A 124,920-nucleotide genomic window follows, 5' to 3' on the forward strand; every position below is an offset into this window, starting at 1 on the left:
GAGATATGTGAGGGCAGAGCATTCTACACAGAAGGAAAAGAGGACTCTGCAAGTGCAAAGGCCCTGGGGCAGGAGTGTACTGGACATGTTCAATCAAGAAGTCCTATGTGCCCAGAGCAGTATGAACCAGGGGAGAAAGGGGCAGGGGGCTGGGGGTGGAATGAAGACAGAGAGGTGGGGGAAGGGCAGGCCCACAGCCTGTCCAGTTTGAGTTCCCTATCATGACTCTGTTGGTACAGATATTGATGGACCACTAAGGATACTGATGAGAGGAACACAAGGAGCAATAGAGCGCACAGTGGATGGCAGCACACGGAGCATAAGTATCTCTGGACAGGTAATCAAGACACAGGCAAATGGCTGCTTCTGGGGAGGGCAACTGGACTGGGGATCAAGAGTGGGAAGGAGATATAATTTTAACTCTATCTTCTTTTGTACTGAGCGAACGGCTTCTTAACCAGGCACGTGTATTACCTGTTCAAATTAACTATTCAAAAAACATTAGTACATTTACAATATTAGCTCTTGGCCCTGACCAGGGTCATTAGGGGGGACTGATAGCCTAACTCCTCCATCCCCCTTCCTGGTCACTCTGCTGTGGCCCTCCCCACAATTGGCATTTCCTCCAAGCTCCAATAACCTCCTCTCTTTGCATTCACACCCCGCTGCTCACTTTTGTTCACTGGGGCATTCTTTTTTCGTGGGAAGGGTGGGATGTTATGGAAAGTGTTGGTCCTGCTCTTTGCTGATGACTTTACCTCCAGTTCTGGAAGGTCTTGCCACACCCATGGCGACTGCAGCTCATGCACGACACAACTCTTGTTTGTGTACTGAATAAAGGTCAGGTACAGATTTCTTCTGCATTCCTCACCTTACACGAGGACAAAGTCCTTATCTGACACATCTTGAGATTCCCCGAGCCTAGCAAGCATGGGTTCCAACCTTTGCCCCCTTTTAACTGCAAGACTTTAGACAAGTCACTCTACATCCTGGAATCCATTCCCTCATGTATGAAATGGGGATAGCGACAACAATCTTCTAAAAGTGTTGTGTGAGGACAAATCTGCTTAGAGATGCTGAGATCCCATAGGAAGCAGTTTTTCTAACTGACTTGTTTTGTAGGTGTGTGGGGCAGGTTGAATTGTGCGGTACAATAAGCAGGTTCATGTCATCACGATATAGTCATCATATTAAATAACGATAGGGAGTTTTTTTGTTTCTTTTTAATGGAGAATCACAAAATGAATTCCTGTGTACCTGGTACAATGAAACATCCACCAGATCACATGGGCAAGAATGTTCATAGCAGCTTTATGCATGATAGGCCCAAACTGGAAAGGGCAAATGTCCGGTTACAGGAGAGTGAATACAATAGAATGCTCCTTGACAATAAAAACAAACCAACTACTGACGCATGCAAGAGCATGGATGAATTTCAGAGACATAATGATGAGTAAAAGATGCCAGACAGCAAAGAAAACATACTGTGTGGATGTCATTTATATAGAGTTCAAGAACAGGAAAAATAAGTTTAAGGTAACAGCAGATCAGTGCTTTTGGGCAAGAACTGGGGGAATTGATGGGGACGGAGGGCACGAGGGAGCCTTCTAAGGTGTTAAGAATGACCTATGTCTTGATCTAGGTGGTTACACAGGTGTATAGATTTGTAAAATTTTTCAGACATACACTTTAGATTTTTACACTTAAAAGATTTGTATACTTTACATGTTATACCTCGCATCAGTTTTTTATAGAGAAATGTTTAAAACTATAATGGAAACAGTAAAGTCAATGAGGCCTGCTTAAAAATTAGCACTGCATTTATTTAAAATTATTTATGAAAACATATGCTAGTTTTCAATATTTCAAGAATGCAAAATCCCAAGAATGACTATTTTTTTCATTGTTAAAAATGCACATTATAACTTGCAGTTGCCTTCACATCTCTCTCCAACTCTTTGCCCCCTTTCATGAGTAATAATCACCCCGAATTCAGTGTTATCCAAAACCCAAGCAATTCTGTACACTTTTAGTATATATGTATATATACCTAAATCATACTTATTGTTTTGCATGTTTTTAAAATTGATGGAAATGATAGCATACTGCCACTTGCTTTTTTGCTCAACATCATCTCTGAGATTATCTGTCATTCTCTTGACACCTAGTTTGTTCTTAGATTTTGCCATCACAATACTACTCTGAACGCAGAAGTTTTTTTTTTTTTGTTGTTTTTTTTTTTTGCAAAATTAGCACATATTAAGCCTTTTATATGTGTCAGGCATTGTTTCACCTCTTCATCACAGTGGAGCCTATAGCAGATGTTATCCCCATTTTATGAGTTAGTCTTGACGTCCCTCTCCTTCATCCCAACCAAATCGCACACCAGGCCCTGTTGATTCTGCTTCAGGAATCTGGATCGGCTCTCTCCCTCATGACTACCATCATTACTAGTATTCTCTCAACGTTGGATCATTCTAGGAGCTTCCAACTGGTCTCACTGTTCCCCTCTGGTCTCCCGGAGATCTGTACTCCACAAAGTTTTTATCCTACTCCGACACTACACTGTTTAAACCCCCGAATTCTATTGGCTTCCCACTACTCTTAGAATAAAATCCTCGATCCTCACCGGAGCCTCCTTCGCACTTCTACACGATCCCACCTCTCTGGCCTCCTTGCCCAAACCTCACTCTCCACCCATGGGCCACGCTGGTTTTCCTTTCTATCCCTCAAACGCACCCTGATCTCTCAGGCATCAGGACCTTCACACCTCCGGTACCTTCTGTGTGGAACCCTCTCCCCCAACTCCCCAGGTTAACTCTATGCTGCCTTCACGCCTCCTCTCAACCTCTCAACTGTCACTTCTTCCCTGAAGGAGTGAAGTCCCCTCTTCTATAGCCCTTGGCGGCATCTATCAAAGAGGTGACTAAATTATTTGGGCAGTTATTTTGTCCACTGGATGCCTCTTTCGGTAGAATGCAGTCTCCATGAAAGCAAGCAGCTGCTCATCACTGCAGTGACCCCAGAACCTAGCCCTGCTGGCAGATGGGAGGATTCAATATGCGGCTTTACAAATATATATGTGAATGAGTGGTTTTGAACGAGTTCGTGTGCCCCATTCACAGATGTGGAAACTGAGGCTCAGAGCACGCAAGGGATCATCGCCTCAGAGACAAGGACGCTGCAGTACTGAGACTAACGTCTCTTTCTCCCGGCCCCCTCGCAGAGACACCTCCCACAGACGCCTTCGTGCCAGCGCTACACCGTCCACCGGAAATCCAGGGGATTAGCCACTCCGGCGGGGTGCGGAGGGCTCCGCAAAACGTAGTCCACCCCGCTCCGCGGCCCTGGCGGCGTCCGTTTCCGGAGGGCACGGTCCTCTCGCGAGGCTTTGGAGAAGACGCAAGAGAAAGCTGCGGCCACTGTGGCCCCTGCGGAGGCAGGTGGCGGTAGCTGGTCCCGGCTAGGTCTCTGCTGTCCGGTCTTGGACGCAGACCTTGATTGTGCGCCGCGCCGCGGCTCTCTCCTGGGTGCAGAGGTTGACGCTCCGGAAGGGGAAGCGACTCGTGCACAGCCAGCGGGGCAGGGGCGGGTCGCAAGTCATGATCACCACCCATTCCTGGCCGTTGGCAGCGGGGTCTCGGGCGCGCCCCAGACAGGGAAACTCGGCTGAACGAGTTCGCCAAAGAGGACCACGGGAGAGAATCATGTGTAGCTGACTGAGGCCTTCCGATACCTGGGCTATCATCACGGGCTAAGGTGCATTAACCTGGTACCTAGGAGCTGGGGTTCTGGAATCGAAGATGTGGGTGGGTTCCAATTCCACTTCTGTCACTTCCTAACTGTGACCCTCCATGAGTTCAATACTTAAAACTCCCAGAGCTTCAGGTTCTTCTTTTTTTACCCTGTAGAGATAATCACAGTACTTCTGTTATTACTAAATGAGGAAAAAACGAAGTGCAAATGTTTATTGCCTGGTGCTCAGGAGTCGATGTCTATTATTTAGAAGGAAGTAGGCAGGGACTGTTTGGGTTTGGAAATTGTTGGCTTGGGAAGGGCGGGCTGCACCTTGACCTGAGAGGCTTTATCTTCTAGACAGAGGCTAGGCAAAGACACTTGGCATCTCTTTTGCAGCCTTATCTTGAACAACTTCTGCCTTTAGAAATGAGAACCCCCAAAGGGCACGTCGGGCTTCTCCAGAGCAGTCTTCCTGTGAGGGATAGGGAACCTGTTTACCCTGGAAGTGGTGGCAAAGATTATCTTCTTGACAGACTCTACTCAGGCTCTTCTGAAGTCTATTAGGTCCTGACTTTGGGGATTCCATGTTCATCTCTGGATTGTCCAGTTTTAGCAAGAATCCTGATAAGTCAGTTTAGCCACAACGCCTCACCCTCAATATCTGATTGGGTTCCTCAACCTCCAGCATCCCTCAGGTGATGTCTAATCACCTTGACCTGCCTTCAACAAGAATCCCCCTTTTATCCCTTGTTTCCTCTTATTAATGGTCACTCCCTCCCCTGCTATAAATTTCAGCTCTTTCTTGGATTCGGAGTTGAATGTGATCTCTCCGCTGCAAAATTCCATTGCAGTGGTCCCTACACCTATGTCTGCAGTCTTGAACAATGTCCTTACCATTCCTTAACAAGTGGCATGAATTCTTTTTTTAAGCATTGGTTAAGAAGCCTATTCCTTAACTGTACCTCTCTCTTTCTCCCTGAGTCTATCTCTGTTTCTCTCACCGGCTGGCCATCCTCTGTATGGTTGGCTTCAGACCAAGCAAATTTTTTAGGGGTTAAGCTGGACATTTTACTTCTATTTATCTTTGCTTAGCTCTGGCCTCCTGCCTAAGCAAGCCTTTGAAGAAAGTATTGATGACAAAGATGCTGGCTTCCCTCCTTGAGGTAGAGCTCAGGTGAATGAATGTTCCTTTTGTCTAAATATTCTCTATCTAAAAGAGCAAATGCATGTCTGATCTTTTCTGATCTTGGAAGCTAAACAGGGTGGGGCCTGGTTAGTACTTGGATGGGAGACCACCTAGGAATACCAAGTGCTGTAGAAATTTAAAACAAACAGACAAGCAACCAAACAAACCCATAGACTTAGTGCTTAAAAAACATTAGCTTTTATTAGCTCCTGGACACTTTAGAAAAGTATAATGAAATACCCATTATATATCAGGTTTGGGGCATGGTAGCTCTCTGATGATTCTCCTAGATGACTTAATCAAATTAGCTAAACTATTCGACTCTTAATGATTTGTTCATTTGAATCAGTCATTTGGGAAATTGCAACCAAAGATAATTCAAATTTTTACAGCACTTGAGAACAGACCATTTTTTTCCCAGCCATGATTAAATAAAAGTAAATGTGAGCTGAACTGATGGCCTAGTATGTGTCATGGAACTGCATCACTAGTCTGAAAATCATCCCCGCTGCCTTAAGAGGAAAATATATATGTACTATGCTGCTTAGTTGTTTGCAAACTTCTGTGAGTATGAAGCTGCCCTTTTAATTTGAATTATTTTGTAGACTCCATAAACATGTAAAACAGGCTACATTTATAAGTATAAATAAAAACAGTGATATGCGTGTCTAACTATAAATACTTTATACTATAAACAGTGCTTGGGGCCTTAATGGGTCTGTGGGCCTCTCACAGGAACTCCACAGGCCCAGGTGTCCCAGATCCACAAATTAAGACCCACAGACTTCATCCCAGTGCAGTTACAAATCATGAAGCCAGAGGCAATGTTTATGCAGTGTCTGTTACAGGCTGGAGATTGTCACAGGTGCTTTACAAACATAATCTAATTTAATTCTGTTTGTCAGCTCTGAAATTGGAATTATGACAATCTCCACTTTATAGCTGAGGCAAAGGTAAGGATTACCCAGTTATTCATTGGTGGAGCTCCGATTTAAAATACTGGTTTGGGTGCACATTGATGGAGGTCCAAATTCATTCTGTATTATATTTGTTATGAACAGAATGTTTGTGTGTCCTCTCCCCACACCCCCAATGAATTAAGACAGAGATGCTGGGCAAAGTAGGAATTTAGCTTTTAAATCTCTGATGACTGTAATCACTGAAAACTGTCCAGATAGTTGAGGACCAGGACTAAAGTAACCAAGATGTGGTTACTACATAGACTTGCTAACTTCTGTACATCTGGCTTTGAGGAGAAGATGACAGATGGAAGGCTGAGGCCCCACAGCTAATCAGGAAACAGAAACGGGGAGGTATGGGGCAGCTTTGAAAATGCTGGCATCCCCACACCTGCCTGCCCCTTTAGAGAGAGCCCAGCTTGTCCTGCAACGAGATCGTGGTCATCCAGCCCTATAGAACCTGCTGATCCCTCAAATTCCCCATCATCTTGTTTTCCTCCTTTTCTCACTCCCACTTTTGTCCATGCACTCTTCTTCCTCTTCTGCCACAAACCTGTCTGTGCTCTGTTCAAATGATTCCTTTCTACATTCTTCTGAAGCAGATGGAATGATAGGCCTCTTGTGTTGGACTTCAGCGCCAGTGTTCTGAATAGTTCCACACCTCGGTCCACCCCAGCAGCACTCCTACCACCAGAAGTAGTTCATTCTAAGATCCCAACTTTCCTGACCAGCAGATGGGTGTTTTAAGATTAAATAGGCATATATGGGTCTGCCTTTCTTCAGGTCCCACTACAAGATTGTGAGGGCCTGGGGCAGTCCCAAAATCTGGCATCAGCCCTTAAAGATGCCTCCCTTTCAGGGAGGTGCAGTCTCCAGAAATCAGCCATGAACAACCCAGTGTCTTGTTCTGCTTGATGTCCTCGCAGTAAAAACAATATTAAATGTGGGGTGCGGGGGGGGGGGGCGGGGTGAAACATGAGAGAATGGAGAGTGGGAGTGGAAGAAAACAGCTATTAGGAGGATGGAGTTAGGCACTAGATCTGGGAATGCCAGAGCTGACGAACTCAGAAATCACCTGGTGGTTCTGTCAGCATGATGTTTAAGACACTTATCATGAGCTAGGCACATAACTCTCACCAAGACCCTTTACCTGCTTAACCTCCAAGTGCCCCTAGACCTCTCCCAGGCTCCACTGAGACATTAGGGAATGTCTAGGTTACCCTCTGTTCATGGTGCCTGCCTGGCACAAACTGGAGCCCAATAAACATTTGCTAACAAATGAAAGAAATAAGCAATTGATAACTAAGTTGCCCCCATTAAGTAACTTTCTAGGCCATCACTTCCCGGTCTCTAAAATTAAAGGGGTTGGATGAGAATAGACGCCTGGCTTCCAACCTCACCCAGCTCTGCACTTACTTTGGTGTGTGACCTTGGGCAGGTCATTGAACCTTTCCGTGTCTCGGTTTCGTCATCTGTAAAATAGGAATAACAATATTTCCATAGGGTTTTTTCAAAGATGAACCAGGTTAATAATTGAAAAGCGCTTAGCACAAAGCCTGGCACACAGAAAGTGCTATGTGAGTAAGAAAGTAAACTTCCAAGATCCCCTCCACCGTAGACTTCCTTAAGCCGGGGGAGGGTGGGTATTGAAGAGACGCAGGGAAAACGGCCCAGAAGCTGCGGAGCTGCCTAGCGCTTGCGCATGCTCACTGAAGGTGCCGGGGCCGGGAGAACTACGTTACCCACAATGCTTCCTGCAGACCCGCTTATCTAGACTCATTACCATTCTTGACAGTCGGCTTGGCCAATGGTGCGAGGATTACGTTACACCCCGCCCAATTCTTCCCTGGGCCCGCCCACGCGGCCACGTTCCCAGTCCCGACAACCTGCTCAGCCAATGGCCTGCACGGACCCGGCTCCGGCCAGTGTTCTGCGTTTGAAGCGGGGTCTTCTGTCTCCCTACCCGCGTCCCCGGCCAGCCAGCCCGAGGAGGTCTCCGCTCCCGTGGTCCCGCTCGCGTCCCAGCCTGTCTCTCCCGGTGCGCCTGGAGTATCCCAGGGCCCGCAGCTCTGCGGGTGAGTTCAGGGGCACGAGATCCGGGTGCGAGCTTCCATCCCGCGGCCCGTTTGCAGTGCCCCGGTTTGTGTTCCGGCCTCAGCTCCCGCTCCTTCTTCAAGACCTGAGGGGATGGGATAGAAAAGCAGCCAGCTGGGGAGTCTCAACCCACCTAGGACCCTGTAGCTGGAGGGAGCGCCATGGTTACTGTCCACTCGGAGTACCCGGTGCAGCTCACGAAGGGGCCCGAAATCAGGGGTCAGGTTGAGATAGAATCTAAGCACTGGACGGAGGAGGCTCTGGTTGTCACCATATTTACAAAGGGACCCCATCCAAAAGGGCCAACTGTAATGAAAACCGCGTTTCTCGAGCTCTGACCAGTTCCAGGCACTGCACTAAACATCTCGTTTAGTTCTTTGAGCAACCTGTTTATGGATGATATCATCATCTCTTCTTCTCAAATGGGAGAACTGAGGCCTAGAGCGGTTAAGTAGTTTGCCCGGGAATTAGCAGGGAGTTAGTAGCAGAGACAAATCGATCTACTTTAGCCCATTTTGCAGAAGAAGGTGAGTTGGCCCTGGGGCCAAGGCAGTGGCTTATGGGTGCAGGTGCTTATCCAGCCCCAGCGCTGCACCTCAGATTATGTTATCGTCTGTCCACAGGGCCCTGAAAAACATCTTTCCAGTGTCTGGCCAGGGGTATACGGGAGAGACAGATTTGAGTCCTGAGAAGGACCAAAGCCTATCCAGAACAATGGAGACTGCCCAGGGCCTCCAGCCCCCGTCACCCTTGGAGCAGGAGGGGATCCTGATTGTAAAAGTGGAGGAGGACTTCAACTGGGAAGAGACATCCTCCCTGGAGACAGAAGACCCCAGCCCGGAGACCTTCCGTCAACTCTTCCGGCTTTTCTGCTACCAGGAGGTGGCTGGACCCCGAGAGGCCCTAAGCCGTCTCTGGGAGCTCTGCTGCCACTGGCTGAGGCCTGAACTGCACACCAAGGAGCAGATCCTGGAGCTGCTGGTGCTCGAGCAGTTTCTGACGGTGTTGCCAGGGGAGATCCAGGCCTGGGTGCGGGAGCGGCAGCCAGAGAGTGGTGAGGAGGCCGTGGTCCTTGTCGAAGGGCTGCAGCAGGAGCCCAGGAAACAGAGGGTGAGGTGGGGGGCATTTTGGCCTAAGGTGAGGAACGGGGCCTGTATTCTCAGGGTGCTGCTGCTGAGGTCTGCATTTGGAGATTCCTTCGCCTCTAGAGCGTGGCCAGCCATGGTCATTGAGAAGACTTGCGGCTGCCTAGATGCTGTGCATAGGAGGCAACTGCAAGGTGTTTCTCAGCCTCAGCAAATGGGTGTCCATGTGTTGGTTAACCACATACACCCCACTAGCCCTTTCTATGGTAGTGTTGATTGGTTTATTAACACGCTCCCAGTATAGGCCAGACACAGGTTTTGGTGGGAGGGAGATTGGAGACCTTCCCAGACAGGGTCTTGGGAGTCGAAGGATTCCCAAGCGGGAGAAGAGCACTGGGAAGACCAGGCACTGGTGGGTGCCCTGGTTAGTGCCCACAGATATTTCTCAGTCTCTCTAGATCTATGCCATCCCATATAGTGACTACTGGCCACGTTTGGCTTTTTAAATTAAAATTAAATAAAATTGAAAATGTAGTTCTTAAGTCAAATGTGTTATATTTCCAGAGCTGAGTCATCACGTGTCACTAGTGGCTACTGTGCTGGACAGTGTGGGTACAGGACACTTCCAGCATCGTGGAAAGTTCTATAAACAGTGTCACTCTAGAGCACACTCTAACTTCTGACCAGATTTGGGGAGTGGGAAGTCTATTACAAATTTTTCCTGCATTTAGTTGCAAAACTTTCTAAAATGAAAAAAAGGTCACGTCACCTACTTTTTTAATTCTTTTTTCAGTGTTATGCCCAGATCAGATATTTGGCAAATGCTGACAGGTCATCTTTTTCCCTGTGGCAGTGCCTTGGCCACACATTACTATTCCTTTACATCCAGCAGGACAGACACATCCCCCCAAAACTGAGTTGAGTGCAGTAAGCAAATCCTGCTGCTGTCCTGGTGACTAACAAGAACTCAGGATCCCCTCTTGGCCCCACCAACATCGGTGTTTGGAGTTCCTGGCATGTTTTCCCTCTCTCACTGTGTACTTTGGAACCTCTAGGGACTGTCTCCTGTCAGAGGTGTGGTATGTTGGGCAAGAGGGAGCCTGAGATGGGTTCCCAACGCTGGTTTTCCCAGCTCTGGGAATGTTTCAGAGCTCAGAAACACTGAGACTCAAGTTCATTGAATTTATCTCCTCCGGAATTAGGAATCAGACTATCCCAGAGCACCTGTAGACAATTTTTTAAAAATGTAGCAAATGCAGTAATGCCAACTTCCAAAATGAGGTCGGATTCAGGGCCCTTTTGTCCCAAGGTCTGTCAGGAGCACCAGGAAACGAGGGTAAGAATGTGACAGTGACACCAGTGCAGTATAACGAGGAGAGACTGGAATCTCACTCAGCAGGGGAAGCCTTCCTTTGTCCTGGCTCACGTTCCCTCTCCCTGGGAGTTGGCTGGAGGGAGGGCTGTGTGTAGCATGTAGAGGGTCAAGGGTGCAATTTAGGCACAACGAGTCCTCCCCAGTGGTGAGGATGGTCAGGGGTCCTGGAGACAGGAGGGACTGGGAACCCTGTGGGTCACCCCCTGACCTGGGAGCTGGTGGGCAGCACTCCATTTGTGTGCAGGGCCCAGAGATGCTCTCTGATGACACAGTGCCCCACGGGACAGGGAAACAGTCTTCGAAACACCAGGCAGGGGCCCAGCCAGGAGGGCTGTCCCTAGAGGAAGAGGCTTGGCACTCCAGGAAGCAGCCCCTAGCCCAGCTGAGCCACAGACCGAAGAGAGGCTTCCAGCTCTGGCCAAAGAGGGGTGAGTAGCCTCCCCTTTTGAGGAAAGCAGCCCTGCAGGGGAGGGAGGCGAAGGGAAGAAGTGTTGCAGGTGGTCAAGGCCTGCGTGCATGTGGTGTGGACGGGCTCCCAGCAGGAAGCTGTGCATAGGTGGGGAGCAGCCTCACCAGTCCTGGCCTTTACCGCCATTTCCACAGGTGGACTCTGTGGGCTTCACTGGTGACTCTGCGCTCTTTCCCCAGGTCCAGTGGCCTCCCAGCACCAGGAGACGGCATCAGCAGCCAAGTCATTCCTTTCAGCCTGGTCCCAGGTGAGCTGGCATTTCTGGTCTGCAGCATCCCTATGGGGATACTTGTCTCCCATGGCCGGGCCCTCAGGTTTCAGTGGTGCTCCACCCTGGAGTGACCTTCATCTCCTGAGAAGTCTTGCCCTTTCTCAGATGCCACCTGAATATTAGGCCTGTCCCAAAGGATTCCAGGGTCCAGTGGTGAGCTAGGGCAATCATTCCAACCCAGCTGGGTATTAGAATCTTTTGGGATTCTGGGTAAAAATACAGATTTCTCCCTTAACTCTGGCCTGGAATAGTCTTTTATTTTGCTTGTTTAAATAACAGTTTTATTGAAATGTGATTCATATATACACAATTCACCCATTTAAAGTGTACAGAGTTTACTGTATTTACAGAGTTGGGCAGTCATCACCACAATCAATTTTAGAACATTTTCATCACCTCTCCAAGCTATTCCGCACCCATTAGCAGTCACTTCCTATTTGTCACTCCCCCTAGCACCCAGCAACCACTAATCCTGGATTAGTCCCTGAATTTGTCTCTTCTGAGCATTATTTGCTTGAGTTTATTTTATTTTATTTTATTTTATTTTATTTTATTATTATCTATCTATTTATCTATTCTCTCTCTCTCTCTCTCTCTCTCTCTCTCTCTCTCTCTCTCTCTCTCTCTCTCCTCTCTCTCACACCTGGGTTTTAATCATGCTCCCTAGGTCAGTGTGATGCAAGATATGGGAACCAATGGCCTAGAGCCATTCTGCAGTCCTCAAGTGACCCCATTTGAGTGCCGGGGATGGCTTGAGCTGAGGTAGGGCATGCTGACTCGTGTCTCTGAGGAGCATGGGCCCCAGAGGCTGAGCATACAGTGGATCTGGCTGCTCCACACAGTGAATCTGTCCACACCGTCTCTGGCCCTGCAGCAGGGACAGAGCACAGTGGCAACAGTGTGCTCCCAAAGAGCAAGATTCTGCCATGTCTGTGAGCCAAGCTTGGGAGTAGGAGAGTGAAAGTGTGGGGAGGGAAGGAAGTGGGGGAGGTGAGCAGGACGCACCACTGTGATGTGAGTAGGCTGTGTTCTTGTAGGTGCCAGTGACCTTGGAGGACGTGGCTGCGTACCTGTCTCAGGAGGAGTGGGAGCGCCTGGACCCAGCTCAGCGGGACCACAGCTGGGACATGGTGCCAGAGAGTGAGGGTAATGTGTAGGGAGGCCCTGGCCACTGCCCATCAGAAACCATGATGTCTGGTGTGGGCTGGTCCCAGGGAGGGTGGCTTCTTGCCTACAGTTGGCTGTGGCTGGCCTAGCATCTCCCCAAAGGTGTGTGTTGGCCTCTGGAACTCGACCCAGGCCACTTCCCCACTCAGCACCTTCCCTGCCTCCTCCCTGCCTACAGAAGCCAGTCCAGCAGTTCTCAAACTTTAGTGGCCTGAGGAATCATGGAGAGCATGTTAAAAATAGGAACTCGCCAGTCCCGTGCCCAGAGGTTGGTTCAGTGGGCCAGGGACACTTCGTGGTGAGTCTGCTTGGCAGCCAGCTACATACAGCCTGCGAAGCCAGGGTTGCTGGTGTCCTGTCAGTGGCCCAGCTGCAGTGGGGGCAGCGTGGCTGCTCACCCACATGCCAGGCAGGTGCCCGGAGCTGTCCTGGGTTCCTTCTGCTTTCGCTCTTTCACCCAGATGGTCGGTCTGGTTTCCCTTCACCTGCTGTGCCACCTTCAGCCTTGGCCATCCACGGCCTCTCCTTACCACCACCCCAGCTCCCCACCCAACAGTGTCTCTTCTGCTCTTCCCACTCGGCTCGTCCCGCCACTCCTGTCACCCGCTCACTCCCCAAAACGTTTTCTAAAAGAATCGAGGTATCGCTTTGTATCAGTTGGGGTCCTCTGGAGAAAGAGAACTAACAGGATGTGTGTGTGTGTGTGTGTGTGTGTGTGTGTGTGTGTGTGTGTGTGCGCGCGCGCGCGCGCGCGTGAGTGTGAGTGAATGTATGAAAGAGATTTATTTGAAGGACTTGGCTAACACGATTATGGAGGCTGGCCAGTCCAAAGTCTGTAAGGCAGGCCAGTAGGCTGGAAATTCAGGCAAGAATTCTCTGTTGCAGTCTCAAGGCCAAATTCCTTCTCTGGGAAACCTCAGGTTTTGCTCTCAGGGCCTTCAGCTGATTAGATGAGGCCCACCCCCAGTATGGAGAGTGATCTGCTTAAAGTCAAATGATTGTTGGTGTTACTTGCATCTTCATAATATCTCCACAGCGGCGTCTAGGTTGGTGTTTAACTAAACAATGGTACCAAAGCCTGGCCAAGCTGGCACAGAAAATTAATTCTCACATACTTTCCTTTTCATCCTCATTTTTTTTAAACTAAGTATTTGTGGAGTGAATGAAATGAAGGTTTTCTACTGCCACGTATGAGGAGAGCACGAATTTGGTGTGCACGCTGTTGCCTGCCCATCGCTCAGGGTTTTCTGTTTTGCGTCTCTTTCCCACTATAGTTGTAACTCATGGCCACTAAGTCTCTGTTACCATGAAACTCTGGCCTCCTCCAAGGCATCAGGGTTTCCCTCCAAGAGCTACTGAAAGCCTTGGGCGTTGTTCCTCACTTCCTCTCCCTTGTAGGAAACAGACTGTACAGAAGCAAAATACCTCCCACCTCTGTCTTGCAGAGTGTTGCACTTTTCTATAGATTTTTCTGACGCCCCTTTTCCATCACAAGGAAAAGGATGTTGCCGTCCTGCAGTTCAACTCAGCCCACACTCAACGTCCTCTCTTCTCTTTCCCCATAAGCAGGACACCCCACACCTAGGCCCCATCTGATTACCCACCGAGGGTGAGAGGAAGGCCTTCGGGACCCAGCTCATGCTGCCTTGGGGCCTAGGGATGTGTCTGGTGGTGCTGGCTCAGGTGAAGGTGTCAGAAGGAAGGAAATGGAAGTCCCAGATCAGTCTCTCCTTTCCTTGGTGATTGTGTTTGTGAAGTTCAAGCTCGAGAGCTTAGAGCAGGAGTCGGCAGACTTTTTCTATATAAGGCAGGATAGTAAGCAGTTTAGGTTTGTGGGCCATACAGTCTGTTGTGACTACTCAGTCCTGCCATCGTGGTGCAAAAGCAGCCTCTGACAGTAGAAAGTACCAAAGTACCTGGGTGCAAAGAGAGGCACTGGCCCTTGGGCTCAAGTGTACCGACCCTGCCTCCAGGAAAGGCAAGGGGAGGTAGGTGACCTTAAGAAAGGGTTGGGCCTCAAAAAGAAACCTCTCAGTGGAGAAGGAGAGAGTCATACCAGATCAGGCTGGGACCATGTACTGCCCACAGGAGGGAGGAGCCTAGGCCAAGCGCGGGGTGGATCAGAGAGCCCCCAAGTGTCACCCCGTCAGCAGCCCTCACTCTCTTAGGCCTACACCTGGGGGTGCACTTGCTGGGTCATATGGTGACGATGTATAACCTTTTGAGGAACTGCCACACTCAGTTCCTTGTTAAAAATTCTCACAATAGGCCAGCGAGGCGGTTTCATTGTCATCTCTATTGCACACTTGTGGGAACTGAGGCTCAGTAAACACGAGCCAAGCCCGCGTTGGGCTTTCTGGATATGTGAGTGTGGCGACAGGAGGGGAGGGCAAGAGGGGCCTGCCTAGGGAGCCTAGGGGTAGACAGGGCCTTAGTTCACACATGTCCCAGGGTGACGGGAGGATCTGTCCCTCCTTAGTGGGTCATTGTGTGCCTGCTGTAAGCTTTTCAGGCACCAGCCCCCTTGTGCCCCAGCATGTCTCATGCCCCAAGGTCTCCAGGTAGGTTTTATCTCATGCCACAGACGAAGAAGTAAAGTAGCGCATTTGTCCAAAGTCACACAGCCTGGAGGGACAGAGCCAGAGTCCAGTCCAGGGTCCTTTCTCTCTGTGCTCATGTGTCCACAATGGTAGCTCTTGAACTTGGATCTGCACAGGGTCCTCAAGGGCTGCCCCAAAGTATATGGGTGGGAGGCCAAGGAGCTGGGACCTCAGGCCTTCTGGTCCTGCTCCAAGCAGAACAGCCTAGAGCAGGGTCTCTCTCCCTGGGCACCATTGACATCAGGGCCAGATCATCCTCTGTAGTGGGGCCATCTGTGCATCAGAGGGTGTTCACCAGCATCCCTGGCCTCCACCCACTAGATGCCAGTTGGACCACTTCCTCCAGGTGTGACAACCAAAAATGTCTCTAGACATTGCCAAGTGTTGCCTGAGGTACACCACTGCCCCCAGCGAGAATCCCTGGCCTAGAGATTACGAACTCAGACTCCACAGCCGGACTACTGGGGTTCTTAACTTACCAGCTGAGGGACTCTGAGTAAATTCCCTAACTTCCCTGTATCTCAGTTTCCTTGCCTGTAAAATGGGATGGTGACAGCACCCACCTCATGGGCATTACATGAGTTAAACAAGTTGCACTGGGTTTACGAAAGCCTCTGGCCATGGTGTTAGCACCTCACATCAGGGTCTGGCTCACAGTCCCTGCTCTCTGTTTTGAGGGAGAATTTGAAGAGCGTTGCTCCATTGATTTCTTGATACGGGACCCCCCGCCCAGCCTTTCCCTTCTTATCAGAAGCTCCCCTTTCCTGTCCCCTCTCCCTGTGAAGCCCTCAGGGACTCTGTTTTCTCTTTCTCAGGACTTGGGATGCAATTTGAGGTTGGAGAGGACACTCGAGAGGACATGCCAATAAGAACGGAGTGGGACCAAGTGCTGTCAGCGCGGTGCAGGGGTCCCAGCCCCCCACTGCTAGGTCAGGAGCCAGCCCCAGTCAGGGGCCTGAGCAGGCCTCAGTGGTCTCTGGAAAGAGGAGGTCCCCAAAGGGTGGCAAAGTCATACATGTGCCCCGAATGTGGCAAAGGCTTTAACAAAACATCCCACTTGACCAAGCACCAGCGCACACACACTGGGGAGCGGCCGTACCAGTGCCCCGTGTGCGGGAAGGGCTTCAGCGACCGCTCCAACTTCAGCACCCACCAGCGGGTCCACACAGGCGAAAAGCCCTACCGGTGCCCTGAGTGCGGGAAATGCTTCAGTCAGAGCTCCAGCCTGGTCATCCATCGCCGGACGCACACCGGGGAGCGGCCCTACGTGTGTGCCGAGTGTGGGAAGCGCTTCAGCAACAGCTCACACTTCAGTGCCCACCGCAGGACACACACGGGCGAGAGGCCCTACACATGCCCGGCCTGCGGCCGGGGCTTCCGCCGGAGCACCGACCTCCACAAACACCAGCGGACCCACAGCAGAGAGAAGAGCCCACAGCCATGCCTCAGGGGTGCAGCTGCCCCCCAGACCCTATTGGCTTCAGGAGGCCCCCGGGGTCAAAGCCTGACCACCACTCTCGGAAGTCAGTGACAGTTTGTGACGCTGCCAGAGCTGTTTCTGTCCCGGAACCAGAAACCCCGATTTTAAGGCATCTTCAGACCAACTCCCCTTGTTCCCCTGGGCTTGGTGTGAGACCGTGGCAGTAGGACATTTAGGGTGGAGTCATGGGTGCAAAGCAAATATATTTGGGTCTTGGGGTTCCCATATCCATGACTGCAAACTGGGTGGCTTACAACAGATTTTCTGTCTTAGTTCAGGAGGCCGTAAGTCCAAAATCAAGGTGTCTGCAGCACTGATTCCTCCTGGAGGCTCTGACAGAGAAACTACTCTGTGCCTCTTCCAGCTTCTGGTGTTGCTGACGGTCCTTGGCATCCCTGGGCTTGTGGCGGTATCACTCCTGGCCCTGCCTCTGTCCTCACACAGCCTTCTCCCTGTGTGTCTCTGTGTCTTCTCGTAAGGACAGAATTATTCAATTTAAGCTCCCCCACCCCCACTCCAGAATGACCTAATTACTAAATATGTCTAATTATCCTATTTCCAGATAAAATAAGGTCACATTCTGGGGTTCTAGTTGGATGAGAATTTGAGGGACACTCTTCAACCGCTGTGGGGGAAGCCTCAGTGGTCGCAGTTGCTTGAGGCACTATGTACCCTACCCTTCCCCTTCCATCTTGACACACTTTCAAAATGTAGCCTTTGGGAGCTTTTCCTATATTCCACTGGCATCGACAAAGAAATGGAGTGAGATGAGGGTTGCCCTCGAAGGTCCACAGCTGTTCTGGAGGATGGGTGCCTACCGTGGGAATGCTTCCCCATCTGACTGGCCTTGCCATCCTCCCAGGGTAGTGGTCCAGGGCTGCCTCTGCTCTGGCCCCTAGTGGCCATGCTCGAGAACACAGGCCAGCCTTAGTTACCCCACTTTGTCTTTCTGACATGGATGTGCGTGCCTCTGATTTGTCCACAACCACAGCCTTCCAAAGTGGATGGGGAGAGGGGTGTAGAGTCCTTGTTCAGCTTAGTCATCACCGAAGTCATAAGACAGCTGCTGAAACCACTGGGTTCCAGAAAATTCCATCTAGAAGTACGGCCATTCTTCATGTCTGGGTAGCTTTGGCCCTCGTGCCATCTCGTGATGCTCGAATTCCGTTTTGTCACTCAGTTGCTGTGTATATTTTCACCTTTCCACACAATCTAGGTTCCAAGGCATGAGACCTGCTCTTCTCCCTCAATAAATGATGTCAGTCCTCATGGCCCTGTGTGCTCTGTCCTGCATGTTCTCTGGAGAATGGGGCCACCTGGTTTAAGGATGGTTTTTTACCTTCTCGGCCAGCTTCTGGAGCTTTTCTGGGGCATGTACCCAGCCAGATCCAGTTGGGCCAGCATTGCCAACCACCTGCCTCCCCCATGCAGCTGTGAGGCCTCGGGCTCACTTCTCAGATCCAGGCTGGTCTGGAGGTGGCTGCCCTCTTCCTGGCCCAGCATCTGGGCCCAACAAGTGCCTGTTTCATGTTCTCTCATGCAGTCCTATGATGTAGGACTTTTGTGATTGTTTTTATAGATGGGGAAACTGAGACCCTGACAGTCTTAAGCACCTTGTCCAGGTGATAGACTTTCTCAACCCAGATCAGAACTCTCACTGCCTCAACCTTGTGGCTTGCTTTGATAGACAGTAATTCACAGCCTTGAACTTGAAACAAAGTTTATTTTCTATCACTGAATCTCCTAAATGAATTTACTAGCATTAGGAGGGGTAGAGATGGGGGAAATGGGATTAAAGGGGAAAAAAAACAAGGTCTTTGCTATGATAGCTAGTCTGGCAGCATGGGTAGAGGTGTGCCACATTTGGGCTGCCCTGGCCAGCGCCTGAGCCCTGACCATGCTGCACGTGCCCCAGAACTGAGGGTGAGGGGCCTCTGCAGGTGCGATGGCCTGGGGACCCCAAGCAATAGCAGCCTGACTGTATTCCCTGCAGAAAGGCCACCCTTGGGCCTCCTGTGGCCTTGGTGGAAGCCCCTCTCGCGTCTGGCTTCTAATGAAAACACCCTTCATTGTTGGAAGTGGGGGCTGGTGGTGGGGCCCCTGTGATCAGGGCAAGTGGAACTCGTGGCCTGGGTCTTCGTTGTCTGTGGCTGGCTGAGGCCAGGTAGGGCCTGTCTTGCCTGGTGCAAGTCTGGATAGGAAGAGACCCTTACCCATCTTCTTTGCATGGCAGCCAGCGGTGACCCCACCTGAGCACTGGAACACACACATAAATGCCAAAGACCCTGCTGGGGTGCCTGAGCCCACAGCATGGGAGGACCCCAGGTGATTTTTCTGTTCTTTCCATGAGGCAGGAAGGAAGGAGGGGCCTGAGACTGAGAAGCAGAATGTTGGAAACAAGTTGGGGAGAGGACAGAGGTGCCACAGATAAGGGCTTCAACCTGTTGAGAGCAGCAGGGCTGAGAACAACAGTTATGAAAGCACCCTGTGAAAATGGGGGTGGGGGTGTGGGATAATGTTTGTGAAGTAACAGGGTGAGAGAGACAGGAGCATCTCCTCTGGGCCCCCAGCTCTTGCTGGTTATCCAAAAGGATAACTTTGTGAAATGGGGACAGTTTCAGGTATGAGAACATTCAGTATTCTCTATATTTAGAGGTCACCTCCACCCTTAGTTTGGAAGGAACTTAGAACATATGTATGTATTTGTGTCTTGGTTACAGAAAAAAATCAAATTTCGATCAAGAGTTGTATGTGAGCAGGTGTGTGTGTGCTGTGTTAATTTAAGTACACAAGATAGCAAGCGTCCAGGGACCCAGGAAATCAGGCCAAAGTCTTTTTTAAAACATTTCTCTAAATGTTTTACTTAAATTTTATAGTTTTAAAAAAGATCTTGTATGATGGAAATAACAGATGCACATTAAAGGAAAAAAACACTGAAATGGACAAAAATGAAAAGCCTCTGTCTTCACAGGCTTTTCTTTCCAGGCCTATTCAGAGTATTGGGCCCACTAGAGTTGTATTGCTGTAGGTACAAGTTTGTGCTGGCATCTTTGTGCTCTAAGTGCGTGTAAATGATGTAAATGTTTGAATTCTAACAGAGGGCTAGGTGATGGATCCATGGCTGAGGGTCCTTGGCTGCTGCTAATGGCCTGGGTGTGTCATTGGAGAGTCACACCATCTTGCTAACCTTCTCTTATCTCATCCCAGAGGCATCTACAGTTGACCCAGAAGAGGCACCAGGACCTCGTTGGCTGTCCCTGATACAAAAGGGTCCCCCAGAGCCCTGAGACTTCTTCCTGAGGGTCTGGCCTGAGCGTTCTGCTTTAGTCCAAAGAGTTAGGTTTTGCTTCCTCCCAGTCCTGGATCCAGCTGTATCTTCAGGGGCCTGAGCCTTCTGGCTATTGGGACACTCGTTGGCAGGCAGCTGGGGCTGAGCTAACCCATTCCGAAATGCCCTGAGCTGCTGGAGAAGCCGACTTTTCCCAGTACAGTCCCTGTGACACGAGAGAAGCAACGCCAATCAATGCCAAGTGGAGGCCAAACCTCCCAATGCTCTCCCACTGCAACAGGACACAAACGCGCAAAAGCCAGAGTGCTTTCAGAAGCGTGTTCCCTGGTTCTTGAGATGCTAAATCAATAACGATTGTAGCCTTCGCTCTTGCTGAGTCACAATGTATGTCAGCATGTTAAAGGCTTTTGGGATGAAACCTGTATGACCCTTCTTAACCCACATTTTTCTTCCCCCTTTTTTTTTTTTCCTATAATACCTAATCACAGACTCCATTAGGGGAAAAATTACATTAGACTCTGACATTCCCTAAGGGTAGAATCTGCAAGCTTTGCATTTCCGAAAATGATGGACACTGCCACAGCATATGATTCTAACTCACCCCGTGACCACAGCATGGCCTCCCCACGTCAGAGACCTGAGCCTTCTCTGCGTTTGACATTTAATGTCTTAATTCACCCAAGTCTTTCATTTCTGGCTAATAGCCATCACTTTACTCCATCCCTACAGTTCCTCTTCACTTCCAGTACCATCACTAATCGGAAGCAGAATTAATTTGGGAAGCTATTTTACAGAAAGAAATGTACTAATTTTTTCTGAAGAGCAGGATAAAGTGTCCTTGATAATATCTAGGGACAGCAGTCCAGGCTGAGACAATGCTGGGCCCCCTGTACCCTCCCTATCTCCCAGACCTCCCCCCACCCTGTCCCCTGCTCCCAACTCTCATGTGCTAGCCCTTTGGATGCAAGGCAAAGAACTAAAAGCATAAATGTTAAATGGGCCAGGCCAAGGCTTATGCAGAAAGCAGACGGGAGCAACCCCAGGCAGAACCCCGAGTGGTTACCGTACCCGCCTGGGCCTTGCTGGTTTCTCAGAGCTACTGTTTCCTCTTCCTCTGCCTCCTCGCTGTCAGAGGAGCTGGAGCTGGAGCTGGAGCTAGAGCTAGAGGAGACGAAATCATGGTTCGCTGGACGTGACCCAGTCCACCGCAGCCAAGCCAGCCTACCACCAGGGACTTGGAGTGCCCAGGCCTCCCTGGTGACCCAAGGCAGGAGGATGCGTAGGCCAGCCAAAGCCCAGTGGTGGAGAGTCGCACCCCAGGGCAATGTACCCCACCTAGACTGTTTACTTAGATCTCTTCAGGAGAAAGATTACTGTCTGCTCCTGACTTCTCCCTCCCTACCCAGAGAGCCTGCTGACCAAGTGGGACTATTGGCCAGGCTCAGCTCCCAGCTAAGAACACTTCTCAACTGAGCAATGTTCTCAGGATTTGCCCACACCTGAGTCCTCCTGTCTGTCAAAGTTCCTGTTCCTCTCTAGGCCTATGTGGCATCTGCAAAGCAGTAGGTTTGCTTCAGGGCTGTCACCACTCCCTATACCTTTCCAATGACTCCTGGTCTGATGGCTCCGTGGGCCTCAGGTCAATGAAGGTGGTAGGAGGCTTCACTGGGTTCCTTAGCCAGCACTGGCCCAGCTCAGCCTGGAAGCCCAGCTCTGTCAAAGCACGTCTGAGATGAGAAGAGCAGAGGTGCTGAGTCACTTCTCAGTGGTTATGTGTGACCTGCACTGGGCTCATGGCTGCCACTGACTGAGTAGTACCCACTGTGTGTCGGGCACAGAGGTAGGCCCCATCAATACATTCGCTCTTTCACTCTTCGGAACAACCCTCAAGATTTAGCCCAGCACCATCTAATTGGACTTTCTGTGACGATTAAAATATTCTATGTCTGTACTTTTCATCATGGTAGCCACTTGCTACAAGTAGCTATTGAAATTTACATTTAAGCTAGTTATAATTAAATTAATGCAATAAAATTAAAAATTCAGTTCCTCAGTTGCACTATCCACATTTCAAGGGTTCAGTAGCCATATGTAGCCAGTGTTAGTCTAGACATTTCTGTTGGACACTTTGGGCTGCCAGGATTAGAACCCACCACAACTAGCTCAAGCAAGAAGGAAATTCATTGGCTCTCAGATTCCTAAAAAGAGTAGAACCACCAAAGTGTGGGAAGGGCAGGGGTACAGCTGGGCCTTAAGGGACCCCAAGGCTCTGTCCCTACCTCTGCCCCTACAGCTTCACTCTTTCTCATCACAGCTGGCCTTTCTCCACCCTCCCACCCCTACCCAGAGATATGGGAGAATAGAAATTCCCAGGGAAAAGCTCTGATTGGCCTGGCTGGGATCAGATGCCCAGGTCTGGCCCAATCAAAGGTGATCAGAGGGCCAGGGCCCTACTCTTGGGGAGGCCATGTGGATAGTGAAGGGAGGGAGAAAGAGCAGGTGTTTTGGGGTGGGAGAAAGAGCAGGTGTTTTGGGGTGGGAGAAAGAGCAGGTGTTTTGGGGCTTGAGTCCCAGCTCTGCTTCATATGGCCTGGGCAAATCCACCTCTCTGAGCTTCAGTTTCTCCATCTATAAAATGGAGATAATTGTAGCACCTATCTGATCAGATTCTTGAGATGAGAAAAACACAGAGTGCCCCACCCATAGTAGGACTAATAAATACTGCAAGGCTATGGGCCTGTGCTAGAGAGCACAGGGCCATGGCTGGCAAGAAGTCCCACCTGTTTCCAGCCTCTCGCTGCTTGGTGTCCTGGGATGTGTCAGCAGGCATTTTCCAGGCAGAAGAAGAGGTTCTAGACTGTGTGGCACACAAGAGGGTGAGTTGTTCCATAAGCCTGTCCTGGGCACTCTGCTTGCTGTGATCTGACAAGAGAGCAGGAGAGGCTGCTTAGTGAGGATGCAGTCTCTGCTTAACTTAGAGTAGTCTGATCCCCCCCCCCCCCCGTGGATGACCCTGGGTGGGTGGGTGGGTTCATACATGAAGAAATGAGAAGTCCATGGAGGCCCCTGCCTCACCCCTTCAATACCCCACCTCTACTCAGCATATCTTTATGAGTAGGAGTTGTATTAGAGCCCCGTGAAGTAGAGGTGACTTCTTAATGAGAGTTCATCCCACTTTCTCATTCCTGAGTCCCACTTGTCAGAGGGAACCATAATTAAGAGTTCTGTGTTCACTTTAAAAAAAAAAAAAAGATCAATGGGATCCTCCTCATTGGTTTTTTTCCACTGAATATGTCTTTCTGTGTTAGTATACATATAGATTCCTCCATAGAGCACAGTGTGTTCTGTGGTGTAACTGATTTAGCTACACTCTTACTGAATACTGAATGTGGGTTTACAGTTTTTCACAATTGTAAATAATGTTGTAACAGATAGGAACATTCTTGGATACATATTTTTATCCACCTGGGTATGTATGTGTTAGGGTAGATTTTAGAAGTGGAATAGCTTAATCAAAGGCTTATATCTCTTTAAAATAGAAAACAGATCCTGCCACATTGCCCTTCAAAAAGGGGGTATGAATTACAGCAATTACAGCCCTCCACCCCTGCCCAGCCTTACAGGAGGGTAGGAGGGGTTTCTCCACATCCTGTTGTCAGGGGTTAAATTACAAACAAACAAATCCCTGTTAAGAACGGCATGGGGCCATCAGTTAAATTACAAACAAACAAATCCCTGTTAAGAACGGCATGGGGCCATCAGTCCGGAGGAGCCTTCAGCTCTGAAACTGAGGCCAGAATGCAAGTTCTGGCTCTTTTGCTTCAGATTTGCCCCCGCGCACCTTTTTGGGCCAGGATAGGAGGGGATTTACATTTACAAAATTGTCTAGAGCAAGGCCACAAGTGCAGTAACAGTAATCACATCACTGGCTTTAAACTGGAGGCAGGGGAAGCAGGATTGTGGTTAGGAGCTATAAAAGGCAGGATACTTTGTTCTCATAAAGAAAAGAGAGAGAGGCCTGAGGAGGTGGGGAGAAGGAAAAAGTGAGGGTTGAGGGCAGAGGGCCCTCCCCAGGGCCTGGTGCATGCCTGGCAGATAGCAGGCAGTCACAAATACAATGAATAAATGAGTGAATGGAGTGATTGAATGAATGAAGTCTTTCAAGGACTGGCATGTAAATGTTCAGGACAGTTAGGGCTGAGCATCAGAGAGGGCATGGTGGGCTGCAAGGCTGATGGTCCTCAGCATATGGTCCTATTTTATTGAGAGGCCCTTGAAGGAGCTACTTGTGGGGATGCACTTGGGCCCTGGCATTCAAGGTCAGACCTTGGCCTTGGAGGCGGTCAGCTGTCCACCACACCGTTCCAGTTGCTCTGTCTCCCCTGTCATCTTCATCTTCTTGTCCTGCCAGACTCTCAAGGATGTGATCCAAATCCCACTCTTCGAGTTGCTGAAATGATTAAAGTGGTGATTGTGAGGCTGTCGCGGGGTCCCAGAAGCACAGTTGCTCTGACCAAAGGAGGCTGTCAGGGGATGTTGTGGGGTAAGAATCAGGGTTTGGGGCCATGCCCACGTTTGCTGACGGGCTCACTCGCTCGCTCACGCTTTGAGGGCTGCAGAATGAACTACTTGGGGTCTGCACTTCCTTCCTATACCTTTTTTGGGCAGTACTTCTGCTTCTGGCCAAAGGCATTGTTTGACCTGGGGGAAAGCCAGTGTAACTGAAAAACCATTCAGGTTCTTACTCTCTTAAGAAATAGATTGTTCCAGGCAGGTGCTGAAAACTGGGGGACTTGGAAGAAAGTGTTGTGGGGGCAGTGTGTGTGTGACTGGAGAAGGGAAGTTAACCAGGAATTAATGTTTCTTATCTATGACCTTGCAGCTCCTTGCAGCCCTGTAGGCGAGTGAAAATAAAAGCGTTTAGGGACAAACAGAAAAGAAAGAACAGAATTGATAAGAATGGATGGAATCAGTGAAAATGATCTCTTGTCACCTTGATGCCAGTTTTCTCTAAATTGTTAAGAAAATTACCCAAAATTTATTTAAAGGCCAAAATGAGAATTGTATGACCTTTCAATGTCACGCTGGAGCCTTTTTAACAAGCCTACCTTTCTGGGGGGGTGTGGGGGAGTTGGTTTGCACGACTGACCAGGGTCCACCTGTTTTGGAACTTGGTAAACCTGAGAAGATGTAATGGTTTTCTTTTTTGTCCAGTAGAAAAGACACCCCCATAGGTAACAATTCTGTGGCTCTGAAGGACGTTGACAGGTTTTGCACTGAATATAGTAATTTTATCTTGATGTTCATGTATTTTCCCCAGTGTCTTACAAATTCTAGTTTCTTGTAATCTCTTTAACTGGTTTTGTCTTCGTGCTGGTTTCCTCATTCATGAGCTAAATGCAACAGTAACAGGAGCTCACTGTTTGAGAATGAGTGCTTTAACATTTGAGAGTTATGCTTTGAGAGTCTGTTCTCTATCTTATATGCAGTTGTGTGTCTTTAAAAACATGCTTGGGATTAGCATTCTTTTATTTTTTTTTTTAAAGAAGGCTGGAGTCTCCTCGCTCTTACTTGTTCTCATTAACTCTACCTGAGGGATAGTCTGCCTGCCAGGCCTATACAGCCTCTGATCTGGTACGGTGGCCTGCCTTCTAGTGGACTGGGGACCATGGGCATAAGGTCGCTGCTGGAGATTGATTGTCTGTGCCCCTTCCAAAGTCACATGTTGGAATCCTGACCCCTAATGTGATGGGGTTTGGAGGTGGTGATTTTGGGAGGTGATTAGCTCATGAGGGGAGAGCCTCGCGAATGGAACTAGCACCCTTATAAAACAGGCCCTACAGGGTCCCCAACCTCTTCCACTGAGTGAGGACACAGGATGGCGGGCCCTCACCAGACACTGAATGTACCAGCATCTTGATCTTGAACTTTCAGTCTCCAGAACAGTGAGAAATGAATTTCTGTTATTTAAGCCACTTGGTCTATGGGATTTTGTTATTGCAGTGACCACAGACTATAAGACAGGTATACTGGCCAGCCCTCAAGTTTGCCTGTAGAGGACCAGCTAGGGACCATGTGCAGGGCACACCCCAAGGACTCAAAGGGCAGGGGAGCTGCCTACCTGGAGGGAGAGCACCGGCAAGCCTTCCTGGGCCCCCTGTGGTGGCGTTCCTGGTCTTGGACTTGCCACTGCAGCTTCACAGGACATCTTCTTCCCTTGACTTTGGTCACTGCAGTTGGGGTTCCGGGGACCCCAGGTGACTTTATGGAGTAGGTCTTTCTCAATCATCTTCCTTCTCTCCCTTCGGAGAGCTCTCTGGTTGGCAGAGTTTGAGCCCTCCTGAGACTGAGAGGCAGCACTTGGGGGCTCTGTCCTCCGGTCTCCTTCCTGGGGACAGAGGGTGGCTTCTCCCTGTGGCTCCCAGGGATTTGAGGATCCTTTGGTATTGATGGACATGCCCCCATGGCCACCTTCCTGCCACGTAGGAATCTCCTCAGGTTTCCTAAAAAGAGAGCTGCTCTCACCATGGCTCTCCAAGGACTGGCCAGGGTTCCTTCCTTCCTTCATCATTGCATTCCATTCACCCCAGGCTTCTGCTGCAAACTCCATGGACACTGCAAGTGGCTACATGGGAAAAGAGGTGTCCTCGGTTAGCAGCCTCAAAACCGTACTTCAGGGAAGGTTTTTTTAATTGTGGTAAAATGTGTGTATAACATAAACTTTGTGATGTTAACCATTTCTAAATGTACACTCATAATACTGTGCATCCATCACCACTGTCCATTTCCAAAGCTCTTTAGTCCCCCAAATAGAAACTCCGTACCTCCCCCTGGCACCCAACCCCTGGTAAACTCTAATCTATTTTCCATCTCTATGAACTTGCCTTTTCTAGATATTTTGTAGAAGTGGAACCATACACTATCTCTCCTTTTGTGCCCCTTCACTTAGCTCAGTGTTTCCGAGATGTTTCATCACATTGTAGCATTCCTTTTTGAGGACTGAATAATATTCCACTGTATGGCTAGACCACATTTTGTTGACTCATTTTGTTTGCTGGTGGACACTCGGGTTGCTTCCACCTTTTGGCCACAGTGAATAGGCTATATAGCTATTAAGGGGTGGACATGATGAATCCCAGGCCCTTTGACTTCAGAGCAAGCCCACGGCTCTGTCCTCAAGGGTTGGTACAGACTTTCCCATCTCTGATTGAAAAATAAGTCATCCAGAAGAATTGTAGAAATGAAAAAAACAAAATAAAATCACATGGACATCATTCTACCTGAACTAACCAGAGGGCTTGGCAGCCCTGGGAATTTCTCCTGTTCGGGGTTCTTTCAGACATACTTCTAGGCATGACCGAGTGAGTGGGTAACTTCTGTCATGGTGATAGGGAGAGAACATGCCCTGGCTCTATAAGATGACCCTGCATTAGTTCTTTCACTGAGAATTGAGTGTGGCTGGGGGTCAAGAGGAATAGCAGGGGCCAAATCAGACAGAAAGTAAGCCCCTGCTGGGGTCCTAAGTGTGCTGGGCTCCTGGGAGAGTGCTGTGCACAAGACGGGTAGATGTTTGACGTCTGAACTCCTTGGTCTGTACCTGGAGAGATGGCTGGGTGTGCAGAGATGCTGCACCAGGGATTTTAACCTCTTTGATCCATAATGCTGTTAAGGGTCCAGTGAGAGCCATGGATACCCACTCACTTCCACACCCTATTCTGCCCACAGGGTCCCAGCATCACAGGTCCCCAGAACTTGCCATCCACAGACCTTAGGAGACAAATTGGCTGTAGGAACCCAGGCTCCGTCAGAGTCTTCAGCCAGCTCCTCTGACAAATCTGGAATCAGGGAGGTTTGATTTCGTTGGAAGATGAACAGCTCCTCTTCCCCGCAGTCCGACTGTGGACGGACAAGAGATCATCAGGATTACATGGCAATGGCCAGAGCCAGGAGGGCCTCGGGCCCCACCTCCCCTGCCCTGCCTCACCCCACCCAGCTTCTGGGGAGCAGTGGGGGTAGATTAGCTCTGAAAGGGGCTTGCCCTGCACTGGTTTCTGCCACTGATTTAGGACTTGGCTTGCCAACACCACCTTGTGGAGGTGAGATCCAGGGCTCCTGGTTCTGTGTGTACCTAATACCCTTAAGATGGCTCCAACCTGTGTGTTTGGCACCCACTGATGAGGAGTTCCTGCCTAGTGCATCACCTACCTTGTTCTGTCCATAGGGTCACTGTCGCATCTTACGTGTGTGTACATACCTAATTTACACTACGTGGAGAAGGTGGTTGAGTTCATTTAAACCAGAATTCAGAGTCACTTTTGTCACCCAATATTCTCTTAGTTGGTAGAAACTAGAAACATAATTACTATCATGGTAAGTCAGGGCACACCAGAGTATATAATGTTACAAAGGAGTCCTGGTCTTTGAAGAGGCTGAGTAGGATCCTTAAATGTTTGTTGAATGAACGCACGTGATCAATAACAAAATTACTATGTACTATACATTTACCATGTGCCAAGCACTGTGCTCTAATGTAGATCATTTAGTTCTTACAACAATTTACATCAGAGCTGAGGATTTGAATCCTGGGCAATGTGGAATCTTAATTCTTATATGATGCACCTCTCTGTTTGTTATAGTCCTCCATAAAGCATCCTTGGGATGTTTGCCAGAACATAAAAATGCCAGGATATGGAGGATTTTGTTAACTCTATTAATTGAGCACCCGCTCTGGGTCACGCTCTTTACATACAGAATAACAAATTTGTGCCAGTAATAACTATCTATATTCTGCAGCAAAGACACTGAGGCTGACCCAGGTATGGCAACTGCCCACAGGTTACATGGGAGGTTAACAACTTAGTGGGGATGGGGACCCAAGTCTGCTTGATGCTGAAGCCCTGCTTTTCCTGCTCTTCTGTGGTGCTGTTCTGGACTCTCTGTTGGGCCAGGATGCGGCCAGGACCTCCTCTAAGAATGGCTTCCATTTCAATGCATTGAGATAAGCCCTTGGAGGAATTCTCTAGTTATATTTTGGGGTCACTGGTATGGCTCAGGAGGATGCTGAGCACCAATAAATGTATTCAGAGAATAAAAACAGAGATCATGATGAACACAGAGCTGATAAGCTCCAAAGCTGCCCGTGAGTCAGCATCATGTTTGTCATGGGAAGGAAGGGCAGTCAGGGCCTAGGACAACATGGGAAGAAGGTGCTTGCTTACCGAGGAAGAATCTGAGTCCAGAGATGGGAGCTGCTCCCTGACGGTCTGGAGGATGGTGTTCCAGGACCCCATCTGGGAGGCCCAGGGGGAGGGCAATGAGGGCCCCACAGCTTTGTCTTGGGATCCCATGAGTGCTCAGACTCAGAGGAAGTTTCTCAGTATGCCATCATCCAAGGATTTCTGTGGAGGATGCAGGGTGAGGTGCCGGGGCCAGAGGCCAAGGGCCAAGAGCTGGGGGGCTGCCTTTTTAAAGCACCTACCATCCCATGGAGGGTGAAAATCAACTCAGACCCATCCCATTTCCCTTTGGTGCTGAAGGTTCCTGTTACTGAGTGCTAGGCACTGTGCCCTGCACTCTGTGTGTGCACACGTGCATGCATGCACGTGTGTGTGTGTAATGAAGTATGGAGCCTGCAGATACATATACTATGTATATGATGATATTATATAGGTATGTGTATTGATATATAATATGTCCATAGGCATATGATATATAGAATAATACATGTATATGATATAGATACATATAAACTACATATGTATATGTACTATATAACATATATTGCTATCTACATTTTATGGGCTCAGAGAAGTTATTAGTAAATTGCAAAGATAGAATTTGTATTAAAGTTAGAGGGTATTTCAAGCTCCACTATCCTTAACTGCTCCCTTACAAAGGAATAGACTAAACATTTTGCAGTCCCAGATCTTTTTTTGGAGTTGCCACTCAAATTAACCTCTTATATCCAGGCTTTGCACCCCGCCCCCCGGCTTTTGTATCCCAGAATCTAAAAAGAAAAGGCTGGGGCACCTCAAGGATCAAGGGGGCTTTAGGAATGTGGGATGACTGTACTTCAGAGCAGTGCTTGAAGAATCTTTGCAGCCTGAGAGGCAGCTGTGCGTATAAAATGGAAAGAGAACACTCCTGCTTCAGCCCGGGATGGCTATCACTCTGCTTCAGGGTCCCCATCAAGGTAGTAGCAGGAGACGGAAGTGTGTGTGGCGGGGCGGGAGGGGGGAATGGGGGAGGGGTGCTGCCGTTGTGCTTAAGGGAGCAGGGACAGGAGCTTGGTGCACCCTGACCTGAGAACAACAGAGTGGGGATGTATCTGGTACATACGCGTTCTCTGGCTGCAGGGCAGATCAGAGGACAACAGAATCAGGTAGGTGAAGTGGGCTACCAGAGATCCTGAGTTCTTCAGGCAGACAAGGTAATAAGGGAGGGAAAGGCATTACAGGCTGCGGGAAGAACATGCACAGTGGCTCAGAGTGAAAACTGCCTAACTGTTTGAAGTGGGCGTGGGGGAGCAGCGGAGAAAAAGTGTCAGTTGTCGGACTATGCAGTGAAAACGAACCATATCACGAGGAGTCCTGAACATCAAGATAAGAAGCTCGGCTCATCCAGCAGACGCGGGTTAAACCAAATGTTACAAGAACCTGCAGCTCTAATCTCCTCCGAATCCTGACTCTGCCTCCAAGACCGTTTCTTCGCGGTAGCCCGTTAGCCCCACCCAAAGCCCCGCCCCCTGCCCCGCGTGTGACGGTTGTTATGACAACTAGACGCCAACGGCCTCCCGTGTCAGGTTTTCAAATTCTAAAGTTCAGAAACAGAAAAACCCATCGCTCGTCCTCCCACGGCCCCTGGCCCCTGTTCTTGTCTTGTCCAACTCCTGACATTTATCTCCGCAGCTATGACAGGCTCGAGGCCCCTCACCTCAGGCTTCTGCCTCCTCCTCCCCTCCCTGCACGGTCCCGACAGGGCTATAAACAGTCTCCAGCGCGTCCCTCGGTTCGCGTTTGCCCCCTTGGGCCGCGGCGCAACTACTGAGGCTATCACTACCTTCGGAATCCCTCCTCAGCAGAGTCTTACTTTACTGGGCTGCCAACCGCTTTCGATCTCCGTCCTCCGCTCCTCTTTCGGGACTTGGCGCGTCCCGCCTCTCTTGCAACAGGATTGGTTCTCCTGGTCAGTAGAGGGGCGGGGCAGGCGAACTCTTCCTGCTCATTGGGTACTGCGGACGTCACACAGAGAGCCGGGTGAGGTGACCGGAAGGTCCGGGTGCGGGACGGGTGAGTTTACACAGTGCCGGGAGCTGCCCCGCGGGCCTGTGAGCGTCCCGGCGTGCTCTGCGCCTCCCGCAACCACTTCCGGGGCGGGAGCCGGGCCGTGGGGTCTGATCGCTGAGTGGGCCGGGTTGAGTGTGGCAGAAAGCGGGCCGGGCCGAGGCGGCGAGCGAGCGGGGGTTGGCGGCGGCGGCGGCGGCGGCGGCGGCGGCGGCGGCGGCGGCGGCGGCGGCGGCGGCGGCGGCGGCGGCGGCGGCGGCGGCGGCGGCGGCGGCGGCGGCGGCCTGAGAACTGACCAGCACTCAAAACAGCGCAGGTATGCTCGCAGCGGCCCTGCCTGGTGCCGGCACCTGCTGTCCACCTGTGCGGCCTGGAGCGGAGCGTCCCCGCTCTGCCTCTGCTTGGTGTGTGAGTTTATGACTCTGAGCTTACGCTCTGCACCTGTGGAGCTGGGACGATAAAGCCACGTGCCATGTAGAGTTACTGGGAGGAGGCTTGAAGGGACGTCAGTGCTGTAGGTTGCTCGGTTTCCCCCCTGGGACTCTCCCCAGGGCCTGAGAACGAGGTTGAGATACCCCGGCCCCGTGAAAGGCCCTCGCGCCGGAGGTCGGGGAAGAACGAGTGCGCTGGGCCTTTTACAGAGCTCTTCCCTGTGGGCGTGGCGGTCTGTCACCGACGTCATATTTTTTAAGTTAATTTTTTTGTTTAGCTTTAAAATAACGGATACTTAGTATTTTACAGAAAGGACTGAACTAAAAGGTAGAGTAAAAATTAAAGGGTCTTATTTCCTAGTGCTACTTCCTGGAGATAAATTACTGGAAGCGGTATACAAAAGACATTTTATACAAACATACAATCATATTATGCGCAACGAATACCCCGTCATTGTAGACTGTCTGGTGTGGCAGGGTGAAATGGAATTAATAGTAGCTTTATGGTCCTGTGGCATCCGAGTTCTCTCTCCTTAAACTCCTTAAGCTGGGATCTGATTCTGATTGTCCCCCATCAGTCTGCAGAATGTCAGACTTGTGAGCATCCAATGAAAGGAGATATAACATAGGCCCCACCCCAGGAGGAATAAGCCCAAGAGACACACCCACAGAAGGCTTGAGGAGTGTATTGAAAGGGGGCTCTGAACTGACACCGAGCTTATCTGGCTTCTTATCCAGGCTCTGTGGGCCTGAACTGTGCAGGTAAGGGTTCTCACCTGTGAGGTGAGCGCTGCTTGATTTCAAGCCCTGCCAGTGTGAAAGGCAGTAATTCCAGGAAGTAGGGCTTTGTTCTAAACTTTGTTGACTGCAGACCCCATCACATGTGTAAATACTCTTGCAAAGAGCCTACAATTTTTTTTGCCCCGCAAAAAAAATTGTTGTTTAGCCATCTTGGCTGTCACCTGGGCAGCATTCTTTAGTAGAGACTGAGGTCAAGTGGCATCTGTGAACCACTGTGGTTCCTTTAAGCCATCTAAACAGGATGTGAACCTTCTTTGCTTTCTTTCTCTCCCTTTTCTACACTTGCTTCCTTGTTCTTTCCCACCCAGAGTAGAATAGGAGACAAATGTCACTCCTGGACCTAAAAGTTCTGCTAGGAAGCTATGACTTTGCCTTGATTTGGTAGCATTCCCAGAATAATGGACTCTCATAATCATAGACTTGTCATCCCGGTGTTGTCCTATCTAAGGGAAAGTGTCACCCCACAAATTTATTATATTCCCCTCTCATCTCTCTTACTTTCAAGGAATGCATAGGTAGATTCCTAGTCAGTTAACATTCGCTGAACACCAGTCACATTCTAGATTCTGTGCTAGGGGCTCTCAATTTTTTCAAAATTTATTTGCTTAAAAAACTTAGAGTAAAATTCATTCATTTCGTGTTCAGATCTGTGAATTTTGATAAATACAGAGTCATATATCTACCAGTAAAGATGCAGAACAGATCCATCATTCCCCAATTCCCTCTTTCTGTCCCTTTGTGGTCCCTCTACCCCTAACTCCTGGTAGCGCTGATCTGTCCTCCAACTCTTTATTTTTTCTAGAAAGTCATAAAAATGGAATCATACAGTAGCTAGTCTTTCGAGTCTGGCTGTTAGCGCAGTGTATTTGAGATTGGTTCATGTGTTATGTGTATGGACTGTTCAGTATGCTACTTTGTTTATTCATTCTTCTATGTGTCTTTATTAACAGCCCTTTGAGATATGTTCCCATTAGACAGTGAGGAGCTAGGGATCAGAGATGCAAGACTAGAGCCAATTTTTAATCTAACTGTAAATCCTGAGTTCTTTCCCGCCATATCCAAGAGCTGATTTGGTCCACTGACGCAATTGGCGTTTCTTTACTGCCCATCCAGGAGGTTGTCAGGCTTCCTGAGTTTCTGGAGAATTCTCTTTCTAGAATGTGAGGCGTGAAGATTGGCGAAGGAAAATATATACCATATAGGCTCTTTTTTTTCTGTCTGGTGACAAGCTCACAAAACCACATAATACTTAATATTTAAACCACACAAAAAGTGTTCTAAGTCAGCCCCAGGAACTGACTGCATTGGGTAGCAGTCTGCTAGGATAGTGACATAGCTGCCTACTGCAGGTCGAAGTGTGACCTTTCTATTTCATTCCTTGGAACCACCAGGAAGGAAAGACCTATCCCCAGGCCTCCCTCCACAGTGATGTCGGAACTCAGTGACGAAGCCAGTGAACCAGAACTCCTGACCCGCAGCTTGTCTATGTGGCATGGGCTGGGTGCACAGGTCAGCTGGGAGGAGCTGGCTGTCCCCTTGGATCTCCACACAGCTGCTTCCATCGGCCAGTATGAAGTGGTGAAGGAATGTGTGCAGCGGTAAGAGATCTGGGAAATTGTTCCTCCTCCTTAGTTTTGAGAAACTGTCTCAATGGCACCAGCTCCCATATAGAGATATCAGTAAGCTAACGGGGACTCGCATGCAGTTGTAGATGTTTAATACATATGTCCTAGATTAACCCTGCTAATCTCGGGCAGTTGTCAATAATGATTTATGCTGGACTCTGCTGAGGGAGACAGTTTTTATTCCTAAGAAGAAAAATTGGTTTAAATTATTTTCATAGGCTTCAAAAAATTTCTGCCTTACTTTGACCAGAGTAATTTTATGGATTTTACTGAATGCAGAAATGCTCAACAAAAATAAATATAGAAGGCAATTCCCCATGACCTTCTTTTCTCAAGGGGTTTATTTTAATCCCTCATGCCTTCCTCTCTCTTCCAGCTTCTGCCATAGAAGAGAGGGAGGCAACAGGGTCCCTCTGCCCCTCTGGAGGATTGCCACCTGAACTAAGTGCACACATACTGTTTTTATTAATCTTATACATATTTTAAGTCCTGATACAACAGCAGTGGCCCTTGGCTATGTCTTGTTCATAGTACAAAATGATACCAACTGTAATTTTTGGAAAAGAATTCATCTCCTTGCTTCCACCCCCTTATGTGTGTCACACATTTTACTCGCATTTCCATTTCTCATTGATAACCTAGAGAAACAATCTATATCCTTACCTACATGTGTCTTCCAGTTCCTGGGGTGCCAAAGCCAAGCCTCGTTGAAGCATTAGGTTTCTGGTTCCCAAGTCATAGCCATCACTTATAAATACCTGGCCAGTCAAGTGTAAGTGTACTGTGGTGAGGGATAATCCATCATAATCCTATACCAGGTGGCCTTGAGAATGTGTAGCCGGGTACGCAGACAGCACATCTCCCTCACGGGGTCCCCAAGACGCCGGATATAACTCTGCTTCTTTGGCATTCTTGGGCTTTTAAGCCTTTGGGTGTGCTGTTAAAATGCATAGTCCAGAACAGCTCCACGGAGAAGAAGAGGGAATTGTTTGTGTTCTAGATGGGATTGTGACACTAGCAGAGCCTTGCTCACAGTAAGACAGACTGGAGACCCAAGGAGTGGGAGAAGGGAAAATTGGCCTGAGGGGAGGTGGGAGAGCCTCAGGGATGCTCTGCTCAGGGTATGGCTCCCCACTCTCCGTTTGAATTGAGCATTCCATCCATGAGTAGTGATTTGGGTGGTGAGGATGAAGTGGTCTCCGTGCAGCTTTCCCAGCCAGTGGCTGCTACTGCATTTTTAGAATCAGGACCTTCTGGAATGGCTATGTGGGCATCCCAGAGTCAAAAGATGCTAGTGAATGATAGATAAGTGTTTGGTATGCCTTAATGTGTGTAACCCTATGAGAGGCACAAATTGTATGGATTGATTGGCAGTTGTTAGCTCCACTGGAGGCGGGACCGTGGAAGAGAAAAGACTGGGAGGCATGAATTATGCAGTATGCTTCTGGAAGTGGGTGTTATTTCCATTCCCCAACCCCAAATCCAGGGTTGGGAAGCCCTCGTTTTTTTTATCCTGTGAGAAACACTTTTCTAGAATTTTAATGGAAATCAGTGAGAAAGATAGGATTATTTAGTCACAGATTTTCCAAGAATGTTTCTGTAGGGATAGGTGACAAAGAAATCAGTTGTGGGACTCCATCGTCTGAGTCAACTTCTTCTTTTCTCTCCCCCAACACTGGACAAGAAGACTGCGGTCTGTTGGTGAAAGGTAGTCAAGGCTCCAGGTCAGGGTCTTTCGACCTTGGCACTAATGAAAATCAGATCACTCTGTGGTGGGGGTCATCCTGTGCACTGTCGGATGTTAAACAGCATCCCTGGCCTTGTCGCCGGCTTTCGCAAACCCTACAGGTGAGACGGCTGGGCGTAACTAGCATATCTTGCGTTTGTTTAGGAGAGAGTTAGATTTGAATAAGAAGAATGGTGGTGGCTGGACCCCGCTGATGTATGCCTCCTACATTGGACACGATACCATTGTGCACCTGCTACTCGAGGCGGGGGTGAGTGTGAATGTGCCGACCCCAGAAGGGCAGACTCCATTGATGCTGGCTTCCAGCTGTGGCAACGAGAGCATCGCCTACTTTCTCCTCCAGGTGAGCTACGAGGGGACACAGGCCCAGAATCCTGAGAGGCTTCTGCTACTCTGCCACTCTGGCAGAGACATGAACCACTGTAGTCCATGGCGTGCGTGCGTGTGTAATCACTTTGATTCTTTCAGCATGATGGCCTGGAGGGCGCCCACCCCACGCACAGGAGATGAGGCTGTAACAAGCATTCTGTATTCTCTTGAAGCAAGGTGCTGAGCTAGAAATGAAGGACATTCAAGGCTGGACGGCCCTCTTCCACTGCACCAGTGCTGGGCATCAGCAGATGGTTAAGTTCCTTTTGGACAGTGGAGCGAATGCCAACGTGAGGTGATTACAGGTCTTAAGTGGCCATAGGAGTGGGTGTGTCCTATCTCTCACTCTGAGGAGGGCAGCTGTAGAGGCAGCTACAGGCCAGAGTCAGGGAATCTCCTGCCTTAGTAGGAGAGGTTCAGACAAAGGGGCAGAAGAGGCAGTCCTGCCCAGGTGCAGTAGGCCTAGGGTTAACCCTGGCCTTTTCACCCATCTGTCAGGTGACATTGGGTACAGCACTTTAAACTCTCTCAGCCTCATTTTCTTCCTGAAAACTGGGGATAGCAATACTTATGTCATAGAGTTATTAGAAGAATCACATGTTCTGTCATATCTAACCTAGTGAATGGCACTTAATAGACATGCATTAAATGCTAATTCCTCTTTCCTCACCTTTTGTTTACATCAGGAGTTTTATAAGCTGGAAGGGGTATTGTCTAAAGCATGTCATGATGATGATGCCTTTTCAACACAGCATCCAACTGGCACTGCACACTCTCTGGCTGATGTCATCCATTGTGAGGCACACCAAGTTTTATGTGTCGCTAAGAAAGAAAAAAATGCTACTAATTAAAGTGCAGTTGCTCGTGGATTTTAAGACACATTCTGACTTCAGAGATGTTAAAATGTGAAAATGGTGTGTCTTGGAATGGGTGAATTCCAGTATTCAATTTGTTTCCTGTGTTCTAGACCAGCATGAAAGAAATGATGGGTAGGGGGTACCCTGAAGACAGTGCAGAGTTAACCCTAACAAAGCACCAAAAATAAGCATCAGGTACCAGATGTAGTAAGGAGAGGGTAGATTGTTAGTCCTGGGGGCGTTCCTGGGGTGTGTGGAGAGGTGGATGGAATACATTAGCTTTCTGTGAACAGTGAAAAGCAACAGCCTTTTGCTGTTGATTCATATGGAGATTTAAGAGACAGTGGGTGCAAACAGATTAGAAGGAGGGATGATAGGGAGACAGATGTCTTTAGGACAAAAACGAGAGCAGAAGTAGAAACCAGAAAAGTTTATGAGGCTAATGTGTCGACAGAACTTTTCTCATCTCCCCGTTAATTCTCGCAAGAGGGAGACCTCTACACTTCAGGATGGGTGACTTTGTGTCAGCTTGGTTTTGTTTATAGCAGGAAAGTGTCTCCCTGGCAGAACTTCTTTCTGTTAATCATTGCATTGTGGCCTCTGTCTTGCAGGGAGCCGACATACGGATTCACTCCTTTGATGGAAGCAGCTGCTGCTGGCCATGAAATAATTGTGCAGTATTTTCTGAATTATGTAAGTGACCCTGTTTATTAGCTTATAATTTAAGTCGTAGCAAGTGAGGAATTATATCACTGAAGTATAAACTATAACAGAATTCTCTGCTACACAGAAATAACTGCTCTTCATATATTCAATACATTTTCATTTTATATCTGTTAATACCAAGTGTTGAGTGGCACGTAGGCATTTAGGGGTACAGTGGTGAGTAAAAATAGAAACCTATTTTTGTAGGAATTTTGAAAATACTATTATTTGAAAATTATTTTAAAATGTAAATAGCACTCGTTATTCCATTACTTAAAAAAAATTATATAGAGTAAGAAGGCAAAGATCTTCCTCCCTTTTTAACCTCTCCCTACTCCTCTCCAAGATCCCCATTGGGTTTGATAAAGAGACACCCTAGGACTTTTCCTCTGCTTAGAAGGTATGTCAATAGAAACCTGCAAAATGGGATTCTACTAAATATTTGCTCTGCAGCTTTTAAAAAATTACTAAATGTGCTAAAGATATCTGATCTTTATACAGTATTCCACGTATAAAGCGGTCTCCATGCAGCTCTCCCAGCCAGTGGCTGCTGCTGCATCTCTGGGATCAGGACCTTCTGGTATAGCTGTGTGGGCCATAGTGAATTCACTGATTATGAATTCAGTCAGTTCTTTATTAGTAGAAATTTAAGGTTTCCAATGTTTTGCAGATATAACCAGTGCATCAGGGAATATCTTTGTACATACAGCTTTAGCATGCATGCAGTTATTTCTGTATACTCTATTTCTATTGGTGCTGCTCACAATTTAATAAGTCCTAATAAAAACACAATTAAAAGATGGGCAAAGGATTCGAATAGACTTTTCTCCAAAGAAACTATACAGATGGCCAATAAGCATGTGAAAAAATGCTAGACATCATTAGTCATCAGGGAAATGAAAACCAAAACCAGAAAGTCTGTAATGAAAAAAACAATGGACAAAAACAAGAGTTGGTGAGGATGTGTAGAAATTGAAACGCATATACACTGTTGATGTAAATGTAAATGATGCAGCCTCTTTGGGAAACAGTCTGTTAGTTCAAACAGTTAAATATAGTTACCAGGTGACCCTGCAATTCCACTCCTAGGTATGTACCCAAGAGAATTGAAAACAGGTCTATGCAAAAACTTAAAGACAAATATCCCTGGGAGTGTAATTCATAATAACCAAAGGCTGGAAACAACCCAAACGTCCATCAACCGATAAGTGGATAAAGAAAGTATATAATATCCATACAATGGAATATTATTTGGGCATAAAAAGAAATGAAGAACTGGTGCTGCAAAGATGAACCTTGACAATGTTATGCTAAGTGAAAGAAGCCAGATGCAAACGACCACATGTTGTATGATTTCCTTTTTTATGAAATGTCCAGAATAAGCACATCTATAGAGACAGAAGTAGATTAGTGGTTGCCTAGGGCTGGGGGAAGGGGATGGGAAGATTGGGGAGAGGATGATGGTTAAGGGGTACAGGATTACAGGATTTCTATTTAGAGTGATGAACATTTTCTGAAATTGATTGTGATGATAGTTATACATCATTGAATTGTACACTAAGTGGGCGAATTGCATGTATGTGAATTATATTTTAATAAAGTTGTTCAAAAGATCCAGTGGGGGAAATATTTAATTTCTATGTAAAGTCCTAAGAAACTCCCACTGAAAAGGTGTGTCTGTTGTCCTTCCCACCAGTCGTATATGAAGGTGCTCATTTTCTCATGTCCTCACTAACCCTTGAGGTTACCCATCTTAAGTTTTCCCCAATCTGGTGGGAAAAAGGTGGCATCTAACTTTGGTTTGTTCTTACTAGTGAGGCTGAACATTTAAAAATATATTTATTGGCCATTTGTATTTCTTTCATGAATTGTCCCTTTATGTTTTGGGCCCAATTTTCTATTGATAGTTACATTTTTTCTTATTGGTGGGAACTTTAGAATAATAAAATATCATCATCCTATCTCTTTTAAAAAAATAACTTGGGGACAGTGCATGGTAAAAATGGGGATAAGACAAGGTATACAGTGAGCCTGCCTTTGGCCTTTGCCTCAGTCTCTTGGTTGCTCTTCCCAGACTGTTCCCCATCTTGTTTTAAACAAACAAACAAACAAACTTAACTGTGTATTCCAGAGTTTGTTCTGTATCAGTGTACTTTGTAAAGCTCTCTCCTCCTCTCCCTCCCCTGCTACATTCTTGCTCCCTCCCCCCCATACCCTCTCTGTGGTGACACAGTGCTTCCTTGTAGGGTTCAATCAGAGTTTCTTAAGTCTGTAGATAGACTTGAATCATTGTCAGCCATTCGCTGTTGCACACAGTACTGTGGAGAATATCTGTGCACATGTATTTCTGCACTCGTACCAGACTCACTCCACACATTTCAGTACTAAAAAATGTAGAAGGGTGATGTGTAAGTACAGTCTTAAGATGAATGTTGCCAAGTTGCCATCCGAAGAGCATGTTGTGCCAACTGACACTCTTTTTTTCACGGAGCAAGAATTATAAATCTTAAATTATGAAGTACTTTAAACATACCAAAGAGTACAAAAGATAATACAGCTAACCCATATGGTCCAGAGATTGCCACTATCCAGATCCTGATCTGTACCTTTCCTGTCCCTGATTTCAATGCTTTCATCACATGTTGTGTGTCCTTAAGCAATGCATAGACTTGTTTTATGTATTTTAAAAATTCATATAAATTATATACCAGACTGTATGTGTCATTCAACAGTGTTGGTACATATAGATGTCATTTACTCACTTTAACAGCTCTGTTTGTCGAAGGTATGAGTATGTTGCATTTATCTAATCCTTTTTTAGCGGCCATTTAAGTTATGTCCCCTTTGCTATTCCTAACAGTACGGGAGTTCTCAGTTTTTACCTGTCTTCTCAAGTACATGGGAAGGGATTTCTCTAGGAGATCAGCCTGTATTCTTCAAAGTAGAACTGGTGTGTAGGGTGGGTTCAGCTACACTAGAGTGTGCTAACTTGCTTTCCTCCATAGTTGTCCCAGTTTACACACTTCCAATAGTGTTTTATAGCCCCTGTCTCCCACACCCACAATAACACTTGCTAAATGGTATCAGATGAGCTGTCTCCTATTAATTTTTACTCTTCCAGATTTCTGATGAGGCAGAGCACCTTTTCATATATAATCAGCCATTTGGGTTCCCTTTTCTGCAAATAATTATTCTTTGAAGGTAAGTTCACTGACACCAACTAGGATCCTTAAGATATAACCCAGGGACAAGAATAGATGCGTAGATACCCAGAAAAGGGCTTGTTGGGTCTTGTATGGTAGCTCTAAATTTTTTTGAGAAACCTCCATACTATTTTCATGGTGGTCATACCAATTTGCATACTCACCAGCAGTGTGTGAGGGGGTCCTTTTACTCTACATCCTTCCCAACACTTTTTATTTCTTGTTGATTATAGCTGTTCTAACAGGTGTATCTCGTGGTTTCGATTTGCATTTCCCTTAAAGCTAGTGAAGTTGAGCATCTTTTCATATCTGTCGGCCATTTGTATGTCTTCTTGGGAAAAGTGTCTGTTCAGGTCCTTTGCCCACTTTTTACTTGGATTGTTTTGTTGTTTATATGGGATATAAAACAGAAAGCAACAAACAAAACTAAAAAACTTCATAGATGCAGACAATGGTATGGTGGTTATCAGAGGGAAATGGGGGTGGTGGGAAATTGAAGATGGTAAAGGGGGTCAAATATGGGGTATTGGAAGGAGACTAGACTTCGGGTGGTGAGCACACAAACGATGTATTATAGAATTATATACTTGACACTTATATAATCTTATTAACCAATGTCACCCCAATAACTTTAATTTAAAAAAAAAAAAATGAAAGAGCTGAGTAAAAGCCCAGAACTGTAAAAAGCATAACATCTTCTTCTGAGTTTAGAGTCTGACTTTAAATATGATAGAATAAGAACTCATAAGAGACAGTCACTTATGTAATTTTTTAAAACAGAAAACGTATTGGAAAGTCAGAGACTTTACTATTGTGTGTACTTTACGCCCTCATTACCCTTGGTTCCTGTATTCCCCTGCTGAGTCTGAGATTGTGTGTAGACAACTTGTATTGAGGGAAAACAAATTGTATTGAATTTCTTTTGGAAAATTTAAAAAAATTTTAAACTTTGAAATAATTTCAGACTTAAGGAAACATTGCAAAATAATATAGAGAATTTGCATACCTTTGCTAGATTCTCCAATATTAACATTTCATAAATCTCTATTTATATACACATAATCTTTTTAGAACCATTTGAAAGTAAGTTGCTGACATAATGCCTCTGCCGCCCTAAATACTTCTATATGTATTTCCTAAAAGCAATTTTCTCTTTCGTAATCATATACAGTTATCAAACTCAGGAGATCAGCAGTAAGCTCTGCCTCCGGCACACTAATCAGGAATCGAAGGTGTCAGTCACTACCAAGCAATCGCTGTCTGGCTGAGATGGATGGCGGGCGCGGCTTGGAGTGTGTGGCTGGTGGGCCAGGATTTTAGACCAAAGGGAGCCAAAGGGGTGGGCCCACTGGTCTCCTGACCTGCCCCCTCCAGAGCCAGGCTCTGTTCTTGAAGATGGAGAGGTGGATGACGCCTAGCACCCCGAGGTCTTTGCCAGGGGAGGAGACGCTGTGCTTGCTTTCCTTGCGTCCCATGTCCCTTCTTCCCAGTGGGGCCAGGCTGCAGCAACTCAATCTGGGCAGGGTGTGTTTGGGCCTCTTTTAGGAGGGGGCTGAGAGTTGATCCTGCTGCCCTACATCTCATGAGTGACCCCTCCTCCCTGTAATACTGGTCCATGGTCTCTAATTTTTTTGCAATGAATTTGATGGTGTACTTCTCTAGTAATATATTATGTATATTGTAGTATAGGAAGAAAAATCAAAAAACATTTAAAGCATAAATAAATACATAGAAGTTGTAATATTTTCTTCCCTTATCTCAGGGACCTTCTTCTCGGTTCTCTTCTTCCTCATTTCTTACTAAGAAATAGTATTATTTTAGTATTTAGTATTGAGAAATTGAAGTCTTCCAGGCTTAAAAACGTACTAGTTAAAACTCTATAGTGAAGATGGCATCATTTGTTCTGGTTGAAACCTTTGGGTTTCTTCTGTCAAACTGAAATTAGAAATTATCTCCTTAGTTTTATTGAGATATAATTAATTGACTAACTGTATAAGTTTAGGGAGGGATACTGCACAACAATTTGACTTAGGTACATCATGAAATGATCGTCACAGTAAGTTTAGTTAACATCCATCATCATACAGATAACACATATATGTTTACTCTTAACTTTTCCATATATCGTACAGTAGCGTCAACTCTAGCCCTCGTGTTGCACATTACACCCGAGCACTTATTTATCTTGTAACTGAACCTTTGCGCCTTTTGACCACCCTCATCCAGTCTCCCTCCTCCAACTCCCTAGAAATTATCTTTCAAGGCTGAAGATTTCACAGTTGATTTGTAACCAGAGCTCTGGAAAGTGGGGATTATAGAAAGTAAAGCTCAGTTAGGCTCTTGTAAAAATGCAGTTTATTTCCTACCAGATGATAGTGTAATACTTACCCTCTGTACTGGGCTCGACCAAGATTGTCAGTTGATCTTAGTTTTTCAAATTAGGGGGAAAAGAATACATATATAAATATTTACAATTGATATATACTTGCTGTGAAAGAATTAGAACAGTTGTTGAGGAAAGTCACCCATGATCCTATCATCCAGAGAGAGTGCATATTAACACATTGTCGAGTATCCTTTTAGTTCTTTAATAGATTTATATATATATACATACTATTATTATTATATTATTATAATTATTATTTATGCCTACAGCACCTGGTCTTCCTAGGTGGTCTCCCATCCAGTACTAACCAGGCCCAACCATGCTTTGCTTCCAAGACCAGACATCAGGTTTGTTCAGGGTGGCATGGCCATAGACCATGGATCATGGCTCCACTGGGATGTGAACCCAGGACCTTCTGCATGTAAAAGCAGACATACTAACTGCTACACTATGGAAACACATCCGATTTATATATTTTTAAAGTCAAAGTGGAATCCTGTTATTCAAAATGTTTTGTAATATTTTTTTCTCTTAATGATCCTTGTGCACCTGTGTTCATGTTACTAATACACTTGGACCTGTAGTAAATCGGTGGGCAGTATTCCATTTTTATTCCGTTTTATATAGATGCGTTCTCACTTTTTTCCACTAAATCTCTATTTTAGTTTCTTTTCCAATTTTCACAGTGCTGTAGAGAAGAGCCTAAATGTTACTGTGTGTCCTTAATTACTTTATTTCCTGGAGTTAAATTTCTAGAAGGAGAGTTGCTGTGTCGAGGGGTATGTGTGCTTTTAATGTTTTAACTGCCTCTTGCTGATTTGCCATCCAGAGCACTGAGCTCCAATAGTCTCACCTTCACGTATGAGATCACATGGTTGAAGCTTTGAAAATAAAAAGCTCATTGGGCTTTTCCAGTTTCAAAAGTTAACATGTTCATATTAGTAAATTTAGAAAATTTAGAAGGAAGATGGGAAAACCCCCCATTATGTCCCTGCTTAAAAATAATATTAACAATTTGGGCTTATATCCTTCCCATAGTGCTTTTTGTACACTTTTTTGTTTTGTCTTTTCTTGCTGCAATTGGAATGTATATACTATATAGTTTTGTCTCATGGTTCTTTTTAAAACTTGGTTAACAAATTGTTTGTAAATACCAGCATCTATGACAGTAACATGGCAGACTCTCCACCCCTGACCATTTAAGTTGTCCCTGGGTTTTCATTATTACAGATATGTTGTGCTAAACATCTTTGTGCGTAAAAGCTTTCTGTATTTGGGGTTATTTCCTTAGTGTAGAGTCACAGAAGTGGAATTGTTGTGTTGAAGGCTATAAATACTTTTTAGGGCTTAGGATAAAAGTTACCAAATTCTCTTTGAGGAGGGGGGGGGGTTCTCATTTCGTTTATGATTTTTAAAGGCTGCTTCTCTAGTGAATCCATTGTCTCCAGTTTTCTGTGAAAAGAGGTGAAGCAAGGTGGATATACGCAAGGGGGAAGGCAGGCTCTCCTGCACTGCACTGTGGCCTGAATTTGTCCTTCCTTACTTGGAGTACCCACCTGCCTCCTGCTTTAAATATCTGCCTGCCCCAGGGCAGCTGAAAGCCAAATGGGGATGAACTAGAGAGCTGCCCCATCTGTGAGATGGAAGGATTACTGCCTTATTTGAAGAGCCAGCAAGCCCCTTCCCAACTCCCCACTTACTCTTAGCAGTGAGAGTGAGAGACCACACAGGCCTTTGCCTCTTTCTCCCAAAGTTGTGGGGTTTTGGAGGACCCCAGGCGCAGACCTGGGTAAGAAACCAGTGCACTTCATCTCCTGGGTCCGCAGCCCAGGAAGTGGGGGTGCTTTGCAGGAGAGGTTCCTAACTCTTATTCTTTTACCAACTGTCACAGGGGGTTAAAGTGGACACAGAAGACCACAGTGGGGCCACAGCCCGAATGCTGGCCAAGCAGTATGGACACATGAAGATAGTGGGGTTGATAGATGCTCACTCGCCTTCTCTGCCCAAGAGTCTGTATCGGAACCCAGGTACCTGCATCTGTGACCTTACCTTCTGCTGCAGGCCTATCCCCTGCTCCCCCCACCTCCCCGTCCCTCCCTATGACTCCATTGTGCATTCAGGGTTGAGACCCTCTTGTCTAATGGGAGAGGACGTTGCACCTGCCAGGTTGAATGCAGGTACACAGGATGTGGGCATGTGCCCACCTAGAGGTAGGAGGGCAGCCCCATGAAGGGGCTAACTTCTGGTTTTTGTTTCTTGACTTTGCTTATGGTGTTTGTTGTCAGTGTGTTTTAGCTATTGCTTTTTTTTTTTTTTTGTATGAACTTGAGTGTTAGCTCATCTAGCTCCTTAAAAACAGTGAGTTGATATTGCGATTGTGACAAGTTTAGAAATTAACTACCCCCTTTATGTTGTTGAGTCGTCTTATCTAACAACAAGGAATGTGCTTGTTCAAGTGTACTTTTCTATCTTACAGGAAGGTTTGAAATTTTTCCTTAGATATGTTTTGCGTATAACTTAAGTGTATGCCTAAGTATTTGATTCTCTTTGTTGCTATCATAAGTGGGATTTCACTACCATAATATCCTATAACTGCTTATCGTTTGTGAATATGAAGGCTATTAATGTCTGTATAAGAATTTTATATTCTGCTCCCTTACTGAATTCTTTCATTGTTTGAGCTAGTTTTATTTATTTATTCTCTAGGGTTTTCCAGATATACTCCCATATAATCTGCAAATGGAGATAGATTTACTACTTTTTCTGATTTTTACACCTCTCATTTCTTTTGTTCAGTTGCATTGGCTAATACTTTCAGTGTGATGTTGAATATAGTGGAGGTAGCGGACATTCACTGGGTCCTGACCTTAGCAGAAATGCCACATTAAGTCAGATGCTGGCTTTGGGAGTAAGGTGTGCATATATTTTATCATGTTAAGAAAGTATCTGATAGTTCTTATATTCTTGAGTGTGTTTTTTTTTTTTTCCAGGAATAGTGTTGAATTTTTTCAAAAGGCTTTTTCAACATTTATGGAGATGATTATGAAGTTTCTCCTTAGATCTATTAATATGATATATTAATGAATTCCCTAATAATGAACTAAGTCTACATTCTTGGCATAAATCCTAAGTGGTGTATTTTTTTCTTAAATGTGGTGTTCTATTCTGATTGCTAATATTTTATTTAGTGTTTTGTATGACCATTCATAAATGATATTGGTCTATGATTTTGCTTTTCTGTCTTCTCAGGTATAGGTATCAATGTTATATTTGCTTTGTAAAAAAGAATTTGGAAGTTTTTCTTCCTTCCTTTTTGCGCTCTAAAACAATTTTTTTGCAGTATTGGTGCCCTATTGCCTTTGAAGGTTTGGATGTGAAACCATCTAGACCTGGTCTTTCTTTGTGGAGTGGTTCCTTGACAGATTGTCTGTTTCTTCTATAGAACTTGGTCTGCTTAAGCTTTCTGATTTCACTGGGGTGAATTTTGATAAACTGTATTTTCCTAGGAAATCCTTTATCCAGGATTTCAAACTTATTTACACAGAGGTCTACAAAATAGTTTTTTTCTCGCTCTCCTTTTAAAGTGTCTTCTGTTTAAATGGTTATTTTCTCTTGTCATTTTTCATTTTGCCAGCCTTCCATCCATCATTTCTCTCTGATGCTTTTTACTTCTTTCTTGATCTCATTCTTTGGTTGTTTTTGTACTTTTCTTCAACACTTCTGGTTCAGTTTCCATTCAGATCTGTTCTTTGGTCACCTTGTGATTTAGTCTTTATTTTAAAATTTTGACTTTTTCTCTCTTTCTTTCCCGAGTATAGTCATTTTTCTCACCATTCTGCGTGGGTGCGTTTGTGTGTGCGTATGTGTGTTTTGAATTTCCAATTCAGGTGCTTTTTCCTGTCTCAGATGCCATGGAAGGCTCTGTCAGTTCAGAGTGTAGTGTCACAGTTTTCTTCTGCTTACTCCTCTTTGGTTGAGTCTTGGACGGAGGGGGCATGTTCACTTGCTGTGTGTTTGAATCTCATTTTCTGTGTGCTCCGTGAAGTATTTGCATGTAGGTGAAGATTGCTGGTGCTTCTGCACGTCACAGACAAGGCTTAGTGGCCCGGCTATTGTGTGAGTCCTGGTCCGGGAGCTCTTCCTCCCCAGTGTCCAAGGACAATTTCTTTACTGGATGGCCTTGTTTTCCTCTTTCTTCCTTTTTCTTCTTCCTTTCCTTCTTCCCTTCCCATCCTTTCCCTTTCTTTCCCTTCCCTCCCTTCCCCTTCTTTCCTTCCTTCTTTTCTTTTCTTTTTCTTTTCTCTTTTCTTTTCTTTTCTTTTTTCTTTTCTGTTCTTTTCTTTTTCCTCTCCTCCCCTCCCCTCCCCTTCCCTCCCCTCCTCTCTCCCTTTTCTTTTCTTTCTTGATATAGTTAGACCAAGCATCATGTGTTCTCTGATACAGTTTTGTCTTGCCAGGTGCCGAACTTCCCCTGCTTGCTCTTCACTCTTTGCCGCCCAGTTTCCAGAAGGTGTCTCTCCCAGAAGGCTTGCTGCTCCTCTGACTGCTCCCTCAGGCCCACGTGCATTCTTAAGTCACTTCCCTGTGGTTGTGCTCCACTCCACTAGGATTCTTCTTCAGTATTTTTGCCTGGAGAATGGACCCTGTCTTTCTGGGGTGACGTCGTCACTTCTTTCCCCGTGCCTCTCTTCTTTGTTTTTCCCAGACCTGCTTTGTTCCCTGCAGAGAATAAGGGTGAGCGAGCCGGATATTACTCTGTTGGAAAGGGGTGTTTGTGTGCTCCTCACAGGAGCAGGAACTTTGAAGTCTGCGGTGTTCTCTACCGTCTGGGTCATGTTAAAGGTGTGGGATTCGTGAGATTCTGTCGGTGGTCCCTGCTGACTCATGCAGGTTTGAGAGGACGTGTTGGGAAGTTCAGATTCATGGAGCCACCTTTTCCTTGGTTCCCCCTTCCCTTGTACATTTATTTTTTATGACTCCATCTTTTGCTTGGGTGGGACCACAGTCTCCTGGTGACATAGATTCTGGAGCAGATGGAAGTGAGTTAAATGGGGAAAGGAAGGAGTGGTCCACTTGGGTCACTGGCCCCAGTTTGGAACCTGGGTCAGTAACTCCTTGGCTTGTTGGGCAGTCACTGACAGTTGAGTTCTCAGTTCCCATCTGAGTGAGCCCACCCCTTTCTAGGGCCTGGCTCTGCCCGGCTCCCTTCCTGGCCTCAGGATTGTTTTGTAATAAACACCAGCTCATGTGGAATGCAGCGATAATGAGGGACTTCTCTGCGCCTTGACCAGGTTTACCAACTCCAAAGTGAGATCTTATCAGATGGGAGCCTTATACAAATTTATACATGAATTTTGCCTTCTAGGTATGATGAAATATGGAAAATGATGAAAAGCAATAAAATAGTAATGGCCGTGGGCATGCTGAGCATTTAAGCTCAGGTGGGTGCTGATTGAAATACTTCCTAAAATGTAGCACACAGAGCCTCACTTAGCACTTGTTTCCCAAGAAGCTGCTCAGGTTGAGAATATAAAATTACTCAGAAGTTGTGAGTCATGTTGCCATATCTATATGAAGTGATGGATCTTATCACTTCAACTTAGAACAAAATTTATGATTGTAAGCATAATACATGCTTATTATAAAAAATTCTCTAAACCCAGATGAGAGGAATAAGAAATATGAATTAGACTCCCCCCTCATGATAAACGTTTTCAGTCCCGCTCATGTTTGGCAAGCTCACTGTCCCTGCAAATGTCCCTGTACTCTGTCTCAGCAGTAGACGGGCCCATTGTGGCATTTCTTACCAGTGAAGTCCTAGGAAACATACTTTTCTTCTTCTTAGTTTAAGAAAACTAATTATGATGAGTTTCTTCCAGTTTACTAGGAAAATTAGTGAATTAATCCATCACCAGACAAATCGTCTAAATTTCAATGTTTGACTCACAGAAAAATATGAAGATCTGAGCTCTTCAGATGAATCCTGCCCTGTTCCTCAGAGACAGAGGCCGTGTCGGAAGAAGGGCCTCAGCATTCACGAGGGGCCTCGGGCCTTGGCCAGGATCACAGCTATTGGACTTGGAGGCAAGACTCAGCAGCCTGGCTATGGTGAGCGTTCCATATTCCTGATGGCTCTTTGATAGTGCATTTGAAGATTCTGTCTTGATAAGAACTCAAAACTCTCAGGCTCCTGAAATGTGGGCCACTGTGTGGGAGTAGCTGCTCAAAAACTCAAAATTGATGACATTTATGGAAATACATTAGTTATTGGCTAGCTCTCATGTTTGGGTTTATCCTTTGATTTTCCTTTTCATTGGTTAAAATTGCAAATAAAACTTTCTCTACAGCAGCAGAAATGTAGCTAGGCTCAAATTTCATTCATCATGTGGTGGGTCAGCTAGTGCAGGGACAGTGTCACATTTGAGCCCCACTTCCTGTCTCTGGCCACATCTCCTGGGTACAATACTCAGCACATTTCCAGCCACAGATGGACGTGCCTCTGGGCCAGGCCAAGGGATGACTCTATTCTTGTCCTTTTCTCGAGGTGATGGATTTGATGCTCAGATCCCTCTGAGAATTGCCACATGGTGGGCTAGTACCCTAGAACCTGAGTTTCCAGATCTCCTGAGTTCATTCTCAAGTTGTCAGCTTCCGAATGTCGAGTGCAATTATTTTGGAGGGCGTGGGGGGTGCTGACAGTTCTTGGGGTGAGTTGGGTTTGATGCTCGCTCTCTTACTCTGACCTAACCAAGTAATCAGACTTAGGTGTGAGTTACATCTTCCTTTGATGCCTATCATTAATCAGTGAGGCTGCTGGCCTAGTGGGCTGGGTAGATGGGCCCTCCTCATAAGCAAGCACACCTCTGAAGCCTGGGCTTGGAAGAAACCAACTTTCTGTCAGAGGAGACCATGTTTCAGTCAAGAGTGTCTGAGTAACTTGATTCTCCCTTCTAAGGCTCTTGGCAGGAGTCCTGGGTTTGTAACTCAAGGCTCACCTTCTCCAACATTTTTGGGGGGTGGGCTGACTGGGCACTGCCCAGCTGCTGGCAAGCTCCTGCCACAGGGTGAGGATATAGTTCATATCCTGTCTGATGAGCTTGTAAGCACATGGCTCTGGGACATTTGGCTGAGTTGTTATCTTTTTGCATGGCAGAGTCTGCTCCCTCTAAGGAGTCTGTGCTACCTGTCCCACCCCGAGGTATGGTAGTGGCATAGGAAGGATGGGTCTTACCCCTGGGGAGGGTGTAATTAATCCGTGTAGCTGTCCAACAAATGCTTTTTTAAAAGTGGAATTCTTTCAAGTTACCAGTAATACTGTGGCAGAAGCCTATTTGTACACAATTCTTTTTGTGCACCCGCAGAGAAGGCTGGAAGAACATTCACCAGAGTAATAATGGTAGTTGGCTCTTGGTTGTGGCATTTTAGGAGAGTTTTGTTTTTTCTTGCTATGCTTTGGTGATATTTGAATTTTCTGTAAGTTCATATATTCTATTTGCCAAAAATTGAAAAGTTTTTTTTTGAATGATAAATGTGGTGAATATAAAAAGTCTTGGTAACTACAGAAAGATATGAAGAAGAAAATAAGTTACCCATGGCCCCATTAGCCAGTTTTATGCAAATAAGTGTACTTTTTTGGGACAGGGGCAGGGCAAAATGGGAATGAAACTCTGGCTTGTGTTCTGCCCTTTCTCCATTTTCTTGCAGGTAGATACATTCACAGGCTGTATAACTTGGCGTCACTGCAGTTAATTTTTAGCCCAGGGCCTCCTACCTTCCTGCTCAGCCAGAGCTTGTTTGTTTGGGGTTGACCGACCTGAGGAGGAAACCCTTAGATGCTTGTGTTGAAAAGTCACAGGGACCACGAAGGCTGGTGTGTGAGATTAAATGCTTCATGCTAAAAGAGACACCTTGTGGTATAGTTTTTTCTCAGCTCAGGAGTCTGTAATCACAGCTTACCATTTCCTACTCTTCAAATTTGGAAAAGAAATAGCATGGTGTGATGGAGAGGGCTCCAGGCCTGAGCGAGTACCAGTCCTGACTCCACCGTGCACTTGGCATGGGACACAAGACTGGTCTCTCAAACCCTCGGAGCCTGTCTCCTCACCTGCAAACTGCACACAACAGTATGTCCAAGTTACTGCAGTGAGTGGATGATGTAACGGCCGGGAAAATACAATTCTCCTTCTTTCCTGCCCAGACCCTGGGTCTTCCCTTATGCTAGGTCTGTCCCAGAAGAGGTAGGTGCATTTGGCAGGAGGACCTTGTCTTCTCTTTTGTGTTCATGTGGGTTTACATGCCCAATTCTGTCCATAGAACAGGTACCTCTACGGGGTTATGTCACCTTCAACAGCAGTGATGACAACCCCCTGGAAGTAGGGGGCCTCTGCTACAGAGATGTCACCTCCCCCATCAATGACCGGGATGTGGAGAGCAGCAGCAGCAGCAGCCGGGGTATGCTCCCACCTCCACCCCACCGTACCCCACACTGCCTGGCTCAGGGCTTTGTCAGGTTTGGAATCCCTGTGTGCCCGCCCCCACTTATCCCACCCGGGCTTGGTGCTGCAGCAAGCCCAGCTGGTTGAGAAAGGACGAGAGTGCGAAAGAGATAGAAGGCCCTGGCTCTCGTGAGGAGAGTCAAAGAATCTGGCATGGGAACACGAGAGGAGAAACTTCCAGTCCAGTGTCTCCATGCAGGATCTGGGGCAGTCGTTCCAGACAAGTTTAGCTTCTGGATTGGTGAGCCCTCGTAGAAATGTCTTTGTTATGGTACAGGTATCATTCATTCGGCAGCTGTTTAACCGAGTGCCCTGTGTGCCAAGCGCAGTTCTAGATGCTTGGATTTACCAGTGAACAGAACAGTCGAAAACTCTGCTTGTGTGTGTAGAGGGGGAGGGGAGGGCCAGGCAATCAGCATGAAACAGAATACAGTAAACTGTTTACAGAGTTGATGAGTGCTGTGGATAAAACAGCTCAGGCTCTGGGGAGTCACCGTGATGAGACCTGTAGTCAGGTGTCCCTTTCTTCACTGTTGTCAGAAGAGCAGGCCTTCTGTGCCCATCTTGGGGCTGTGCGGAGCAGCAGCAGCAGCGAGGGCCTGGCGAGAGCTCCCGGAGTCAGCAGCGAGGCCTCTCTGGAGAGCAACGAGGTGAGGCTTTTTTTTTTTTTTTTTTTTTTGGCTTCTTTATCTCCCACCTCCCTCCTTTTTGGTGTCATGGGGATGCTAACAGCCCATTTGTGATGGGTGAGCCTTATACCACGAGTTCCTGTAAGGCTGTGCTGGGACGCACGAAGCCCAGGGCCGTCCTCTAGGAGCACCGCCCAGGTTTAGGTGGCACAGACCTTGGTGGAAGCCTCTGTGTGGCAGGTGGGGGTAGTTTCAGATCTTACCTACCTCTTGAGGGAAGTGGCACAGATTGAGAGTAGAAGCTGGAATCACGGGGCAGAGAGCGGATTGGATGCAGCCGTGTCAGCTGCAAGCTCTTTCGTGGTATTTTTTGAATTATGCTGTGGGTATTTTTTTTAAAGGGATTTTCCAAGGTTCCACAACTAATTAGTAAGAAGGCTAAGATGTGAACCCAGGTCTAGCTGACCCCAAAGCTGAGGTACTCTTTCTCTCTACAATTTTTTTCATTCCCATCTTCCCACCCCATTCTGTTTGGCAACCATCAGCTTATTCTATATATCTATGGGTCTGTTTCTGTTTTGTTTACTTTTTTTTTTTAATTCCACATATGAGTGAAATCATGGTATCTGTCTTTCTCCGACTTATTTCACTTAGCATAATACCCTCTAGGTCCACCCATGTTGTTAGACATGCAATCTTTCATTCTTTATTGCTGAATAATATTCCATCGTGTGTGTGTGTGTGTATCACCGCACATCTTTTTCCATTCATTTGTTGATGGATATCTAAGTTCCTTCCCTATATTGCCTATTACTAGTAATGTTGCATTGAACATAGGAGTGCATGTATCTTTTCAAATCAGTGTTTTTCTTTGGATAGATACTCAGGAGTGGAATTGCCGGATAGTATGGCAGCTCTATTTTAACTTTTGAGGAACCTCCATACTGCTTTCCATAGTGGCTGCACCAGTTTACAATCTCACCAACAGTGCGTGCAATCACTTGTTTGATTTATTGATGATAGCTACTTTGATAGGTGTGAGGCAGTATCTCATTGTGGTTTTAATTTGCAATTTCCTGATGAATAGTGCTTCATTGTTACTTTGAACACACATCCCTTGCCACAGGATTCAGATCACGCGCGTAAAAGCTCGGTTCGCAGACAAACTAAAAGTTATATGAAGACCAAGAATCGTTACAACAACAGTGACAACCAGTGGTCTCCCAGCACTGGGACTTCCGAGGCAGCCTGTCCCCCAGGATCTATCCCCCAGACTGAGAGGGCCCCTTATTCAGGACCCCAGGTAAGACTCTTTCTGAAACTGGTGGTTACACTGTTAGATGGCACTGTTTGTGATTTGTGAGGTATTGTGTACTTATGGTGGGCCAGGCACTATTGAGAGAAGAGAGTGGTGGTGAGTTTTCCCCAAATGATCATGAAGCTTCCTGCACTGAGAGGATTCCTAAGGTTGGAGGTGCCAGTCAGAGTTTGTGTCCGTCCCTTTCCACAGGAGGGATCTGTCTCTCCCTTTGGTTACCGTACTCATTTCCATACTCAGCTTAGCCTCCTTGAGCCTGGAGAGGAGAAAAACAGACGGATCTCACAGAGCAGCTTTCAGGAAGTTAGTGACAAGATGCATGTGAAACAGAGACAAAGTAGCACATTGTGTGTTCTTAAAGAAAATTGCTATTTCTGTCTTCCTCATTGTGGGTTGCTCTGGCTAAGCAATTTCTTAGGGATCAGAGATGTGACACAGCAGTTCGACTGTCTGATAATGTTTATTGAGTTCGCTTGCCCTCTGTGGGCATAGGCAGGTACAAAGATGAAAGACAGGGAAGTATCTGCCATGTATCCATTTATATATGCAAATCACAGCTCTGCTATGAACCCTATGATTTTGCTGGCTTCTCCTTGTAGCCCCTGCAGGGCCTATATGCCCAGGCTCAGCAAGCACCTACACCTCTTAATTCCTTAAAGGCATGTTGATTGGAGATTCGGTGGTGATGGTGGGATCTTAAGTCTGTTTCAGAAAGTAGGTTGAGGAAAATGGCGGAGTTAACAACCTTTTGAAATTTGTTCCTCCATCAAAGGCAAAAAAAAAACAAAAAAACAAAAAAAACCCTGACAAAAGTGGTTAGAATCTCCTGTTTTTCAGAACTCTATGAATAAACTAAAGGCTTGCCACAACCCAGAGAATGTTTATTCAAGAGAAATAGCTGAATCTCAGTAAGAACTGAGTTTTTGTAGCATTTTAACTTGCCCTGGTCCCACTCTCCAGTGCCAGGGTAGCTGTAATAGCCACCAGAGCAGGGCAGAGCAGAGCTGGAACGCTTTCAAAGTTTCATTCTCAAAGAACTGGCATTATTGGACGTGTCTGATGTTTCCCTGGAAGACCATACTTAAAGGCTTTGACTCGACTCAGATCTAGTTACCTGACACTAAAAGCCTTCTCCTTGGAGAACATGTGTTGAAAATAATCACAGGGAAATATTTTAATTCTGAAGTTGTTTGAGGTGTTGGATAACAGTTGGAGTAAAAAGATTAACCATAAAGCTTAAAAGGAAAAGCTGGGGAAGGAGCTGTCCATAGGAGCTTTGAAAAGTTCTGACTTATTCCTGGGAATCTAGGCCACCTACATACTCAAGGCTGTGTGTCAAGAACATCTCCAATGACCTTGAGGCTCTGAGCAAACAGGGAGGAAAGGCTAAGGTAGAATTTCCATCTGCCTGGGTGACTGTTGAAGATGTGCCCTAACGAGCATCCAGAGCTGCTCAGCAAAGGCTGAGAGGTTAGTGGTTCCAGTATTTAAGGAAATCTCTGTCCAAAGCTAGCTGTGTGAGACTTCAATGGTCATATACCAGGAAGAATACAGACTTTATAGAATTATTTTAGTAAAGTAATTAAATAAATGTTGATCTTCTATAACAAGCAGTAACAACAAACCCCAGAGATGGAGAATTGGATCTCCAGAGTTTCCACATTAAATTGTCCAGTTTTCAACAGAGAAACAAGATATGCAAGGAAACAAGCAAGTAGCTCATAGACAGTAAGCAAAGACAGTAGTAAAAGCTGTCCCTGAGGAAGCCCAGACACTGGATTTATTAAGACAAAAACATTAAATCTGCTTTTAAAAATAAGTTCAAAGAGCTAAAGTAAACCACATCTAATTAGAGAATATCAGGAAAGTGACAGAAATAAAAATTAACTAAATAGAAATTCTGGAGTTGAAAAGTATAACTGAAATGAGAATTTCACCAGAGGGGCTCAGCAGATTTAAGCATGCAGAAGGACTTAGAAAACTTTACATAGACCAAGTGAGATTACTTGAGAAACAGACAGAATGAAGAAAAATGAAGAGACGTGTGAGACACCATCAAGCATACCAACGCACACATATGGTGCTCCAGAAGGAGGGAGCAGCAATCAGAAAAAAAAATTTAAAAATAGCCAAACCCTCCCAAATTTGATTTCAAAAATGTGAATCTGCATATCCAAGCAGCTAAATGAATTCTAAGTAGGTTAAACTCAGATCCACACCTAGATACATCATATGCAACTGTCAAAAACAAGAGAATCTTGAAGGAAACAAGAGAAGTGATTCATTGCCTACAAGGGAATCTCAGTAAGATTAACAGCTAATTTCCCATCAGAAACCATGGAGACCAGAAAGACATTTGATGACATATTCAAAGAAATGAAAGAAAAATAACCAAGAATGCTATATCCAGTAAAAACTATCCTTCAGAAGTGAAGGAGAGATTAAGTTAGTCCCAGGTAAAAGACAACTAAAGAAATTTGTTAGCAGACCTACCCTACAGGAAATACTAAACTTGTCCTTCAGGCTGAAAAGACAATGGATTCAGACACAAAAGTGTCTCCGGACTCCCTGCTCTGCCTGAGGGCACAGAGAGAGAGGCAATTTGGGCTCTGCGTCTGCAGTCAGGTCACTTTCCCACTGCTGAACTTGGGGGATCAGCAGGGCTCAGACCTCCCCTTCAAGGCGATCTCACAAATATACACTTAGCAGGAGAAAAGTGGCTCTGTGTTGCATCATATTTTCTTTGTCCCCATGTCTTTGTGCCCTGCCCATCCTCTGACCTGGCCTGTCTGGTCTCTAGGACCTTGCCACACTGCTGGAGCAGATTGGGTGTCTGAAGTACCTGCAGCTGTTTGAGGAGCAGGATGTAGACCTCCGCATCTTCCTGACGCTCACTGAGAGCGACCTGAAGGAAATCGGCATCACGTGAGTCCAGAGGGGCCATCTGTGGCTGCATGCCCCCTGTTTCAGCCAAAGTTCTGGGGTCCAGCTGAGGTTGCAGCTTCCCAACACTCGGATGGAAACAGCTGCCCTGTCTAGAGGTTGGCGTTTTTCCTGTCGTTGTCTGTACTCTCCATTCCTACAGTCACTCCTGTGGCCCCCAAGTGGGCCCAGCTGAGTGCTGCATTCAGGACACCCAGGCATTTTCTGCCTGTTCACTTTTGAGAGCTTCCCTGGTTGGCAGACAGTTGTCCATAGCCTGAAGCCTGGCGACCTTGGGCTGGGGAGGGGACCAGGCAGGGGGAGGACAACTTCCAGTGGGGTTGTCACTTCTTAACACAACCTTTGCCACAGGATGCTGGAGCCACTCTCCCACTTCAAGGATGGGATCTTTCCTGGGGGTTACCGTCTTGATGGAAGGACAGTCAGTGGAGCCTCCACACACAGCAGGTGCTGATCTGATGCCTCTCATTCCCCCTGCAGGTTGTTTGGGCCCAAGAGGAAGATGACCTCTGCCATTGCCCGCTGGCACAGTAGTGCCCGCCCCCCTAGTGACGCCCTGGAGCTGGCCTACGCCGACCGGCTGGAAGCAGAGATGCAGGAGCTCGCCATCCAGCTCCACAAAGTAAATGGGGAGAGCAGGGAGGGGATGTGCAGAAATGGCGAGAGAGGCTTCTGGAGACAGACCTGCAGAGGACACAGCAGGCAATACAACAGTGAGGGCAGAAAGCATTACAGCTCTTATCCTGAAGGGGAGACGCACTGGCAGGCACACAAAGTTAGGTAACATTAGGTGCGAGGTCAGGTGGACACAGGCAAGAAAATACAGGGTAAGGGCAGAGAACAGGTGGCCAGTGTGGACATCAGATGGCCAGAGGAAGGGACTCAGAGCAGGGGAGGCTCCAAGGTAGAAACAGTCTTCCCTCCCGTTCCAGCAGTCAGGATGGCAGAGACAGAGGGTGTGGTGGGTCCTGGCCTTGTGTTCCGTGTACCATCCTCCCCACCGGCCCACTTGCCCGCCTGCCTCACCTCTCCCTTTCCTACTGCAGCGCTGTGAGGAGGTGGAGGCCATGCGGGGCCAGGTGTCCCAGGAGCAGGAGCTGCGGGCCGTGGTGGAGAGCTGCCTCCTGGAGCAGGATGGCACCCGCAAGGATGTCCTAGCCCAGCTGCAGGAGACCTGGGCCCTGGCCCAGGATGCTGCTCTTGTCCTGGACCAGCTGCGGTGAGTGGGCGCCTGAGCTGGCCAGGGCTAGGCCCTGAGTTTTCTTCAGATTCTTTAACCAAGGACTTGCTTTCAGGGCCTCCTGAAGTCACTCCGCCCCTCCCCCCGCTTTCTTTCTGGCTGTTCCTTCCTACAGAGCAGACCAGGTAGCAATGAGACCCTGAAAATCTGCACACCCTATGCAGGTTCTCTGCCCAGGTCTCAGGTTGAGAGCCTATCAGTACAGGTGCTGTGCTGGGGTGCTTGCCGAGCTCAGGCAAGCTGTGTAGGTAGACAGGGGAGTGGGGGTGCCTGCCATCCCCTGCTCTCTGGGAGCTGTAAATGCAGTCATCAGGCCTCTCCCCTCACCAGCACTTGGTCTTGTGTCCGGCAGAGCTTGTCAGGCCGAGCTGTCAGCCCGAGTGAGGTGTGACGAGTTTCCTCTCAGGACCACCCTGGGCCCAGCCCTCTCCACAGCTGGTAAGGAGAGTGGGGTCCTGGCCCCGGACTGGGCAGGCAGAGGGCAAGGATGACCCTCAGGCTGGGTTTTACACTTGTCTTAACATGGTTGTGACACAAGTTCCCTTGCACACATCCCAGCCCGTTTCCTCACCGTCCCTCCTGATGGTATGAGGCAAAGCCCTTGGGCCATGGCTGACAGTGCTAAGAGCTCAAGTGACTTCTGCAGCCTCCACCTGGAGCCCAGGCTGGGGCCACCCCAGGGCACAGCCTCACTCACTGGAGGCCAGAGACAACAAGCGGCCGAACACATTTTGATGTGACGAGGGAGTCATACAAACACTAACCAGGGCGGGACTCCTGGTTGCAGTGGCTCAGGACAAAGACAGGCCTGTAAGGACACAGACCCCAGGCTCACCCAGCCCTCTGTCCCACAGACTCCAAAGGCTGGCAGACCTCCCTGCAGGCCCTGACCCTCCCCGAGCTATCAGGAGTGTTGGAGAATCGAGTCCAAGAGATGGGTGAGTCTCCGGAAGGGAAGCCAGTGGCCCTCACCCCCACCAAGGGACCAGACCTGGGGTAACAGGGAGAGCCCTCTCAGCTCTGACTACTGGGACAACCTGCTGACCCTCCAGGTCATCCATTCCTAGTGCTCCCTAGGACATCGCTTCTTCCCACCACCACCCAGGCTTGCGAGCAGTCACTTGTCTGCTTTCATCCTCAGAGCGAGTGCTATGCTCAGTGTCCCAGGGCCTGGAGAAGCTGCAAGCACTGAATGGGAAAGAGAACTGGCGGGAGCCTTAGCAGGAGGCAGTGGTGAGTGTCAGCCAGCCCAGGACCCAGGCCAGGACAGCAGGGTCCACTGCAAACCAAGTGAATGCCCATCTCAGTCCTCCCTTTCCCTTCTCAGAATCTGACGTTGGGTGACTGATCCACCCTGAAGCTGTGTGCCCAGAAGACAGGAGGGCAGTGAGCAGGCAGCTGCAGCAGCCTAGGCCCCAGCTGGGGCCAGAGGATTGGCCCCGGGGAACAGCTGGCAGAGAAGCAGGACCGGGCTGTGGCCGGTGCCAGGCAGCGAGGCCCCCACAGAGGCAGGACGAGGGCCTCTCGCCCAGAACCTGGTGGTAAGGCCCAGAGTGGACAGGGCCTTGGGGAGAGCATGTCCCTATACACTGCAGGCACCACACTCAGGCTTGCCCGGCTGGGTGAGGTCTGGGATGCCTGAGCAGCATATGTCATTTGCTGAAAAATAAAATTTAAAATCATTTGGTGAGGGGCTCAGTTCTGGTCACACCACACACAGTACTGGCTGACATAGCAAAGCAAGAGGAAAGCCACACCAAGACCTCCAACCCCAGTGAATCACTGAAGCCCAGGCCCCTGCTGCCAGGACAGAGAACACTGTGCTCATAATGGGGCTGACTTGGTGACCCCTCTTGCCCCACTGGCCCCTACAGCTAGAGCCACCTTTACTCAGAGCCCCCATGTTTCAATAGAAGCTACCTGGAGAGCTAAGCATGCCCCATGCCCCAGGAAATAAGAGAGGAGCAAGGTACAGGTATTTTATTTACAGAGTGAAGTGCCTTTGCCCACAGTGTGGCTGCTTCGTCAAGGCTCTAAGGTAGAACAGATGCCAAGCTGGGCCAGGAGTAGTTTTCCTTACCAGGCCGGGCAGGCACCGTGGAAACTTTCCAGTAGCTTCACTGAGGAGTCTTGCCAAACACAGGGCCATAGGAGACTGCCAGTGGTGGCCTTCCTGTCTGTGGTGGCTCTACTGTCATTCTGCACACTCAGCCGGTACTTCCAGACCATCCCGGGGAGCTGCCTGCAGACCATACTGGGAATGGAAAAAGGAAGGCTTTCAAAGCACAGGAAGGAGAACCAAACTCAGACCAGGTGCAGCCAGAGCCACCAGGATCATGAAAGGGGCCTCACGTGGGCAGTCTCAGCACAGAAGCCCCAGACCAGCTGATGGCCCAGAAAGCCAAGGGTTGGCAGTGCCGCAAGTAAACAAAGGGAGATGAACAGCGCCACCACCTGAGACAGGTGGCCTACAGCAGCCCCCACTCTAAACGCTTTTGGGCCTGTCTCTGTCCTTAACTCCCCAGGTAGTGGGAGAAGGGGATGCCCTCCTATGCCCAGCCCCGGGCCTGTAGTCAAGATCAAAGGACAGAGTAGTAGAGGAGCCACTTTACTGTTCCTTCTCCAACAACTTGCACCTACAGCTGGGCCCGTGGCCCCGACTGTCCTCAGAGACCAAGCCTCAGTGGGGTAAAGCTGTTCTGAAGCTTTACCCACAGTTCACACACCACAGAAAACGAAATCTAGCCAAGTAAAGCTAACGAGCCAAAATTAACAGTATAACATTCTACCCAAGTTAGTTCTCTAGGCTCTGGGGCTGCCATAGGGTAGGATGGAAGAAATGAGCCAACCCAGGTAAAGGCGTTCTCCATGAGAACAGATTTCTCACTGGTCTCAGTGGGTGTGCACCTCTCCACTTGGAAAATCCAGTGGTACCTGGGCCTCCACTAGCCCCTAAGCCTTTCACATAGGCAGGTTTGAACTTGGAGGTGAGAATGTCCAGAGCCTGGAGAACCAGGCCTACCCACTGACCAACCTGAGAGGGTCCCACCTGGCTTTGTGACTGCTCAGGGCAGTGGAGATAAGATGCCAATTTGTCCCACGCAGTCAGAAAGGGGTACAAACAAACACGCTAGAACAGAGGTCCCCAACCACCAGGCCTGTGGTCTGTTAGGAACTGAGCTGCACAAGCAGGTGGTGAGCAGCTAGTGAGCAAAACTTCATCTGTATTTGCAGCCACTCCCCCAGCGCTAGCATCACTGCCTCAGCTCCACCTCAGATCAACAGGCGTTAGATTCTTATAGGAGCATGGGTCCCTGGTGCTAAAAAGGCTAGGGACCACTGTGCTAGAAGACACACTCCCACAGGAATTCAGGGCCCAGTCTCAATTTGTGAGCACAGACAGAGCAAGGGGAAGGCGACAGACACACAGCACTGAAGCAACCTCAAGAAGAAGTTGGGAGCAGCTTCTCCAGGGCCTTCTTTTGCTTCTCTGTGGCCGCAGCCACGGCCTCAGCCAGCTTCTCCTCGGGCATCATGTTGAGCACCTTGAGGGCGAAGAGGAGCTGATACTTGGCTGTGCTGATGAAGGCATTGCTCAGGAAGTTGGGGAAGCCACCAACTCGGTCCTTCTGGGTATACAGTGGGACCCGCACAAGCCCCAGCACCTGCACAGAGAGGAGACCTGGGTTGTGGCCAGGCCCCCATACCAATGGCATAACTATGGTAAGGAGCCTGTGAGCTTCTAGGCCAGGGGAAGAAAAGCCAGGTGGCCAATAACATGAGACCCTGGCAGCATCTGATAAGACAAAAGCCAGCAAGCTCCCTTGGAGCAGTGCAGCCCCGCTCCTCCCCAAGCAAGTTGCAAGACCGTCCCATGCACTTCCCACTTTCTGCATCAAGGCTCAGCCTCCCATCCACTGGCAGGCCACACTTCATGCTCCCCTTCCAGCTGGTGAATCCCAAACACAACAAGCGTCACCCCGGCCGTTCCAGACCATAAAACCCACAAATCGCTAGTGCCTTCAAACCCCCTCACCATGAGATACCAACCTCTTTCCCTTCCAGCCCTACGAATCCCCCTTTCTGCTCAATTTCCCACCTCCTCGAGGAGGTCCCGCCCCATTTCAACCCCCAACCATTCCCACTCCCCACTCCCAGGATTGGCAATGGCAGGCAGCAAGGCAGATGGAACACAGCCCCGAAAGAGCACCAGCCCCTGCCCGCACCCCAGGTCCCTCTCCCCATCCCGCTGCTGGAGACAATGATACCCCACCCAACCCAGCCAGGGGGACCCTCAGGGGAACGTGTTACCCATCGGTGCCTTCCGCGGGGCCAGAGCCAAACCCCGGGGTGGGGGGCAGGGCCCGGGCGGCGGCCCCACCTCCAGGCCATGGTCGCGCGAGTGCACCGCGCTAATCTCCACGGCGTGCAGCTGCTCCAGCGTCAGCTGCCGCGCGTACAGGTGCGCCACGACGCGGTGCGGGCCCTCGGTCAAGTGCGAACTCAGATAGTCGGCCTCAGTGAGGCGCAGGCAGCCCAGGCCCAGGCCCAGCACCCGGTTCAGTCCGTCCTCCAGCGACCAGAAGCGCCGGTCCACGAAGCCCCCGGGGAAACCAAGCAGTCCGTCGAAGCGCATCTGCATCTGCAAGGAAGCGCCGGGTCACGGGCGCGAGTCAGAGTGGCGCCCTGGCCCCCGCCCGCCCATTAGCGTCCTCACCAGCACTGAGAAGCGCATGGGGATGCGGCCGAAGAGCTGCCCGGGATTGGCGGCGTACAGCATGGCGTGGCATGAGTGGCTCCAGCCCGGCCCTAGGCGCATCGCCTCCACCCGGCTGATCTGCTTCAGCTCCGGCACCGCGGCCGACATCTTGGCACTGCCCCTCAGCTGTCCGCGCGCCTCCAATTAAGTGCATGCGCGGGCCCGCCCCCGCCGCGCCCGGCCAATGCGCGGACAACTATGCCTCGCGGGCCCCACCCCTCCGCCAATAGCTGCCGCGCACCGGGGCAGACACCATGGCGGCGCTCCGACGCGTCGTTGAGAGGCACGAAGGGCGTGTGCATAGGCCACGCGCCCCAGCCTGTACCCAATAGCCGTGCACTGCGAGCTGCGGCCCCGCCCATGGCCCGTGAAAACCACAACGCCCAAGATGCAGCGCGCCAGCAGCGCTCGCATTCTGTGGCTTGGGGCCTCCGGCGCGCGGAGCCTGCGGGGTGGGAACGGAGTCGAAGTCGAGGCTCAGACTGCGCATCCCGTGGAGGGCAGCGGGATTCCCAAGATCATGTCGTCCTCGGCGGGACCGAGTCGCGTGCCTTCCCCCAGAGCCTTCCTGGGCGCTCGGGCGCCCCCTGCTCGCCCCAGGAAGATTCAGCTGAGCCCTGAGACCAGAGGCCACAACCCTCCCCTGCACGCACTCCAGCCCCAGGTGGGCGCCTACCATCTGCTAAACACTCCAGTCCAAGGTCACTGCTGGTCTGCCTGACTCCGTAAGAGCACGAAAGCAGGGCCTGGCGGAGCTCCGACTGCTCCACAGCCCGAGGTCCAGATTGCGGGTGAATGGCGATGAGCTCTGCAGCTCCCTACACCCAGTCTGCTAGGGCCGAAGTGATTTAAGTCCCAGGCTGGGAAGGAAGCTTCCCAGTCCAGCACCCCCCAAGTATCGTCCAAGTCAGGTACCATATGCCAGGAACTGTTGTAGGAAATGAGGTCTCTCCAATTTCCATAACAAGATCCTGGGCTCAGTGGAGTAGGACTAAGGGCGTTCCATAGTTGGTGCCAGAGCCAGGATCTTAAGTAGATTCCCACCCTGTGTCCACAACAGAAAACCTCCCGCCCTCCACCTAAGGTACTTATCTCATGTTTGTGCAGGAGAAGGAAGTCGCTAGGGCTCCCCTAAGCCTTGGTGCCACTTCACCAGCTGGCCCAAGCTCCATTTTCCTCCCCATGGTGGGCATGAATTTGCTGAGTGAAGGAAGTCAGGATGGGTGCCCCAGCCACGGCCTTGGGCGAGCCATGATGTGAGGGCAAGTTCTGTGGCACAGAGAAGGCTGCCCTGAGCAGTGCTGAGCAAGAGAGGAGAGTAGGGGCAGAGGGCAGGCAAGGGGCAGTGAAGAAACTCACTCACACGTTTGGTCAATGGTGTGTTCTGCCAGGAGACATGGGGACTAAGGACCCTCTAAAGAGAGGCTCTCTCCCCCACTGAGGCCTTCTGCCAAGGTTAAAGCTCGAAGGGGCAGCTGCAGCTGGCAGGGAGAGGCCAAATCCCAGGGCAGGTGACTGCGTCTGAAGGAGAGAGGTCAGTGAGGGGAAGAGCCCATCCAGAGATGGCCCCTACTCTAGAATGCAGGGCATGGCCCAAGCCTAGGGCCAGTGGAGGGCAAGGGTCATGAAGGAACGACACGCTGCACCCCAACCCCTCCCTGACACCAAACATTAATAAAGGATGTGGGTCCATTTGAAGAACGTGAAGAGGGAGAGTCAGCGTAGCCCATAAAAGAACCCTTCTGACACCGAGCACCTTTCTACCCACGCTGGAACCATGCCAGACCCAGGCACAATCAAGGGTAGCAGGCCTTCCTTGGGGCAGGGACTGACCAGCCAAGAACACTGGCTCTACTCTCGAGTGCCTGAGTCAAAGGAGGGGCCCCTGGAGGCAACTTGGAACTGCGGGTATTCAGGGCACCAGCTTTTCCCTACTGCTCCTCTAATGCATTCTCCACATGACAGCTGAAGTAAGTCATTCAGCTGATTAAAAACCTCTGTTTCTTAAAATAAGATTCTGACTGCTTCTACAAGGTCTTGCAATGTCTGCACCGTATTCCTCAGTTCCTACGCTCCAGCCACGTGCACTTTTTTCCACTCAGTGGGTACATTAGGCTCACTCCTGTCTCCCAGTCTTTGCATTTGCTGTGTCAGCTGCCTGGGGCCCTCTTCCAGGGCCAGCTCCTTTGCATTCTTCAGGGCGCAGCTGAAATGTCTCCTCAGGCGAGCACTCCACCGAACACAGGTTAAATTAAGTCCCCCATGTGACTCCATTTGTCACTGGCTCTCCTTCTAACAGTAACTAAACCTGGGAAGATGTGGATTTACCTGTGCAGTCTGACTAGAATGCAAGCTTCCCAGACGCTTGGACCTAGCCTATCATGCTTCTGCCGGCACACAGTAGGTGCTCAGGAAACATCTGTGAGGTGAATCAGTGATGCAGAGGACACTGCAGCAGCATCTCACACACCTGGAGGCCCTGGGCTCCTCCTCCATCTACTCAGAAGACTGAGCCAAGTCCCCACGTACCCGTCACTCCAACCCAAGAATCAGCACGATGGCCACAACAGTAACCAGCAGCATCACACATGGCTCCTCATGTAGCCCTCACCCCCTCCTGGAGTGGGACTTTAATATCTTACACATGAGGAAACAGGCTGCAGCCACCAGCTGGAGCTAGCACTGCTGTCAGGGTGTCAGAATCAATAGCCACTCAGCTGTCCTGCCTCCTGACCAAGAAATAGTCGAGGTACCTCAATCCTGTGCAAAGAGAAAGGAATGAACGAATATTGCTGCATGATTTTATTACTATAAATATACAGTAAAAACGAACAAAAACTAGCCAATCGGAATACATCAAATGATAGCACGTGTAAGTCCGAGACAGGGCAGTCTGCAACCCGTCCTTCAGAGTACTGGCACCAATACCAATGGCGAGAGGCCAGGGTGTTGGCAGGAGACGGGGGCGAGAGGAAGGAGATGACCAGCTTATGTATGTGTGCATGTGTGTGTGTGTGCACCCATGAGCACACGGTGGGCGGGACGGGAGGCGAGGCAGAGCGCCAAGCAGCCGGGGCAGGTGCCCTGAGCATGACCAAGAGCTGTGCCTAAGGAAGCACTCTGCTCACAGGCCCAACTGGAGAAAGGGGACCCACTGGACAAAGCCCCTCACAGTGCGGATGCTCCATGGATGGCTGCTGGCTGCCCCAAAATGTGTTTTTTTTTCCCAAGGCAGCTCCTCATAAAGCTGGCTCCCCAACCCCAGACCCAAAAATATCAGCATCCATGGGGAGCTGCAAAGACCCACCCACCCACCCACCAAGCCAAGGTTCCTGCTGGGGCAGCTCGTGCCCAGGGCTGGGCACCCCCTCTGCCGTTTTGTTGTCCAGGAAGCTTATTTTATAAAAAAAGATGAGATCACCTCAGATGAGAGCCTCATCCCCCAGGCAGGTCCCACTATAGGAGCCCCAGACTGAACAAATCAAAGAGAAACACAAAGTGATGTTTAAATGGCAAAGAGGGAGCAGAGAAGTTGCTCAGGTCCCTCCCTGGTTGGGTGAAAGGCAGCTTTTCAGGCTGAGCGGAAGCCTCTGCACCTGGAGGGAGTCTGAGAATGTGGGCGAAGCCACCTCTGAGAAGGTGCAGGGCTTGGAGAGGGGCCACTAGACCAACTGCTGCCAACAGGCTGCGCCTCTGTCCCTGGGCAGACCCAGACCCCGGCCTCACTTGTGGACACCTGGGCTGCCCAGGACAGAGCCGTGGGGAAAGGCTGTGAGCTGTGGGAGTCCACCCTGCACCAGACGGCCTGAGCAGGAAGAAGAAACAGCACAAAGCAGCGGCGCTGGCCAGGATACACACGTGGGGCGACGGGACAGGTACTGTTTCCTTCACGGACCGTCACTCAGACCCCACTTCCTTTCCTCCTGGAAAGCCCCCCAATAACACCACCTGTGAAGGCAGCACTTCACCCACCAATAAATCTCCTACCAGTTCACTGAGTTGTCAGGGTGTCAGCTCCCTACCAGCTGGGGGGCTGGGCGAAGCCAATCCAGGAACACATGGGTGGCCAGCCCCCAGCCTCAGCTGTTCAGCCAACAGGGCATTTGGGGAAACGCTAGAGCTCAGTGCCCGGGGCCGAAAGGGGATGTCCTTCATCTTGTACCATTTACAAATACAGTGACCATAGAAAAGGGGGTTCATCAGAGGGGACAGTCCACTGTGCTCTTTAATCAAGGGTTGCACTGCCCTTTGGAGTCGTGGCTACGAAGGGCACGCACACAGGAGGCCAGGGGTCGCACTGGAGTCCGGGTGGCCCATTGGCAATGTCTGGGGAGCTCAGGGCTCCATGCTGCCAGCCTGGCCAGGATCTCAGAGTGGGGTCGGCATGGTGGCCTCAGGGTTAAGACTGGGGCCACCAAATGGAGGCCAGGTGGGACCAGTGGTGAGGAGGCTTCAGGGCGTCTCCATGGAGGTGGACCATCCTGCAGGTAGGAGCAGAGGGAGGAGGGTCAGGCTCAGCCAAGTCTCACCTGCTCCCTTCATTGGCCAAGCTTTGGGTTCACATCAACCATAAGACCCAGAGAACAGGGCCACCCAGCACCCCCACTGCATGTGTGTGTCTGTGGTAGACCACACAGAGGGCCTGGGGACTCCAGCCTACGCAAGTGACCCAGGCCTGTCCCAGGTCACCCCACGGTGCCAGCAACAGAACCATAGCCCTGAAACGGAAAGGGGCACCTTCGGCCGCTGACCCCCAGGCCTCCTGCCCTCACGCAGTCCATGCTCCTAGAATGAGACCAGCCACTGTCCGCAGAGCTTCCCAACTGGATTAGGCTGAGACTTGGTCAGCTCTGGGCGCATAGCCAGTGCTCGAGTAGCCCCAGAAGTCCGATGTGCCCTCCTTAGAGGCCTGTTCTGCTCTTTCCATACATCCTGCACCTCCCCAATGCCGCGAGGTGCTCTGTCCCAGATCTGCCCCCGGGGCGCCAGTGTGGGGGGCCCTGGCCTGGGGCTGCAGCAGCAGAGGCACCAGCACACTTCTCAGGGCGGCAGACTGCACAGCTGCCCACCACCCACCATATGCGGACTCCACGGGGCGTCTTCAACTAGCAAAGCAAGCAGTGTTTCTGCCACTGGTCACTTGTGACACAGACCCTTGGGTGAGGGGATTATATTCTTAGGGGCTGTAGCTATGTGCAGGAAGTCAGCTCCGCCACACAGCCCACAAGTGAAATACTTTCTCTGTAGCTCCATCTGACCGGTTTTTCCTACTTCTGGAAGTTTTACCTAAATCACAACACTGAACATCTTTGACTGTGGAGGCCAGGGTCAACTTTATAAAAGTGTAGGGCCCTATCCAAATAGAGGGTAAGATTTGTCAGAAGAAACGTGTGAGGAGCACAAGAGAAATCTGTGTGGGAACATAAGAGCAGTCATCAAGTCTACGGCCATGCCACCCTGAATGCGCCCTATCTCGTCTGACCTCGGAAGCTAAGAGGGGTCCGGCCTGATTAGTACTTGGATGGGAGACCACCCAGGAATACCAGGTGCTGTAGGTGCTTAAAAAAAAAAAAAAAAGAGCAGTCGTCAAAACAAGTGGACGGACACTGCAGCCTAGGTTAGGACAGCTGCCCGGGAGCAAGGCCGGACACCAGGCTGGGGCATGTCTCCCAGCTGGGGCTGCTGAGGCCTTGCTGCCAGAATGGCCCAGGGGTCCAGCTGGTTCGCCCACACATCAGGGAAACCCAGGGCCACCGAAGGCACCAGACTTCGCAGAGGCTAATACCACGTGAAGGAAAAGAAAAGGGTCCCCAAAGCATGTGGCCTATTTTTTCGTGGTATTCTTAGAAGTGTCTTCTGTAAAATGTCCGTTTGGGTCACCCAGGTAGAGGGTGCCTCCTGTCATGTGGGGGACTCAATCTCACATGGCCTCCTGACATCAGAGTGTGCTGATGTTCCAGAAGGTTTCAGAGGTGGGTGGGGACAGGTTAGTAGCAGCGATGGGGGGAGCGGGGGTCTCAGAAATGGTAGAGTGTTGTTTCTTGGACACAAAAGGCTGGAAGAGCCTGACTGGGCCACCTGGTCCCAATGAAAGAATCTCTGGCCTGGAAGCCAGCATGAGAACCCTGGGACCACCTCTTCATGGCAAACGTGCAGCAGTTTAGGGAGGGTTCTGGATTCAGAATCCAGGTCCCGGGGGTAGACACGGATGTGGAAGAAGCCAGAAAATGGGCAGGAACCCCTAAGGAGTGAGCGGGAGTGGGAGAAGCAGCTGGGGGTGTCCTCTCTCCAGCCCCCTGCCAAGGACGCCCCTCAGAGCCACCCGCCACGCGCGGGAAGGTGATCACCTACCAGCTTACTCCTCTATACCAACAGAGCAGGAGTCGGGCCCCCGGGCTGTGCAGAGGAGGAGAGAGATGGAAGCTTGGTTAGCAAAGGCTCGGACAGACCAGCACATTCCACAGCAGATGCACTGGCTTTAGGACGAGCTGCCCTGATGGCCAGGGGGTTGGAAATGAAATGCCCACACAAACCAATGTGCTGGAACAAAGGAGGGACAGGCGGAAAAAATGTTTCCTGAGGACAGAGCACTGGGCCAAATTCTACTGCAGGGGAACTCGGCCTACGGGTGAGCACAGCGGGGCTGGGGGCCGCCAGGGCTGAACCCAGGGGGAAGGCAGAGCCCAGGACAGAGCCCCCCACAGGGCTGCCGGGGGGCCAGGCATCCAGGTTTTCACCATTTATGGACTTTCCCCCACTGTCCTTTTTTTCCATCACTGGGGGACATTCAGGCTCACTAACTCATGCTCCATCCATTCGGGGGACGGCTGCGCAGTTGTTATAAGGAATGAGGATACCTGTGTGTGTGTGTTCGTGTTCGTAAATACAGATGTAAAAAACGTTCAGGGTCTCTGCTAAATGAAAAAAGCCAGGAGCAAAATAGAGGGTGCCAGCACATGGCCAGACGACACACACACGCGTGCTCACAAAGATGCGCACGCCCGTGAGGACCCCTGCCCGTCCCCTGGCTGCAACCAGACGTGCTCGTGGGGCAGCAGACGTGGGACGCTACCAGTGTCCACCTCCTCTCTGTGCTCTGAGGGGCTCTGAGAAGCCACCCTGCGCTGCTGTACGGGCAGGGTGCAGAGGCAGGGTGGGCCTGGGCCAGCAGCCAGACATCACCCACCCTGCTTGCCCAGTCAGGCCCCGGATGCAGACTCCGGCCGCATTACCTCCCACTTCACATGTGGAGCCAGAAACCTGAGGTACTCGCCTAGGGGTGGGGGCTCGATGGCCAGAGGTCCTCGTCCCACTTGTGGGCCACGCTCAATGGCTGTGGCTTGTCCTGACCCTGCAGACCCCTGAGCACTCTGTGGGCCACTCAAGGGCGAAGGGTGGCAGAGACTGCGTGGGGACGATGTACCCCACACAGCTCCAAGGGCCTAAAGCGGGACACCCTGCGGGATCAGGACTTACTTATGGCTCTAGGAAGACAAGTCCCTCTTCTGGTCCCCACCCCCCAAGTTTGAATCATGATACTTAAAGTCCTCTGAAAAAACTTACTAGAATTCTGTACTACTCTAAGATGTGCTTGTCCTAAATGTGGCGTTTGCCTGTGGGTGTCCCTACAGGCTACCCTGCTTCCTCACACCTGGGGACCCTCTGTCTACAGAGGCTGCTGCTACAGAGGCTGGGGCAAGAGGCAAGAAGCCCTTCCAACCAAAGCATGTCATAAGTGCCCCATGCCCAAGCGAGGTCACTGGGGACCAGGCAACGCTGGCTCCAGGGGCAGGCGGGGGGTGAAGGGGCTCTCCAGGCACGTGGCAGGAGCCAGGCTCTGTGAGGGCAACATGACTATTTATCATGATCCCAGAACCTCAGATGACCTCCTGGTAGGTGCTGGCACAAAGGTCTGAGAACCCCCCACTCCCATCTCCATCCAGTCTTTACAGTCCAGGACTTGAAGCTGAGGATCTTGGCCCAGAGGAGCAGACAGCAGAGGAGCTGTGGCCATAGGCCCTGGGCAGAGGCCTCGGAAAAGGGGAGGAAGAGAAGTGAGACTCCTCCTACTGCCTTAGGCCTTGCTGGCACTTGGCGCCCCAGCCTGTCCTCCCACACCCTGGCCTGGGACACAGTGCTTCACCCAGGACCTCAGGCAGGTGGCAGAGAGCTGGTGACCCATTCAGGCTTGGGGCAGGCAGGCAGTTTTGTTTGTAGCTCCCCTGAGCAGAGATCCAAGCCTGTCAGAGCCATGGATGAAGGAAGATACAGCAATGGCAGTGGGACCAGCCCTGCCAGGCCCCGAGCAGGAGACAGACGGGGAGAACCACATCCTTAAACACACAGCCCTTCCTGCCTTACTGAGGCTGGGCTGGCTCTGGGGTGCAAAGGGGCCTCAGGCACAGGCTCTGCACCGAACAGCTAGGGGCTGCAAGAGTGACTGTGGAACCTGAGCTTGGCCATACTTTGGGGCTCAATAGGAGGAGCGTGGACTCACAGTCGGTGAGACAAGAGCGGGCTCCCCACAGGTCAGTCTCTCCCTGAGCAGTCAGAGCAGGCCCCCAGATTCATAGGGACAGCTGTGGAACCGCCCCAGGCCCAGCAGGCCCTCAGCTTCATGAGGACAATCACAGGACAACACCTGGGGGTGGCAGGCCCCCAGAACCCACAGGCTGAGTGCTGTTACCTGGCAGGTAGATGTCGGCGGGCGGGCCAGGCTGGCTGCGGCCACAGGGCTCAGGGCGGCCATCTTGCAGGACGTTCTCAATGGAGGGCACTCGGCTCCCTGCAGGAGAAGGGGCAGGTCAGGGACTCACAAGAGGCAAAGGTGGATCTGGATGTCCCTCTTGCAGAGAGCCTCGAGAGCCCATCTTTTGTCTCTGAGGGCACGACAGCCTCTGCAGGCCTGGGCTCCGGCCCAGACCCCGCCCCGACTCCCCTCTGCTCTCCCAGGACTAGAGGTAGACGTTTCTTATCCTTCCTCCCCTTCCTTCTACCACCCCCACCTCCCGCATGGGGCTTTTATTTTTATCATAAAAACATTATATGCCCACATTTAAAAAACAAGATAAAATGGTAAAGATATAACTGTCTCCTGTTTATCTTCTGGGTGAGCAGGTGAGGTGACAGTCCTTGGCCCACGTGTGCCTGTAGTGGGTCCAGCACAGATACTACAGTGGGGGACCCTCTGCACGTGGCTTGCCCACTCACACATCAGCTCTCAGCCGTGGACCTAAACTATTCTCAGTGCTGTCAAGGGTGTCCTCACGGGGGAGGTCCCCTCACCCAAAAGGGGCCTGAACCCTGTGACCATCCGGTCCCAGCATGCACTGTGCACAGGCAGGAAGAGGCCAACACTGGGGGACGTGGGGGAGCCAAAGCCTGGGAGGCAGAGGGGCTTGCCCTGCACCATGCTGGGCAGGAAGGCACGGCACCATGCCCAGGGACAGACACCCTTAACCCAAGCATCCTGCCCTAGGAGCCCACACTCACACCCAAGCCCAAGGGCCCCAGCCCAGCAGCCTACAGACAGGCCCCACCCACGTGTGGTAGGGCGGCTGCTCCTGGGAGGAACGTGGGTCCCCACAGTACAATGCCGGCCAGGGGACCCCTGGCAAGGAGGGGTCATAGCAATGGAGTAGCTGCAGGTTATTTTAGGGGCTTTTACCACACTGCTGGCTTGGGAGCCAGCCAGGGCCACCTCCTGGCTCTGTTACCTCTAAATTTAGTAGCCTTGGCCTCCCTAACACCAACCTTGAGCTCAGTTTCCTTATCTGTTCAATATGGGGAAGGAATGACCAGGACAGCGAAGGGATGGCATCTCCCCAGCCGGCAGAGGGGCTGGCACCACCCTGCACCCACTCCCTGGCCTTCAGCTGTGGCAGGCCCAAGACCCACACAGAGGCCCTAGGTCTCTCCAGACACCGTCAGGATGACAACCCCTAGGAATGGGCACAGCCCAAGGCCAGACTGGGCAGCTGTAAAGGAGGACATGCGTGGGGACCTGACCAAGTACAGAACGATCCAGGTGGGAAATAAACAGCTACTATGCAACACTGAATGGCGGGAAGGAAAACCAGGAGTGGCTGCGGGCTGTCCTCTGGGACATCGTGTAGTAACCGGTGTGTGCGGCCCCCTTGAGGACACCGGAAAATGCTCTGAGAAACCTCTAGGAGAGCTGAACTGGAAGTCTCTGCCCCACCCAGGTAGGGAGTACCAGAACCCTGCCCCTTGGGAGAGAGGGCTTACCTTGCTTTAATGACGAAGTCTCGTCAATCTCCTCCGTGAGGAAACTCTAGGAAACGAGGGAAAACGAGCCTGGAACTCTGTTGCTCACCCAGGACCGCTGCCGACTGCAGGAGACCCAACTGCGGGCAGCCCGGGGAGGGCACGGGGCTTGCCCACTGCCATCCAGGACATGCCAGCGTCTACCAGGTACTTCACACACAGCCCCTTCGCCCATGCCCACCCCACGGATGGGGACACTGGGGCTGGGGGGAGTCACGGCCCAGCCAAGGCTACTGAGTGAGGGAGTGGCAGGGTGGGCCCGGGACATGCCACGCCATAGGTCTGGGAGGCCAACAGGTGAGCAGTGGGGACACAGATCTCAGGTAGGCAGGGCTGAGGAGGGCAAGCCAGGGCTGGACCTCACCTCTGGGGAGCTGCTCAGCACCAGCCCGGCCCCGCTAGGCAGGGGAGGGGCGTCCGAGACCTGGGAGAGCTTCTCCTCATCCTCTTCATGGATGGGGGATGATGGGGACCGCAGGGTGCTGGGGGCAGAGAAGATGGGGGTGGAAGACAAGTGGATGAGAAACAATAACCACCGCCCCCCCCGAAGCTATTACCGCGAGGGGGTGAGCCTGCAGACATGTGCCGGGGTCCTCGGAAGAGATGCACCTGGGGAGGGGTGCACACTGGTAGAGTGCCGGCAGGACGCCAGCCAGCGGGACACGAAGGCTGTCCACCTGTGCGCTGGCACAGACCTAAAGACGGCCTTTTACTTCCAGAAGAAGAGAACTGTGATGGTCCATGCTTGGGGTGAGTGGGCTAGGCGTGGGGGCAGCAGGAGAGGCCTCCGTGTTTCTTTCTCTTTGAAGTGATTCTGCCTGAAGCTGCAGCTGGTTTTACAGAACCTGTGCCTTCTTTATACATTTCTAGTAAAAAAAAAAAAAACCCAGCACACATGTGAAGACTTCACACGGCAGGGCTGGTCACCTGAGCCTCACAAGTGTCTGAGGGAATCACGATGGACCACACTGGCTGGCCCTTGGGCATGTGGCCCTCAAAGGTTCCACATGTCAGTGATGATGACACTCTAGTGGCCTGGAGCAAGAGCCCTGCCTTTCAGCTCATCCGGCATAAACAAGGTGGAGGATGTGCACCTGGCTTCATTGCAGCTGGGTTTCTGTGGCCATCACTGGCCTCACAGCAGGATGTGACCAGATGACCAACCACCAGAACGTCCTGGAATCCTGAATCCCAAACGGTTTCCCTGGGCCGACACACTGCACACACTCCTGCGGTTTGCTGCTCCCGTGCAGCCTGGGAGAGGGAGGACACCGGCACCCCTGGCCTCCATGGGCACACTGTTCCCCTGCTGCCTCTGCTGTGAGCACCCTTAGCCATGACCATGAGCCTAACCCACAACTGGTCCTGTGAGTCTTTCTGGCAAATCACCAAATGAAACGTGTTATAAAACTATTTGAAGTTACAGATAAAACTGCTTTGTGCTTCTTATCCATTTGCACACGCCTCCTTCGCCCTGGCCCACAAGCGCAGGGGTGGGTCCCCGGACACCCTTCCCCACAGGGAATCCTGGCGTCAGCCTCACCTGTCGGGGGACTTGCTCCGAGGTTTGCCCTTCTGGTGGCTGCTCTCCATGATGCGATCAAGCCCAGCAAGAGGACAGCTGGCCTGGGATAGGCCGTCTGAGACGCCGGAGTAGGTGATCTCCTCATAAAGGGGGGCCGAAGGGATGGCTGGGGAGACGGCTCGAAGGCCATTGAGTGCCTCGAGCAGGGAGATGGGCTCATAGCCAGGGGGGATGCTGTCAGAGCTCTGCGGGGACAAGAGTGGGTGAGGGACAAGCTGGCCGGGCTCCTTGCCCACTACCTACTGCCCTGTTCTACCCCCCAGAATCTGCTTCCTGACCATCTCCTGTCTGGACCATCTTCCAGGGACTTAAATCCCCCCTCCCTCGGGGGCGCCAAGAACTCCAGAGCAGCAGCAGACGTCCTGCCCAGGGCTCCCCCAGCCATCAGCTGCAGCACATCCAAAGGCCCCACTCGATGCCCAGAATGAAGGCAGAGAGGGCATTCGGAAGAGCCACCCCACCCCCAGCCTTGGCCAGTCCCTACCTGGCTTTCTGTTCCTGCCTGGCAAGGGATGGAGAGTGAGAAAGGGGTTAGTGAGAGAAAGGAGAACTCGGGAGCAGGTGGAGAGCAAAGCCATGCCAGAGGCGAGAGAAACCAGTGGGAACCATGTGTGTTCTAGACCAGGGAGGACCTGGTCCCCCAGGGAGCCCTGCCCGACACAGGGATCTGGCCCAGCACGAGATCCTCCGTGGACCTTGGGCGGGCACCTGGGCAGGCGGGCATCCGAGGGGTGATGTGTGCTCTGGGTGATTCTCACAGGCCCCCTGGTTCAGAACCACTGTTTCCCCCTTGCAAGGAGCAGATCACATCAACAGGCTGAGTCTCGCTTTAGGGTTAAAGGTGAAGGGAGAAGGGAGCTGTGGGATGTCAGTGCTGGGCCCCTATGGGGCGGGGCAGCCACCTGCTCTCACTCTTATTAGATAAAGTGAAGGGCAAATGCTCCAAAGTGAAACCCCCTCCCACTGGCCCGATCCACCGGAAGGTGGGGGCTGCCTTTCAGGCAGGCAGCAGAGCAACCCTGGGACCACAGGGAAGGCAGGAGGGTCAGGGTGGTCACCTCCTGCCCTCAGCAAGCATTTCCTGGGGCCCTGGGTCACCTGAACCAGTAGTGCCCTGCATTTGCTCCCAATGTGCCCTCAATTTAAAGGTAAATAGTTACTCTGAACCCCCTCATCCCTCCAAAAATCCCGAGGTTGACTCTCTAGTGACTTCCACCTCTACACTTTACTAAGGGGACACAGGGTTCAGCAGAAGCCCAGCCCGGCTGCCACACGCTGTCTGGCCCCCAGCCTGCTTCCTGAGATGCAAGGAAGATGCAAGAAAACCAAGTCCTTGGCCCAGAGAGCTAAAACCCAAGGGGCAGGGGGCAGGGGATGCAGGATGACAAGCAAGCGCCAGGAATGCTATTTGCAAAATTCTGCAGCCACATTAGTTCCACCTCCAACGTCATTCCACTGCCAGCAAGAAAAAAAAGGGAAACAAGGGCAACGGGGACCCGGGCGGAAGCAGAGCTGGCGGGAAGGGGTGGCCTGAGGCCGGTACGTCGCCCGGCAGCGAGGACCCACGAGACTGGTTTTTTTTGCCAACAGACCTTGAGCTTTGCTTGTTCCACAAAACTCCCTTCCTGGGCAGGGACGCCGGGACTGGGGAGAGTGGATTTGACAGATTAAATTAACCAAACACGTCAGCCTGGGGTGAAAATGACTTCCTGTACTTGTCATTGGCTTAAGAATCGGGGTGAGGGGCAGAGATGTGGCCACAGGGCCAAACACACTTACAGTTTCCCTTTTAGGTTTCTTGCTGGCCAGTGAGGCGGGGTGCGACTTTGATTTTTTAAAGGGACACTGTCAAGATAAAAATCATACATTTTACAACTAGCACCCCCCCGTATGGCCCTGGAGCTGCCTGGGTGGGGTCTGTCTCGTCTGCTGGCTTCCACAAGCGCCACTGACCCAGTGCTTTGCAAACTTAACATGCAAGTGAACTGCGGGCGCCCTGCAAACGCAGGTCTGGGCTGGGCCTGCACATCCATGAAGCTCCAGGAGCCGTGCTGCAGTTAGAGCCTGTCCCCATCCCTAATGCCCGCCCATGGTCTGGGTCTCCCTGAGCAGCAAGTCCAGGGTAGGGAGGTGTGACAGTGGCTGCCTGCTCCTTAAAAGTGGGCCTGGCTGGGCATAGAGAAGGGACCCCAATGCCCCGGGTACCTCCAATGAGGCTTGGCCCAGCCTCTTAAACTTATCACCTACATATAAGTCCTAACAGTGGCTAGGGAGAAAAATCAGCCCTAAATCACCCCATTCTGCAATGATTTTAATGGACTCCATGAAGAAAATGCCTAATTTGGGCTCTCTCTGGTACTATGTGGAAATGGCTTATACAGGAGATGCAGCGGAGAACAAGAACTCATTTATTTGGAGATCTTAACCTCCAGAGAAGAAGGTGCTGGGTCACCGCCTGAGCCCCAGCCCGCCTGCACCATGGGCAGCATCTCAGCTCTCAGGATAAGGGGGGACAAACACAGGAGGATCCAGCCTGACCCTCAGACACTGGGGCAAAAACTGGGAGGACAACACACAAACGACAAGAAAACCCCACAGCCCGAGCAGCTGCTCCTGTGTGAAACAGCCGGGGTCCTCTCTTCCCAGGAGCAAAACACGCCTAAGTGCTATTCCTCTCTTCCCCAAAAGTACGATGTTGGGGGAGAGTCCAACGTTACACTGGAGGGCTTGGCTTCCGAGTCCTCGGCCCTGGTGCTGACAGGGTCCACAGGCTAAACAGTGTGGCTGCCCCAGGAGAAGGAGGGGTGACGGGGACCTGCCCCCAGGGGCAGCCTTGCGTCTGCTCCAGCTGCAAGACCACACCTTCAGACTTTGAAAGAGAAGCCAGGTATCTGAGTTTTAAGGGAAATTTCCAAGCTTTTAAATATTGGCCCAATTTTCAGAAACACTGTGTGGGTCAAACACATCACATCCACAAGCTCAGTACAGGAGCCCATCCTGGAGGGTGCCAATCAGAGGGTTTGGGTCCTTTTCTCTTTGTACAGAGTTAGCAGGGCCTCTAAGAATCACTGGGTCCAAACAACCTCAGTCGAGAGCCAAGACACGGACTCGCAGCGGACAACACTCGCCGCCCCCTGGGACCTGGGAACTCGGGACCCGGGCCTGTCCCCACCTGCTCTCTGGTCCTTCCTCCCCCATCTGTCCGCCTTTCTACCCCATCCCTGTCTCTGTCTCGCTCCATGTCTCTTTCCATCTTTCTCCCTGTCTGTCCACCTCCAAGCAGCTCCCTTTCGCTCTCGTCCCTGCCGCGTCTCTTTTCTGTCTCTGCATCACCCTCTCCCCCGCCCTTACCTGTCTCTTCCCCTTTCTCTCTGTATCTCTCCCCTTCTCTCTGCATTTCTGTGTCTCCATCTGCCTCTGCCCATACAGCTCTGTCTTTCTGTGTGTGTGTGTCTCTCTCCATGTCTCTGCCCATCTCTCTCTCGAGGTCCCCAAAGCCAGAGTCTGACTCCCTTCATCTGCCTGCAGCAAGGTCTACCTCACGGTTTCTCGGGGAGCAAAGGCAGTGGCCGGGTGCTGAGGTGCCCTCCTATGCGCCCAAGCTGGGGAGGGGTGGGCAAGGAACACACAGAGGGCATCTAAAAGCCATTCTTTGAAGGCCACCTCACTTCCCAAGACCCACAGAGTACCCTGGCTGTCTCGCCTGTTGGAGCAATGGTGACAGACACCATGGCTCAAGTTCGGTGAAGGGGCGCTTGCCATTGCCATCAATCCTTGCAACTGGAGCTCACTGGCCCAGCCTGTATGACCCCACTCAGCCTCACAGCCACCTGTGGGGCCATGCTGGGCAGATGAGGACAGAGGACTACAGAGCCAGCAGGTGGAGGTGCTATCCAGACAGTCTGGGTCCTGGCTGGGTACTGACTGCCCCAAGGGTGCCCAGGTGGTCTCCTTCTGGCCTGCCTGATCAACCTGGCCCAACCGGGAGCCAGACACTGTCTTATCACAAAGGCATGCCCTGGAAGCATCTGGACACCTGTCAGGCCCTGGAGAGTGGGCGGGGGCTTCCTCCAGATCCCCTCTCCTCTCCGCCACAACACCCTCCAATGCAGCGAGAAAGAGGCACTTACAGAGTGCTCATCGTGGTCCATACTCTGGGCCAGAACAGGGCTAAAGGAGACGGGGGACAGGGCGCCTGGCTTCTTCCTCACTGCCCGGATCTGCAGAAGGGCCCGGAAAGCTGTGGCAGAGAGAAAGGAAAGCAAGGGCTGGTGTCAGGCAAGGGCTGGCTCCAGCACCACCAAGACCCTCCAAACTCCAGGGACCACCCGCCCACGCCACAACAGTCCTGGGACAAGCCACATTTCCAAATCAGGTGAACAGAGTCACAACAAAACATCCCTGGCAGGAAAAGAGGCCAGGATGGCCTGCCCCCGCTCAGAGTTTCCAGGGGCAGCACGCATGGCGTAGCTGGTCTCTCGCCCACCACACCCCAGACTGTACACTAGACAGTGAGCATGGCTGCGAGTTACAATTGCCAACCACCTGGAAGCACACGGTGTCGTCTCCTGGGAGTTATACCAAGGAAGAAAGCAACCAACAGGCAGGAGGCAGGTGTGTGTACGTGGACGCTCATGACAGCACAAAGTTTATCTACACTGGGGAAACTAGAAACAGCACAGGAGCTGGGAAAATAAACTAGGACACAGGCCACTGGTCACCCTGTGGTGTTAGTTCCACTCGCAAAAGGAAAACGTTTGTGAGACGCAGTTAAATAAAAAGTGCAGGTCACACACGTAGGAGTCACAAATATATCAGCTGCACCTTCTCAAAAGATGAGCAACGACTGAGTCCCCAGGGTTGACAGCAGTCACCTCAGGCCCTGGCCCATCTCGCCAGCCCAAGTGTTACAAATGCCCGCCCTGGGGCCGCTGTTCCACCGAGAATGCCCAGGAGGCTGAAGCAAGCCGGGGAGGCTGCAGTTCCGCTCCAGCTCAGGATCCTGCCACCGCCACAGCCCCCCTGCCCCTACTCCCTGCCCCTCTTCTCCCGGCCTGCCCCCAGACAGGAGAGGCCACTGCCCTCCATGCTGTACTGACTGAGGTGGGTGGAGCCTCTCTGCCCATCTCTATGGGCCCAGCGCACAGCCTCCAAGTCCCATCAAGGCTGGGGCTTCCTCCCAGGCGCTGGACCTCTCAGACTACATGGCCATGTGGCCTTGTCCTCCACTTCCCCACGGCCAGCCTGCCCTGTGGTCCTTGTGCAGGCACACCCCATCCACGGCCCACCTGGCTATCACGGGGAACAACTCTGTGACGTGCTGGTGCAGCCAGTTCCAGTCAGCAGCGGCAAGAGTGTGGGCTCTGGGCCGAACCCCAGTTTAAACCCTATCTCTGCCCCTATTAGCCACAACCTCGGGCAGGGTCTTTCTGAGTCCCAAGATAGTGACAGGGCAAGCATGACACCAGGTGTCCTGGCTCAGAGCTCGGGAGTGGAGCCTCCGTAGCCGAGGAGTAAAAGAGGAGAAAGGCCATATTCAAACAGCCACCACTTACCTACTAAATGAAAATGTCCCACAGACCCGCCAGGCAGGTGCTCTCCCACCCCCTCAACGCTCATGTTGACCCAGTGGGACCTGTACCCCAAGAACGTTTAGATTCTTTCTATTGGAAAACAAATATTTTATTCAGAATTATACCCGACGTGATGGCTTTTGACTAAAAAAATATCTGGAGTGCTCCAGGAAACCAGATTTAATTCCTTGAATAGTACCCTCTCCATTTCACTCTAATTTTCTATTATTTCTCACATAACCTTTAAAATAAGGATTTAATTCACTGATCAATTTCTGCCCAGTTCCAATTTCACTGTAAACACCTGCCCTGGCCATCTGTTCCGGAAGTCTAACTTTCTGGAGGCAGATCTAGGGGGATCTAATCCATCCACATGCCCACGTAGCTGCTGTGGGTAGTAACTGCCTAAGTTAACCACCAAGTTCCAATGTGCCGTGAACCCAGTGGGAGGCTGACAGCCTCTCATCCTCAGCCCCCCGGCCGCCCCGGTGCGGCAGTCCCCACTCACGCAGCCGGCAGATGGGGCAGTTGCTGGCCTGGTAGCGCAGCGTGTCAGCGCAGGAGTTGCACAGGCACAGGTGGCGGCAAGGCAGGATCAGCGTGTCCCGCAGGTCTGACAGGCACACCACGCACTCGTTGCTGTTGTCACTGTTCTCCTCATCTGAGGGCTGCAGGGACATCGAGGATCCAAGGGTCAGTGGCCTCCGGAGAGCTAGGGACTGGGGGCCAGCTAAGGTGCAGGAAGGGGGTCTCCCTGTCCCTGGCCACCCACTGGCAAAACCCTACTTCCCCAGGGGGATGCTGTGGCAAAGAGAAGCCCGAGAGGGCAGAGGAAGGTCACCAAGGTGCAGGACTCCTCATGAGATGTGGCCCAGAGTCTCGCTTGCTGGGGCAGGCTCAGATGCAGCCTGCGCCCACCCCACAGCAAAAGAAGAGACTCTGTGGCCCCACCCTCACTCCCCAAATCAAGGAACTCAGGTGTCTTTCTATTCCTCAGAATCAAATACAAAATGTGGAAGAGATGCCACCCTATGGAACATGTCTGCCATTCGGTTAAAACGAAATAAAACAAAATCAGACAAGTCTAACTGGTTTGAAATATTTTCATCAAGTAATGACAGTTTTTGGAATACAAAAATAGTAACTGGATCAAGAGACAGCAACATTCTAAAACAGGGATCAGCAAGCTACGGTCTGCTGCCTATTTCTGTAAATAAAGTTTTATTGAAACATGGCCTTGTCCACTTGTTTCCATAATGCCTGCGGCTGCTTCTGTGCTATAATGGTAGTGTTGAATAGATATGACAGACACCCTCGGAGCCAGTAAAGTCAAAAATATTTACTATCTGGCCCTTTACAGAAAGTCTGCCAACCTGTGTGAAACACACAAACTGGGCAGACTGCTCCCCTGAGGCTCAGGGCCGGCCAAACGGCCTTGTCCTCCTGCTTCTGGCTTGTTCCAGCTGGTGTGAAACTTCTGGAGATGTAAAAAACAGCATCGGTTTCATTCGTGCCAGTGCGCCTTTCCAAACAGTGACGAAGGCACCAGTTCTTGGCTACCCTTCCCTGGCTATGCCGGATCCGGCTGTCAGACACCGTGCTTCTGTCACGGTCACAGGAAGGCACATCCCTCCCTGCACATAACCGCAGGGGCTTGAGTCTGGGGAGTCTGGGGAGGAGACAACCAGCAGGAGACAGTGAACCGCTGGTTGTGGGAAGAAAAAGGACAAGGCAGTACTGGGTAAGCCCGATCAGGCAAGAGGGGACCCCACGGGCCCAGGCTGCCCTGGCTGACCTGACAGCCAGCAGCCCAGTGATGGTAACAAGTCAGTGAATTTGCTGGAAAAAGAACAAAATATCCTGTAGACTCTGTTAATTCCATAAAAAAATGATGCAGTCTGGGGTGCCGGACCCTCCGGGGAAAGCGTGGAAGGGAAATGGCTTATCGACCAAACTACCTGTGGGGCTCTGGCCATGGCTGGGGGACCCCAGGCAAGCCACTCCCATGAGTCTGCTTCCATTCAATGGCAGGGAAGCTGGGGAGTGAGGCCGGCGGCCTGGAGGCCCAGTGCGTGTTCGCCACCAGCACATACCTTTGTCTCCTGGTTGTTCTTGTTCTCGATGCCGTAGATCTCCTGCAGCAGGTAGCTGACCCGGTCCACCTGGAGAGCAGAAAGGCATCTGTGCAATTGCTGGCCCCACTCAAGGGCTCCTCTGCACCCACCTGGCCTAATACCACCTCCCAGATGCCAGGCTCGGGTCCCGGGAACAGATACATTTGGGAACTCTATCCAGTCCCACGCCTGGGGAGAGGGATAGGGAGAACCTGCTACCTGCCCAGCCCAGGAGGGCAGCAGGATGGGGGGCCCAGTGGTTCTGCCCACCACAGAGGACCTGGACCCACGCTCTACACGGGCCCAGCAACCACACCCGCTGTCCATCTTACCGTCCCTAATCTGGAGAAAAGATCTCTTTGAACCCATCGGTCCCCTGCCCCACAAGTGACCAGGGTCAGGCCTCATGTTAGCTACATTCAAAAGTGGTCTAAACTACTGTTTCCCACAGGCCCATGGGCTATAAACACCCCTCCTGAGAGCCACAGTCCTGCTGGTCAGCTCTCCTGGGACAAGGGCTCTGACCATCACTGGGGTCTCCGGCTGTCCTGCCACCTTCAGGGGCTGGATCTGCCAGTTCTCCCTACCCTCCATTTAAAAAATTAACCGACATCACTCCCGGGTTGTGGCTTATGCACTTAAGCAGCTACATACAAGGATAATCTTAACCATGGCTTTGGAAACAGATCCCACTGTGGCCATTATGAAATCAGTCTCAATATCGAAATCCAACATGGTGCAGCTCAGGGGACCCCATCCTCTAAATTTTCAGTGTCGGAGGCCACCGGGAATAATTGTTCCTGCTGTAGGAACATGGAATTACTGACCCCAAAGAAAAGTTGTACTACTCTGTAGCTCCCATTTGTTTCCAAATATTCCATCTTTCCTCTCAAAATTGATTAAGTCCATCATCTTTGCCCAATACTGAGGTATACTACATAATCTGTGAGGAGGAGGAGGAGGGAAGCTGCTGTCTTAGTTTCCTGTTTCCTTCCTACCTCCATCCATTCATTCGTTCGGCAAACATTTACTGAAAACTTGCTATGTTCATGCTGGATAACGCTCAAGGCTACGACAGTCAATGCTGGTACATGGTGGGTATGCAGTACACACGCACGTACCCAATGACCCTGACCCTGACTTCCCAGAGCCCAGAGCAATGGCAAACACGTCAACAGGCTTGTCGCCAGCTACCTCAACAGCAACCATGGTGGACAGGGAGAATAACCCACCAAGACTACTAGATTGTATGTATACACGTGTCTTTTAAATGAAGAGGGCTCGCATTTCCTCTGACGGACTTACAATTTGCTTCTGCTTTAACGGCTTCACAGAGAAGCTGCCATCGACATGCTGCAGGGAGAAAGACACAGAGGTTAACTCGACCACACGGGCACTGCTCAGCCGGCTGAAGGCCTTCCTTGGTCATTCCACGTTCATCGCTGGAAAAGGAGGGGCTGTGTGAAGACTAAAGAGCCAAGCCAGGGTTTCTCAAATGCGGCCTCTGACCTGGCCTCAGCACTACGCCAAGCACCTTCTAAAGATACCTCCTCCGGGGTCCCACCCTGACCTGCAAAGCCCAACTGGCCTCAGGTAGTTCTCAAGCACATTCAGATTTACAACCACCAGCCAGGTTCTGATGATGGACAAAGGCCTCCCCAAAGTCAAGAAGCAGTACATGGATGGCAAGAATTGAACATCAGTTCCGGCCCTCAAAGGGCTTGGTCTAGTCTCAAAGACAGCACGAGAACACGCACACGCATGCATACACAGGAAAGCCCAACGCTCTAAAACTGTAGAATAAACCAGAACAGTGTATTCAGCGGTATCTGGGGAGACAGCTGAGAGTTGAGGAGGTTAATTTAGGTACAAAATCTGAGACCTTGTGCTATCATCAATTATCATTCTGAGTTAACTGAGACCAGCACTTGGCATTTTCTGGTAAGGCTGATGGGTTCCTACAGAAGTTTCTAGTATGCCGAACTCAAAAAATGAAGCAGTTTCTCACTGGGCTCTAAACTGGAAACACAGAATGGAATATTAGCCATCAATGGCCCCTATGCCTTGGCCAGAGAAGTAGAAGGGTAGACAGGTACTGTCGCTTCCGACAAGACCAGACTTGGGGAGCACAGCTGGCAAACCCAGAGCTGGAGGAGGAGAGGGCCAAACTCTGCCTGGGGCACTCGGCGTCAGCACAGCCCCAGGAGGCCAGGAAGAACACTCAACAAATAGGCCAGAGAGGCCTCAGGCCTGTGTACAATGACTCCTGGAGTGCCTGGAAAGACCCGGATCACAGGAAGAAGCTGGGCCCTGCACAAAGGTGATCTCGGTGCTGCAGACGCACACCCAGCTAAGGAAGCTAGGATTGCAGGGTGCCCAGGCAGGGTGGGAATTCCAGAACAAGCAGCCTGAGCATAGTTTCCTCAAAGGATCTTTGCTATTCATCCGCGTAGGACACAGGCTAGCGCTGGAAACTCTGTGCAAGTGCAGAGTGCCAACCAATGTCACAGAGCACTGGGGGTAGGGGGTGTCAGCCATGGCATTTTCAAACAAATGACATACCCCACTACCTCCAGCAAAGGTCTCAACTGGCAGGGACGCTGTCCTAACGCAGCCAGGCACTTTAATCACTGTGTAGACAGACGCACAGGACTGCCTGGCCCCCAGGACCAGCAGTAACTGGTGAGCGAGATGATCCCTAGAACCCGCAATGTCCTAATCAGTAATGAGGGTGACCATCTGCACTACCAAAGCCAATTTCCCCACTGTACCCCATAAACGTGGCCAGAAAAGACAAATAGCTGGGGAACCTGGGGACTTGGGTTTATGTGAAAAGAAGGGGCACCTAAGTTTGAATTCACGTAATGCTAAAGGTAATATTAAGTGACTCCCTTCACGTAAACGGCCTCTTCATCTGTAGGCGTCCCTGGCTCAGGGCCCTCATTAGAGTCTGGGTGTCTCCTGCCTCTGCCACTCACAGAGAGTCCAGGGCTGTGCTAGGCAGGTGGCAGACCCTCCTCCACAGTACCAGCACTTGCAGAGTCCCTACTTCACACTGAGGACATGACAAACTAGGGGCCAGCCCTGCTCTCATGGACATCAGATGAGTGAGTGCAACACATAACTGCCTGGAAGTCAGCAAGGTCCCAGTGGGGAGGGAGGGCTGCCTGGCCCTGAAGGACCAGGGGATGCAGCCTCCTGGAGGCAGGACAGGATCACCTGTGAATGTCTGAGGACCAGGTGGGGACTGAGAGATTCTGAAGACACCCAGGCCACTGGGTCTGGTGGGAAAGGCCACAGCCCTGGATCACCCTTCTACATCCCAGAGGAACGGTGGTCTGACCAGAGCCCTCCACATGGGGGTCTCAGCCCCTGAGCTGGTAGGTTACAGGGACTTCCCAGAGGGCTGGTCTCCCCAGAACATGCCCTCGCCAAACATCATGTGTCCTTTAAAAAGCCTCCTGATGGCAATGCTCTACCTCAAGGCCCAGCCTCTGGAAACACATCATCTTCCTGAAGCCTGGAACAACTGGGGAACCCTCCGTGTGCCCTGGGCCTCTGGTTCTGAGCCCACCTGACCAGGCGTGACCCCCAAGTTCAGACTTCTAGTCTCAAACACCACCCCTCTGCCCATCGCTCCCAGGTCAAGGCGCAGGATAGCACTTACCTTTTCGAAGGCAGCCAGGAGCACGTGGGCATGGCCAGTCACCTCCACAACTGCCCAGAGAGAGAGAGGAGAGTGAGCTTAGAGGACTGACCTGCCCCTGCCCCAGCTTCTCCTCCTCATTCCTGTGGGCTGAGTCCAGAACCTTTCGAAGGGCTCATCCTCATCTCGCATTCTCTGCCTGGGGAGCCCTGTCTCCTTCCAGCCCACACTTCACCCCTCCTTCAAAGTAGCCACTCCAAACTGCCTGAGGCTGGCTCTGTACCTGCTGTCTCATTCTGCACATGGAGGGACATTTTAGGCAGTGCTGCCGGACTGAGATAGTGGGCTTGGGGACAAGCCCTGCCCCCTGGCAGGGCTCCACCATCCACATCCTAGGCTGGGGCGTGCAGCCCACAGCAGTGGCAGGGAGACCCAGCAGTCTTTGCCGGACTGGTTAGGAAATCAGCATGGCCTGAGACAGGCCCATCCCACTCCCTGCTGCTCTCTGCTAACCGTCTCCATCATTCCGCTCGCTGTGGGGTGGACACCAGATCAGAGGCCTCTCTAGCCACTGTTACTACAGTGAGAGCCAGACTCTACCACAAGGGGGCCCTAGAGAGAAGATGGAGAGCCCAGCGCTTGAGTCCCAGGGCCCTAAACCTGCTAAGTGGGCTGAGCCACACCCTCCATGGGTTCTGAATAAACGCCTCCCCGATGACTGAGGGGAGAAGTGGCTTCTTCCCACAGGGTCCACACACTGGATGGGAGAACAGAAGAGGAAAGGCCGCTCACCATCTCCTTCATCCACCACCGCCTGGATGACCACTGGAAACACTCCCCGGTCTAGGTCGAAGTTCAGCTGAGGAAAAGAGGAGAGAACAGTCAGACTGAGCTGCAGAAGACAAACAAAATGGCAAAAAAAAGAGGCCTGGCGGTGCCTTTCTGGGTGATTTTTGTGTGTGTGGTAAAATAAAGATGATTAAAACAGCAAGTTTGTATTCGATTCAGTGGCATTAAGTACATTCATATGGTCATGCGACCATCACCACCACCCATTTCCAGAATGTTTTCGTCATTCCAAGCAGGAACCCTGTTCCCATTAGGCAGCCACTCCCATCCCCCTCCCTCGGCCCTGGCAACCTCCACTCTACTTTGCCTATGGACTTGCCGGTTCTGGACATTTTATAGAAATGAAATCACACAGGCTTTGTCTTTTGTACCTGGCTTCTTTCCCTCGGCATGTGTTCCAGGATTACCCACCTGACGGCATGTCCGTGCTTCCTTCCTGTTCAAGTCTGAGTAGTATTCCACTGTGTAGCCAGACCACATGCTTTATCCAATCATTTGCCAATGGACACCTTTGGCTGTCATGAGCAGTGCTGCCATGAACACTGCTGGACTAACAGCTCTTTGGGCCTGTTTTCAGTTCTCCTGGGTACGACCAGGCGTGGAAGTACTGGGTCACGTGGGAGCTCTGCGTTTAACCTTGTAAAGAAAGGCACCTGGAGTGGCGTCGACCGAGCACAAAAGGAAAGTGAAGGAGACCACGCAGCTGGTCTGAACTCAAGGATAAACCTCTTGTCACTTTTCATTCTCCAGCTCCAACCCCTTGTGACTTTTGCTGCTCTCTGGCTGAAGGCCACTCTCCTCCCCACAGGAGTCCACTTGAGTGTGGTCTTGTATTTGTTCACCATTGGGGGCCTCAGATCAGGTCACGCTGAGCCCACGGGACGGAGGTGGCCAGCTGAGGACACCCACAGCAGGGGCTTCCCAGGGGAGGCCTGAAAGGCAGGCCTGTGGGTCATAGGCTGTCAGTGGGAGCAAGACGGGGAACAGAGAGGCCAGGAGGGGTCCGGGTGGCAGGGCAGGGTCAGACCGAGAAATGGCAGGTTCAAGTCTAGCTCTACTACCCAGGCCTGTTTCCTCATCTATGAAAGAAGGATAAAAGCTCTGCCTAATGAAAAGGCTCTGAGCGTGGTGTCTTGGAGAGTACACAGTGAGCACCAGCGACTCGAACCTCCGTGTGTTTAGGCAGTGGGAACCAAGGGAGGTGGCCCAGGAGGACCTCCCAGAGCCCTGGACCCCAGGAATGCAGGACTGTGGGGATATGTGTGCATGCCAGCTGCATGAGGGGACGTGGGGGACGTGTGGGATGTGTCCAGGCCCACCCAGGACCCAGCCAAGCCTCACGCTCCCCGCGGCCTCAGGGTAGAAGGGCTCCACCGCAGAAACTTGGGCTTGTGGGAGAGAAGGACCCCTTTTCTGAGCCCCTGCCTTGCTCTGAGATGATCCCAGAAGAAGGTGATCACCCACGACTCAGGAGTTACATGCCACCCACAGCTATCCGGGGGACAGGGGCGCTTTGCAAGCCTGCCTGCTCTCCCCACCCTGAAAGCACAGAGAACAATCTTGCTGACGACCATCCCAAAGCTACCCTGGTGACGACCATGCTGGGTGTGAGGCACAAGTGCTGCCCTTCCAAGGGCTGTAACTAAGCCCAGGGTGGGGCGCTGTTCAGGTGACAGAGCAGGATAGGAGCAGAGCTTTGTGCACTTCGTCCCCTGTGCTTCTGGCCAGCTGCTGGAATACAATCCTCAGGGCAGACGTGGCTGGCTGACCAGGTGCGCTGTGACGCCACCAAGTGATCCATACTGTCTTTCTCCCTTGCATGCTGAGTGCCACCTCAGCGTGGCTGACAGTCGTGTTTTGCTGGTGCTGGCATAACAGACAGCAGTGTGCATGGAGAGATGTGCAGGGTGGCCCCACCAGCAGGCAAGGACCCTGGCCCTTCTCCCCTCCTGCCCTCTCAGCAGACAGGGCTCGTGATGGACAGCCCAAGCTAAGTAAGCACTCTGCATGCGTGACCTCATGGAACCCTGATGGCTAACCCAGAGCAAGAGACTGTTTCTACCTCCAGGTGACAAATGGGAAACCACAGAGCACATAACTTGACCAATGTTTCATGGAGAGAATGACAGAGCCAAGGTCACCTCCAGACCCCGCCTACCTGTGCCCTCCCAGTCCCTGGGATAGGCCACCACTGCTGCCCTAAACATCCTGGTACTTCTGTCCCTGAGACCCTGCTCTTACCCAGCCTGACCCCAACCCCCCCACCACCCAGACCAGTCTGAACCCCACAGAGAATGTGCAGACAGCTGCTGCTCCTGCCCAGCATCCAAGAACCCCTCTCGGGTGGCACCTGTCCAATCTTCCTTGGGGAAGTTTGGGAATGACCTCTCTCCTACCCTGGTCTGTGTGGTCTGGCCAGAGGATGGCACATGCCTGCCTCTAACAGGGGCAACAGAGGGGAGGCATATGGCCTGGGGTGGTCCAACCAAGCACTCTAGGACCCAGGCTGCTGGTCTGCAGAGCGCCAGGCAGAGAGCAAGGCAGGCTGAGCCAGAGCAGACCCTGTCCTGATGACACAGGCCCTAGAGGAAATGGCAAGCTATCCAGCTCTTTCAAAATCTAGGCAAATAAATTCTCGATTTTCTTAAGCCAGACTGAGGTGTTTCTGTCACTCACAACCAAAAAGTCCTGACAGAGACACTGCCTTGAAGGCTCTGTTGCAGCAGCCTTCCCAGCCCCTCCCACTGACATTCAGCTTGCAAATCATGTGTTCTCAGCACCCTAAACGCCTTCATTCAATTACTCAGCAAACTCCGACGGATGACCTACACTGGCTGGCCCAGTGCTGGGCCAGGGGACGGAGATGGAGATGATGGGGGGACTGGAGCTCCAACTCTTCCAGGCCTTCAGGGTCCGGATGCTGCGCTGTCCTTGGGGTGCTGGGACAAACTACACACACACAGCTGCCGCCCCACACATGCCTCTGGTTACCTCACCTGTGCATCTGTAGCCAGCACCCCATTCCAGCCCTATCACACAGAAGGGCAAGGCTCCCTGGAGGCCCAGGGAGAGTGACCCAGGGAGCAAGGACCATGTCCCCCAAAATGCCTGCTCCACACAAGGCACACACCAAAACTAAGCATGCTTCCACCCACTGCAGAGAGGCTGAGGGAGACATTTATTTTTAATGCAGGAAGAAAGGCTTTAATGCAGGAAGAGAGGCCCCCCAAGTCAGGAGAAAGAGCCAGGCAGCTGACGCCAGCGTGAGTCACCCCTAGGCTCTCTGGCTCACGCTTTGCTCTTCCCCTATGCTGCCTTGGTGGGAACCTTGCACCCTGGCACCCTCAAGCTCTCTCTTGAGCTATCCTGGTACAGAGAAGCCCCTCAGGTGGGGGCTTTGCAAGTCCAGCTCAATGGATACCAGGAAATAAGGAAAAGGCAAAGGGCAGAGGAATAAAAGGATGTGGCTTTGACCAAAATAAATGGAAGCCCATGAGGGGACTGGTAGGGAAAACTAGCAAAGAAGCCACTCCAACTGTAAGAAGGTAAGTACTGAGCTGAAAAGACGTCTGCAATATGATTGAGTAAAAATTATACAGGGGGTGAGAGGGAGGGGCGGGGCAGGTGAGGAATTCCCCATACCTTCCTCTTAATTTTTCTGTAGACCTAAAATTACTCTAAAAAAAGAAAGTCTGAGAAAGATAAAATTTAAATTTAAAGCAAATTGTAGCCAAGAGAAATGAAAACGCATTCACACAAAAACTTGTACACAAATGTTCACAGAACCGTTATTCACAATAGTCGGTAGCCAAAAGACATGATGCTCAGTGAAAGAAGCCAGACACAAAAGGTCACATAGTGTATGAGTCTGTTTATATGAAATGTCCAGAACAGGCAAATGCACAGAAAGCAGATGAGGGGCTGGGGGTAAGTGATTGGGGGCGGCGGTAACCGCTAATGGGTAAGGAGTTTCTTTTTGGGGGTGATGAAAATGTTCGCACAACTCTGTGGGTCTAGTAAATACCACCAAATTGTACACTTTAAAAGGCTGACTTGCATGGTATGTGAACTATATTTCAATTAGCTATTTTTTTAAAAAAAAGCTAAAAAATATACATTGTGACTACGTATTTTATTAAAAAAAAAAAAAAAAAAAAAGCAAATGCGCACAGGCAAAAAGTCTGGAATACACGCCCCCGAATGGTCAGAAGAGGTCACCTCTGGAGGAAGAGACTCATTGAAGAGTGTTTTGCTTTATAAATTCTGTGTAATTTGCACATTTTAAAATATGTATACATTGTTGTTTTAATCTTTAAACAGGCAAATCTGGGGGAAATGGCTAAAAAAAGGTGGATGGCCAAGCTTCTGATGGCATGATGCCTACAGCCAAGGGGACACCTTGGCCATGTCTGGAGACATCTTTGATTGTCACAACTGCAGCGAGGGGTATTCCTGCCACCAGAGACGCTGCTCAACATCCTACGGTGCACAGGACAGTCCCCATCACAGAGAATGACCCAGACCCCAAATGTCAACAGCATCGGCTGAGAAAGCCTGGTGTAAATAAGAAATCTGAGTTTGGTGCCAGAGTGTTTGTCACATCTCTAGCATCTGCCAACATCCCCTTCAGGAGACAATGACATCATGCTGGGATGCAATAACACTGTTTTGTTCTCCACAAAGCTTAACCTCTGAAACTTTCTATTTATGGCAAGCTTAGTAGTTTCCCAGCTACTGCAACGGCTAATAAAGTTTCTATTTAAAAATGCATGTAACGGGGCGGGTGGGATGGAGTGACTGCGTAAAGGGTGCAGGACCTCCTTTTGGGGTGACGAAGATGTTCTAAAACGGCATACAGTGCACAACATTGTGAATGTACTAATTGTGGCTAATGATAAATTTTATGAGCATTCTATCACGGCAAAAAATATATGTAAGAAAAACTGAGTTGATTTCGAGAAGAACACATTAGCTGAGGTGATAATCAGAGAAGGCAAAGACAAGGACAGGGTCCTGAGATCTAACTCAACATTGGACAGGCCGAGTTGCCACCGACCGTGCCCCCCACCACACCCCCCTCACCACATGCAGGTTCCCTGACACTCTGAGGGAGAAAAAGGGGATGCCTTTACGTGGTACTTGAGACTGGTTTACGACCCAGGTGTGCCCCAGAAGTGACCTCACTGGAAGTCTAGAACCCAAACCGCTAGCCTCTTTCAGTACATCTGCAGACACATAGGGGATCTGTTTTGGGGCCAAAATGCCAAGGGACAGAAGTCACGAAACTGAGGTGTAGCCCCGGTCTAGGTACCACAGAAGCCACCCCAGGGTAGAAGCACCACTTGTCTGCCCAGCTCCTTTCTGCTTTCCCAACTCCTTTACCTGTGGGAAGCTGCCCTTCCATCATTCACGGGAGGGTGGGCAGGACCAGATGCACCTGCTGGGAGTGTGCGCCCACAGAGATGGAAGCAGCAGATGGCACAGTTATGTGCAGGGGGGCCCTGAGGGTTCTGCTGTTCAGCTTCTTCACTGACTTCAATCGCTATGGCCTTCCTTCGGAAGACCCGTCCTCACACAAGTGATGCAGAAGTGACTTCTCTTGTTTGCAGTCAAAGCACTTTGACTAGCAAGCACACATGGCTAGGAACAAACAGCAGGGCCTTCACAGGCTGATGTACTCCGTGATCTGGAACATTCCTGGCCACTTCCTAAACTACAGTAAGCCCTGCTGCCTCCATTTCTTTCCCCTTATGTATTTTAGTAACATAATACATGACTACCTTCTAGAGAATTCAGCTAAGTGAAAGAAGCCAGACACAAAAGACCACATATTATATGATCCCATTTATGTGAAATGTCCAGAATAGGCAAATCCACAGAGACAGAAAGCAGGTTGTGGTTGCCAGAGGCTGGGACGGGGGGAGAAACAGGGGTTAACTGTAGATGGGCACGAGGGAACCTACCAGGAGGATGAAAACATTCTAAAACTGGACTGACTGTAGTGATGGTTGTGATCATAGATTTACTAAAAACCACTGAATTTAACTTAAAATGGGTGAATTTTATAGTACATAAGTTATACCTTAATAAACCAGTAAAAAAAAAAAATTAAATAATTCAGAAGGGTATATAGTGTCAACACTCACGCTGTACGGTCTGTCCTTTGGCATCTGCAAGGGACTGATTCCAGAACCGCCCCCCCCCCAGATACCAAAACCCTGGGATGCTCACGTCTCTTATATAAAAGGGCATAGAATCTGCATATAACCTACACACATCTTCTTGGTTTTTTTTATTTGCTTTAAACCATCTCTACAATGACTAATACAATATAAATGCTATGTAAATAGTTGTCATCCTGTATTATTTAGGTAATAATGACAAGAAAGTAAAGTCTGTCATATTCAGAACAGATGCAACCATCCCATCATAGGCCTAATTGCATAGGATATGTCTGCAATAATGTATGTTCCCCCCACTACCAAAGAGCCTGCAGCTGTAGAGGGCCAACTATACACGTATAGTGTGTATGATAGAACCCTCTTCCTTATCCAAGACCCTCTGCAGAAACCACCACTGTCTTCAGCTTGATGGGTATCTTTTCCGAGTTCTCCTCAAACTTATATACACATACATGTACTTGCAGAAATGATTTTGTGCATTTTTGTGGTTGCTACATACATGAGATTATACTGTATTTGTTTGCAACTTACTCTTCTCTGAACCGAGGGGCTTTCCACATCAGTATGTACAGTATTCACAGATCTCTTTCACCTGCCTTAAGTCTGCCCAGCATCCCACAACAGACGTGAACTAGAGTGCGCATGTTATATATATGGGTGGTTCCTGTAACATTGGTGAACTAATAAGTAATTCCCTCATGGTGGGCATGTCAGTTGTTTCCAATTTTCACTATTACAGACAGAGCTGCAATGAACACCCTTCGGGTCCTGTAAATTACTGTCCCTGGCTGTAGAACTGCTAGGTAAAAGGCATCCCGCCATACTGCAGTCTCACGGCCCGCAAAGCATGGTGCCCAGGGCCTCTAACTGCTGCTGTTCCATCCCACCTCCCCCATTCAGCCCGGCCAACACCTGGGCCAAGCAACACCCCACAGTCCAGTGCATGCCCAACTGAGCACAGGTCTTGGTTGGCAGCCACTTCTGATGCTTATTGACCATGTGAGGAATCTGAGCAAACAAGCCCCTGATTCTTGCCCCCCACAAAGGGGAAGGAACTCAGGAAAGGCGCAGGAGGTTACCTCATCATCCTTCCACTCTGAGAAGTCGATCTTGAAGGAGGGCAGGGAGAACTGCTGGCTCACCCCCCTCTTATAGTGGACTGTCTCGGACTGCAGGGCGGGACTCTTGGGACTGTACCTGAAGAGGCAGCCGAGAAAGGATGGTGAGACTCTGCCATGAGCAAATGCTCTGCCATGTCCCTTTCTCAGGGTGATCCCCACTGCCACACGACCTGAGGCGGGGGCCGGCAGGCACGCCTGCTGGTTAACTTGGCTACCTTTCCAGATATGGCTACGCCTTTCCATTGGTTTTTACACTTTGCTGACTTTTTGAACAAACACGGTACAATAATGTACACAGTGCAAAGTGCCTTCTCCCCCAGCCCTGAATCCGCACCCTATCTTTGCTCCCAGCCACCTGCTTCTCTGCCCATCCACAACCTAGGTATCACTCCCCAGAGAATTAAAGCACAGTCACACCCGTATGTGTAGGTGTCTCTTCTTTAATATTCAACTAGCAGCCCCGCCTACACTCCTCTCCATCATTCTTCATGCACCCCGAAGCCGTTCCCTAACCACCGTATACATGGGTGTCATGTTCTCTGATCACTGTATTGGTTCCACTGATTCAATCGGGCCCCCACTGGTAGACACTGGGTGGTCTCCACTACCTTGCTTTTCTAAACAGTGCTTCCAGGACCCTCTTCTGCACACATCTGAGCCATGCATGCAAGCATAAATTCCCAGAAAAGGAATGGCGGGGTCAAAGAGTATACGCATTTTCGATTCTGATGAACTCTAGCATCTTCCCATTCAGGAAACCAACATACAACTGTCGCTCACCCCACTCTGCCCCACCCCTCACCTGCTGTCCTTGGGGCCCGTCTCTCAGTCTCCAGGTCAAAGGACACCCTCAAGGGCTTTGACATGTCTGGCCTGAGAAAGTGGCACTGGTTGGGGGTGGCCTGTGAGCAAGACTCAAGGCCTGAGCTCCCAATCACTGCTCTATCCCCAGATCAAATCTGGCCTCTGAGCAGTTTTCTCCCACAGGATGGAAGCCAGTGCATTTCTGCCTGTCCCGTCCAGGTACAGCCCCCCAGACTGGAGGCAGGCATGAGAGGGTCATGGTGAAGTTATAGATTTCAAAGTATGGGGGCCCATACGACCCTATTTCGAATAAAACCTCTGAAAGTTCAAATATATAAATCAGACAGCAGCAGAGCTGCTGGGGCCCTGCCCCACCTCCCCAGCGCACCAGGCACCCCAGAGACTCACACAGCCATCCCATTCAGAAACTCCTCCACCGCCTGGCAGTAGATGGTGATGGCCACCCGGGCATCGGCATCAAAGGTGAACTCCAAGCTGTAGAGGACACGGGGCTTCTCACTGTCCTCGGTGGGGCTGTCGGCACCATCTTTGTACCTGCCAGGAAGGCAGAGGGACAAGTGGCAGGTCATAGGTCAAGCCTGCAGGAGCATCGCCTACCCTGCTGAATGTGCACTGTCCCCGGAGGGGTCCCTGAGTCAGCTGCCTGGCTGCATCCCACCTTTCTAGAAACATGAAGACCCAGTCCCTGTTGGACAACAAGGGCCAATAATATAGGGTTCTCCTTCCCTTGCCTCCTGCTCATAGAAAGGGAGATAAATTCTCTCAGTTTAGAGATGGCCCCAGACACCTCAGGTCTTCCTGGGTTAAAGCAGTTCCTCAGCCCTGACAGTCAGGACTGGGTCCTTCTTGGCTGTAGAGGCATCTTATGCACTGTAGGGTGTTTAACAGCCTCCCTGGTCCCTGCCTCCCAGATGCCAGGAGCACCAACCCCTCCAGTTGTGACAACTAAAAATGTCTCCAGACACAACTCGACATCCCCAAGTTTAAAGAGCAAGGTGGGGTCAAGATTACCTCACGAGCCGGAGTGAGTCCTTTCGGATGTTCACCAGGCTCCTCAGCGTCTTCACTGGCTCATGGGGGGCAGGGGTGACGTAGGGAAACTAGGAGGGAAAAACCCAAAGCAATCCCAGGTGACTCCCTGGCGTGGCAGGGGACAGAAAACAGGGCTAATCAGAGTACTGGTCACATTCCCACCTGGTGCTCCAGGGCCCTCATGCTGACCACTGGATGATATTATTCTCATTCACATCGAAGGAAACTGTGGACAACATGATCAGCACATGGGAGAGATGGGACCAGACCACTCTGAAAAATTCCGGGCACGTGGCCATGGCCCCCCAATTCCAGGAAGGGTTCTCAGTGAACACGACCTAGCCTGAGGGGTCTGGGGGGTGGCAGTTAGGGTTGGGCTCATTTCTGGAGTGGGACCCGACATCTGCTGCTCTGGACCAGGCGGGCTTCCCATACAAGGATGATGGACAATAAAGATTCCGGAAGGGACACGTGCACACAGGAGTGCTGTAAAAGTGGCAGCTTCTGGAATATGTGGGTGGTCAATGTCAGTTTCCTGCTTGTGACAGGGCTCTGGAGTTTTACAAGACGCCATCACTGGGGAAAACCAGGTGAATGACATATGGGGGTCTCTCTGCGTTATTTCCTACAATTACAGGTGAATCTACGGCGCTGTCCAAGTAAAAGTTGAAAAAACCAACAGATTTATGGGGAACCCTGTACGAGCCAGGCCCTGGGTCCGAGACGAAGCTCCGAAGATGTGGAAGACGAGGGTCTAGCCTCACCCTCACACACTTGGGAGGGTGTCGGAGGCCCCACTGGTCCCTCAGGTGGGGGACGGCAACTCTCTCAGCCCCGGCCTCTCACCTCCTGCCCATTAAAGGATCAAGATTTTAACTTAATCAGCTGCTTCATGTCTAAAACAGCCATGGAGACCCCTGGTCCAGAGGACCCCTCACCCCAGGCCAGCCCCATGACTCTGCAGCCTTAGGGGACAGAATCCAGTGTCTCTTGAGGGAGGTGGCTCCTGCCTGGCCCCTCATCCACACTGGGGATCCAATACCCAACTCAAGAGTTCCCCCTCAAGAGCCCTCTCTCGTTCCTCTCTTTTTAGTCCTCGTCTGTCAAATGTTCTCTTCTTTACTATCTATACCACCCTAAGGAACAGGGCAGGATCTGTCCTCTGCCCCAGGCCCCTGGAAGGGTCCCAGGCACACAGACAGTTTCAAATGTGCATTGAAGGAATCAATGGACAGCAGTGCACAAACGTGGGCTTCGCTGGTGACTGGTGAAGGTGAACCTGTAAAAACTGTTCACCAGCCGTTTGCATTTCTCCTGTGGATCACATCTTTTACCCACTATTTCATGGAACGTATATGTTCTTTTTTCTTTTTAAAGAACGTTGTCCAGGAGGCCTGAGGTCAAAACCATAACCTTCTATAACCCCAAAGCCTGGATGCACCAGGTTCAATAGCAGCTGTTCTGTCCCTCAGTGACCCACCCTGGGTCACCCGGCCTCTAAGGCGGTATCAGCAGGACATGCCTCAAGCACATGTCATGTGAACATGCCCAGCTTGCAGCTCTGCCCTCTTTGGGGTGACTCAGTGCCCACTCATCCTTGCACCTGGGACACTGAGGGCAGGGACCACCCCATGCCCAGCCCTGTTGAGACCTACCTGGACTGGGCGATTGCCCAGGAAGTTCAGATCCATGTTCTCTCCAAAGAGGTAACCTTCAGGGTGGGGGGTGTCAAATTTCTCACCTCCCATGAAAAAGTGCGAAGCAAAGTAGTTTCCTGGTTTAAAAAAACAACAACAATGGCAGATTAAGAGTTGACACAACCCTGTGGGAGCATCTGGTGGCCAAAGAGGCTCAGCCCTGGGAAAGGTTCCATTCTGAGAGAAACCAGCTCAGGCCATGGCTCCCACTCTTGCTCCAGAAATACGCCCCAGCTCTTCCACCAGGCCTGTTCCACCTCTGAGCCCGCCCAACACCCCTCCCTCTCGTGGACCTCTCCCCACTGCTCAGGGACTCATTCAATCTCAACTCCAACATCACTTCCTTCTGTAGCAGGGTGAGTTGTGTCCCCCATAAGGACATGTTCCAGTCCTAACCTCCTGTACCTGTGCACGTGACCTGATTTAGAAACAGGGTCTTTGCAGATGGAATCAAGAGGTGAGACTAGATTGGGGTGGGCCCTAAATCCAGTGCCCTGTCTTCATAAAAGAACCTGGGAGATGTGGACACAGAGACGCATACAAAGGGAAGGAGGACGTGTGACGGTGGAGGCAGAGACTGCAGTGACGTGGCTACAAGCCAAGGAATACCTGGCGCCACGAGAATCTGGAAGAAGCAAGGAAGAAGCCTCCCCTGGAGCCCCCAGAAGGAACCAACCCTGTCGATATACTGATTTTGGACTTCCAGAACAGGGAGAATAAATCCTGTTGCTTTAAGCCACCCAGTTTGTGTCAATCTGTTACGACAGCCCTAGCAGACTAATACATGTTTCCTGACCCCAGGCTAAGTCGGCTCCCTCCACCCCAAATTCAAGTTCAAGCCCCAAGTACTACTTTTGCCTCAGCAGTGACCATAGTTTAAAACTGTTAGATTTGAATGATTATTTCATTCATATCTGACTTCCCCTTTGAGGACTGAGGCTGGAACTGGTCTGGAAGGATGGATCAGGAAAAGGCAGAATCGGGCCATCCCTGCAAGGCCTTCGAGGAGCCAGGCCGTCCCTGCAAGGCCTTCGAGGAGCCAGGCCGTCCCTGCAAGGCCTTCGAAGCGAGAGACAGGTCCCTGGCCCCGAACCTCCTGTTCCAAACTCCTCCTGGAGACCTGCAAGGCCCAACCCCATCATGTCCCACAAGGTCCCACAATTCCCTCTCTGTAGGCAGAAAACGGGTGAGGTAACCCTCCTTCAAGAAGGCCTGCATGGTATGACCTCCTGGCATATCACGACTCTGGTGACGTGATACCATTCACGTCAGTGGACAGGCTGACCTGTGCAACCAGCAGGACACTGTGGAAAGGATGGAGCAGGACTCACAGGCTCAGGCTCCGGCGGAGGCCAGTCTCTGTGTTCTGAGAACACTCAATCAGCCCTATGGAGAGGTCCACGCAGCAAGGAACTGAGGCCGCTGGACACCCACTGGCACCAACTTGCCAGCCCCGTGAGGGAGCCACCTGGGAAGCAGAGCTTGCAGCCAATAGCCTGACTGTAACTGCACAAGAGACCCTGAGCCACAGCCACCAGCTAAGCCACTCCCAAATTCCTGACCCACAGAAACTGAAATAACAAGCATTTAGTGTTATAAACGGTTAAATTTTTAATTTATTTGGCAAGAGATAACACCAATGGGCTTCCCTCCTCTTTATCTTCTTGGGTTCCTGATTCTAACATGTTTCTGTGGCCATCACCCTGGTCAAAGCCACCAGCAACTCCTGCCTGGATTACTGCAATCCACTCCACCAGTCGCCCCTCTCTCACCTAGCCCCAAAGTCTGCTTCCCACATGCTACGACTCACAAACTTCTGATGACCTCCTAATCACACCAGAGTAAGTCCCAAGCTCCTCCCTACGGCCTGCCGGGCCGTCCACCATGCAGACTCTGCCCACCCCACTCACACCCCAGGGCCTTGGCACTGCTGTTTCCGCTGCGTAGGAAGCTCCTCCCCAAGGGCTCTGCTTTGATCCTTCACCTCATGTTCCCTTCTCAGCGAGGCCTTTTCTGATCATTTCTTCTTTTACATTAACAACCCCTCCGCCCTCCTTGCTGACCGACCTCCTCCATTCTCCTGTTTTATCTTCTCCAGAGCACTTTCTACAGCTCGACGTACCATACACAGGAGGCCCCCACAGCTTACTGCAGGTTTTAGGCCTCAATAACTTCAGAGTATAAGTGCTACAGACTAAAACCTCTGGATTGAGAGACAATGGATGAGTATTACTTTTATTTTGGATTTAACTGTATTTTATAGATTTTCTATAATTAATCTGTATTAAAACAAAAAAAAATATTTTAAAAAGATTGGCAACGTGCGTTACAACAGTGGTTGTAATACCACAAAACTGGAACCACGTTCTGGAAAAAACCACTAAACTGTACATTTTAAAAGGGTGAATTTCATAGTATGTGAATTATATCACAATAAAGCTGTTATTAGGAACCAGAAGAACTTGCTTGATCAAGTTGTCAGCTGGTTGATCATCAACGATTATGTGTTGTATTAGATCTTTATGTGATACTTACTTTTTTTGCAAATAACTTAAAATTAGATGCTACTGCTACATCGAACCCCCATTAATTCCGATCTACTGATTTATGTGAACAGTTTCTCGACTTAAAAGTGAAAAACAGAACTAGAACTGATGCCAACCTGTCTCTATCAATAGGTTTTATTCAACTGTGAGTATGTGAATTAACGGGGGGGGGGGGGGGGGGAGGAACCCATCCAGTTAAGAGATACATGCACAATGCTTCTTAGTACTTGTTATTTATAAAAACTGAAATGTTCATGTTGTTTTGATCAATTTATTTATAATGCCCACACAGACCAGAAGAAAAAGTCTCACTTTTAAAATTCTCATTTCAATTTATGTATATATTTTGGTTGTAGAAACATACAATATGGTGGTAAGACTTTCAGCACAAAAAGTTGAAACCACCTTACATGTTCCTCAACAAGGAAATGGACAAACGGCAAGTCAAGTCACTATGGCAGTGACAAAAGTCAAGACGAGTCATTATGGCAGTGACAAGATGGGACCACAGTGGTTAAAAGGAGTGAGCCAGGTCTCCACCTGTCAGCACGGTGCAGTCACAAAGCGAACACGACTCACACGGAGGAGTGTGAAACACGTCACAGAGAAGCCTTGTGGCTCAGATGTGAAACACCTACATGTGGAAAAGAATGAACCAGAAGTAAGCGCCCAGGTCCAACATGCAGCAGAAGCATGAAAGAGACAACGATATGAAAAATGTTAACCATGGATTCTACATGAGGGCATTCACTGTTACTCTCTGTACTTCCCTATGTTTTTTTAAAATGCTGATTTTTTTTTTTAAAAAAGGAACATTTAAAGGAGGAATGTGTGCACCAGAGGGCACTGGTAGCAGCTCCCAGGTGTGTGTGCATGTGTATACATGTGTACATGTGGATGCTGTATTGTGCATGTGTGTATGTAGATGTGTCCACACACGTGTATACAGATGCACAGTACGTATGTTGTGCCTGTGCGTGCGTATCCGTGTGTGTACATGGGGTGTGTGTGTTACATATGTTGTACGTCTGTGTGTGCACGCACACTTTAGGACCAAGAGGTGTAGACGGAGCTATGAAGAGGCAGGAAGAGAAAGAAGAAAAGGTAACTGAGGAGAGAAACAGAGGGAAGACGCGAGGGTGAAGAGAACAGACGCCACCAGCTCTTCCCCCACGTCCCCGAGGCAGCGCCCGAGCCTGGTTTTCCCAGGGAACAGGTCCTGCCCCCACTTTCCATGCAGGAAACTGCGCTCAGGGATCACCGAGCTGGTGGTGTGGCCTGGCTCAAAGCGGACGACTCCAAGCGCACGGTGTCTCAGCACCACGCCGGACGCCTCCCCTCCCACGGCACAGGGACAGCAGCGAATGGTCAGTGCTGTCATCTCCAGTCAGGAAGGGTAGCTAGTCCCACATACGAAGGTCTCCCGATCAGAAAATCCTTCTATGGCCACACTCGGAGGGCCTGCCAGAGGCCACGATGTCGGCCCAGAGCCCCAGCTATGTGACACAGACATGCTCCAGGTACATGCAGCCTCAGAGCCTCGGCGGGGCTGTCCTCAAACATGATGGCTAAAACAAACTCATGCACCTGTCTCCTCCTTCCTGTCACTGGTCAAGGGGCACAGGAGCTCAAACAGTTCGCCTCTTCTCTGCGCCAGGGATTCGGATTCTGCCCTACTTACAGATGTCCAGGTGACCTGGCTGACAAAGACCAAGAGCGTCCTGCTGGGAGGCCTCCCGGCATTCTCACACATGGCCCCATTTTCCTTCGTACCCGGCAGGTGCGGAAGGACACGTGTTCATCATCTTCTACAGATGAGGAAAATCAAAGCCATGAAGCTGCCGGTTAGCAGCTGTCTCGGTGACAGCTGAAGGAGGTGAGCAGGTGCCTTTCATTCCTCATGGGCCACAGAGAGAGCCAAGTGGACTTCGGGAGTTTCCTTTTGTTTTGTCCGTTCCGCTTTCAAATATGAGTATCGTACACGTGCGTGCAATGACCATCATTTACAATGGAAAAATGAAAACATTCTAAATCACTTAAATGAACCAACCCTGCTAAGGGGGGAGGCACTAGGATGTGCAAAGAACTGCAAGGGAGCAGACTGAAGACAAAGCACAGGTCTGCAGGGAGAGCACAGCTAGATTCCACTAAAAGAAGGGTCTCGAAGGATCCATACCAAATTGCTGGCAGGAACTTCTGACAAGGCAGGGAGAAGGCTGGGAAGAATAAAGTGGAGACCTCCACATTCTCCCCCAAAACACCTGCGCTGCTTGAGATTTTTTTTTTTTTAAACCCAACTTTATCAAGAAACCAGAGTTTGGGATCCTGCTACAGACTGAATGTTTGGGCCCCTGTCCCATTCACATGTTGAAAACCTAACCCTCAATGTGATGGTGTTTGTAGGTGAGGCCTTGGGGTGATTAGGTCATGAGGGTGGAGCTCTGATGAATGGGACCCTAATCCTAACCCTGACCTGTAGAGCGGGGCTGTGCATCTTGGTCACAGGATGCCCACCTCACTGTGACCCCTGAGGGCTGCCTACCTGGAGAATATGGGCTCCACGTGCCCAACCTGATGTCCTTTCCAGGGAGGTTCTTGGTAACCAGCTTCACTCATACACCAGATGCTATCCCCACGCTAATGCCATCCCCAACACAAACCCCACCATGCCTCCACCTGAGGGCTGGGTGCCCACCAGCCACGCTGCAACTAGAGATTGTGCTCCACACTACCCACCTGGCCTCGTGCCACCTTTCCAGCCTATTTACCAGGATTCTGGAGCTTTCTTCATTCCTTCTGGCCCAATGGGCTGCCCCCACCTTTCGACTCCAGAGTGAGGCCTCCCATGACCTCCTCCCTGCAGACCATCTGCCCACTCCCCACAGCAAATCCTGTTTTTCCTTGTTTGTTGGTTGTTTATATCCTGTTCTCCCCTTATGAAGACCAGGGGTCCTATGTTTGTTCATTGTCCCATATTCCCAGTGGCCAGCACCAGGGACTGCACAGTAGGAGCTTGACAAAAATTTATCAGATACATGAAAGTGGATGACACTGTTATTACTATTTGACAGTTGAGGAAACTGAGGCACAAAGAAGTCAAGTAACCCGCTTTAAGCCACACACCAATGAGATCCAAACTGAAAAACCCATGCTGATCCAAGAGCCCGTTATTCTCAACTATGCCAATCCAATGTTTTTTTTTTTCAACACCACCAATCCTCCAATTCTCAGCAGATGCTGACCCAGAGGCCTACAAATTTAGCTCAATTCTGACACTATCTACCTGCAGTTCATCAGATCCTACAGGTTAAGGGCTCAGTCCATACAACTGCCCCCCTTCACATGCCAATCACAAGTATAGCCGATCCAATCGGCTATAGATCAGAGGTTCACATGACTTCCTCCCCAGATTCATTATTTGCTAGAGGAGCTCACAAAACTCAGGAAAACAGTTCACTTACCAGATTACCAGTTTATTATAAAAAGACACAACCCAGCAAAGCCAGACGAAAGATGCAGAGGGTGAGGTACGGGGCAGGAATGTAGAGCTCCTGTGCTCTCTCTCAGCATGCCACCCTCCCAGAATCTCGATGTGTTCACCAGCCTAAAAGATCTCCAGAACCCGCCCTTTGGGTTTTTATGGAGGAGGCTTCATTATGTGGGCACGACCGATTGAATCACTGTCCCTGGGTGATCATCTCAATCTCCAGTCCTCTGATCACACGGTTGGCTCCCCTGGCAATCAGCACCTATTCTCGGGTGCTTTCCAAAAATCAGCTCGTTGACATAAACTCTGGTGTAGTTAAAAGAGATATCTGAAAACACCCATTTCACTTTTATCGTTCATCACTTAGGAAACTTCAAGGGTTTTAGAAGCTCTGTGCCAGAAATGAATGAAGACCAAACATATATTTATTTTATTATAAATCACAATATCCCTGCCAGGTAAAACATGACATTAATAAAGACACCCTCCAAGCTCCCCTCCTAAGAAACAGAACCGGCCCTGGAACCTGGGATACTGGTGTGAATTTTGCTTAGCTGCCCTAGTCATCATTCCTGCTCCAATGGAAAGATGACAAGGCATCCGCAAAGGCTGGGAACAGTTCATTGATTTCAACAGCTGAAAACTGTTCTCATTCTATAACGGGAGAGATGTTCCCAGTGACCGACCAGCTTCCTGAAATCTGCTGCCGCTAAGCCCCAGCTAGGCCTGACCAGCTTGAGATCAGAGCATCGCAAGTCACCACAGAATGAAGGTCTCAGAAAAGCATCTCCAGGCCCTTGAGAACACCCTGCCAGGGGGAAGTCCAGCAGCCCCACAGCCTGTGAGCCTGTTCCCAAATAGTGAAAGAAGACTGCCCCGGAGGGGTCCCACCCACCTCCAATCTCCCTGCTCATAGATTCCCCCTCAGCTAAGGTCACACATATGCACAGAATAGCATTCTCTGTTTGCCTCGCTCAGGCTGGTGTCTGGGAGCCCCTAACCTCTCTGGGCCTCAGTGTTGCCATCTGTAACATGAGAGATTCAACCTGCACTCTGGCTGCAGACGAGATTAGAGGACAGCTCAGGATGACCTAAGGATAAAAGGAGCCTTGCACAGGTAAAAAGACATTTGACAAACCTTTGTTTCCCAGCCTCCCTCCAGTGTGAAAGCCTTTCTCATTACAGCGGGCCCATCTTAAAAGCTCTCAGCCCCCAGCAAGAAGGGAAAATTAAGCAAAGATTCTGGTTCACTGAGTTCCCTTAAATAGTTGTAGCCACCCTTTGGTGGGGGAGGGGGGCAGCTACCCTCAGAATGTGTAGCTCCCGCTCCCTGCACACAGCTATTTGGCTAAGGTGGACTTATGACTGTGCTGGGTGGGACAAAAACCAGATTCTCTCCCTTGTGGTACTGGGGATCACAGGACTTGGTCCTTGAGGGCCCCTGGCAGGTGGCAGTCGTCTTTACCCATGTCACAGCACCATGACACAGAAGCCAGAGCAGAACGATGGTTGTGCATTCTGACGGCGTATACTTCTTGGTTCCGCAGCCTTTCAATGCATTCCATTTCTTGCCTAAGATAGTTTCCACGAATGCCATAGTGATGGCCAATTTATTATACTTCTTGGTTCCGCAGCCTTTCAATGCATTCCATTTCTTGCCTAAGATAGTTTCCACGAATGCCATAGTGATGGCCAATTTCCAAAGAATCCAACATGTAATAAAAAGCACTTAAATACACAAAAAATGCCACCAGGCCCCTCATAAAAGGAGAATGAGAAATGAATGGCAATCTACATACAAGGTGCCCATCCCCATTGGTCATCAGGGGAAAGTAAGTTACAACTACAACATATATCCCTGGCTAAAATGAAAGAGAAAAACAACAAATAAAACGCACACCCAACCCTAGCCAGTGTTGGTGAAAAGACACAGTGAACGGAACTCGCACGTTTGGCCGGTGGGGGTGTGAATTGGTTCAACTGCTCCACAAAAGTGTAAAACTTGCTGATACTGCATACGTACACCCGAGGGCCCCGCACCCACTCCCAGGTATGAAAATGAACCCAAAGAGGCGAGTAACTCAAGTAGTCAAAATCACAGAGTCAGAAAGGAGAGCAGTGGTTGCCAGAGGCTGGGGAAGGGAAGAAGGGGAGTTAGTATTTAATGGAGACAGAGTTTGTTTCACAAGATGAAGAGTTAAGAGGATGATAGTGCTAATGGCGGCACAACAATGTGAATGGATGGAATACTCCAGAGCTGTGCACTTAAAAATGGTTAAGACAGTAATTATTATGTTATGTGTATTTTACCACAATTAACAACCCTAAAAAAAAATAATAAACCCAAAGAAATCAGATACATGGACACCAAAGCCAGTCAGTCACAAGAGTGTCTGTCCATGGCAGGATTTGCCTAAAAGCCCAAACTGGAAACTCCCCCGGCGCCCCTCCACGTGAACAGATGAGCACACAGGCGTCAACAGACGCTGGAGTATTACGCGGCACAGAAAGGAAACTGACCACTGCTCCGCGAACCGTGCCAGGGCCTTGCATCACGGAATGTGGAGGGAAAGAGCGTCTGGTTCCATTTATACCGAGTTCAAAAACAGGCAAAACTCATCTCCACAGGGATCAGGAGGGGATTTCCCAGGGAGAAGGTGACTGGCAGAGGCTTCCGGGGGCTGCTACTATTTTATTTTTTCAACACATTCACTTCATGATCATTCAGGAAGTATGCTTATGATTTATATATTTTCCATATGTGTGTTACACTTTGATTTTAAATATATGTGTACATACACTTTTTTGTTTTGAGATATTTTATTTCAAGAATATCATCCTTCCTGTTGACAGGGAAAAAAATCCAAATGGCATGTGATACTTTAACAGTGTTTACCTAAAGCCACTTAGTATGTTAGATACAATTTTTCAATTGAAAAAAGACTAAAGAAACTAGTATTACCTAACATACAAAGTTTAAGTTAAATTTATTTCCATTATTATTCATAGAAAGAATAGAGGAGACAATCGATGCAAATGACACACACATTTTTTAAAGTACTGAACTATCCTCCCTAAAGGCTCCCCGCCAAGGAGGAGGGCCCAAGTCGATAGGATGAAAAGCCTGAGAAAATGGTATTCTTTCTAACCTGCCTCAGGCCTTCTGTTAGACAGGTGGACAGATGTTCCAAAGTCAGAAACACTCCTCCAGCCTCTCACTGCCTCACCTAGTTCTATGAGAAAGTGAGCCAGCTGACTTCTTGTGAGACAGCTAGTGGCCCTTCTCCCGTGCTGTTCCACGACGGCGGCTTTCTGCAAGGACTGGGCCTCACTCCTGTTCTGATCCCGTCCTGGTGGCACAGACTAGGGCTGAGCCTGGTTCCCCCAGCTCTGAGGAGCCGGGCAGATGCAGAAGCAACGGGAAGAACTGAGTAATTCTACGATACTTACTGAGCCCTTGAGTTAGGCGCTGCAGGGGCCGTGTATGTGACACCGTGTGCCCTTCATTTTATGGGACAACACAGAAATGTGAGGCCGGATCACTATACGTGCCAAATGGAACATGTCCCAAGCAAACATCTGCCCTAAGCAGCACTGGGTTCGGGAGGTGGCAATGGGCACCGCCCGCTGCTGTGTCATCCAGGAAGTGCAGGACATTCCCCATGAAACCTTCAGGCCCACTGGAAAACACAGGCTGGCTGGGCCAGGGCTTGGTTCCAGCCTGCCGTCTCACGTGCAGTCTCAGAATCAGAACTCAAAGAGGCCTGGGGAGCCAAAGGTTAAGTGGGTGAGTTGGAGACAGGTCCTGAGAGCAAGTGACTGCCTCAGGCCTTGGAATCCAGTGCTCCTGCCACCACACCCAGCCATGTTTGTGGAAGAGTGTGCTATAAATACAGTAAAGGCCACCCCGACTGTGAAGAACGAATACACACACACCCCTTTTATCCTGGGCAAACAGGCCTTCAGAGCCTCGGCCAACTATGGATGGCAGCAGCCACCTTACCTTCATGGCATGGGATGAAAGGCCCCTTGGCTATCCAGTCAGAACAGCACCAGCTCTGGCTTTCTTCAACTGCAATGCCAGGCTGTGCAGACCTGCAGAGAGCACAATTTCAAAGGGCCGAGGAAGATTTTGTAACACTCCAGGATGAAATATATGGTGAGGTCAATGTGAAAATTCAACGAAGCCCAGGGAAGGTGAGGTTGGCAAGAGCTGACATAGAGCCAGGTTATTTTAAAGTCCATGGGAAGTGATGGTTTCTCAACAATTCCCAGAGAACCTATGAAAGGTCCGCTGGGGCATGCACGGAACTGAGAGAAGGATGCAGGACCTCAGAGACAAACGGGCAGAGCTCCAGGGCCCTCTCAAAGCCTGGAGGGCGGGAGACACTCCAAAATCAAGGCCCAACAAATCTCAGCCCTAGGCCAAAGGGCTCAGGTGCCAAAGGCAGGCTTCTAAACCCAGGCTACCCCCTGCTTCTTCTGCAGGGAAAGAGATGCCTACCCGCCCCCATGGTCAACTTAAAAGTTTTTTGTTGCTGCTGTTTCTACCTAAAATATAGTAGCTTACAGCTGAAACTTATTGGATTTCATTAACCAATGTCACCATAAGAATACATGAACAAATGAAAACTTTAAAGAACTATACATGTTTGTGTCTGTATATACATACATACGTATATAATATACACGTATGTACATATATAAAAAACAGCTGAAGCTCAGGAAACAGCTCTTATAACAATAAACTCCAAACCAAGCTGACATGAGCAGGAGCAAAGAACTAGTTCTTATGTGAATGGCACAGGTGACAATTGGGAAAGGGAAATGTCTGCTCACGATGCTGGTGATGATGGTTCAGGTTAGGTCTTTGAGGAGGGAGGTGAAACCCCGTGTGCAGGTGAAGCCGCTTCGCCACCCCCCCCCCCCACTGCCACTGATGCATGGGTCTCAGAGTAAAAGCTTGCTTCCTTGGGACGGTGATGGCCAATGGACCCAGAATGACCCCAGTGACAGAGGACACCCTTGGTGACACAGAACAATCTCCCTTTGCTAGAACACCTGCCTCGGCAAGGCTCTTCTCCAGAAAGGATAAATCCAACGCCAGCATGAAGCGTGGTCACCAACATCATTCTCGAGCAGACGCTTCTAGACTGCCCTCAACACAAAAGCACACAGCACACACACCTTGGGCCCCTCCATTACACTGCAAGAGACCGAGGAGTCCTCGGCCCCCATGAGATAAGGCACAGCCCAGTCTGATCGGCCTGCACACTAGGGAGATGGGGGTCACCTTCTGCAATAATAATGCTGCGCAAGCATTTATTAAATGCCTACAGTGTGCAACACCCAGGTGCTGGTCAACAAAGGGCTCAAGCTGATTTCTAGTTCCCCCATCGAAGAGGACAAAAGTCTGGTGTCACAAGGACATGGCAAAGCTCCAATAAGATAATGAAGGTGAAATAATCTGAAAGTACACACACCTGATATACAAAAGGTTTAGGTGTAGGGCATATCCCCACCCCTGCCCTGGGGCTGGTCGGTCACAGGGCTGATTGCCCCTCCTTCTTATACTTGTCTAGAGTGACCTATCCCAGCATGACCTCCCTTAAATACCAGGGCAGGGCAGCAGACATGGTTCTGAGATGCACAATTAACAGTAACAACAGCAGTAGGAGAAATAACTGTGGCAGCAGCCGCCCACTGCCAGGCACTCCTTGTGGGCACCTAACTGCATTCCAAGCTTCTGCATCTCGGACGCAACCTTGTCTCAGCGCTAGGTTGTGACCCTTGGCTAAGGACCAGGTGTGACTGGCACAAGGGCAAGGGAGTGCAGAAATAAATTCTCACATTTATGGTCAACTGATTTTTGACAAAAGTGCAAAGGCAATTTAATGGGAAAAGAATATTCTTTTCAACAAATAATGTTGAAATAACTGGATAGCCATATGCAAAAAAATGACCTTAGATCTTTACTTCAACCATACATGAAAAATACTGACACCAAATGAATCACAGACCTAAATGTATGAGCCAAAATGGTATAACTTCTAGGGGGAAAAAAAGGAGAAAACTTTTGTGACCTTGCACTAGGCAAAGATCTCTTCCATATAATTTCAAAAACATTAACCATCTAAAAAAGTTGATAAATTGAACTTCACCAAGATTTAAAACTTTCGTTCCTCAAAAGACACCATTAAGAAAATGAAAAGACAAGCCACGAACAGGGAGAAAATATTTGCAAAACACAGAGCTGAATAAAAAATAGTATCATTGTATCTAAAATACATAACTCAATAAATAGACAATCCAATTTTTAAAAACCGAATAAAAGACTAAGACAGACCTTTCCCACACAGATATACTAATGGCTAATATGCACACGAAAAAATGCTCAACATCTTCAATCATCAGGGAAATGCAAATAAAAGCCACAATGATACCACTTCACACTCACTAAAATGGCTATAATTAAAAAGGCAGACAATAACAAGTGTTGACAAGAATGTGAAGAAACTGGAACCCTCATACATTGCTGATGGGAATAAATGTAAAGTGGAGCAGACACTATAGAAAACAGTCTGGCAGTTCTATGATTCAGCAATTCCACTCCCAGGTATCTACCCAAAGGAAATGAACAGGGCCACACAAATGTTCAGAGCAGCTTTATTCATTAACAGCCAAAAAGAGGAAACAACCCAAATGTTCATTAATTAAAGAGATAAAATGCACTATACCCGTACAATAAAGTACACACATATTACAATATGGATAAAGCTCAAAAACATTATGTTAAGACACCAGACACAAAAAAGACTAAATGCATGCATGATTCCATTTACATGAAATGTCCAGAAAAGGCAAATTTTAAAGACGGACAGCATATTCGTGAGAGGGTGGGGATAAGGGCTGACTATAAAGAGGCACGAGAAAACTTTGAGGGTGATGGAAATGTCCAAAACTGACGGTGGTGATGTTTGTACAATTCCATAAATTTACTAAAAAAATCACCAAACCCTATGTTTACAACAGATGAGCTGTATGGCACATGAATTATACCTCAATAAAGTTGCTAAAAGTAAAATAAATATAACGAAAACAAAGAAAACGCTATTAAACTCGACTTAAGTACCATTCCAGTGCACACTGAAAGTCCCAAAGTGAAAGAAAATTGGACAAGAGATCTCAAAAGTTCTCATCACACACACACACACACACACACACCCACAGTGAGGTGATAGATGTGTTAACTAATCTTATTGTGGTGATCATTTCCCAATATATACATGTATCAAATCATTACACTACATACCTTAAACTTACACAAAGTTATGTATCAACTGTATCTCGAGCTGAAGGGAAAATTGGACAGCGTTAGGTGTTACTAAAACATTAGCATCTAAGGATTCTTTCTCCTTGATATAATCAACAAAATTGACAGAGACCTAAAAAGATAACTTTCTCATAAAAACAACTGAAGGGTCCATGGAGGCACCCTAAAGTTGTCTCAAACCTCCCTGTGGTTCCCAGTCCACCGCTAGACAACCAATACAATTTTTAAAACTGCTAAGGTCTCTTCTGCCTCCAACTGACCGTTGCTCAGGAAGGCAGCCCAAGGGACAAGGAAGCAGAAAGGACAGCCTTTGGACTGGACAGGCCCAAACACTGCTGTTTCTGGCAGCAAAACCCAGGTGGCTCTTAGCATTCACCTGGGTGCCAGCTCCAATCGATTAGTCATGGCTGACTGGGGTGTTCGTTGATGGACTCTGAAACCAAGTCCAGACTCAGAAGGAAAGAGTGTCCTCACTGATTCGCGAGGTCTGCCACTCAGAATTCAAAATAGGTGCTGTAAATGCCTTGTACTGTCCAAAGGCCCAAGTGAAGGGACATCAAGTTTGCTATGGTCCCAGGTGACAGGAGGTGACACATTAAATTTTTTGATATTGCTGAGATACCACTAACTGCTTTTAGGGTCTGAGTTGGTCACCTTGACTTCTTATTAGCAACTAATACTTTTTGAGGACCTCTTAGCGCTAGGCACTGTTCTGGGCACTGTAAAAAGATCAGCCCATTTTACTGAGGAGGAAACTGTGACTCAAGGGACTAAGCAACTTGCCAAGTCTCTCGGCCAAAGACAAGCTGGAAGAATATCAGCGATGGAAGAGGCTGGCTTCAAACAACTGCTCCATCAGTTCTGGGGAAGTCAGCCCACAGAGACTCTCGGGGATCCCCACACCAGGCTGGGCTGCCCTTATGCCTAGGGCACAGTAGGCATGGAGAGCTCCCAAGTTAGTAGGCAACACTGCCTTCTGCCCAGTTCTGACTGCATCCCCTTCTGATTACACTTAAACCATCTCCACCCCCTTTATTTCCAGTAGCCCCAGGCACTCCCCTTCTTTCACCTTCCAACATCAGGGCAGAGCAGTTCTCAAACTTGAGTGGACATCAGACTCACCCAGGGAGTGGGTTTTAAATCCAACTTCCTAGGCCCCCAGCAGGTCTGAGGCAGGGCCTGGGAAATGCATATTTATTTCACAAGCTTCCCCACTGGTGGTAGCAGGTGGTCCTGAACCACACTCAGGAAACCTGGTCTGGTGGATCCCCACATGCCAACCGTGAGGCCTAGAAGACCATATTGCATCAGATGCTTCAGAAGTCAGGATCAAAAGACCCAATCCGAAGGTCTCCATGATGTCCAAACTCCATGTTCTCTTTCTTCTCTCCTTTCCACATCAAATGACCAGAGGAAATGGAGAGTGAGGAACTGGAGCTAAAATCCTGGGTCAGGCCACACTCAACATAGAGACAACATAACAGAGTGAAGGCAACTCAGCTCTGACAGTCGGACTCCTGCTCTTGGTCCCAGATGTGCTTCCATACAACTCTCTGAGACCTTGGGAAAGTCACTTCCTCCCTGGTGACTCGGGTCTCTCCGCCAGAAAAAAGGAGACCAGAAAATCTAGTAGTCCCCTCCAACCATCTTCCAGTTCCCCAGCAAGGACTCCCAGCCTCTCCCCCATTGATTATAATACACACAGGTGCTAGGTGGTCACAGGGAAAGCTAAACCTCGGTCTAATGGGATGGAGAGTGCCCAGAACCACAGACTGGATCTTCACACTAAGCCACCAAAGAAAGCCCAAACCGACGATGGAGTGATGTCAATCTTCATGACAATGACCACTTTGTAAGCACAAACGAAGCATCGAGCACCATACTAACCCCTCTCCAGCCTTGCGCCCAGAACCTCACCCCGGGCCTAGGAGTTTCCAGAGAATCTCCCCAGTGTGCAGACGAGGGAGCTGAAAAGCTCAGGGGAGAAGTGGTTGACCCAAGGTCACCCAGCCTGGACGAAGCAGTCAGCCCACGGCCCCACGCAAGCCCCGGGGTCCGGGTTGAGGGAGCGAGAATCTCTCGGCAGAGAGGCCGCAGGGAGGGCCGCGCGCAGAGCAGAGTTCCCCAACCCGGCTCCTGCGCAGAGGGCGCCGAGTGGGAGTGCCCTGCCCATCCCGCCCGCCTCCAAGTCCGCGTCTCGCAGAGCGCACCCGGGACCGGAGACGGACGCTCACCGGACTTCGGCGGGTAGCGATAGGCCGAGTTCGCCTGGATGTCAATGTCCTCCACACCAGCAATGCGGCGGCTCAGGATAGAGCCCATGGTGCGCAGCGGGCCGGGCCGGGGCCGCGGCCGGGGCCGGGACGGGACGCAGATAGCAGCAGCGGCGTCCTCACGCAGACATGGCCCAAACCAGGCCGCACGGACGCTTGCCCACCGCTGCGGAAGCCTGGCCTCCGAGCCCCCACCCCCCAGCTCGGCCCGGGGGCTCGACACCACGACGGCCCTCCCCCCCGATCCAAGGCACGTCGGGAAATGTAGTCCCCTCGTCACGGAGGGCGCAGGGCTACGGCGCAGGAAACCTGCCTAAGAACTACAATTCCCAGGATGCACTTCGGCAGGGCTCTCTGAAGTTGTTGACAAGCGTTCGGGGACAAACCAAATGGACCTGAATGTAGACGCGTGGAATCATTAACCGCACTCCAAATCGTCCTTCCCTCTTTATTCCAAGCACAGCATTAACATTGTAACTCTTTAGCCTTCTAATAATCTGTTCATATATGTCCATTTCTATTTACCACCCCCCTCTGAAATACCTCCCTGAGACATCATGGTTCGCCCCACTTCCCAGGGTTTATCTCCTGCCCCGACCAGCAGAGGGCACACATTCACCTGTCTCCCAAAAAGAGCTGGGGTGGAGTCAAGCTTATTTGGAGCAGTGTTCACAGGTGAAGCAAAGCGCTTGCTTGAGCCTTCCGAAATTCAAGGAATCTCTCCGGCTCCACATCTAGGACAATTACTTTGAAGACATAATTTAACAGTCCCCCACAGAGGTAATAGACCTCTCTCCATTTTATAGATAAAGAAATCAAAGCCTCATACGTTGCAATGACCCTTCCTGGTTTTTGACTTACACAAAACTGTAAGCAGGCCACATGGGGATCTGTTTTCACCTACTTTTTAGTAGAGAAACTGGAGTTCCTAGAAGAAAGTGACTTTCCAAGTTGAGCCCGCTGTATCAAGAAAGCAACTAGGGAAGACAGTAGCTAGCTAAGAATTTCAAATGGTAAATTCGCCACAGTCCACAATAAAATTAGTCTTATGCCTTTCTAGAGGATGAAATCCAGAATATCTTTTATTGTCAAGGAACCAGAAAGCCTAAGCTAACAAAGCAAAGGATATACACTTATGAGGGAGAGGCCATGTCTTGGGAGAGCCTGATGAAATCTCTGTCCCACAACCAAGATCCCCATTTACTGAACACCTACTAAGTGCCAGGCATTATGTTGAGGGCTGCACAAATATTCTCATTTAATTCTCTGATATTGGTTCTATTTTCATTCCCAATTTACAGAAGAAGAAAGTAAGGCTTGGAAACGTGAAATACCCTACTCAGGTTACATAGTAGATAAATGGTAAAGCTGGAATTTGAACCATGCCACTCCAACCACCACACTCCCCTCCCACCCTAATGTGCCAGATTTCATTTTTCTTGCCCCCAGATGGGCCTGAAGACACCTCCACCCCATGTGATCTTTGTCCCCTTATTTTAAATTTCTGTTGAATCACATAACACTTGTATATATATACACACTGCATTCAATTTGCCAGCCTCTCTCTTTGCAGGGAGGAAGGGAGAATACTGAGGACCCTGATGTTCCCACTGAAAAATAAACCAGAAAGCATGTCCTCCCTATGGATCCTGGGCCAGGGTAGTCATTTCCATGGGCTGGATGTTTGATTAATTAAATATTCCTGTTAATAGAGCTTTGGACTTGAAGTATATTTTTCTGTGTTTATCTGTGCCCTGAGAGGAGACAGGCCCTGATTTGGTACTAGTTCCACTACCAGCATCTTGACTTACTCATTTATTTATTCAACAAATATTTATCATGCAGCTACTATGTGACAGGCAATGAGCCAGGCAATGGGATCAAATAGAGGAACTACCAGACCTAGAGCCTCCAGGCTGATGAGGAAACAGACACTAAAAAGGTTATAAACACAAGATGTGGTGGTTGCTACGGGGGAATGGATTGAGGTGCAATGAAATAATAGACGAGACCTACTATTGATCAGGAAGTTAGGGAAGATGTCCCTGAGGAGATGACGTTTAAGTCAGGAGTTGAAATATAAGTAAAAGCAACCAGGCAAACTCTGAAGTGGTAGGCCAAGTTCCAGTCAGGGAGAACAGCATGTACAAAAGCCCTGAGCCATCAAAGAGATGAGTATGATCCAGGAATTCAAAGGCCAGTGTGGCTAGAATCAAGGGGAAGAGTATGGGACTGGAGATTAGGACCCAGGCAGTGGTCAGTCCTCAAAGCCCCCTCAGCCAACCTTGGGTCATTTGAAACAAAAAAAGGCCCTAGGCACAGTTCATGGCCTCCTGGTGTGAGTCCCTCAAATTTACACTTCTTTTCTAGCCTCTTGAGGGGGCAGGATCCTCAACTATTCATTCTCACGCTCCCAGAGCTAGGCACCTGGTATATATCTGATAAACATCCACATTTGTGTAGTGATTAAAAGAATGGAGGTGGGGAAAAGGAGGTCAGAGGATGCTGAGAAGGCCAGCCTCCATGGACTGACTGGCTATGCTAACTTTGTCAAGGCCCTCAACCTCCCTGTACCTCAGGTAAGATAATGGCACTGACGAAAATGCCTTTTATTCTCCCCTCCCCCAACTACTGGCCCCAGCTGTCAGGCCCCATCTGAGCCTTCTAAAAAATCCAAAGTCCACTCTCTAGTCAGGCTGATCCTGACTGAAAACAAAGTTGTTTTTTTCTTTCCCTGCAGCTCCTGGGAAAACAATCTGGCTGGGGGGCCTTGGGGGCCAGAGGGGTGACCTTTGCTCCTGCCTGTCCCACCTGCTGCACCTCAGCTAGCCCGCTGGCCTGGAAGAGCTGGGGCTGAGCAAGCCTGAGCAAGTACCTACCTGAGTGGTGCCTCAATGAGGATGAAAGGCAAAGGTACTTCCTGCCTAGGAGCAAGAAAAGCCCCCAGTGGGCCCTGCCTGGGCCCTTCTTCACCTGTTGCCAGAAACACACCTTGCTGGCCCACTAGGTGCCTGCTGTTCTCCACTGGCAAGAGTGTAAGGAGGCCAGGATTCCAGTCTATTTACTTATCTGTAAAATGGGGCTTGGGATCTCGAGTGGTCCAGATGGAAGCCAAGAGGTGAGTGCTAGAAATGGTGCACTGAGAGCCAGGCCCATGCTGGACACCTCACTGACATTAATCTTCCACAGTACTCCTGGACGACTTGGGGTCTACAAATGAGACTGAAGCTCAGAGCTGAGTACCAATATCAGTCATTAAGTAGCAAAGTCAACACTGACATCCAGGTGTGTCTGGCTCCAGACTCTGCTCACCTTCCATGATGCCATGTTGCTGTCCCAGTGGTAACAGTAACCATATTCAGAGATGCCAACCCCTACTGAGCAACTTTGCCCATATAATTCATGCTCATCATGCTTTGCAAAGGTGAGGGACCATTCTCAGTAGGAGCAAAATCTCTTGGCAGCATCAGGTTTTGCAAAAAAATGGTGAACACTGAGTGATCCCCACAAGGCAGAAGAGAGGATGAAATCTTATTTCCCAAATGAACAGGTGACTTCAGCCAGGAGTGAAGTGCCCACCGGAAGGGGACACTGAGTCCTTTTTTGCCAATCAGCCAAGCTCCCAATTCTAGCCCAGCTCCATCCCCTCCCTAACCTATTCAGGTGCCCCAACGTCCCCCCATCCCTCAAAACCCTGAGATCATCTTTCAGGACCTGTCCACACTTCCCTCATCCTCCTCCCACTAGCCAAAACCAGAACACCTGAAGATTTGAGGGATCCAAGAAAAGCTCCCCTGAGAGTATTGCAGGTCTCCACCCCAACCAGTGCGGGACAGTTCCCTCTATTCAATCCAATTCTGCAGGAAAAGCCCTGGTCAGAGCCCGACTCCCCCCGCCCCCCCCCCCAAACCAGACACACCCATAACATTGTCAGAACTAACTGGCTCTCTCCACCACCATCCGGGCCCCACCCTCCTACAGCAAGGGATCCTATTGTGGACAATGGTTCACACCTATTAAAACCCCTTAGTGACCTTTAACCCACCACCCCCAAAGCCCGTGTCTGCTTTCTGAGAGCACTTTCCACACCTGCAATTCTACATCTGTCTTTACGATTTTTGACACACATCTCCACCTCGACAAGCCACCAGCTGACCAGTCTCGGTTTGCTATCCGCTGTACCCGGACCAGGTCAAAGCAAGGTACAAAATAAGGGTCCAATAAACAGTAGCTCAATAAATGAAACTGGGGCCCAATAAACAGTAGCTCAACAAATGAAACTAAGGTCCCGAGAGCCTGAAGAATCGGGACAAAGCCACTCAGAACGCAGGTGACCCAGCCAGACTACTGCCCGGGACATTCCCCCGACTTTCCCGCTGGACCCCAAGCGAGAGACCTCCCGCCACCCCAGGCCCGGCACGCCAGACCCCCGACGTCAACCGGAAGCGGCGCGTGCGAGGCTGTAAACACAGCCAGCAACGCCGCTCCCCCGCCCGCCACGTGACACGCCTCCGTCTGCCCCTCTCCACCCAACGCCCGCCCCCGCCGCCGTCTCATTGGGCGGCCAGCTTTGTTTACCTTATATGGCCAGGTCCTAACACCCCGCGGCCACTCATTGGCCAAGGCGCGGCCTCACTCACTTGACGTCACCCAGGACGGTGTGGTGCAAATAAACTGGGGCATTCTGGGAATAAGAGTTCGGGACCTTCCCGAAATTGGCTCTTCGCGGTCCTAGCGCCAGCAGGCTTAAGGCCGAGATTTGCGTCAAAGCGCACGAGATTTTGCGTGGGAAAGTGGGAGCACAGCGGGGTGGGAACCCCGAAGCACTAGAAGCTGGTGGCCCTGCCTACCTGTCTCAGCGCTGACCCTAATTCTTGGACCTACTGTGTACCTGTCGGAGCTCCAGGCCGGGGAGGGACCTGTTTCCCAAGTGCGTGATGCGCTCTGGGCATTGAGGAGACTCGGAAGGCTTCCTGGAGGCGGTGACTTTGAGCAGAGCCGTAAAAGGCAGATTCATTCATTCACTGAATGTATATAGGCGCCTACATTGCGCAGGACGTTTGGGGCCTTGCGGCGTAGTACTGCCGATTTGTGCCAAAATTGCTAGCCCCCTCCCCCGCGAGTCTCCTCAACACAGAGGCATGCCAACCATATCGGGGTCCGAGGTCTTGACAAAGATCCCTGTGGCCCACGCCTGCTGACACCCATCAGTGCAAGGGCAGGAGCGCGGATGCCCAGCTGTCATCACGGTCCGCCTCTGCACACAGTAGGTGCCCGGCCCGCGACAGCTAGGCCCGCAGCCCCCTCTGGAGCGCGGGCGGGAGCGGCACGGACTACATCTCCCAGCATGCCCCCCGCGGCCCGGGAGCGAGGCGAGGCTCGGTGAGTCAGAGCCGCACAGTAAATATTTGTATTAGCCGGAGCCGGCTCGCTAATGGTGGACGCGTGAAGCGGAGGAGCGCGCGGCGGCGGGAGGACGGTGTGGGCAGAGCGGCGGCAGCGGCGGTGGCGGCGCCATGTCCGTGAACATGGACGAGCTTAAGCACCAGGTCATGATCAACCAGTTCGTGCTGACGGCGGGCTGCGCGGCCGACCAGGCGAAGCAGCTGCTGCAGGCGGCCCACTGGCAGTTCGAGGTGTGCGGACGCCCGGGAAGTGGGGGTGGGGGCCGCTCCCGCGTGGCTGCGCGTGCCACGGAGCGTGTGCAGTGTGGACACGTGCGGGTGCGCGCTCCGTCTTGGCCGGGCCGGGGCCAGGCCCGCGCACTGGACTGGGTGTCCAGCGGTCGCGCGCCCGGGGCAGGGTTCCAACGCGTACACGCGGCGTGCGGGTCTGGCCCAGCGGCGCAGCCGCGTCTACGCGGCCCCCGGAAACGCCGCCCGCGCGGGCTGAGCGGGAGGGGTGGTCTGCCCCCACTGGGGACCCGAATCCCCGCCCCCAAGTACCTGGGCGCTGGGGATGTGGGGGCTCCCACTTTTGTTTGGGCAACGGCCAGGGCAGGGCAGCTCCGCGGCCGGGACGGACAGTCCGGCGGCGGGCTGGAAGGAGGACACCCCAGGCCTGGGCATAGATGGATAAGCGCTGCCCGCCCCATCCACCGGAGCTGCGGAGTAGGGGCAGGAGAGCCTTGGGGTCCAGGGACAGAGCCGCCCCGCATGTGCGGATCTGCAGGTCTGCGTGCCTGGTGGGCAGCCCCGCGGCGCGCGTGTCTACGTACCTGTGCGTTTGTATTTACGCACGCGCCACGCAGCGTGTGGGTATGTTGGCGTGTGTAAACACGCAGTCCACTTGGGGCTTGGGTGCGGGGTGTGTGTATCGTGTACATACATGTAGTCGTTTGGCTGATGGCACCCACGCGTGTACACCCGAGTGTACTGTGATGTGTTGGGGCCCGTCTCTGTCCTGGTGGGGGAATTTACCTGCAAGTTGCAGGCCTGGTGTACAGTTCAGGAGCTTTCAATCAGCTGGGCAGGAGGTAGAGTTGCCCCAGTCTGGCCCCCATCCCCCAGGCCTCCCTGACCCATAGAGCACCTGTGCCCACTGCAAGCGCTGCCAAGAAGCCACTTAGCCTTCCCTAACTCAGCCGCCCCAGGGTGGTATCTAGGGATGAGGCCAGAGGCCCTTGAGCTCCATTCCTCACAAGTGTTAGGTCACAGACCCAGCTGGTTGTAGTGCCCAGAGGGGGCCCAAGAGCCTGTTTTCCCTGATGAGGAGTCAGGTCAGGGAAGGTGTTTGGGCTTGCAGGAGGGACCAAGAGCCAAGGGAGCTTCCTGGGAGTTGGAAGGGATCAGAATTCCCACCTAAAGCCTGGGACAGTGTGGGGAGGCAGTGGTCTATTCACCCAAAGGATCTTTGCTCACTCACTTCCTACCAGAGATCTGCTGATCCTGTGTGGAGATGAGAGGGTGCTCTCTCTCTCTCTCTGGGCAGGTCCCTTCCCTGGCCTCAGTTTTCTCCTCTCTACCTTGGGGGTGTGAATGGATCTCTAAGGAGTGAATGCCCTTCCTACCCCCAGGGCTGGCAGCCCCGCCCTTCAGGAAGCTCCCTAATCAGCCCATTTGTCTCTGGGGCTGGATGTGGCTAAACTTGCAAAACCACATTCATGGCAGTTTGCTTGAGTCCCACATCTGCTACATGGCTCCCTCCCTGCCTGGGGCTGGGCAGGCAGGTGTCTGGTGGGCAGGCACTCTCAGCCCAGCCCTCAGAGACTGGTATCAATTGGGCGGTCACTCAGGCAGTGTAGGTTGGTGTCTACAGATGACAAAAATTGAAAATGTAGCTTTGAGGATTGAAATACCGGGGAAAGACTGATCCCAGCAGGGATAGGAGCAACTTGCAGACTGGGGCGACTGATGGCCCCCAGGGGTAGGAGCCCTGTGCCCCAGGCTTCCTAAGTCTCAGTTTCCTCATCTGTAAAATAGGGATATGGATACTAGAGAGGTTCACTTAAGGTGAAAATGGGTCATGAACCTACAAAAAATTTAGATCTCTGTGTAGGAGTGAATGAGGGGTTTCTTATGGCTAACCTTCCTCTGCCCTCCACTCTCCTACCCCCACCTAGCAGCACACTGGCTGAGGGCTGACCCAGGCAGCTGAAGGCCTCTTTTTGGGTGTATTCTCTGATTCAGGTGTTAATGGGGACAGAGGCTGAAGGGGAAGGGGGACCTCTGTCTGCTTTAATGGGTGGGGCAGATGGTTCTCCCTGGAGTCTTCACACTCAGCGGCGTTTGGAGCTGCTCTTGGTATAGGAATGGTTTGGGTGTATCCCTGGGCCTCCGGGGGTAAAGGGGTCACAAGGTGCTTAAAGACCAGTGGCCCCTCATCTCCCACACCCCTCTTTGGGGACATCGGGTTAGGGCATCTTCAGCAAATTCTTAGAATAATTCATTTGATTTTACTTTTAAGAAAATTACAAAACCACAGGGAAGCTCTGGAAGCTAGGCTGGGTTTCTGAGTATGTTGGGGTGGGGGAGGCGATCAGCCAGTGCAGGGCTGTGGGGGGCCAGCTTGAGGGGGTAATAATGGTGGGCAAAGTGGCAGGGGCTGCTTGGAGCCGGGCCTGGGACTTGGCAGGGCCGGGCGGACCCTTAACACACTTCATGGGTTCCCTCACCCAGCACTTTCGCAAGAGCAGCCACTTCCCTTATTTTTTCATTGACGCCCTTCTGCAGGGCCTGAGCTAGGACACACCAAGTACCAGTGCCTCCCTGGGGGCTCCCCCACCCCACCCCACATTCCCTTGCCCCAGTCCCCTAGGGCCTCCCGATGAGTTGGTCTGACCCAGGCCAGCTCTCACCCCAATTCCTCATAGTTCTGGGTACATACCTTACTTCTGCCATTCTCCTGGTCCGCCACCTTGAGAACATTCCGCTCAGGTGAGCAGGGCAGTGAGTGCAACACTCAGACCATCCTACTTCATTTCCATTCTCACAGCTGGAACATGGCTCTTAGGAACATGGCACTACTGCGAATGCCGGCAGCCTAGAAGCCGCCTAGTTCAGTTTCTTTATGGTGTAGATGGAGAAACTGAGGCCCAGACCAGGGCAGGGTCCCTTGGTTAGCCAAAAAGAAGGGCAGGTGGGTCACAGACTTGACATATGGGAGCCTTTACCATCCCCTGGCTCCATGATGGCGAAAGAAAGGAGTAAGGACTTACCACCCATGGCGTTGGTGATGGGCTAAGGTCTGCTGGAGGCCTTTCCCTGTGAGACTGGCTAGGGTGCTTACCTGTCCCCCAGGTCTCAGTGATGACATCAGGTATGTGCAAACTAGAGGCACCTGGTGTCCAGGTGGCAGGCAGTGTTGTGAGGGTCTTCACCACTCACCAGACCTGCCTGGGGGTCCAGGGTGCCTCCTAGGGCAGTGGTGAGGATTGAGTAGTGACAGGCATGCTGCCTCATCTCACCTCTCCCACTCGATAGCCAGGCCCAGGCTGGATCAAGTCTCAGAGAGCCTGGGAAGGGGGGTCGTGGCAGGGTCAGACAGGGTGCTGAGAGTAAGCTTGGACTTTTCTTCCTGCAGACGGCCCTCAGCGCCTTTTTCCAGGAGACTAACATTCCCTACAGCCACCACCACCAGATGGTAAGTGTCCCCTTCGGCCTCAGGGGCAGCTGTGCAGGGATCTCCCGTTCAAGCTTTGGTGGCTCTTGGCCATGGAGGGGCTGCCGGGGTGGCACCTCCTTGAAGCCATCAGCCCATCTCGGCACTCCACCTTTCCTCTAGGAGCCCCTGGATGATAGACTGTGGGAGGTGCCGGGTGTACCCAAGGGAGGGGCACGAAAGCTTCCAACAGAGGCTGGGCAGTTTCCCCAACTAGGAGCCGGCGGGAGGCTGGGGGCCTCCCAGAAAGGGTGCTTACCTTACTCCCCTCTGCTCTCCCCTCCACAGATGTGCACTCCCGCCAACACCCCTGCCACGCCCCCTAACTTCCCTGACGCCCTCACCATGTTCTCTCGTCTCAAGGCCTCTGAGAGCTTCCACAGTGGTGGCAGTGGCAGCCCGATGGCCGCAACGGCCACGTCGCCCCCACCACACTTCCCCCACGCCGCCACCAGCAGCTTTGCAGCGCCCAGTTGGCCGACGGTGGCCTCACCTCCTGGGGGGTCACAGCACCACCAGCTGCAGCAGCCACCCCTGTGGACTCCGGCACCCCCTTCCCCGGTGTCAGACTGGCCACCCCTGGCCCCCCAACAGGCTGCCTCAGAACCAAGGGCCCACCCTACCATGGAGGCCGAGAGATAAGGGAGGCCCCTCCCCCCTCCCGGAGGCCAGGACCCCGTGGGGTGGGGGAGAGGACGTCTCCACGGGCCCCCTTCACCCTCCTCTGTCTGCACCCCATTCCCTGGAGCCCTGGAAGGGAGAGCCAGGAACCCCGTGCCAGCACACAGGCTGTCGGTGCACACACAGAAGCGCAGGCACGCGGCACCCAGCTTGCATGGATTTGGTTCAGAGTTGTCTGGGTGCTGGTGGACAGAACTTCAGAGACCAAGCAGCCTTCCCCAGAGGACTCACCGCACCCCAGGGGGCTGCGGAGACTTGGCTGGCTCCTGCCTTGGAGCTCTGAGGCCAGCAGGCCTAGATCCCCACCCTTGGGAATGCAAAGCCTTCTCCGCATGTGTGCGTGTAGCTGTGTCTGTGTATTTATACGTATGTCACTCTTCAAGAAACAATCTAGTTTATGGGGCAGCTGGACTTTGCATGTTAGAGTGAGCCCCCCCATACCCTCGCCCACCACACCTCTCCCCAGGGCCCACCCCTCCCCTCCCCTCCTCAGCAGCCAGCCTTGCTGTTCCCTGCAGAGAAAAGAATTGTGGGAAACTCCAGGACTTCCCACCTATCCCCCAGCGCCTGCCTGCTGGGGCTGTCTGCATGCCTCCCCCAGAGCCCAGGGGTACCCTACACCCATTTCCTTTCCCCTTTTTAACTAAGGAGAAGAAAGAGTTCCAAACCACCACCAGGCTCTGTGGTCTTGCCTCGTATCCTAAGCTTTGCTGCCAGCTGGCTCCAAGTGGAGGGGGAGGGTGCCGACAGAGCCCGGAACACAGGGCTATATCCCCCAGTCCTGCCTGGCTCCACACTGCTCCTGTCGCTGTCTTTTCAACCACAACATGTTCTGGAATCTTTCTGTCCACCCAAGGCTTTTCCCATGAAGTTAGCTTTTGGCCTGTATTCCCAGAATCCCAGCCTCTGTCTGCCTACCCTTCCCCCTGCCTGGCTGGATGCATCCCGACCTTCAGAGAGCTAACAACTGCCTTCCGGTCTGCCTGGGTTTCACATAAGGACCTTTCTTCCTGTCCCAGTCCCCAGTGGCTGGCTACAGGCTGGACCCTCCAAGCCCAACCTCCAGCAAATGTGCTGGGTGGGGCAGGGCCCTCCCCTGGGAAAGCACAGACCACAATGCCTATAGTCAGAAGGCTTGAATGCAGAACCAGTGGGGGCTGGTGACGGATAGGACTAGGCCAGGGCAGAGTCCAACTGGTGCTCAAACCATTAGTCACTAAGGAGACAGGCTACCCAGGGGCAACAGGCAGTGGATCGAAGCTGCTTCTGAGCTGAGCTGGGGCAGGCACCCACTCTAGCTCCAAGGGAGAAGCCAGAGGCCTCACACTGCCTTTGGCTCCCCATGCTGGGGAGAAGGATTTCCTGGGGCAGCTTTGGGAGAAAGCCTCAGCCTTACACCACTTATGACAAGCCAGGACCTGGGAAGGATGGAGGCTAGCGCCTCTGCAGTTCCTTACCAGCAGAGCGCACCCAGCACCCAGCCCCACCTCAGTTGGCACCTTAAGCCCTCTGTGGATGGTGGTTGGGTTGGAGAATTCTATTTTGGAAGGTCTCCTGCCTGACATGTCTTAGCACTCACCAACAGTCTGCCCTTGCTCCCAGGAGTGGGGTTGTGCTTTATGACAAGGATGCTATGGCCCAGCTTTGTCTCCACCCTAGTGAAACCTGGACAGGCTCTTGATGAAGCCCACGATCTGTTTACTCCGGTTGTCACTGAAGACTGACCGCTGGGCCCCTGCCTGAGCTGTTGGTTACATCCTAGAAGTGTGTCCTCACCTTGAGACCCACCTCCCAAAGGCCTCTTGGAGTCCAGGAGGGTCAGGGCTCTGATGGGAGTGCATGTGGGGAGATGAGGAAGGGACAGACATCTCAGGCCTCCTTAATCTTCACTGCTGCTCCAATTTAGATGGAAGAAAATTCTCAGGAAACTGGCACACCCCCTCTTCAAGTGGTAGGAAAATGCTTTGCAGAGCAAAGCAAATGTTCTGGGTTATTAGCCATGTGGAGTGTGTGTACCTGGGCTCCCCCAGTGAGCTGGTTATCAGGTGGCTATTTTGGAACCACAGGAGATGGTGCACTGTCTAGAA

The 124,920-nt window shown here is 50.6% G+C and overlaps 6 protein-coding genes and 1 pseudogene across 19 annotated transcripts; 4 read left to right on the forward strand and 3 right to left on the reverse strand.

Moving 5' to 3' along the window:
- The first annotated feature begins 7,754 nt into the window (after nt 1-7,754).
- ZNF500 (zinc finger protein 500) lies at nt 7,755-17,697 on the forward strand. Of its 2 annotated transcripts, XM_036225905.1 has the most exons (7): nt 7,755-7,958; nt 8,601-9,087; nt 10,682-10,865; nt 11,086-11,153; nt 11,845-11,901; nt 12,215-12,323; nt 15,760-17,697. In XM_036225905.1, exons 2-7 carry the CDS (start codon nt 8,692-8,694, stop codon nt 16,473-16,475), a joined length of 1,530 nt encoding a protein of 509 aa, XP_036081798.1. In that variant the 5' UTR covers nt 7,755-7,958; nt 8,601-8,691; the 3' UTR covers nt 16,476-17,697. The 2 variants fall into 2 exon arrangements, with proteins under 2 accessions (XP_036081798.1, XP_036081799.1); XM_036225906.1 differs by lacking the exon at nt 11,845-11,901.
- A 430-nt stretch (nt 17,698-18,127) lies between these two features.
- Nucleotides 18,128-30,972, reverse strand: CUNH16orf71 (chromosome unknown C16orf71 homolog). The gene is given in 10 exon segments (XM_016166601.2): nt 18,128-19,746; nt 19,748-19,918; nt 20,782-20,874; nt 21,312-21,440; nt 22,494-22,635; nt 24,040-24,163; nt 25,835-26,338; nt 27,481-27,609; nt 28,932-29,111; nt 30,802-30,972. Coding segments are annotated over 9 exon segments (1,530 nt in total). The 5' UTR covers nt 29,061-29,111; nt 30,802-30,972; the 3' UTR covers nt 18,128-19,637.
- Nucleotides 30,973-31,235: 263 nt separating this feature from the next.
- On the forward strand, nt 31,236-59,426 carry ANKS3 (ankyrin repeat and sterile alpha motif domain containing 3). 4 transcript variants are annotated; one of them, XM_016166596.2, is made up of 17 exons: nt 31,236-31,311; nt 33,619-33,825; nt 35,744-35,942; nt 36,142-36,263; nt 37,437-37,518; nt 45,011-45,146; nt 49,069-49,227; nt 51,433-51,570; nt 52,155-52,264; nt 53,370-53,546; nt 56,362-56,486; nt 56,985-57,126; nt 57,551-57,723; nt 58,097-58,182; nt 58,599-58,682; nt 58,886-58,977; nt 59,052-59,426. In XM_016166596.2, the coding sequence occupies exons 2-16, from the start codon at nt 33,656-33,658 to the stop codon at nt 58,963-58,965; spliced, it is 1,983 nt and encodes a 660-aa protein (XP_016022082.2). In that variant the 5' UTR covers nt 31,236-31,311; nt 33,619-33,655; the 3' UTR covers nt 58,966-58,977; nt 59,052-59,426. The 4 variants fall into 4 exon arrangements, with proteins under 4 accessions (XP_016022082.2, XP_016022080.2, XP_016022083.2 ...); XM_016166594.2 differs by having other exon boundaries at nt 59,072-59,426; XM_016166597.2 differs by having other exon boundaries at nt 52,158-52,264; nt 59,072-59,426.
- Nucleotides 59,427-59,709: 283 nt separating this feature from the next.
- NUDT16L1 (nudix hydrolase 16 like 1) lies at nt 59,710-65,161 on the reverse strand. 3 transcript variants are annotated; one of them, XR_004952385.1, is made up of 4 exons: nt 62,462-65,161; nt 62,056-62,386; nt 61,187-61,409; nt 59,710-59,998 (listed from the first exon to the last, which is right to left on the reverse strand). XR_004952385.1 is itself a non-coding variant. In XM_016166605.2 (4 exons), exons 1-3 carry the CDS (start codon nt 62,609-62,611, stop codon nt 61,188-61,190), a joined length of 633 nt encoding a protein of 210 aa, XP_016022091.1. In that variant the 5' UTR covers nt 62,612-65,161; the 3' UTR covers nt 59,710-59,998; nt 61,187. The 3 variants fall into 3 exon arrangements, 2 of the variants coding, with proteins under 2 accessions (XP_016022091.1, XP_036081251.1); XM_016166605.2 differs by having other exon boundaries at nt 62,126-62,386; XM_036225358.1 differs by lacking the exon at nt 62,056-62,386.
- A 129-nt stretch (nt 65,162-65,290) lies between these two features.
- Nucleotides 65,291-113,244, reverse strand: MGRN1 (mahogunin ring finger 1). Of its 7 annotated transcripts, none has more exons than XM_036225351.1 (18): nt 112,991-113,244; nt 97,373-97,491; nt 95,697-95,785; nt 95,073-95,219; nt 93,819-93,936; nt 86,501-86,567; nt 85,730-85,779; nt 83,368-83,415; nt 82,042-82,110; nt 80,457-80,616; nt 78,506-78,615; nt 76,155-76,220; nt 74,334-74,560; nt 73,155-73,272; nt 72,752-72,797; nt 71,190-71,288; nt 68,855-68,899; nt 65,291-66,984 (listed from the first exon to the last, which is right to left on the reverse strand). In XM_036225351.1, exons 1-17 carry the CDS (start codon nt 113,100-113,102, stop codon nt 68,859-68,861), a joined length of 1,686 nt encoding a protein of 561 aa, XP_036081244.1. In that variant the 5' UTR covers nt 113,103-113,244; the 3' UTR covers nt 65,291-66,984; nt 68,855-68,858. The 7 variants fall into 7 exon arrangements, with proteins under 7 accessions (XP_036081244.1, XP_036081246.1, XP_036081248.1 ...); XM_036225353.1 differs by having other exon boundaries at nt 113,015-113,243; XM_036225355.1 differs by lacking the exon at nt 76,155-76,220.
- Nucleotides 67,943-68,061, forward strand: LOC118607332 (annotated as a pseudogene).
- Nucleotides 113,245-118,455: 5,211 nt separating the features above from the next.
- On the forward strand, nt 118,456-123,504 carry UBALD1 (UBA like domain containing 1). Of its 2 annotated transcripts, none has more exons than XM_016166585.2 (3): nt 118,456-118,689; nt 122,075-122,134; nt 122,441-123,504. In XM_016166585.2, exons 1-3 carry the CDS (start codon nt 118,570-118,572, stop codon nt 122,792-122,794), a joined length of 534 nt encoding a protein of 177 aa, XP_016022071.1. In that variant the 5' UTR covers nt 118,456-118,569; the 3' UTR covers nt 122,795-123,504. The 2 variants fall into 2 exon arrangements, with proteins under 2 accessions (XP_016022071.1, XP_036081234.1); XM_036225341.1 differs by lacking the exon at nt 118,456-118,689 and adding an exon at nt 118,882-119,310.
- Nucleotides 123,505-124,920: the final 1,416 nt, after the last annotated feature.

Source organism: Rousettus aegyptiacus, unplaced genomic scaffold, assembly GCF_014176215.1.
Source record: "Rousettus aegyptiacus isolate mRouAeg1 unplaced genomic scaffold, mRouAeg1.p scaffold_m13_p_8, whole genome shotgun sequence".
Classification (NCBI taxonomy): Eukaryota; Metazoa; Chordata; class Mammalia; order Chiroptera; family Pteropodidae; genus Rousettus; species Rousettus aegyptiacus.

Coding starts and splice junctions, on each gene's coding strand:
- ANKS3 (XM_016166596.2), top strand. CDS start 33,656: ATGTCGGAACTCAGTGACGAAGCCAGTGAACCAGAACTCCTGACCCGC. Junction 37,519..45,010: donor TGCAGTATTTTCTGAATTAT/GTAAGTGACCCT, acceptor CAACTGTCACAG/GGGGTTAAAGTGGACACAGA. Junction 56,487..56,984: donor CTGAAGGAAATCGGCATCAC/GTGAGTCCAGAG, acceptor TTCCCCCTGCAG/GTTGTTTGGGCCCAAGAGGA.
- MGRN1 (XM_036225351.1), bottom strand. CDS start 113,102: ATGGGCTCTATCCTGAGCCGCCGCATTGCTGGTGTGGAGGACATTGAC. Junction 95,786..97,372: donor TGGGCAATCGCCCAGTCCAG/GTAGGTCTCAAC, acceptor TTTCCCTCCTAG/TTTCCCTACGTCACCCCTGC. Junction 83,416..85,729: donor TCCTGGCTGCCTTCGAAAAG/GTAAGTGCTATC, acceptor TTCTCCCTGCAG/CATGTCGATGGCAGCTTCTC.
- NUDT16L1 (XM_016166605.2), bottom strand. CDS start 62,611: ATGTCGGCCGCGGTGCCGGAGCTGAAGCAGATCAGCCGGGTGGAGGCG. Junction 62,387..62,461: donor CCATGCGCTTCTCAGTGCTG/GTGAGGACGCTA, acceptor GCTTCCTTGCAG/ATGCAGATGCGCTTCGACGG. Junction 61,410..62,125: donor CGCGCGACCATGGCCTGGAG/GTGGGGCCGCCG, acceptor CTCTCTGTGCAG/GTGCTGGGGCTTGTGCGGGT.
- ZNF500 (XM_036225905.1), top strand. CDS start 8,692: ATGGAGACTGCCCAGGGCCTCCAGCCCCCGTCACCCTTGGAGCAGGAG. Junction 9,088..10,681: donor AGGAGCCCAGGAAACAGAGG/GTGAGGTGGGGG, acceptor ATTTGTGTGCAG/GGCCCAGAGATGCTCTCTGA. Junction 12,324..15,759: donor CATGGTGCCAGAGAGTGAGG/GTAATGTGTAGG, acceptor TCTCTTTCTCAG/GACTTGGGATGCAATTTGAG.
- UBALD1 (XM_016166585.2), top strand. CDS start 118,570: ATGTCCGTGAACATGGACGAGCTTAAGCACCAGGTCATGATCAACCAG. Junction 118,690..122,074: donor CGGCCCACTGGCAGTTCGAG/GTGTGCGGACGC, acceptor TTCTTCCTGCAG/ACGGCCCTCAGCGCCTTTTT. Junction 122,135..122,440: donor ACAGCCACCACCACCAGATG/GTAAGTGTCCCC, acceptor TCCCCTCCACAG/ATGTGCACTCCCGCCAACAC.